General features: G+C 44.4%; 1 protein-coding gene and 1 long non-coding RNA gene across 2 annotated transcripts; one reads left to right on the forward strand and one right to left on the reverse strand.

Annotated features, from left to right (window-relative positions):
- The first annotated feature begins 11,417 nt into the window (after positions 1-11,417).
- Positions 11,418-92,377, forward strand: LOC141059035 (uncharacterized). Its single transcript, XR_012222372.1, has 2 exons — positions 11,418-11,701; positions 91,261-92,377. It is a non-coding gene; the product is annotated as an uncharacterized lncRNA (long non-coding RNA).
- On the reverse strand, positions 55,410-114,350 carry LOC141059034 (protein-glutamine gamma-glutamyltransferase E-like). The gene is made up of 5 exons (XM_073555243.1): positions 114,142-114,350; positions 92,580-92,847; positions 70,391-70,551; positions 59,408-59,541; positions 55,410-57,364 (listed from the first exon to the last, which is right to left on the reverse strand). Exons 2-5 carry the CDS (start codon positions 92,824-92,826, stop codon positions 57,211-57,213), a joined length of 696 nt encoding a protein of 231 aa, XP_073411344.1. The 5' UTR covers positions 92,827-92,847; positions 114,142-114,350; the 3' UTR covers positions 55,410-57,210.
- Between the last annotated feature and the right edge of the window lie 29,829 nt (positions 114,351-144,179).

The following is a 144,179-nucleotide window of genomic DNA, read 5'->3' on the forward strand; positions in this document are numbered from 1 at the left end:
CCAAAAAACACATCAGGAGTAGGGATCTTTGGTTCAGCAGCATGTGAATGAGCAAGATAGGCGGAAATTCCCCGCACTTCAGCAGTGAGCTGCTCCACACGATCAGACAATTGCTTAATCTCCATTAAGAAAAAATTCCTCCTACGGCCCCAGAGAAAAAGAGGAAAAAATATACATTAAAAAAAAAAAATTCTGACACTTTTTTTTTTTACAATTCTTTCCTGCTATTGAGTACCCTAGAATCTGCGGTATGGCTGGTGATTCTGTTATGAATGAGTCACCAGAGGAGGAAAAAACAAAAAGGCAAGCTAAGTCCAGAAAACCGGAGAGGTTGGTAACTAGCGGATTGCAGACCCCTGATCCTATTCACAACAACTAACAGTAGCCGTGGAGCGTTCCTACGATGATCCTAGACGCCTCGTTACAGCTGGAGAGCTAAATAAGCCTAAAGAAAGAAAGGGGAAATCTAAACTGCCCCAAAGCAGACCCCAAAGCAATAGACAGCCCCCAACATGTATTGTCAGTGAAAAAAGATGAAAACACAAACACAGACAGAAAGACAGGCAGAGCAAACGATGGGGCCCAACTAACTAGATAGCACAGGACAGAAAAGATGCTGGTTGCAATCCGCAAAAACTCTACCAAAAATGTCCCAACACGTCTGATAGGAAAAACAGCCCTGAAGTCACTAGGCTTCAAAATCCCTTTATCAGCCCTCCGATCTATTCTGAGGACAGAGCAAAAGAGATTAAACCGATCAGGGACAAAAATGGAAATTCAGCACAGCCCCAGCCGCCAGCCGGGGCTGGCTGAACACAAAACTAAGTAAATCAGACAAAATCTCATGGAACAATAGCAGAGCAAAACTTAGCTTTAGAAGACAGGAACTGAACTGGAGGCCAGACCTCAGAGCAGGAGAGAAATCACCAGCAACCCTACAGGGCGTTGGCTGCCTTATATCCACTCAGAGATTCCTGATGTCCAATCGCAATCCACCTGTTCAGGTGGCAGGTCTCTCCCATCCAAATCAGCTTCACCACCTCCTTTCACCAGCAGAGGGAGTTCATCGGACACCAAAGGTGAACCAGAAAATGAGCTCACAACACATCACCATCTATCTCCAACCTGCACAAACCCCTCATCCTACTGATACCCCAATGCTGAGCCTCTGCTGCTGTATGTGTCCCTATTATTGCACCTGATACCCCAATACTGAGCCTCTGCTGCCGTATGTGTCCCTATTACTGCACCTGATACCTCAATACTGAGCCTCTGCTGCTGTATGTGTCACTATTACTGCACCTGATACCCCAATGCTGAGCCGCTGCTGCCGTATGTGTCCCTATTACTTTACCTGATACCCCAATGCTGAGCCGCTGCTGACGTATGTGTCCCTATTACTGCACCTGATACCCCAATGCTGAGCCGCTGCTGCCGTATGTGCCCCTATTACTGCACCTGATACCCCAATACTGAGCCGCTGCTGCCGCATGTGTCCCTAATCTTCCCTTCATCTCTAAACTCCTGGAACGCCTGGTCCACTCCCGTCTTATCCGCTACCTCTTTGATAACTCTCTTCTCGACCCTCTCCAATCCGGTTTCCGCTCTTTACACTCTACTGAAACTGCCCTCACTAAAGTCTCTAATGATCTACTAACAGCTAAATCAAATTGTCATTACTCCATGCTAATTCTCTTGGATCTCTCAATGTGTGGTTCCACTATTACTCCCCAGCAACATGCCCGCTGTTTTGGGGTCATACTTGACTCCGAGCTTTCCTTTGCCCCCCACATTCGATCACTGGCTCGCTCTTGTCATCTGCACCTCAAAAACATTTCTAGAATTCGACCTTTTCTTACTTTTGACTCTGCAAAAACTCTTACTGTTTCTCTTATTCATTCTCGTCTCGACTATTGTAACTCTCTTCTAATTGGTCTCCCTCTTACCAAACTCTCCACTCTCCAATCTGTTTTGAATGCTGCAGCCAGGATCATATTCCTCACCAATCATTACACTGATGCCTCTACCTTGTGCCAGTCATTATACTGGCTACCCATCCACTCCAGAATTCAGTATAAACTTATTACCCTCACCCACAAAGCCCTCCATGGCTCAGCACCACCCTACATCTCCTCCCTTGTTTCAGTATACCACCCTACCCGCGCCCTCCGTTCTGCTGATGACCTGAGGTTAGCATCCTCAATAATCAGAACCTCCCAATCCCGTCTCCAAGACTTTACACGTGCTGTGCCAATTCTTTGGAATGCACTTCCCAGGTCAATACGATTAGTCCCCAATCCCCACACTTTTAAGCGTACCCTGAAAACGCATTTATTCAGACTGGCCATTCGCCTCAACACATTAACCTAATCTATCCCTGTGTGGCACAGCCAAAAGTTTTACCATAACCACGTTCCCCGCATCATGTTCCCACATGCTTTTTGTATACATTAGCCCTCTGTGTCTGTACTGTTACACACTTAACATTATGGCTGGTCCATGCAATCAGGTCAACCGTTACCACCCACCTTTCGTGTCTACCTCTTTCCTTATAGACTGTAAGCTTGCGAGCAGGGCCCTCATTCCTCTTGGCATTTGTTATAATCTATGTGTATTGTTTTGCTGTAATGTCTATTGTCTGTACAAATCCCCTCTGAAATGTAAAGTGCTGCGGAATATGTCGGCGCTATAGAAATAAAATTTATTATTATTATTATATTATTATTATTATTACTGCACTTGATAGCCCAATGCTGAGCTGCTGCTGCCGTATGTGTCCCTATTACTGCATCTGATACCCCAATGCTGAGCTGCTGCTGCCGTATGTGTCCCTATTACTGAACCTAATACCCCAATGCTGAGCCGCTGCTGCCGTATGTGTCCCTATTACTGCACCTGATACCCCAATGCTGAGCCTCTGCTGCCGTATGTGTCCCTATTACTGCACCTGATACCCCAATACTGAGCCGCTGCTGCCGCATGTGTCCCTATTACTGCACCTGATACCCCAATGCTGAGCCACTGCTGCCGTATGTGTCCCTATTACTGCACCTGATACCCCAATACTGAGCCTCTACTGCCGTATGTGTCCCTATTACTGCACATGATACCCCAATACTGAGCCGCTGCTGCCGCATTAGTCCCTATTACTGCACCTGATACCCCAATGCTGAGCCGCTACTGCTGTATGTGTCCCTATTACTGCACTTGATACCCCAATGCTGAGCTGCTGCTGCCGTATGTTTCCCTATTACTGCACCTGATACCCCAATACTGAGTCTCTGCCATATGTGTCCCTATTATTGCACCTGATACCCCAATGCTGAGCTGCTGCTGCCGTATGTTTCCCTATTACTGCACCTGATACCCCAATACTGAGTCTCTGCCATATGTGTCCCTATTATTGCACCTGATACCCCAATACTGAGCCGCTGCTGCCGAATGTGTCCTTATTACTGCACCTGATACCCCAATGCTGAGCCTCTGCTGCCGTATGTGTCCCTATTACTGCACCTGATACCCCAATACTGAGCCTCTACTGCCGTATGTGTCCCTATTACTGCACATGATACCCCAATACTGAGCCGCTGCTGCCGTATGTGTCCCTATTACTGCACCTGATACCCAATGCTGAGCCTCTGCTGCTGTATGAGTCCCTATTACTGCACCTGATAGCCCAATACTGAGCCTCTGCTGCCGTATGTGTCCCTATTACTGCACCTGATACCCCAATACTGAGCCTCTACTGCCGTATGTGTCCCTATTACTGCACATGATACCCCAATACTGAGCCGCTGCTGCCGTATATGTTCCTATTACTGCACCTGATACCCCAATGCTGAGCCGCTGCTGCCGCATGTGTGCCTATTACTGCACCTGTTACCCCTATACACACATGGCACTGCTCCGCACCCCCTATACACACACGGCTCCACTTTGTACACCTTGTACACATGCAGCTCTGTTCCGTACACCCCGTACACACATGGCTCCGCTCTGTACACCTTGTACACAAATGTCTCCGCTCACCCATACACATGCAGCTCCGCTCCTCTGTACACCTCATACATGCATATCTCTGCTCCATACACCTTCTACACACACGCTCCACTCTGTACACCTAATACACACACGGCTCTGCTACATCCACCCTGTAAACCCCTCCTGACCCCACACAGAAACTTACTTCACCTCATCCAGCACCATGACAACCAGCACAGCAGAGTCCTGCAGCCACTGAAGCCCCTGATCATGTGACCCCTGACTCCGCCCCTCCTGTGACCTCATCACAGGTCCTGTGCGCACAGAATATAGCCCAGGACGACATTGCTGGCTGTGAGGTGGGGGGCCCACTGCTGGCACCGGGGCCCCCCACCGCCTTCTCAGGGGCCCATAGCAGCTGGGTGGCAGAGTAGGGAGATCGATTATCGCTGCTCTGCCGCAGAATGTAACTGTATGTGCGCGCTGTGCACGCCGATCCAGTTACAGTAGTGTAGCTCCGATGGGCCCCCTCAGAGCGTGGGGCCCGGGGCCACCGCCCCCTCTGCCCCCCCGGTAGCTACACTACTGACTATACTATATATCTCCTGTGACTGATACTACTATACTATATATCCCCTGTGGCTTAAAATGTTTTTATGGGCAATATAATCATTATAGTTTGTTATAACTAACCACAGTTAGTTACTATGCCAGGGCAACGCCGGGCTCTTCAGCTAGAATATATATATACACAGCGCCTTGCGAAAGTATTCGACTCCCTGGAACTTTTCAACCTTTTCCCACATATCATGCGTCAAACAAATATACCAAATGTAAATTTTTGGTGAAGAATCAACAAGCGGAACACAATTGTGAAGTTGAGCGAAATTTATGGGTTATTTAAAATTTTTATGGAAATTCAAAAACTGAAAAGTGGGGCGTGCAATATTATTCAGCCCCTTTATTTTCAGTGCAGCATACTCACTCCAGAAGTTCATTGTGGATCTCTGAATGATCCAATGTTGTCCTAAATGACTAATGATGATAAATATAATCCACCTGTGAGTAATCAAGTCTCCATATAAATGCACCTGCTCTGTGATAGTCTCAGGGTTCTGTATGAAGCACAGAGAGTATCATGAAGACCAAGGAACACAACAGGCAGGTCCGGGATACTGTTGTGGAGAAGTTTAAAGCTGGATTTGGATACAAAATGACTTCCAAAACTTTAAACATTTCATGGAGCACTGTGCAAGCGATCATATTGAAATGGAAGGAGTATTATACCATTGCAAATCTACCAAGACCTGGCCGTCCCTCTAAACTTTCATCTCAAACAAGGAGAAGACTGATCAGAGATGCAATCAAGAGGCCCAAGATCACTCTGGATGTGTGGTGCCCCTGAGGCTCAGTCGCCACAGAAGTACTGCACCTTCTCCTAAGGTGTAGTGCCCCACCATCCAGGTAAGGTGGGAACTCCTTTCCACTCTCCAACACTCGCACCCCACACAACAGGGTAGTTCTGCACAACCACATTGTGGCTCAGTGCTTAGAGAGTAGCAGAGCACCTCTGGTGGTTCCCTGCATGGAACACTGGATGTGCTGGGAGGTGATTGGAGTTGAGATCCATATAAAAGGTTGTGAAGGTTTAGAATTACAGGTCAGTCTAGAGGTCAGTCTGACGGGAGGTCAGGTGGGAGAAGGACAGTCAGTCAGGGAGAGTTTGAGGACGGGTCTGAGGAGAAGGAGTGCTGCAGCTGCCTCAGTGATCTGAGCCAGCTGGCACGGGAAAGGAACAGAAGGAGGAAGACGTAGAACTGCAACCTAAGCTTCCATAAGAGTGAGAAAGAACAGTGCGGAACGAAGGAGTAGGAGAACAGAGAGGAGACGTGGGTTGGAAGAGGAACCCTGCCTATAGGTTCTCAGCTCAAGGCCGGGGCCCGGTCCCCGAGGTTGTATGGACACTTATGGTTCTGCAGCAGACACCGGTGGAGTAGTTGGCTGTAAATGCACTACTCCCATCAAAGACTTGGGGCACAACGGCAACTGAATAGATATCCAGGACTCCGGAGAAGGGAGTCCCTGACAGAGGCTACAGCTGTCTGCCATACGAGTAAAGTTGTTAGGAACATCTGACAGGAGGAACTCCAGAGTACCACGGTACTGGAGCTCTTCACACCTTAAGGTGCAATAGAGGAGTCGTTCAGGAAAGGTACATGTTGGCGGAGTGTTGGAGAGGAGAATCCTGACTTGCCCGGGAGGTTGATTCAGTCTCTGTCCCGGATACTTTCGCAAGGCACTGTATATACAGTATATATATATATATATATATATAAATATATATATAGTAAATACACTTATGTAGTATCACCGCAAACAAGCGTCATATCTATTAAAATATAAAATTAATTAACCCGCTTAGTAAGAGAAAAAATTAGCACAAAAATATACAATAAGAAGCAATCAAAACATAGCATCTATCCCAAAATTTGATAGAGAACTGGCCGACTGCAACAAATGAAACAGGGATTTTAGTAAAACAGTTGCAAGTAGCCCAGGTAGTGATACATAACTGGAATCAAGGTCTCTGCCCCTACATCATGCTGCTCTTAGATGGTAAAAAAAAGAACAAAACAAACTGAACACTCGCAATACATATACTGTATATCATTCACCATTACTGGATAAATGTCATAGACACAATCATAATCATAATTATTCATGACATTTATGTGCAAAATTTGGAAAAATGGCAGACCATTCAGAAAATATTGAGAAACCAACAGAGGGGGGAGCACCAAATAAAGGTCACTAAATATAGGCAGCAAGAATTAGAAGTAAAACACCTTTATTGGATCAAGTGGTGACACAATGGTGGCACAGCTACAGAGGGTGCCGGCACATATAAGTTAAAAATTGAAAATACACATAAAAGATAAATATGATAGACAGTACAACTCACATATAGGTACAAGATGGTGGATCACAGGTAGCAAGTGATAACAGCACAGACCATACTGGTGAGAAAAATGATAGAGTCACGTATAAATAAAAATAAGTCTCACAGTACTGAAGTATTTCGGACCAGCGTCCTTCATCAGGATAAGGGACGCTGACAATAGACGCTGGTCCAAAACGCGCATCGGGGTACGTGTCCGCACCCATACAGCACCTCATCAGGTATTATGGACATTCTCTGTACCTTTGCATGACTCACCATGTGCATTTTATCTATTTAAAATTCTTCATGTTCCCTTGGGTCCTATTAGGTATCTAGATCACTGAATATGTGTAAGGGAGGTCCAGGGCCATAGTCAAGGCCGAGCACTCTTGCGCATCTGTACCTTGGCCTCCTCTTACATGAAAGCAGCAATCTTTCACCCGCATCCCTGTGTCTTCTCTCACTGCGCCATCAGGGATACCACTGAGGTCTGAAGCCTTTCTGCAATTGATTTTGCAAGAATTGAGACAATGTCTGGTTCAAATGCAACAAGTGAAACTTTACTTGAACAACTTGGCAACACATTCTTGTCAGTAACAACATCAACAGCAAGCTCCATGCAGTTCTCCTTCTGTTCTTTCCCTGCACTTAGTTCCACATCCTTCAGTACATTACGGGGTAAAAGCGCCTTACGCTGTACCGCAGCGTTCTCCCTGTTCCGCAGCGTTCTCCCTGTTCAGACTTCCTGTGATTTGGAATTCTCTGTCCCGTTTTGCCCCGGTCCTGAGAGCATCGGCCCATGTAATAATCTGCCACATGTTGAAAAATTGGCACCCTGTAGTCTTCCGGACCACTTCCTTTCTCCAGCTATGAACTGCTGCAATCCTACTGCTTGACACCATACTTCGGTCCTATAGACTCCGAATGGCTAAGCTTCCTTTCTTTAACGTTACATGACTGCTGTGGTGTCCTGGGCTTAGAACCCATGTGGACTATTCAGGTGCCCTTGCCCTTCTGACTACCTAAAGTAATGTTCCTATCTTACCAGACAGCAGCCCCTCCTATTGTTAACCCTTTTCTATCCTATTTACTAGCTGAAAGCTCTGTACACTATAATGCTCCCATCTAGTGGCCAATCCAGTAACTACACTTACCCTATACACTATATATAGCAGCATTACAGCAGTATAACATTATACATATATACATTCAGTAAGACACGTAATACACATAAGAGTGTAGAAGTACCATTATACAAGAGTGGTAATACACTAAGTTGTGTAGTAGTACCATCATATATTACAAATATACATACACTAATAATATATGGCACTGGGACGAAAGAGAAAGGCAGAGGCATAAACAAACGTAATATATCCCCTACATATACTTAACCTCTATATACGATTAAGTGCATACTTCAGTACTGTGAGACTTATTTATACATGACTCTATCATTTATCTCGTCATTATGATCTGTGCTGTCACCACTTCCTACCTGTGATCCACCATCTTGTACCTATATGTGTATTGTACTGTCTATCGTATTAATCTTTTATGTGTGTTTTTAATTTTCGTGGGCACCCTCTGTAGCTGTGCCTCCATTGTGTCACCACATGTTCCAATAAAGGTGTTTTACATCATCATCCCCAGCTATAGCGCATGATCTAGAGCCCGGTATCCAAGGTTGTATGGATACTGATGTTCCTGCAACAGAAACCGGAGGAATAGGAAGCTGTAAATGCTCTATTCCCACATAAGACTCGGAGGCACAACAGCGACGTGTGAGCCAGAAGAAGAAGGCTACAGCTGTCTGCCATACGAGGGAGTTCTAAAGAAGATAAGCAAGTGGAACTTCAGTGTAACACTGTACTGCAAGTACCTAAAACTAAGCGCTAGGAAGGAGACTACACAACCCATCTGCATAGAGAGATTCCTAAGTTGCTTCCAGGCTAACCAGCTCCTGTGCCATCTGTAATCTGGACTCTGGACTGCATTTGCCAAGCAAAGAAAAGGTAAAGAAACTGCACCCTGTTGTGTCCTTGCCTTCTTCCTGCAACCTCTCCAGCACTGCTACATCTCTGTGCCAAACACTACTTCCTCTTCCTCAACACCTTCCCTCTTCATCTACCCTGCCCTGGGACTACAGCCCTGCCTGTGGAGGGCTGCAACATCATTGCTGCACCACACCATCTGTCCCAGAGGATCTGTCTGCAGCGTCGGCTTAACACCTTCATTGCCGAACACCACAGGTGGCGTCACGAATCATTCACTCATAAACTTTATTCCATCACTTAATCCCTTTTACATGGGCGCCCAGGGCCACGGACCGGGTCACCGCTACTGTGATACATCCCTCTGAGATACCGGCCCGGTACCGAGTACCCCACTGCTCTGGCGGGCGACCCATTTTGGCATCACGAACAGGATTTACGGAGCCCGGTGTCCCAGGGTCCTGTGTGCCAGAGACTGTGTTTTGTGCCATAGACTATTTGTGCAATTGCCGCCATTACCCCGCTGCTTGGCGCGCGCGGGAATCAAAAGGGGCGAGCTGTCGTGGGCGGAGCCAGCCAAAAAGTATGAAAAGTGAAGTGCCGCGCGAGAAGAGGCCAGCACGCGAGAAGTGAGAAGCCGAGGCCTGCAGTCCCGGCGTCCCCCGATCATCCAGCCGGTAAGTCAGCGCAACTCAGGGCCGGGCCAAACGTTAACTAGGTGGGGGAAGAGAATGTCTGAAGCAAGAGCAGATGCAGCGTCGGACGCTTGGACTAATTGTCATCAGGACTATTTTTTGGAAATCTTGTTATATTTATAATTGTTTATATGTTTTCATGTTTTTTTTTTCTTCAGTCTGGGAGTACTGAATTGTACTAGGGGGGAATGTGGTGTCCCCAGGAGTATGGTCACCACAGTGGCATTACCTTCCTCCTAGGGAGTGTAATGTCATGCTTGGATGCAATAAAGGATCTCTCTGGCAGTTAAGTACAGCACACAACACAGCTCCCATTCCAGGCCAGCAGAGGGAGCTGTGGACCAAAATTGAGGGAAGAGCTGCTCTCTGGGGGCCAGGAAGGGGAAATTAGGAGTTTGTGTGAGGAGGGCAATGTGTGTAGACGAGAGGAGAAGAGCTGGGAGATTGAGCAGAGAGTTGAGGCTCATCCCCAGCTATAGCGCATGATCTGGAGCCCGGTATCCAAGGTTGTATGGATACTGATGTTCCTGCAACAGAAACCGGAGGAATAGGAAGCTGTAAATGCTCTATTCCCACATAAGACTCGGAGGCACAACAGCGACGTGTGAGCCAGAAGAAGAAGGCTACAGCTGTCTGCCATATGAGGGAGTTCTAAAGAGGATAAGCAAGTGGAATCTCAGTGTAACACTGTACTGCAAGTACCTAAAACTAAGCGCTAGGAAGGAGACTACACAACCCATCTGCCTAGAGAGATTCCTAAGTTGCTTCCAGGCTAACCAGCTCCTGTGCCATCTGTAATCTGGACTCTGGACTGCATTTGCCAAGCAAAGAAAAGGTAAAGAAACTGCACCCTGTTGTGTCCTTGCCTTCTTTCTGCAACCTCTCCAGCACTGCTACATCTCTGTGCCAAACACTACACCCTCTTCCTCAACACCTTCCCTCTTCATCTACCCTGCCCTGGGACTACAGCCCTGCCTGTGGAGGGCTACAACATCATTGCTGCACCACACCATCTGTCCCAGAGGATCTGTCTGCAGCGTTGGCTTAACACCTTCACTGCCGAACACCACTGGTGGCGTCACGAATCATTCACTCATAAACTTTATTCCATCACTTAATCCCTTTTACATGGGCGCCCAGGGCCACAGACCGGGTCACCGCTACTGTGAGACTTCCCTCTGAGATACCGGCCCGGTACAGAGTACCCCACAGCCCTGGGAGGGCGACCCATTTTTCATAAACTTTAATCATCAGCCACACTCTCAACTCTTTTACATTGGCGCCCAGGGCCACGGACCGGGTCACCACTACTGTGACACTTCCCTCTGAGATACCGGCCCGGTACTGAGTACCCCACTGCCCTGGCAGGCGACCCATAGTGACAGGTTACCTTTAATACACATTAACTTCCTTTACATCTTCTTATATTTAATCCCTTATATTATCCTTTATAATACAATTACTTTGCTGACTTCTCTACAATAGTTACTGTAATTGCAAATAGTTGAACACAATTAGGGTAGTGTTATAATTAATATAATGAATTAAACTTACAATGAATATAATAAACCTGTAGATTTGCGCAGTTGTCCCAGCAGACCTGTATCTGCATGTGCAGTTGGATCTGGTTCACACAGGGTGTAAGTCCTTATCCATTAGTTACACGGTAGCATCTCCTTTTGTCTAGCGCTTAGTGACAGTCTTTATTCAGCCCCCACCAAATACCCCTAGGGAAAGTACACATTGTGCTCCAACCTGTCTGATAATTGCTTTTCTAATTTTTCTATCAGTGTGGACAAGCCACAGTATCGTTTAATGTCTCACTGCATCATGATTCATTTATTAGAGTTGGATGCAATTTTAGGAAGCAGGAAAGTTATGCCAACATCAGTCCTATTTGCACGATTCTCACTTGCACCATATTTGTCAACGATTGGTAAAATGTAGTTATTTCCTGCCAATTTCTGAGCCCCTCACCTCCACATGATTTTTTGTGGTGTTTTAGCTTGACCAATTCACTTCACCGGACATGGGCTGCAAGACGAAACACAACCTAAGGACAGATGTGTCGCTGTTCCCCCCCAAAAAAAGTACTGTAGCCATGTATTTATTTTTCAATTCTGGACAATGTAATTTAGGATTACAACTTTAACGTTTCAAGAATCCCAAATAACTGGTGCTATTGGTTTTATCAATATACAGCTAACATATCTACGCTTCATACTGACCTTTTATTTTCAGCATTATTTTTAGTATATTAATATTTATATTCTGTTTCTTCCTTTTCCTTTTATCTGTATATTACTGTGTTCATGCATTTGATCACCCAAAAGACAGTGATTATGTCTGTAAGGAAGATGGGCCACACTAGCCCTTTACATTATGTTATATGTTTCTACCTAGTGTGTCGACAGTATGTACCTATTGTGTCTAGATAATTTTTCACATTTATTGATTACTACTCCAGATATACAGTGGGTACGGAAAGTATTCATTCCCCTTTAAATGTTTCACTCTTTGTTTCATTGCAGCCATTGGTAAATTCAAAAAAGTTCATTTCTTTCTCATTACTGTACACTCTGCACCCCATCTTGCCTGAAAAAAAACAGAAATGTAGAAATTTTTGCAAATTTGTTAAAAAAGAAAAACTGAAATATCACATGGGCATAAGTATTCAGACCCTTTGCTCAGTATTGAGTAGAAGCACCCTTTTGAGCTAGTACAGCCATAAGTCTTCTTGGGAATGATGTAACAAGTTTTTCACACCTGGATTTGGGGATCCTCTGCCATTCCTCCTTGCAGATCCTCTCCAGTTCCGTCAGGTTGGATGGTGAACATTGGTGGACAGCCATTTTCAGGTCTTTCCACAGATGCTCAATTGGGTTTAGGTCAGGGCTCTGGCTGGGCCAGACAAGAATGGTCACAGAGTTGTTGTAAAGCCACTCTTTTGTTTTTTTGGCTGTGTGCTTAGGGTCATTGCCTTGTTGGAAGGTGAACTTTCGGCCAAGTCTGAGGTCCAGAGCACTCTGGAAGAGGTTTTCATCCAGGATATTTCTGTACTTGGCCGCATTCATGTTTCCTTCAATTGCAACGAGTCTTCCTGTCCCTGCAGCTGAAAAACGTCCCCATAGCATGATGCTGCCACCACCATATTTCACTGTTGGGATTGTATTGGGTAGGTGATGAGCAGTGCCAGGTTTTCTCCACACATACCGCTTAGAATGATCATGAAAAAGTCTTTGACTCATAAGACCAGAGAATCTTATTTCTCCCCCCCTTCACCTTCCCTATGCCATGGACTTCTATAGCCCCACCCTGGATCTGCCCCATCCCCCCATCCACCTTCCCTATGCCATGGACTTCTATAGCCCCATCCTGGATCTGCCCCCATCCACCTTTCCTACAGCCCCTACCCAACATCCCTACAGTCCCTATCCCTATTCCTATTCCCTTTTGTACACTTGCTTTGGCAAAACTAATGTACATTTAGTCCTGCCTATAAACCTTCTTTGAATTTGAATTTGTCTGGGAGTCCTTCATGTGTTTTTTAGCAAACTCTATGCGGGCTTTCATATGTCTTGCACTGAGGAGAAGCTTCAGTCGGGCCACTCTGCTATAAAGGTCCCAACTGGTGGAGGCTGTAGTGATAGTTGACTTTGTGGAACTTTCTCCCATCTCCCTACTGCATCTATGGAGCTCAGCCACAGTGATTTTCAGGTTCTTTACCTCACTCACCAAGGCTCTTCTCCCACGATAGCTCAGTTTGGCTGGATGGCCAGGTCTAGGAAGACTTCTGGTGGTCCCAAAATTCTTCCATTTAAGGATTATGAAGGTCACTGTGCTCTTTGGAACCTTGAGTACTGCAGAAATTATTTTGTAACCTTAGCCAGATGTGTGCCTTGCCACAATTCTGTCTCTGAGCTCCTTGGCCAGTTCCTTTGACCTCATGATTCTCATTTGGTCTGACATGCACTGTGAGCTGTGAGGTCTTATATAGATAGGTGTGTGCCTTTACAAATCAAGTCTGAGCAAAAGGTCTGAATACTTATGACTATGTGAAATTTCTGTTTTTCTTTTTTAATAAATTTGCAAAAATGTCTACATTTCTGTTTTTTTCAGTCAAGATGGGGTGCAGAGTGTACATTAATTAGAAGAATATGAACTTTTTTGAATTTACAAATGAAACAAAGAGTGAAAAATGTAAAGGCGTCTGAATACTTTCTGTACCCACTGTACAGTCGTCTACCTGCTTCACAGTAAGGATGATGTTCCACAGAAACTTGAATATCTTGCTGTAGTGTTTAACAAATTTGGAAGAATGCCAAAAGCCCTGCGTGCAGATAATGGAACCGAATACACAAGTGGTAAGGTGCAAACCATTTTGAAAAAGGATGGAATCGTGTTCTAGACTACCATTCCATACAACCCAGAACAAAATGGCATTGCAGAAAGATCTTAACTCTCTGTGAAAGTGGAAGAAGTACCGTATTTTTCGGACCATAAGATGCACTTTTTTCCCACAAAATTTTGGGGGAAAGTGGGGGGTGCGTCTTATGGTCGCAATATACTAACCTCCGATCATGGCTGGAGGCTGGTGCGGGTGCCGCGGGGCTCTGTAGTGCGGTGGGGGCAGCGGATGAGATCTGATCCTGCACATGCGCCGTCCCCGGACCGGCGGCCATCTTCCCGGCGTCCTTGTTCCCGGAGGCCACCGCAACATGGCGGCGGCCAGCAAGGGATGTGCGGGGGCCTCCGGGCTTGGAGGAAATGCTGGCGGAGCCGCCGCCCCTGCACCGGAGCACAGAGAGCTGCCACCCTCACCCCACAGAGCCCACCTGCCCCAGCCCAGCTGCTCCAGCCCCAGCACAGCACAGCTGCCCCAGCCCCAGCACAGCAGAGCTGCCCCAGCACAGCACAGCTGCCCCAGCACAGCACAGCTGCCCCAGCCCCAGCACAGCTGCCCCAGCCCCAGCACAACCCAGCTGCCCCAGCCCCAGCACAGCCCAGCTACCTCAGCCCAGCTGCTCCAGCCCCAGCACAGCACAGCTGCCCCAGCCCCAGCACAGCAGAGCTGCCCCAGCACAGCACAGCTGCCCCAGCCCCAGCACAGCTGCCCCAGCCCCAGCACAACACAGCTGCCCCAGCCCCAGCACATCTGACCCAGCCCAGCCCGGCTGCCCAAACACAGCCCAGCTGCTCCAGCACAGCCCACCTGCCCCAGCACAGCCCACCTGCCTCAGCACAGCCCAGCTGCCCCAGTACAGCCCAGCTGCTCCAGCACAACCAACCTGCCCCAGCACAGAGCCGCCACTGCACGAGCCTGGACCACTGAATGACCCCTGTGACCACTCCTCCACCTGTGCCGGATCCCTTCCCAGGTAAGCTGAATTCGGACTGTAAGACGGACTCCCATTTGACACATTATTATTTTTTTTCCCTATTTTCCTTCTGAAAATTGGGGTGCGTCTTATGGTCCGGTGCGTCTTATAGTCCGAAAAATATGTTGTTTGATGCCAATCTACTTACAATGTATTGGGGAGAAGCCATCATGACAGCTATCTTCAAAACAGAGTGCCAGGTAAAGCCACAAATAAAACTCCATATGAGCTATGGAACTGCGAGAAGCCTAACCTGAAGCACCTCAGGATATTTGGAAGCAAAATGTTTGTGTATGTTCCCAAAGAAAACCATTCCAAGTGCCAATCACATGCAAAGCAAGGGGTTCTGGTGGGCTATAGCGAAACTCAAAAGGGATACAGAATCCTGCACCCAAAAACTAACACAGTAACAATCAGCAGAGATATAGTGACTCATGAAAACTCTATATCGCTCAAATTCCATGAAGTTACACCAGTTATTCAACCTAAGAAGCAAGAACAAGAATCTCAATCACCAAACCCAGATGCCAAAAAGGAAAACACTGAAGTATGGATGCGGGGCGCTTCAGCTATCTCTGACGATGCACCCCTGATCGCCGGGCCCGTTCTGGTCATGCTGGGGATAACTCACTGCAGTGACGTGGTGTTCAGGATGTGCTTCCCTTCCCAGTGAAGGACCCTCCCATTCATTATAAAACTGCAGCAACTTGGCTTCCTGTCTCTCTCCTCATCTGAGATCCGGAGCTGGTTCTACCACCCTCCCACACTAAATTTTCGTTTGTTTGCATAAGTTAAAGTCACAGCGGATTGATGGTGTCAAGTATCCTTTCAAAGGCAAACTTGCCCCTAGGGGACCGGGGGGGGGGGGGGCAAAGTGCTTTATGGCAAGTTTATAGGCCCCTCGGGCCATATGTTTAAATCTGTGACTGACCCCTGCCAAAAAAGATAACTAAGTCTGGTTTACTGATGTTAAATAAAAGTAAACGTTTTCAAGTTGCTGGTTGTGGTGTCAGTCATTGCATCCTGGTGGTTGGTTCGGGTCTCGGCGGTCAAAGCTCTGAAGCCACCAACGAAGACACAGAAGAACCAAGTCAACCTCCAGTCAGGAGATCAGAAAGGCCAAACAAAGGTATCCCAGCTAGACACCTTTCTTATATGGTCAGAACACTTCCTGAACCAGAGCCACAATCATGACAAGAGATGCATTAAACTTGCCAGCAGTGAGAAGATTAGTGCAAGGACTAAGCACATTGGTGTAAAACATCACCACTTACGTGACTTAGTGGAACGTGGTGCACTCGAGTTTGTTTAACCCCTTCACCCCCAAGGGTGGTTTGCACGTTCATGACCGGGCCAATTTTTACAATTCTGACCACTGTACCTTTATGAGGTCACAACTCTGGAACGCTTCCATGGATCCTGGTGATTCTGTTTTCTCATGACATATTGTACTTCATGTTAGTGGTAAAATTTCATTCAAATAACTTGCGTTTATTTGTGAGAAAAACAGAAATTTGGCGAAAATTTTGAAAATTTCGCAATTTTCCAACTTTGAATTTTTATGCCCCTAAATCACAGAGATACGGCACACAAAAAACTTGATAACTAACATTTCCCACATGTTTACTTTACATCAGCACAAGTTTGGAACCAAAATTTTCTTTTGTTAGGAAGTTATAAGGGTTAAAAGTTGACCAGCGATTTCTCATTTTTACAACATCATTTTATTTTTAGGACCACATGACATTTGAGGTCACTTTGAGGGGTCTATATGATAGAAAATACCCAAAAGTGACACCATTCTAAAAACTGCACCCCTTAAGGTGCACAAAACCACATTCAAGAAGTTTATTAACCCTTTAGGTGCGTCACAGGAATTTTTTTGAATATTTAAAAAAAATGAACATCTAACTTTTTTTCACAAAAAAAATACTTCAGGTTCAATTTTTTTTATTTTACCAAGGGTAACAGGAGAAATTGGACTGCAAAAGTTATTGTGCAATTTGTCCTGAGTACGCTGATACCTGATATGTGGGGGGGAACGACTGTTTCGGCGCATGGCAGAGCTCAGAATGGAAGGAGCGTCGTTTGACTTTTTCAATGCAAAATTGGCTGGAATTCAGATCGGACGCCATGTCACGTTTGGAGAGTCCCTGATGTACCTAAACAGTGGAAACCCCCTACAAGTGACCCCATTTTGGAAACTAGACCCCCCAAGGAACTTATCTAGATATGTGGTGAGAACTTTGAACCCACAAGGGCTTCACAGAAGTTTATAACATACAGCCGTACAATTAAAAAATCATATTTTTTCCACAAAAATGATCTTTTCACCCCAATTTTTATTTTCCCAAGGGTAACAGGACCCTAAAAGTTATTGTGCAATTTGTCCTGAGTACGCTGATACCCAACATGTGGGGGTAAACCACTATTTGGGTGCATGGCAGAGCTCGGAAGGGAAGCAGCGCCATTTGACGTTTTTGGCTGGAATTGAGATCGGACATCATGTCGCGATTGGAAAACCCCTGATGTACCAAAACAGTGGAAACCCCCCACAAATGACACCATTTTGGAAACTAGACCCCCCAAGGAACTTATCTAGATGTGTGGTGAGAACTTTGAACCCCCAAGGGCTTCACAGAAGTGTATAACATACAGCCGTACAATTAAAAAATCATATTTTTTCCACAAAAATGATCTTTTCACCCTCAATTCTTATTTTTCCAAGGGTAACAGGACCCTAAAAGTTATTGTGCAATTTGTCCTGAGTACGCTGATACCCCACATGTGGGGGTAAACCACTATTTGGGCGCATGGCAGAGCTCGGAAGGGAAGCAGCGCCATTTGACGTTTTTGGCTGGAATTGAGATCGGACACCATGGCGCAATTGGAAAACCCCTGATGTACCAAAACAGTGGAAACCCCCCACAAATGACACCATTTTGGAAACTAGACCCCCTAAGGAACTTATCTAGATGTGCGGTGAGAACTTTGAACCCCCAAGGGCTTCACAGAAGTTTATAACGCCCGGGCGTGAAAATAAAAAATTTGTATTTTTTCCACAAACATGATCTTTTAGTCACCATTTTTTTTATTTTCCCAAGGGTACCAGGAGAAATTGGACCCCAAAAGTTGTTGTCCAATTTGTCCTGAGTATGCTGATACCCCATATGTGGGAGAAAACTACTGTATGGGCACACGTCGAGGCTCGGAAGGGAAGTAGTGACGTTTTGGAATGCAGACTTTGATGGAATGGTCTGCGGGTGTCATGTTGCCTTTGGAGAACCCCTAATGTACCTAAACAGTAGAAACCCCCCACAAATGACCCCATTTTGAAAACTAGACCCCCCAAGGAACATATCTAGATGTGAGGTGAGCACTTTGAACCCCCAAAGGCTTCACAGAAGTTTATAATGCCAGGGCATGAAAATAAAAAAATCGTATTTTTTCCACAAACATGATCAATTAGTCCCCAATTTTGTTATTTTCCCAAGGGTAACAGGAGAAATTGAACCCCAATAGTTGTTGTTCAATTTGTCCTGAGTACGCTGACGCCCCATATGTGGGAGAAAACTACTGTATGGACACACGTCGGGGCTCGGAAGGGAAGTAGTGACGTTTTGGAATGCAGACTTTGAGGGAATGTTCTGCGGGTGTCATGTTGCCTTTGGAGAGCCCCTAATGTCCCCAAACAGTGGAAACCCCCCACAAATGACCCCATTTTGGAAACGAGACCCCCTAAGGAACTTATCTAGATGTGTGGTGAGCACTTTGAACCCCCAAGGGCTTCACAGAAGTTTATATTGCCCGAGCATGAAAATAAAAAAATCGTATTTTTTCCACAAACATGATCAATTAGTCCCCAATTTTTTCATTTTCCCAAGGGTAACAGGAGAAATTGGACCCCAAAAGTTGTTGTCCAATTTGTCATGAGTACACTGACACCCCATATGTGGGAGAAAACTACTGTATGGACACACGTCGGGGCTCGGAAGGGAAGCAGTGACATTTTGGAATGCAGACTTTGATGGAATGGTCTGCGGGTGTCATGTGCATTTGGAGAGCCACTGATGTACCTAAACTATTGAAACTCCCCACAAGTGACCCCATTTTGGACACTAGGCCCCCCACGGAACTTATCTAGATGTGTGGTGAGCACTTTGAACCCACAAGTGCTTCACAGAAGTTTATAACGCTCGGACGTGAAAATAAAAAAATCATTTTTTTCCACAAAAATGATATTTTTGCCCCCAATTTTTTATTTTCCTAAGGGTAACAGGAGAAATTGGACCCCAAAAATTGTTTTGCAATTTGACCTGAGTAGGCTGATACCCTACATATGGGGGTAAAACACTGTTTGGGCGCATGGCAGAGCTTGGAAGGGAAGGAGCACCATTTGACTTTTTCAACTCAGAATTGGCTGGAATTGAGATCAGACGCCATGTTGCATTTGGAGAGCCCCTGATGTGCCCAAACAGTGGAAACCCCCAATTCTAACTCCAACCCGAACCCCAACACACCCCTAACCCTAATCTCAGCCCTTACCCTAACCCTAGCCCTAACCCTAACCCTAGCCCTAGCCCTACCCTAACCTTAACCCTAGCCCTAACCCTAACCCTAATGGAAAAATGGAAATAAATACATTTTTTAAATTTTATTATTTTTTCCTAAGTAAACGGGTGATAACGGGGGGGTTTGATTTACTATTTATGGCAGTTTTTATGTTTGGCGGCTTTCACACGCTAAAAGACGCTTTTTATTGTAAAAATAGTTTTTGCATCACCACATTTTGAGAGCTATAATTTTTCCGTATTTTGACCCACCGAGTCATGTGAGGTCTTATTTTTTGTGGGACGAGTTGACATTTTTATTGGTACCATTTTCGGGCACGTGACATTTTTTGATCGCTTTTTATTCCGATTTTTGGGACGCAGAATGAACAAAAACCAGCGTTTCATGAATTTCTTTTGGGGGGGTGCGTTTATACCGTTCCGCGTGCGATAAAATTGATAAAGCGGTTTTATTCTTCGGGTTAGTACGGTTACAGAGATACCTTATTTAGGTCTTTTTTTATGTTTTGTCGGTTTTATGCAATGAAAACTATTTTATATAAAAAATAATTATTTTTGCATTGCTTTATTCTGCGAGCTATAACTTTTTTATTTTTTCGCTGATGATGCTGTGTGGTGGCTCGTTTTTTGCGGGACAAGATGACGTTTTTAGCGGTACCATGGATATTTATATGCGTCTTTTTGATCGCGCGTTATTACACTTTTTGTTTGGCGGTATGATAATAAATCATTATTTTTTGCTTCGTTTTTTATTTTTATTTTTTAAGGGGTTCGCTAAAGGGGTTAACTAATGGGACAGTTTTATAGGGCGGGTCGTTACGGACGCGGCGATACCTAATATGTGTACTTTTATTGTTTTTTTTTTATTTCTAAAAAATGGATTTATTTGGGGGAATATATATTTTTTTTTTCTAATTTATTTGACGATTTTTTTAAAATTTATTTTAACACTTTTTTTAATTTTTTTTTTACTTTATTAAATAGTCCCAGGTGGGACATCACTGTCCTGTGACAGATCGCTGATCTGTCACATCACAGATCACTGTGACAGATCAGCGATCTGTCACAGGCAGTGCAGAAGGCTTCCTCATGCCTGCGCTTTGCAGGCACTGAGGAAGTCAGCTTCCTGCAGGCCCCCGAAGGCCCCCGTCGCCATCTTGGATTCGGGGGCCTGCAGGAAAGGAGCCCCCCGCTGCAGCGCTGCACATTGCGCTGCCATGGGGGGCTCAGGGAAGCACGGAGGGAGCCCCCTCCCTGCCGATGCTTCCCTTTAACCCCCGGTACACCGCGATCATGTTTGATCGCGTTGTGCAAGGGGTTAACGTGTCGGGGGCGGTCCGTGACCGCCCCTCACACATTGTTCCGGGTGTCAGCTGTGATAATCAGCTGACACCCGGCCGCGATCAGCGGCGCTCACCACGTGGGCGCCGCTGATCGCGGTAGACGTACTATCCCGTCTATGGGCATAGGGGTCCGGGTCCCATGGACGGGATAGTACGTCTGATGTCAGGAAGGGGTTAATGCGAGTCTGACAAGATGATAGCTGATGGCATGATAAAGCCATTATCAAGAGCCAAGTTTGTGGACTTCAGAATCGCAATGGGACCAGCAGGATAAGTAGTTGTTTTGTGGGGGTATTGGAATATATTTGGTGCAACAACTCCATTCCGGTCTATGAGTGATTATTTGCTAGATTTGTATTCTGTGCATAAAGTTAGAACAAACAAACAAAAAAAACCTCCCAGAGGCTCACACAGGGAGAGCATGTGACTGTATTTCCTGCTTTACTGTGTCTGTGTATTAGAGAAGCAGCCTGCTGCAGATGCTTCACAGATAGAGACACAGAAATGATTTATTCCTGATCTATTAAGCTTATCATATATTGTTCCTGACTTTTCCTGAATAAAGAAGCTCTGTTGTCACACGCTTGGAGAGTATCCTGAATAATCCGCTGCCAACAGTCTGCAGTATGTACCTAATGTTTTTATAGTATGTACCTAGTGTGTATATAGAAAATAACTAGAGTGTCTACAGTATGTACCTAGTGTGTCTACAGTATGCACTTAGTGTGTCCATAGTATGTACCTAGTGTGTCTACAGTATGTACCTAGTGTGTCTACAGTATGTACCTAGTGTGTCTATAGTATGTACCTAGTGTGTCTACCATATATACCTAGTGTGTCCACAGTACCTACCTAGTGTGTCTACAGTATGTACCTAGCGTAACTATAGTATGTACCTAGTGTGTCTATAGTATGTACCTAGTTTGTCCACAGTACGTACCTAGTGTGTCCACAGGATGTACCTAGTGTGTCTATAGTATGTACCTAGAGTGTCTACAGTATGTACCTGGTGTTTCTATAGTATGTACCTACTGTGTCTACAGGATGTACCTAGTATGTCTATAGTATGTACGTAGTGTGTCTACAGTAAGTACCTAATGTGTCTACAGTATGTTCCTGTTATTATTGTGCTGATGTGTTATGTCCAGTTTGGACAACTGGTAGTCTACCTCTAAGGCTGTGTGCACACACAGCATTTTTTCAGCGGATTTGCCAAAAAATCTGCTCAAAAAAAGCTAAAAATAAGCTTCCCATTCATTTTACCGCGAAAAAACCGCTTCGCGGTAAAAAACACAGCATGCTCATTAATTTCACAGATTTTTCCACATTTCTGGCTATTTCTATGTGTCAGGAACAGTGCGGAAAAAAAGCATAAAAAACGCGCTTTTTTTGCGCAAAAAACGCACAGGGAAGGGAGTCCGGTTTTTAAGCAGAAATTTTCTGCTACGTGTGCACATAGCCTTACAGTTTCACCACACCCCGTAAGACTAGTTAATTCCTGGATACTATCTGGTAAGAGGTGCAGGGGTTCTACTCTGATGTGGGAATGAGCTCCATGGCTCTTTAAAGAAGAGATGGTACACCAGATGTTGAGACACTATTTTGTGGTCAGGACTGAGCACTTTACTAGAAGCCTTGACAAAAAGTCATGTCACAGGAAAACAGTTCTAATTTGTTTATACAATTTAATACCAAAGAAGGCATTTGACTTATAACGCTGACATATAGCTATTTACAGACCCTCAAACATACAGGTCTCCAGACCACATCAGTGTACACTGGACTAACACCCCCATCCTTGGTAAGTCAACATTCTGGACCTTCCTCTCTATCATTCAGGATTCCTCATTCTGCCATTTGTGTGCATCTCTAACCTACACATCAGGCCTTCATCCCTGCAGTGGCTCCTGACTTGGAGTATGGTTCTCTACTGGGCTGCAATCTTTCCCAACTGTTTTCTGCTTTATACTGTTTCAGGTGATGGACTCTCGTCACTCCCTAAAACTCTGCTCATCTGGACATTGGCTACTACAGCTTCTTAAGGCCCCATGTACTTGCCTCTCTTTTTCCGAGCTCTTCCTCTCTGGCAGTGTAGCCAGTCCACTACATCCAGGACAGTCATTAAGGCAATCTCCCATCTGCAACTCCTGCTCATTCTACTGCTCTCTACTTGGCAGGAAATTAGTTCCTAGATAATCTACTGTACACACGCTCAGACTCACATCAGTCATCAACACACTTAATCTTTAATTAGCTGGAGTCAGGGTTGTCCATAGCAGCAGACCTCATGGACGCTATGGGGCTGTGAGCAGGTTGGGAGATGCAGTAACAGACAGGAAGCAGATCAAGGGTTAACAGGTTTTAACCCTGCTGTTATGTTCGGTCAAAAACGACCGATTTTGAACTTTAATATTTTTTAAAATATTCAAGATGCGGTTCTGAAACTTGTGGTTGATTGACTTTTCCTCATTTGAGGGGTTCTTACTATGGGTACTTTTTTTTTGTTTGTTTACTTTTTGCTCCACAATTTTTTATACACTTGTACTGTTCAGTCAAAAATGACCGATAGCCTTTTATAGTGATCTCCAGTCATTTTATGAGTAAAATAAAGGAGCTATAATCTCATTTTGGACTATATATTACATCTACTACTTTTTATCATTTTATTTAGGTCCTTTTGGTCCATGCAGATTTACACATACATACATTTTCTCATTACAATACTTCTGATGGATTACCTTCCAGTATAGCTATGTGCCAAATATTTTTTCCCTGCTGTTCATGTAAAATAGTTCAATTCAGTTCTCAACATTTCATATTGTAAATTAACATATTCTCTTTTTTTTACTTGTGTTCCCTGATCTAATTTCTGTGAAATGCTGACCTGAAAGAGTACTAATAAATTCTGTCTGAAAAGTGTGTTTGCTTTACTCTGAGCTTTTATCCTAAAGGGTGGGGGGTGTTTTATTTTATCTTATCAGTAGATAATTGCCATAGTAAGGGCATGTCACACTAAGCAATATCTCTAGCAATATCGCTATAACTTGTGACGTTATAGCGATATTGCTAGCGATATCGCTATGTCTGATACTTACTAGAGTTGACCGACTTTTGGTTTTTTAGGGTCGCGTTTCGTTTCGTGAAACCCGACTTTTCCAAAAGTCGGGTCGAGCAAGATCGTCCGATTATAGGGAAAAGTCGGGGTCGTCCCGAAACACGAAACCCAATGTAAGTCAATGGGGAATAAAAGTCGGCAGTGAGAGGAGGACAGGAAACACACCTACAGTGCCCATTTGAATGCCAAAAGCATCAATTCTTCTTACTTAAGCTTGTCAACCTTAATTAACTTCATAATACAAGTTACGCACTGAAAAATGGGGGTTATTTGGCTAAATTTGTGGGGGGGGAGGGCTGGTTGCAGGTTTTCATGTGCCCTGGGCGAAAGAGCGCCCCTTTAACACATACCACAACTCATCATGCTCCGATACGGCAGAGAAATAGCGGTATAGTACAATGAAAAATACCTCACTTTTTACATCTCATGACGAGGCCCATCTATTTCTCCATACAAAATCATTGGTCCCATATAATGTTTGAAACAGTATATGATGAGCTCCACATAATGCTACAGTATATGTTGGTCCCCATGGATGAAGCTCCACTGTCTTATGGGCCCAAATAATGCTCCAAACATAATGGGCCCATTTCTAATGCTCTAGTGTATAATGGGCCCTGTAAATGCTGCTCCAGTGTCTGATGTCCACCTTTGGAATGTTCCAGTGTATGGTGGGCCCCATCTATCATTCTCCAGAGTATAGTGCTCCCCAAAAATTGCTGTCCCAACATTGAAAACAATCAAATAAGTCTCCTCGCTAGGGAATCCCTGTACTTGTCTAGACAGGTGCTGTAGCTTGCTTAACAGCTCGCCAGCCGTTCTCACGCCCAGTATGGATTGCACGTGATTGCACAAAGGTTAGAAAGGGTACCGTATCCCTGGATAACATGTATGGATAGCGTACACATTCAAAATATATGTCTATACAGCATGAGGCAGGCTCAGACGGTGTTAGGCCCAGTATGGATTGCACGTCATTGCACAAAGGTTAGAAAGGGTACCGTATCCCCGGATAACATGTATGGATAGCGTACACATTCAAAATATATGTCTATACAGCATGAGGCAGGCTCAGACGGTGTTAGGCCCAGTATGGATTGCACGTCATTGCACAAAGGTTAGAAAGGGTACCGTATCCCCGGATAACATGTATGGATAGCGTACACATTCAAAATATATGTCTATACAGCATGAGGCAGGCTCAGACGGTGTTAGGCCCAGTATGGATTGCACGTCATTGCACAAAGGTTAGAAGGGGTACCGTATCCCCGGATAACATGTATGGATAGCGTACACATTCAAAATATATGTCTATACAGCATGAGGCAGGCTCAGATGGTGTTAGGCCCAGTATGGATTGCACGTCATTGCACAAAGGTTAGAAAGGGTACCGTATCCCCGGATAACATGTATGGATAGCGTACACATTCAAAATATATGTCTATACAGCATGAGGCAGGCTCAGACGGTGTTAGGCCCAGTATGGATTGCACGTCATTGCACAAAGGTTAGAAGGGGTACCGTATCCCCGGATAACATGTATGGATAGCGTACACATTCAAAATATATGTCTATACAGCATGAGGCAGGCTCAGACGGTGTTAGGCCCAGTATGGATTGCACGTCATTGCACAAAGGTTAGAAAGGGTACCGTATCCCTGGATAACATGTATGGATAGCGTACACATTCAAAATATATGTCTCAGGAGGCAGGCTCAGACGGTGTCAGGCACAGTATGGATTTGACGGCCCAGATTACACAGCGGAGGAGCAGGGAGAGGTAAAGATTGCAAATGCTGGGGCCCTGGCCAAGCAAGGGGGGCCCACTCGTGGGCGTCGGTACTGGCACTGGGCCCCTCATAGTACAGCGGTGTGTCTGACGGCGGGTGTGCACCACCACCGTCAGAGACACTTGATTGCACTATGAGGGACCCTGTGCCAGTGCCCGCGCCCAAGAGTCGGCCTACCCACCTGTCCAGGGCAACGGCACTCGCACGGTGTCGTGCGGTAGGTGGTGACCCCGGCCATGGGGGGGAGGCAGCACAGTTATGGAGTTTTAGAAAGTGGCATATGTTGATGTTGGACATTCAGCTGATGCAAAAGGCGAAATAGGTGAAGTACCAGGAAGAGGTGGACCAAAGCAAGCCATTTTTCTGTCACCCTATGTGTCATCAGGGGAAGGTGGGACAAAATCCTTGGAAACCCATGCGTGGTTCATTTTAATGAAGGTTAGATCATCCACATTTTGGGTTGACAGACGGGTCCTTTTTTCTGTCAGGATTGATCCAGCTGCACTGAAGACTCTTTCCGATAGCACACTTGCAGCTGGGCAAGCGAGCTCCTGTAAGGCATATTGGGCCAATTCAGGCCAGGTGTCCAGTTTAGCGGCCCAATAGTCAAAGGGGAATGACCTGTGTGGAAGAACATCGATATGGGAGGAAAAGTAGTTTGTAACCATAGTTGACAACTGCTGTCTCCTGTCACTTTCCATCGATGCAGTATTACCAGTTGTGTGAGCGGTATTTGAAAAATCAGTCCACAACATTGTCATGAAACCCCTGTCTCCAACGCCACTTCTGCTGTGTGCACCACGAACACCTCTGTCAAGCTGCCCCCGGCCCGTACGGCTCTTGTGAGAACCATCACCGCTGCTGTGTGCTGGGAATGCCTCAAGCAACCGATTTACCAGAGTTGCTTGTTTATTAGCCAATATTAGGTCAAGGTTCTCCTGTGGCATGATGTTTTGTAATTTGCCTTTATAGCGTGGATCCAGGATGCTGGCCAACCAGTAGTCGTCATCGTTCATCATTTTGGCAATGCGGGGGTCCCTTTTTAGGATCCGCAAGGCATAATCTGACATGTGGGCCAATGTTCCCGGTGTCAATGATGCACTGCGAGTGCTGGGTGGAGGAGCACTTTCTGGCAAATCCACATCCCTCCAGTCACGCACAAACCCTGTACCAGACCTTGCCACGCCAACATTTTCACTTGCCCCAGGAGATGCATCCTCCTCCCCTAAGTAATCATCCCCATCATCATCCTCCTCCTCCTCTTCTTCCTCCACCTCGTCCAGGAGAGGTCCCTGAGCAGACAATGGCTGAATGTCATCAAGGATTCCCTCCTCCTCTTCCTCCTCATCAACATTGGCTGCAGACGCCTGCTCCTTAAGGTGCGTCAAAGTTTGCATGAGCAGACGCATAAGTGGGATGCTCATGCTTAGGATGGCGTCGTCTGCGCTTACCAGCCGTGTGCATTCCTCAAAACACTGAAGGACTTTACAAAGGTCTTTCAGCTTCGACCACTGCACACCTGTCAACTCCATGTCTGCTCTCAAAGTGCCTGGCCGTGTATCCTCCCACAAATGCATTATGGCCTGCCTCTGCTCGCACAGCCGCTCCACCATGTGCAGGGTGGAGTTCCACCTTGTTGCAATGTCGATAATGAGGCGGTGGTTGGGAAGGTGGAGCAATCGCTGCAGCTTCTGCATACGAACGGAGTGTACAGGCGACCGGCGGATGTGCGCGCACAGTCTTCGCACCTTCTGGAGCAGGGCTGTTAACTCCGGATAATTTTTGAGGAAGCACTGCACCACCAGGTTCAAGGTGTGAGCCAAGCAAGGTATGTGGCTGAGTTTTGAAAGGGCTATGGCTGCCACAAAATTACGGCCGTTATCACTAACTACCTTGCCTGCCTCAAGATGTACACTGCCCAGCCATGACTCAGTTTGTCGCTTCAAGTACTCGGCCAGCACCTCGGCGGTGTGTCTGTCGCCCAAACACATCATCTGCAACACAGCCTGCTGACGCTTTCCACTAGCTGCTCGATAGGGGGACACATCGTGTGCAACAGTGGCAGCTGCAGATGGAGTGCTCGTACGACTGCGCTCTGTGGACGAGCTTTCGCTTCTGGAGGAGGAGGAGGAGGGTCGAACGCCTACAGCCAACTGTTTCCTATACCGTGGGCTAGGCAGCACTGTCCCACCACCGATGTCCCCTGTGGACCCTGCATCCACCACATTAACCCAGTGCGCAGTGATGGACACGTAACGGCCCTGGCCATGCCGACTGGACCATGCATCAGTTGTGAGGTGCACCTTTCCGCTCACTGACTGCTTGAGTGCATGGACAATGCGGTCTTTCACATGATGGTGGAGGGCTGGGATGGCTTTGCGAGAGAAGAAGTGGCGACTGGGTAGGTCATAGCGTGGTACTGCATAGGCCATGAGTTCGCGGAAAGCTGTGCTTTCCACCAACCGAAAGGGCATCATCTCAAACGAGATTAGTTTGGCAATGTGGGCGTTCAAACCCAGTGTACGCGGATGAGAGACTGAGTACTTTCTTGACCTACTCATAGTGTCTGGGAGGGTGAGCTGGACTTGAGAGCTGCATATGGTGGAAGTAGCGGTGGACAGGGCGGACTGAGAGAGGGTTGATGATGGTGATGGAGTTGGTGTTCTTTCTGATGGCCTAGAATCAGTCTTTCGTTGATATAACAGTGGGATTCCCTGACTGCTGTGGCCTTGCAACGACACCTCAACATTTGCTGCTGTGCTAACCGGTGGGCTTACAGTGGGGGAAACAATGTAGCGTTGCTGACTACCTTCGTTGTGATCAGTTGCACATGTGGCACTTGAGGTTTGGTGTTGTGTCCACGCTTGCAAGTGCATGCTGGTTAAATGTCTAAGCATGCAACTGGTATTCAAATTTTTCAGATTTTTCCCTCGGCTAAAGGTCTTTGCGCACTTCTTACAGATAACCTTGGCCTGATCATGAGGATTTTGTTCAAAAAAGTGCCACACTGCACTCTTCCTACTTTGGCAGACATTTTGCGGCCTAGCACGCTGTGATCTTTTGACCCTCTGGACAAGCTGTCCAGCAACTCTTTTGATGTTTGGAACCTGTCTTTGGAGTGCTCCGGGCCTGCCAGATAACAGCTGTTGCGATGTCGATGTCTGCTGTGGATGCTCCTCATCTGAGCTATTGGAAGCAGCACCCTCTTCCCCCAATGGATGCCAATCTGGATCAACAACTGGGTCATCCATCACCTCCTCTTCTATGTCATGTGCACCTTCCTCTGTGTCACCGTGTATGGTGGTATAGTGTGCGGGAAGGGGCACCTCAGTCTCATCAGGGTCAGAATCTGGCTCTGTACACTGCGAGGACAATGTAGTGCTCTTAGTGAATGTACCAGCAGAATCATCCATCAGCGGCTGTGCATCAGTGCACTCCATGTCAGATTCATCTTGGCCTGGGTAATTCACCATTTGACTTGATAATCCAGGCATGGTATGTGAAAACAGCTCCATGGAGTAATCAGTAGTATGGCCTGCATCATCCTTCAATCTTGGTTGGGGTGAAGGACACAAGGAAAGGTGTGGTTCATGAACATGAGCCTCCAATGACGACTCAGTGCTTTTACTTTTTACAACTGAAGAAGAGGAGGCGATAGAGCTGGAGGCTGAGTCAGCAATGTAAGACAAAACTTTTTCCTGATGCTCTGCCTTTAAAAGCGGTTTGCCAACTCCTAGAAAACTAAGCGTTCGAAGCCTTATGTAGCCAGACGATGACGCAGGGTCAGCACCTCCTGCATTCGGTCCTATTTTGCTCTTGCCACTACCATCAGATCCACCACCAACACCATCATTACCAGCTGCCAACCCCCGCCCAATTCCACGGCCTCTTCCACCAGCCTTCCTCATTTTTGGTAGAAATGTAGACAAAATCCAACAAACTATATAGTAATGTAAAACAAGGTACAAGGTGTCTATAGGACAGGGGAGTTTTAGAATTTCTGCACACACTTGTGGACAGTGGACACTTGTGGATTGTGTGAGGCCCACTGATATCTGAGCGCTATGTGACACGCTCGATGGCACAGCTGCCTGTGATCAAAGTGACGAGAGGATAATGGAGATTTTGAATCTCTGCGTACACTTTTGGACACTGGACACTTGTGGATGGTGTGAGGCCCACTGATATCTGAGCGCTATGTGACACGCTCGATGGCACAGTTGCCTGTGACCAAAGTGACGAGAGGATAATGGAGATTTTGAATCTCTGCGTACACTTTTGGACACTGGACACTTGTGGATGGTGTGAGGCCCACTGATATCTGAGCGCTATGTGACACGCTCGATGGCACAGCTGCCTGTGACCAAAGTGACGAGAGGATAATGGAGATTTTGAATCTCTGCGTACACTTTTGGACACTGGACACTTGTGGATGGTGTGAGGCCCACTGATATCTGAGCGCTATGTGACACGCTCGATGGCACAGCTGCCTGTGACCAAAGTGACGAGAGGATAATGGAGATTTTGAATCTCTGCGTACACTTTTGGACACTGGACACTTGTGGATTGTGTGAGGCCCACTGATATCTGAGCGCTATGTGACACGCTCGATGGCACAGCTGCCTGTAACCAAAGTGACGAGAGGATAATGGAGATTTTGAATCTCTGCGTACACTTTTGGACACTGGACACTTGTGGATTGTGTGAGGCCCACTGATATCTGAGCGTTATGTGACACGCTCGATGGCACAGCTGCCTGTGACCAAAGTGACGAGAGGATAATGGAGATTTTGAATCTCTGCGTACACTTTTGGACACTGGACACTTGTGGATGGTGTGAGGCCCACTGATATCTGAGCGCTATGTGACACGCTCGATGGCACAGCTGCCTGTGACCAAAGTGACAAGAGGATAATGGAGATTTTGAATCTCTGCGTACACTTTTGGACACTGCACACTTGTGGATGGTGTGAGGCCCACTGATATCTGAGCGCTATGTGACACGCTCGATGGCACAGCTGCCTGTGACCAAAGTGACGAGAGGATAATGGAGATTTTGAATCTCTGCGTACACTTTTGGACACTGGACACTTGTGGATGGTGTGAGGCCCACTGATATCTGAGCGCTATGTGACACGCTCGATGGCACAGCTGCCTGTGACCAAAGTGACGAGAGGATAATGGAGATTTTGAATCTCTGCGTACACTTTTGGACACTGGACACTTGTGGATGGTGTGAGGCTCACTGATATCTGAGCGCTATGTGACACGCTTGATGGCACAGCTGCCTGTGACCAAAGTGACGAGAGGATAATGGAGATTTTGAATCTCTGCGTACACTTTTGGACACTGGACACTTGTGGATGGTGTGAGGCCCACTGATATCTGAGCGCTATGTGACACGCTCGATGGCACAGCTGCCTGTGACCAAAGTGACGAGAGGATAATGGAGATTTTGAATCTCTGCGTACACTTTTGGACACTGGACACTTGTGGATGGTGTGAGGCCCACTGATATCTGAGCGCTATATGACACGCTCGATGGCACAGCTGCCTGTGACCAAAGTGACGAGAGGATAATGGAGATTTTGAATCTCTGCGTACACTTTTGGACACTGGACACTTGTGGATTGTGTGAGGCCCACTGATATCTGAGCGCTATGTGACACGTTCGATGGCACAGCTGCCTGTGACCAAAGTGACGAGAGGATAATGGAGATTTTGAATCTCTGCGTACACTTTTGGACACTGGACACTCGTGGATTGTGTGAGGCCCACTGATATCTGAGCGCTATGTGACACGCTCGATGGCACAGCTGCCTGTGACCAAAGTGACGAGAGGATAATGGAGATTTTGAATCTCTGCGTACACTTTTGGACACTGGACACTTGTGGATGGTGTGAGGCCCACTGATATCTGAGCGCTATGTGACACGCTCGATGGCACAGCTGCCTGTGACCAAAGTGACGAGAGGATAATGGAGATTTTGAATCTCTGCGTACACTTTTGGACACTGGACACTTGTGGATGGTGTGAGGCCCACTGATATCTGAGCGCTATGTGACACGCTCGATGGCACAGCTGCCTGTGACCAAAGTGACGAGAGGATAATGGAGATTTTGAATCTCTGCGTACACTTTTGGACACTGGACACTTGTGGATGGTGTGAGGCCCACTGATATCTGAGCGCTATGTGACACGCTCGATGGCACAGCTGCCTGTGACCAAAGTGACGAGAGGATAATGGAGATTTTGAATCTCTGCGTACACTTTTGGACACTGGACACTTGTGGATGGTGTGAGGCCCACTGATATCTGAGCGCTATGTGACACGCTCGATGGCACAGCTGCCTGTGACCAAAGTGACGAGAGGATAATGGAGATTTTGAATCTCTGCGTACACTTTTGGACACTGGACACTTGTGGATGGTGTGAGGCCCACTGATATCTGAGCGCTATGTGACACGCTCGATGGCACAGCTGCCTGTGACCAAAGTGACGAGAGGATAATGGAGATTTTGAATCTCTGCGTACACTTTTGGACACTGGACACTTGTGGATGGTGTGAGGCCCACTGATATCTGAGCGCTATGTGACACGCTCGATGGCACAGCTGCCTGTGACCAAAGTGACGAGAGGATAAGGGAGATTGGATTGCTTTTAAAAAAGCAGTTTGTGGAGCAGTCGGTAAACAGCAATGCCAGCGTGTCAGGAAGCCTTAAAAGGCAGCCCAACAACCAACACCACTGATACACCACAATATAGCCTCCCCTTGCACTGCACACACAGTGACTTGTGTGTTGTGCAGGCCAAATCGCTAGCAGCAGAAGCAGTTTTTTTGTCTTCTTCCCTGCCTAACGCTCTCCCTACAGAATCAGCAGCAACCTCTCCCTATACTAAGATCGGCAGAAGTAAGATGGAGGTCGGCGTGCACGCCCTTTTATACCCCCTGTGACGCACACCAAAGCAAGCCAATCACTTGCATGCCCTTCTGAAAGATGGTGGTGACCCGTGCCTATGTCATCACGTTGCCCACAGTGTCCGTGGATCCTGATTGGCTGAAAAAGAGCGCAAAACAAACTTTTGAAACGCGACTTTGGCGCGTAAGTCGCCGACCTCGTGGCCGACCTCATCCTAGGGTCGGGTTTCGTTTCATGAAACCCGACTTTGCCAAAAGTCGGCGACTTTTGAATTTTTTCGACCCGTTTCGCTCAACTCTAATACTTACCTCCGACCCGCTCCCCCGCTGGTTATCGCTGATTGCGCGAGAACGTCCTGGACCGTTTCTCGTCATCAGCTTCCTGCTGGGCTTCCTGTGGAGAGACGAGCGACGAGCGTGGAGCCGGGCGGGAGGATGTCAGGATCGCCTAGTGTGACAGGTAAGTAGCGACCCCCGTCCCCAGCGATGTCGCTGGTGAGATCTGCCTGTGTGGCAGCTCACTAGCGACCACTTAGCGATGCACCAGCGATCCTGACCACGTCATATCGCTGGTCCAAAACCCACTTTTGCGTCTGGTGGGCGCTTTAATTGGGATCGCCATCTTCTATGGGAAGCATACTACCTCTGCATTCGCGCTCTACCCCACGATATAGGGTTAAATTCTGGAGCTGCTGCTGAAATTTTCTTCGTGCTCCGCACTTCTCCTCTAACTTTTTTCATCTTTTGCCGTGAGTTACCTCGGGGTATGTCATTGGACTCCAAGCAAGGGCCTCCTTCAGGCTCCCGATTTCTGCCCATATTTTCCGCATTCCATGCCGTAATTCACAGGACCACTCCAGCTCTTCTTCGTTCAGGATAGATACTTTGCAGCTCCGGACCATTCCCGCCAAGGCTACTGTCCCCTGCTCCTACTCCCTGTCACTAGCTGGTCTCACAGCACTATGTCAGGGGGTCCTATGCCTATGCCATCTCGCTTAGCAATCGCAGCATGGATCTCCCACAGCGCATTCATGTAGTGGGTCACAGTCTCCCCCTCCCTTTGGACATGCCTAAACAAGCGCATGTGCAACTCTCCAACGTCTGTGGGGTCTCCGTGCATTTTTTCTAGAATCTGTAGCACCTTGTTAAAGGTATCGTGCTCTTGGAGAGGCCGTAACATAACAGAGATCCTCACCTCTCTGTCCAGAACCATCAGGGCAACCTCTGCCTCCATTACGGGGGCCATGGGGTACCTCCTCAACATACCCCTGACTCACTCAGTCCAGCTCCTTGGCAGAATGTTGCTTCCTGTAAACTTTGTAAGGTTACTCAATATTGTCCCCAACGGAATACTGGCGCTTGGGGCACCCCTGACTGCTTGGTCTGCCACCTCTGCTCCTGTAGACTGCATCCTGCCGACTGACTCTTCTGCGGTGTGTGAAATGGCGCCGAGCAAGTCTTTTATTTTTTGTCATGGTTTTTGTGGGTATACAGGGGGAGTCACCAGCCGGGGCAGCGTATGGTTATAATATTATTGCCCAAACTTAGCCATATACCGCCCCTGGAATCCTTAAACAGATAGATCCTGTTATGTGTTACAGAACCACTCAGCACCCAGAATATGTTGTGCAGTTATATGTATGTATAATAGGTTCCATGTGAGATGCATGTCCCTAATGCATCAGTTCACAGGCTGCGCCCCTGGGCAGAGGGGACACGATATTTTCCTTTTGTCCACCTCCCCCCACCTTTGTAATTCCCACAGTAAACATCGGCAGACTCCGGCCACCTGCGGCTTTTGTAATGTATGTTTGGCCTGCCGCTTTTCTTTTGGCCGGCCCTCTGTATCTGTGTGATATATTCTGTGTCCTGTGAGTAAAGTGTTGTCAGACTGGAAATACATGGAGAAGCAGTGTTCTTTTATATGCGCCCATGTAACCAAGGAATTCCAACCAGCGTCATTCATTCAGACTCCAGCCAATGCAGAGCGGACCTCCGAAAACACGGGGTGGTACTGAAAGAGGTACCCCAGCTTGGTAGACCCCATTACACTGGTGGCAGCGGCGGGATATCATACCCCTTCTACAGGAGGAAAGGAATGAATGGAAAGCAACTACCAGAAGTTAAAGAGGACTACATTAAAAGATCTGGTGGAAGCCCGAGGGTTGATCGCCAGCAACAAAACAAAAGCGGATTTGATAGCAGCCATCATGGAACACGACAGTGCAGCGCCCCCCCAATGTGAACGTGGAGGAGACCGAATTCCAGAGGGAGGTAAAGAACAGATTGGCGTTCTATGGCCCAAACCCTGGGGTAGAGATCATACGAGAGGTGATGGCTGATGTGTGTACTAATGTGAAGGAAAAGATGGCCGAGCGGACCAAAGTGGAGCTGGCCAAGATGGAGATGGCAGAGCGGAGAGAGGAGAGTCAGCGAGCAGGGGGAGCTCTGGCCTTCGACCAGGTACCTTCAACAGTAAGCCACAAAAAGATCCAGTATAATGCCTTCGACAGTTGGGGGAGGCAGAGGAAGACATTGATGGCTTTCTGCAGGACTTTGAGCGGCAGTGTGCCCTTCATCAAGTGAAGCCGGAGGAACGGGTTCAGATTCTGGCCAGCAAGCTGACAGGCCGGGCAGCGGACGCCTATCACACAGTACCTGATGAGGACTGTATGGACTATGAGCGGATCAAAGAAGTGATCTTGGCCCGGTATGCGCTGACACCAGAGGCATACCGCCAAAAGTTCCGCGGACTTATAAAACGCGTAACCGATACCCATGCTGAATGGGCCTGCAAATTACGGCGGTCACTGCTACGGTGGGTACAAGGGAGCCAAGCAACCACTAAGGAGGACATCTTCCAGCTCTTCTTGTTAGAACGATTCTTTAATGGACTAACCCCCGAGACACAGGAATGGCTTCGGGACAGGCGACCAGCGACTCTTGAGGAAGCCGCTTGTCTGGCCAATGAACATCATGATGCCAGGAGGCTGCAGTTCTCCAGATCAAAGATGGTCACTAGGGGCCCGCCCATGGACCTGGAGGGCCCCAAACCACTGAAGATTGTAGGGGGATCAGCTAGAAACCCGGCCTACCACAGTCCCCCTGGGGCGCAATGCCACACCTGCCGTCAGCTGGGTCACCTGCAAAGACAATGTCCCAACCGGACTCAGCATACCCAGTGGCCAAAGGCGGGAACAGCTACCTTCAGCTGGGCTGCTGTACACTGCTACCAAGGCGAAGCTGACCCGGCATTGGGGGCTACGACTAACCAAGGGGTGGAAGAGATGGAGGAAGTGCTGCATGAAGTAGACACCGTGCAGGCAGCCCGGGCAGATAATCGACAACAGCATCGATAGGTCGTGTGGGTTAATGGGAAACATATGCAGGGACTAAGAGATTCCGGAGCAACTTTGACCCTTGTGAAGCCTCATCTTGTCCGGGACCAAGAGAAGATGGACCGGACAGTGGCAGTCCGTGTAGCAGGGGGAGCCATACATCGACTGCCCACTGCAAGGATTCACCTGACCTGGGGAGTCGGGGATGGCCTTGTTGAGGTCGGCTTGATGGAGGATTTGCCTGCAGATGTCTTGCTGGGAAATGACTTGGGGCCCTTGTTGTCTGCATTTTCGGTGGCCCCTCTGGCTGAGACATATCCTGTGACCACCCGGAGACAAGCTAGAGCTGTGGAGGCGGAATCACACTCAGAGGAGGCCCTGGTTAGACATCCCAGCCCTACACATATTCCCATAGCCAGACTGGGTCACCCCAGATGAATTTAAGAGGGAGTTACTTGAGGATCCTTCATTAGAGGGATATCGTGGGATGGCACAGGAGGGGAGAGGGGTACTGGAAGGGGAACAGTTTGTATGGAAGAAGGGACTCCTCTACCGGATCACAGAGCAGCACCACACAGGGACGAGCCCCACTATAAAATGACAGCTGGTAGTTTCCAAGAAGTATAGGCAGGAGCTACTGCGAATCTCTCATGACATATCCTTAGCCGGGCACTTCGGCGTCAGTCGCACCAGGCATCGTCTGACACAAAACTTCTTTTGGCCGGGGGTAACCTATGATGTTCGTCACTACTGCCAGACCTGTGATAGTTGCCAGCGCATTGGCAAGAGGGGGGATCGAAGCAAGGCCAAATTATGCCCCCTCCCCATTGTGGAGGAACCATTTAGCCGAGTAGCGGTCGATCTGATAGGGCCGTTAGCCAAACCCAGTCCGTCAGGGAAAAAGTATATATTGACAATGGTAGATTATGCCACACGGTATCCAGAGGCGGTTGCGTTACCTAACATACTGACAGAGACAGTGGCGGCCGCCCTGCTCCAGGTGTTCTCACGGGTTGGATTTCCCTGGGAGATTATCTCAGACCAGGGTACCCAGTTTACAGCAGAGGTGACCAAGCAACTGTGGAAGCTGTGCGGCGTAAAGTCCATTAGAAGCGCCCCGTACCACCCGCAAACCAATGGGTTGTGTGAATGCTTTAACGGGACATTAAAACAGCTCATTGGGACTTTTACCAGGACATACAGGGACTGGGAGAAATTCTTGCAACACCTCCTGTTTGCCTATCGGTAGGTGCCCCAAGAATCCACGGGGTTCTCCTTGTTCGAGCTGGTATACGGGAGATGGGTAAGGGGACCCCTAGACTTAGTGCTGGAACACTGGGAAGGGGAGGGCCTCATAGAAGGGGTACCTATTGTAACCTATGTGCTGGAATTCCGGGACCGCCTACAGGAGCTGACTCAGGCTGTACGTGAGAACATGCAGGTGACCAAGCGGCGCCAGCGCATATGGTACGATCGGAGGGCCAGAGAGCGCACTTTGGAAATAGGACAGAAGGTCCTGGTGTTAGAGCCCACTAAGCAGAATAAGTTTCAAGCTGCATGGCAGGGGCCCTACCAGGTAGTGGGGAAAATAGCTGATACAACCTATAATGTCGCCGATTGTGACGACCCCAGGGTTATCCGCATGTTCCACGTGAATATGCTGAAGCCCTACCGGGAGTGCCCTGAAGAGGTAGTGGCCATCTGTGCATCTGAAGCAGAGGATTTAGCCGGACTTCCCTTGCCGGATGTCTTAGGGGAAAGTACTCAGTCTAAAACATGGGACCAGGCACACTTGGGTGAAGACCTAGGCCCCTGGGAGAGACAGCAGGCGGAGGAGTTGTTGAGGCAGCGACAGAGGATGTTTTCGGGGGGACCAGGGTACACTCGCCTGGCATAACACAAGGTTGAGACCCAGGATCAGACCTCCCTGCGACAAAACCCCTTCCGCGTCCCTGAGTCTGCACAAGAGGGGATGCGACAAGAGATACAAGAGATGCTGCGTTTAGGGGTCATTGAAGAGTCAGATAGTCCCTGGGCATCCCCCGTAGTGTTAGTGCCCAAGAAGGATGGGACTACATGGTTTTGTGTAGACTATCGTAGGCTCAATGAGAAAACAGTGACGGATGCATACCCCATGCCGCGTGTGGATGAGTTGTTAGACTGCCTGGCGGGGGCAAAGTATTTGACCACCATCCATCTATGCAAAGGCTACTGGCAGATTCCCCTTAGTCCTGACGCTATTCCCAAGTCGTCATTTGTCACCCCATTCGGCTTATTCCAGTTTCGAGTTATGCCATTCGGGATGAAGAATGCCCCGGTGACCTTCCAAAGGCTGGCTGACCGGCTTCTGGTTGGTCTCCAGGACTATGCTTGTGCCTACCTGGACGACATCGCCATCTACAGTGCGACATGGGAAGAGCATCTAAATCACCTAGAGACAGTATTGGACAGGATCCACCAGGCCGGAATCACCCTAAACCCAAACAAGTGTCACGTGGGTAAAGCAGAGGTTCAGTATTTAGGGCATTGGGTGGGAAGTGTCATGGCGTTTCTAGGGACAGCGGGGTATTACAGGAAATTTGTTCCCAATTACAGCAGCGTAGCCAAGCCCCTCACTGATCTGACCCGTAAGAACCAACCCCGCCAGGTAACCTGGACCTCAGAGTGTGAGGAAGCCTTCCGCCAACTAAAGGACGACCTCACCAATACCCCTGTATTGGCCGCACCCGATCCAACTAAACGTTTCCTTGTTCATACAGACGCTTCTATGTTTGGATTGGGGGCAGTACTGAGCCAAGTCGGGCCGGACGGCCAAGAACACCCGGTAGCTTACCTGAGTCGGAAACTACTGCCCCGTGAAGTAAGCTATGCGGCCATCGAGAAGGAGTGCCTGGCGGTAGTATGGGCACTCAAGAAGTTGCAACCATATTTGTATGGACGACTGTTTTCCCTCCTAACGGACCATAATCCCCTAGTCTGGCTTAATTGGGTCTCCGGAGACAATGCCAGATTGCTGCGGTGGAGTTTAGCCCTACAACCTCTGGACTTCACCATCCACCACAGACCTGGTAAACAAAACGGTAACGCCGATGGACTAAGTCGACAAACGGAACTTGTACCAACCCCATAAACTTCGGTCATCCCCAAACCGATCCGTTGAGGATCAGACTGTGTATGCCGATTGCGTCGCTGAAAAGGGGAGCCATGTTACGTGTTACAGAACCACTCAGCACCCAGAATATGTTGTGCAGTTATATGTATGTACAATAGGTTCCATGTGAGATGCATTTCCCTAATGCATCAGTTCACAGGCTGTGCCCCTGGGCAGAGGGGACACGATATTCTCCTTTTGTCCGCCTCCCCCCACCTTTGTAATTCCCACAGTAAACATCGACAGGCTCCGGCCACCTGCGGCTTTTGTAATGTATGTCTGGCCTGCCACTTTTCTTTTGGCTGGCCCTTTGTATCTGTGTGATATATTCTGTGTCCTGTGAGTAAGTGTTGTCAGACTGGAAATACATGGAGAAGCAGTGATTTTTTATATGCGCCCATGTAACCAAGGAATTCCAGCCAGCATCATTCATTCAGACTACAGCCAACGCAGAGCGGACCTCCGAAAACACGGGGTGGTACTGAAAGAGGTACCCCAGCTTGGTAGACCCCGTTACAGATCCACCGTTACGTGCTGTTACAGCTAGACTCCCACAGGTCAGTGCTGGGAGCGTATAGAACCTAGGTACTCTGTATCAGTTTCCTGTTTCTTTCCAAATTAACTCCACCCACCCCCTCAGGATGCAAGGCTTCCACAGTATTGCTGCGTGTCCTTGGTGGCTACTGGTGGCGGTCACAGCGCGCCGACACAGTGGACTCCTTCCACCAGCACCCCGTTTGTTTCTACATCAACATGGACGGACACCTCTGTGCTCACTACAGACAAATAGCACCATCTCTCTACGCTACAAGCCAGACACCGTGCACCCAGCTCTTAAAGTGACAGCAAGTTTAGTGTACCCATCTTTTCCAGCCACTCGCCACTAAAATCCAAGGTAGCTGTTTGAGCTTTTATGTTTAACTAGATGGAGACCCGATGCAGCTTTGCAGCATTGAGAATATCTCCCCCCCATGTGCTCACCCACCTATCCACTCTCTCTCTCCCCATGTGCTAACTTCTCCAGTCTGTGCTCTCTTCTTTGACCTGTCTACCCCATGTGCTATCCCCCTTGTCTGCTGTCTCTCTCCTTCCTGTGCTGTGTTCTCCCCTCATATGTTGTCCCGTTTGAGCTGTTTGAGCTGTCTCCCCCCTGTGCTCTGTCTCTCTTACCCCTGTGTCTGACCATGTACAGAACATACCACAGCTCCTGGGCAGGGGAGGAAGCAAAAGACAATACTGACATTACAGCAGGAGATCGCAGAGGATGTGTTTTGTGAGGTAAAATATTGTTTAAAAACAGTCAGTGAAATATTTTACCCCACAAAATGAATCCTCTGTGATCCCCTGCTGTAATGTCAGTATTGTGTTTTGATTCCTCTCCTGCCCAGGAGATGTGGTATGCTCCATACATGGTCAGACACAGACAATTTTTATAGTGAACTTTCGTGAGTGGGAAAGCCCCTTTAATGTGACCGGCTTCCTCTGCCTGTAGACACGTCGCGTATCTGCCACCGGGATCAGCCGAATGATTCACTGTGCCTGCGCGGAATTTGTGCAGGCGCAGTGCGACGGTGTTCTGCTGGTGGTACCGCGCAAGAGGCTTGTGAGTGTGTGTGAGAGTGAGTGTGAGAGTGAGTGTGAGAGTGTGAGTGTGAGAGTGTGTGAGTGAGCGTGTGAGTGTGTGTGAGGGTGAGTGTGAGAGTGAGTAAGAGTGTGAGTGTGAGAGTGAGTGTGAGTCTGAGAGTGTGTGAGTCTGAGTGTGTGTGTGAGAATGAGTCTGAGTGTGTGAGTCTGAGTGTGTGAGTAAGTGTGACTGTGAGTGTGTGAATGTGACTGAGTGTGAGAGTGTAAGTGTATGAGTGAGTGTGAATATGAGTGTGAGAGTGTGAGTGATTGAGTGTGAGTGTGTTTGTGTGTGTGAGTTTTAGAGTGTGAGTGTGTGAGTGTATGAGTGTGAGTGTGAGTGTGAGGGTGTGTGAATGTGAGTGTGTGAGAGTGTGAGTCTGAGTCTGTGAGTGTGACTGTGAGAGTGTGAATGTGAGTGAGTGTGTGAGTGAGTGTGAGCATGTGAGTGTGAATGTGAGTGTGTGAGAGTGTGTGTGAATGTGAGTGTGTGAGTGTGAATGTGAGTGTGTGAGTGTATGAGTGTGAGAGTGTGAGTCTGAGTGTGTGAGTGTGAGTGTGTGAGTGTGTGAGTGTATGAGTGTGAGAGTGTGAGTCTGAGTGTGTGAGTGTGAGTGTGTGAGTGTGAATGTGAGTGTGAATGTGAGTGTGAGTGCGAGTATGAGAGGGTGAATGTGAGTGTGTGAGTGTGAATGTGAGTGTGTGAGTGTGAATGTGAGTGTGTGTGAATGTGAATGTGCGTGCGAGTGTGTGAGCGTGAGTGTGTGAGTGTGTGGTGCGTACTGCGTATAGAGTGTGTGTGTGATGCGACGGTAATCCGCTGGTGGTACCGCGCAATAGGTTGGGACCAGCAGCAGTTTCCATATTTTGACACACATCACTTGGGTTCCCAATATGGCGGTCAGTGAACTTCCTCCGCTTGGAATTCTCTCAGTGTGTGTGAGTCTGAGAGTGTGTGAGTCTGAGTGTGTGTGTGAGAATGAGTCTGAGTGTGTGAGTCTGAGTGTGTGAGTGAGTGTGACTGTGAGTGTGTGAATGTGACTAAGTGTGAGAGTGTGTGAGTCTGAGTGTGTGAGTCTGAGTGTGTGTGTGAGTGTGACTGTGAGTGTGTGAATGTGACTGAGTGTGAGAGTGTGAGTAAGTGTGTGAGTGAGTGTGTAAGTGAGTGTGAGAGTGTGAGTGATTGAGTGTGAGTGTGTTTGTGTGTGTGTGTGAGTTTTAGAGTGTGAGTGTGTGAGTGTATGAGTGTGAGTGTGAGTGTGTGAGGGTGTGTGAATGTGAGTGTGTGAGTGTGAGAGTGTGAGTCTGTGTGTGAGTCTGAGTCTCTGAGTGTGACTGTGAGAGTGTGAATGTGAGTGAGTGTGTGAGTGAGTGTGAGCATGTGAGTGTGAGCGTGTGAGTGTGTGAGTGTGAATGTGAGTGTGTGAGAGTGTGTGTGAGTGTGAGTGTGAATGTGAGTGTGTGTGAGTGTGAATGTGAGTTTGAGTGTGTGAGTGTGAGTGTGTGAGTGAGTGTGGGTGTGAATGTGAGTGAATGTGAGTGTGAATGTGAGTGTGAGTGCGTGAGTGTGAGTATGAGAGGGTGAATGTGATTGTGTGAGTGTGAATGTGAGTATGTGAGTGTGTGTGAGTGTGAATGTGAGTGCGAGTGTGTGAGCATGAGTGTGTGAGAGTGTGTGTGTGAGTGTGTGTGGTGCGTACTGCGTATAGAGTGTGTGTGTGATGCGACGGTAATCCGCTGGTGATACCGCGCAATAGGTTGGGACCAGCAGCAGTTTCCATATTTTGACACCCATCACTTGGGTGTCCCAATATGGCGGTCGGTGAACTTCCTCCGCTTGGAATTCTCTGACGAACCTATTGCATGGTACCACCAGTAGAACACCATCGCACCACACACACTCTATACGCCGTACGCACCATACACACTCACACACACAATAGTGCCATTACAGCAGGGGATCAAAGCGGATTCATTTTATGAGGTAAAATATTTCACTGACTGTTTTTAAACAATATTTTACCTCACAAAATGTATCCTCCGTGATCTCCTGCTGTAATGTCAGCATTGTCTTTTTCTTCCTCCCCTGCCCAGGAGCTGTGGTATGTTCTGTACACGGTCAGACACAGGGGTGAGAGAGACAGAGCACATGGGGTAGACAGGTCAAAGAAGAGAACACAGATGGGAGAAGCCAGCACATGGGGAAAGAGAGAGTGGATAGGTGGGTGAGCGCATGGGGGGAGAGATTCTCAATGCTGCAAAGCCTGCCCCCATCGTGACATTACAACCCACCCGATGCGATAGCATCGGGGCTACATCTATTTGCCACATAATCTTCTTTTCTCATGATTCCATCTGTCTTGTGAAGTGCACCCAGTCCCTCCTGCAGTAAAACAACCCCACAACATGATACTGCCACCCCCATTTTTCACAATTGGGATGTTTTTCTTAGGTTTCCAAGCATCTCCCTTTTAACTCCAAACTTAAAGAGAACCTGTCACCACTTTTTTGACCTACCAGCTAAAAATATCATTTGAGTGTCAGCTATGCATTCCATAACTACTTCTGAAACCCCCTGACTCACCATGTATCACCCATAAAAACCTTTTTTTTATTTGTCCCGCGCTGTATGTTAATGTGAAATGTGACCTTGCGCATGCGCAGTATGCTTTGCCCAACTGCAGGCAAAGCCTAAAATCAGTAGTGCGCATGCGTCAGCATACGCAGTTGTTTCTTATGTCCTGGAAGTATCTTGTGGCCATTTCTGTGTTCCCTGCCACCGGAAACATTTGAAAAGGACTGGACTCATGGCGCATGCTCACTATTCGCTTTGCCTGCAGTTGGCCAAAGCATACTGCACATGCCCACGGTCACATTTCAATGCACATGCGCAAAATCTGTACACAATCTGCGATATTCACAATGAAGAATGCATACAGAAAGCTGAGGCGGGGTGGAGTGAGGGAACAGAGGCAACGCCCATCGGACCGGACCGAACAGATTAACATACAGCGTGGGACAAATAAAAATGGTTATTATGGGTGATACATTGGGAGTCAGGAGGTTTCAGAAGTAGTTGTGGAATGCATAGCTGACACTCAGTTAAGTAATATTTTTAGCTGGTAGACCAAAAAAGTGGTGACAGGTTCCCTTTAATGATGGTCATTATGCCCCAAAAGTTAAATTTTAGTTTCATCAGACCACAGGACATGTCTCCAAAATGTAAGATCTTTGTTCCTGAGTGCATTTGAAAACCTTAATCTGGCTTTTGTGGGAGCCCGGCTTTATTTGCGAGGGGCCCGTGACTGGCCATCTAATGTTGTTGTGGTAATGATTTGCCCGGCCTCTTTTGACCGCATGGAGCAAGAGCTGCCGCAGGGAGCGAGAGCGGAGGTATCCCGTTGTGGTGCAAGGATGGAAGGTTTGGAGGACGAGGTTCGGGAGAGAATTGCCAGGGAGAGCGACGGGTGGATTGAGGCGCTGTTGCGGGAGACTGGGAAAAGGTCCCTGCCTTCTAATTCAGCTCCGGGCGGCCGGCGGGCGAGGCGCGGGCCACACCCCCCGGAGCGTGTGAGCCCGTCTGCCTCTATGTCTGGATGGCAGCGTGGCATTGCTGCGCTTTCTCCTGAGGTAAATCAGGTACCTGCTGACAGTGCAGGGCGATTGCCAGCAGTCTTGTCTCTCAGTAAAGGGGACACAAACCAGAGCAGGAAAGTAGAGAAACACAGCCACCCTGCGTCTCAGCGACAGAAGCGTAGGAGGTCCCCGGCAGCAGATAAGCTCTCAGCTGTTATTTTTCACAGCGGGGGAGCAGGATTGGCAGCAAAAAACAGTACTATTACCACAAAAGCCAGAGCAATGGGGGGTACCCATAGTGCCAGTGGGTCGTCCAATGATGACGATAGGAGCAAGAGGGAACAATATAGTTCCATACAGCAAACTAGAGAAGAGCAGGTTACAAATAGTCTGGCTGAAAAGGGGAGTCAGTTGCTAGATAAACAACAGGAGGTTCCTATGCCGCCACATTGTGACACAGGGACGCAGCTAATGCCGCAAAATGTTCAGCCGCATCCGTTGCCACCTATTTCTTTTTCTTCACAGGCAAACGCACTACAGTCAGCAATGGTGGAACCTTTGGTGTCTACAGGCTCATGCAATTTGCCACACGTAGCAGGAGTAGTTTTGCCCCTGCCTTAAACCAGCCACAGATGTGTGCAGTGGTAGCAGATATGGCATTAAATTCAGTTTTGGGAAATAATTTAGGAGCATTGGGTCTTTCTCAACAGCGGGGTGTACTGACTGCCTCCACGGTAGGGGTAACCCCTATGGGCTCAGCTCCCATGGGAATTGCTGCTGAACCACTGAATCACAGGGGTGGTGTGAGAAGGAGAAGGGGGAGGTCATCTTCTTCTTCCTCGGATTCCTGCAGAGGGTCTGCAAGATGACACAGTTGTCACGGCCGTAGTAGAAGAAGGAGAGAAGGGTCCAGGTGCAGTCGTCGGTCAAGGTCTTCAGAGCATCAATCATCATCTTCATCGGAGTCAAGAGGTCGTAGTTGGGCATCGATGCGTCAATCATCCCGTATTACATGGGAGCAGCTGATAGCACATAATGAAGAGGAGGTGTCAGTTCAATCAGTTACGCCAGTTCCTGAGACGTTGAATGGTGAGTTTAATTATGCGAGTGCCTGGAGTTCGGGTGAAAAGTTTGTGACCATGGATAATTTGAGGAGCATTTTGGGAGGAGAAAAGTTGGTATTGAACCCAAAATTACTAGCGCAAGTAAAAGTTGGAAATCCTCCTCCTCCACTTTTGAGGTCAGATATTCATAGAGATGTATTTTATTGTGGTGTAGCCCCTTTAGGTTTTCATTTGGAACAGGAGACTATAGAAAATATTTGGGCCAATGATTATATAGCTATTTGGTCACTTTTGTCTATGGAGCAAAGCACGGTCGACCGTGAGCGGTGGCCGAATAATCGGCCTTACGAGCGGCGACAAAAGGTGGCAAAGACTATTAATAATTGGCTTCAAGTGTTTTTTGCATTAGGTTGTGTTATGGGAAAAAAGCACCCTGAGCGTTGCTCAGAGTTGTTTCTTTACATGGATTCCATTTACAATTCATATAAGACGCATGGTGGGGCGGCATGGTCGAGATACGATGAGGATTTTAGGCGGCGGTTAGCCATCAACCCGAAACTGGGTTGGGGGGTGAAGGCTACAGATTCTTGGTTGAATCTCATGATGTCTCAGAGGAGCAGTCAGCCCTTTCATTCCGGGGCCCCTAGCCAGCAGTCAGGCTCGGGGCCAGTTGCCGTCCACAGGCCGGGAACATGTTGGCTGTCACTGCAGGTTTTATGGCCTATGCAAACACAAGCACGAATGTTCAGCATGTGGGGGTCCACATGCAGTCACAAAATGCCAGCGTCCCACTTCAAAAGGTTCATTTGCTAGGCCAACCGCACAACAAGACAGTAAAGACGCCTGTTAACATCACCGCGATGGAGCCATGGTTAAGCAGGTACCCCAATAAAGTGGCTGCGGCACAGTTAAGAGTAGGGTTCAAATTTGTTTTTTTTATTCCATTCAAGTTTTCTAATTGTTCATCGTTTTCCTTGAATTTGAAGTCGGCTAGGGAGCTCCCTCTGGTTTTTGCCGCCAAAATAGCAAGAGGTGTCTCCGGGGCATATGTTGGGGCCGTTTGATCCCCCCCCTTTCCAAATTTCAGGGTATCCCCGTTAGGAATTGCTCCCATAAAAGAGCCTGGAGAATTCAGACTTATATATCACCTGTCGCATCCAAAGGGTTTGTCAGTAAATCATGGTATTAGTGCTGAAGAGTTTTCAGTGGTTTACGCTTCTTTCGATCAAGCGGTAGGGTTGGTACGGAAGGCAGGGGGGGGCAGTATTGGATAAGTTGGACATTGCGTCTGCTTTCCGCCTGTTACCAGTTCACCCAGACTGCCATCATTTATTGGGCTGTTTTGTGGATGGGGCTTATTTTTACGATACTTGCCTTCCCATGGGTTGTGCCATTTCATGCAGGCATTTTGAATTATTTAGCAGTTTCTTAGAGTGGGTGATAAAGGATGAAACCGGTTTTCAAGCAGTATCGCATTACTTGGATGATTTTTTGTTTGTGGGCCCAGCCAATATGGACAAGTGCAGTAAAGTTTTGGACAAGTTTCTGGAGCTTATGTTTTTTTTTGGAGTTCCGTTAGCAGAGGAAAAAACGGTGGGCCCGGTCACGCGCCTCTGCTTCCTAGACATTGAAATTGACTCGGAAGACATGGTGTTTCGCTTACCTCTTGAAAAGATCCCAAAATTACTGGGAATAATTGATGGTTTCTTTTCAATTAGAAAAGGGTCCTTGGTTCAAATGCAATCCCTTCTGGGTTTGTTGGTGTTTGCATGTCTCGTTATGCCCATGGGCAGGATTTTTGAGCAGTGTTTGGCTATGGCTACGCAAGGCGTAAAATCTGCACACGATAGGATTCGTTTGAGTCTTCCGTTGTTGGAAGATTTAAGGGTCTGGAGGAGTTTTTTATTGGAGTATAAAGGATGCACCTGGTTTCAAGATACAGAGAAGTTCTGCACGGATATCTCCGTTTGCGGATGCGGCAGGATCTGTGGGTTTTGGTGTTGTATTTCAAGATCAGTGGTGTGCTGAAAAGTAGCCAATTAGATGGGTTGAAAATGGAAGGACCAAGAATCTTACCTTTCTCAAACTTTTCCCTTTGGTGGCGGCTGTGGGAATATGGGGGGAGCAGTTGCGGAATTCCCGTATTTGCTTTTGGACTGACAACGAAAGTGCAGTAAATGTGGTGAATCACTTGTCTTCATCTTCCATTCCTGTGATAAAGCTGATTCGGTTCCTAGTATTAAAATGCCTGCATTGGAATATTTGGTTCCGTTTTCAGCACGTGCCAGGGAGTCATAACGCTATGGCTGATGCACTGTCACGTTTTGATTTTCAGAAATTCCGGGATCTTGCCCCATCTGCCGATCAGAAAGGAATGCAGTGCCCAGAATACCTGTAGAAAATACCGGAAGCCTCTTAATGCCGCTGGTCCAGGCTTCGGTAGCGTCGTCGATGTGGAATGCATATGGTAAGGCTTGGCAGGAATGGTGGGGATTCGTGGGAGACTTGCTGGTGGGTTCTTCTAGTGGGGTGAGGTTGGATGTGACTTTGGCATATGTAAAACATCTGCACGATATTGGCTCTTAGGCAATGCTCACAAGGAATAGGCTATCAGGTTTAGCATTTCATTTTAAGCTTCAGGGATGGGAGGATGTCACGAAATGTTTTATTTTGCGACAGGCTTTAAAAGGATGGGAAAAATCGCGGGTATCGAATGCGGTTAGGAGGCCTATTTCTTTTTCTCTTTTGGCCCGAATGATTGAATGAACAAAGGAGGTCTGTAGTTCCCCTATTGAATCAATATTGGTTTCAGCAGCTTTTGGGGTGTCATTTTTCGGGGCGTTGCGTGTCAGTGAGTTGGTGGCCCCGTCGTCTAAATCACTTGGGGGTTTGCAGCACAATGATGTCACCCTATGTAAAGGAGGGATACGTATCTGTATTCGGCGGTCAAAAACGGATCCGATGGGCAGCAGATTATCATTTTCATTGGTTGCTATTCCGGGCCCGGTATGCCCAATTACTTTGGTATCGAGTTATTTGGAGATACGGCCAAATAGTCCCTCGTTTTTTGCGCACGCTGATGGGTCCTCGTTAACAAAATTTCAGTTCCTGACTTTAGTACGGCATATTTTATTTGTTTTGGGTCTCCCTTCGGGTGAGTTTGGTACGCACTGATTCAGAATTGGTGCAGCAATGGAAGCAGCTCGGGCGGGCCTTATGGATGAAGAAATCACGAGGATAGGCAGGTGGCGTTCGTCATGTTTTTCCGATACATTAGGCCTGAGTTATTTATTGTATAATTAGCTATGTTAATTTTATTCTCTTTTCATTTTAGGTCGCTCCAGATCCACTGTGTGGATACTGGGTCATTCATATGTGGGCTGAATTGTGTCCTGGCGGGAGATCTCTGGGTTTCTACAATGCGGACATAAACTGGAGAGGTATTCAGGGTCTGAGGTGGTCACAATTGCTGCTCGAGGTTGTGCAGATAGCAAGAATTGCGGCCCCTCCAGTATTACATGTGGGTGGAAACGATTTAGGCGCAATACAACTGATGGAGTTGGTCACGTTAATGCGGGCAGATATTGACAAATTCCCACGTTTATTTTCTCAGCTGATTATGGTATGGTCTGAAATAATTCCCAGAGTAGTGTGGAGTGGTGCATGGGATTGGGCTGGTGTTGAACGAGCACGGAGAGTAGTTAACCAGAGAATATCTCGTTTTATACATTTCAGAGGTGGCATTATTGTAAGGCACAGGCAGTTAGAGAGCAATAATTCCAGGCTGCTGCGTCCAGATGGGATACATCTAATGGACATTGGTTTGGACATTTTCTTGTCAGGATTACAGGACGGTATTGAGGAGGCGATTTATTCTTTGGATGGGGGGGTCATAGCTCCTCGGGGTGTTGCTACTTCATGGCGGAAAAAGAGCAAGACTGGGTAACATGTCCCGGGAGTCCGGAGACATATCCCCACCTTTTCCGATGGTGAACATGGAGAGCTGCGACCTTACCCCTCCCACTATGGGTGTGATAAAAGAAGTGAGTTGTTGTATTTGGTTACTCTCCAATAAAAGTTGTATTTCTGTTTGAATTAATGGTGTTTAGTGCTTTCTTTGCGACGGGGGCAAGTTGGTAATGTATGGGCAGTCTGTGGGAACCCGGCTTTATTTGCAGGGGGCCCCTGACTGGCCATCTAATGTTGTTGTGGTAATGATTTGCCAGTCCTTTTTTCCCAGGTGCGCAACTGCAGGGGTTAATAGTATTTCCCTTTACCTTCAGGGTAGATGCCAGCCCGTGGGGGTCACTTCCGGATCCAGGGTTTCCCTTTCAGAGGATATAAAAAGGGGTAAGTCAAGCCGCCCGGCCTCTTTTGACAGCAGGGAGCGAGAGCTGCCCACCCTCCCTTCCTCTTGTTGTTTTTCAGTTAAGGTGGTTGATATTCTTATTGTTTGTTTTCAATGATTGATGTAAGTCGCAGCGGTTAGCGGAAAAAAGAGCAAGACTGGGTAACATGTGTCGGGAGTCCAGTGACAAATCCCCACCTTTTCCGAAGGTGAACATGGAGAGCTGCGACCTTACCCCTCCTACTATAGGTGTGATAAAAGAAGAGAGTTGTTGTATTTGGTTACTCTCCAATAAAAGTTGTGTTTCTGTTTGAATTAATGGTGTTTAGTGCTTTCTTTGCGACGGGGGATAAAAGGGGGCAGGTTGGTAATGTATGGGCAGTCTACTTTTTTCCTGAGTAATGTTTTTTTTCCTGGCAGAGTGGCCTTTCAGCCCATGTTGATACAGTACTCGTTTCACTGGGAATATTAATGCAATCCTACCAGCTTCTGCCATCATCTTCACAAGGTCTTTTGCTTTTGTCCTTGGGTTTATATACACATGTTAGACCAAAGCATGTTCACCTCTGGGACACAGAACTGTCTCCTTTTTGAACGGTATGATGGCTGGACATTCCTATCCAGTTTGTGCTTGCGTATAATTGTTTGTACAGATGAATGAGGCACCTTCAGGTATCTTGAAACTGTACTTAAGGATGAGCTAGACTTGTGCAAGTCCACAATTCACTTCCTGATATCTTAGCTGATTTCTTTAGACTTTCCCATGATGCTACCCAAAGAAGCAGTGTTTTTCAGGTGTGCATTGAAATACATCCACAGAAGCTTCAAACACATGACATCAACATATGGGCAGTCCAGAATTGTATAAAGGCATAGTAATCTTAGTGTATGTAAACTTTTGACTTGTCAGTAACTAATGAAATTGCCTTAAAACATTCTCTCTGTTTCATTATTCTGGCATTTCGCAATATTAATAATTATGGTAATCCTAATTGGCCTAAAACGGGAAAGGTTTACTATGATTTCATATCAGATGTTGAGAAAAATATGCATATGTGTCTTTTTATATAGTGTAAACTTCTAGTGTCATCTGTATATATATGGAACAGAGAGCTAGAAAAGATGTTAGTATCATTTATATAATTAGTGCAGCGAATGTGTAATTTAATTGACACGTATTTAGCTAATAATTCATTAACTTGTGTGGGGAACCTTGAAATTTTAATAAACAGCTGAGGGAAAGCTGACAGCTGGAGGCAGATGTTTATTGCCTGGTTAGGGGGTAATAAACAGGGAGCTTCCTAGGCTATTAATATCAGCTCACAGCTATATAGTTAGCCTTCACTGGTTATTAATATGGGGGACCCCTAAAAAAAAAATGACGTGGGGAAATTCTATAATTAATAACCAACAAAGGCTAGGAAGACAGCTGCAGGCTGATATTAATAGTCTGGGAAGGGGCCATGGATATTGACCCCCTCCCAGATTAAAAATAAGCAGCTCTCAGCCGCCCCGGAAATGGCGCATCAATAAGATGCTTCGCTTTTTCCTCTTGCCCTGGTGTGGTGGCAAGTGGGGTAATAGTGATGGGGTTGGTGTCTGTTTGTAATAAAATGCAAATTAGCTTTATAAAAATCATACAATGTGATTTTCTGTTTTTTATTTTTAGATTCTGTCTATCACAATTGAAGTGTACCTACAATAAAAATTACAGACCGCTCCATTCTTTGTAGGTGGGAAAATTTGCAAAATCGGCAGTGTATCAATTACTTATTTTCACCACTGTATGTGCACAAACCATTAGGGAAACATGTATCGATAAGCAAATTTTGACCCAAACAATTTTTGTTGGAAAATTGTGCGCTTTCCGTATTTTTCAAAAGTAGGCCAGTTGCCAGATTTCTGTCTGTTGCAAAAGTAATGATAAACTCACCCTAGTAAAAAGATGGTGTAAAAAAGTGGAGTACCATCTTTACACAGAAGTGTAACATGTTAAGATGTGCCATATTTATCCCACAAAACTATGACTTGGCACCAAAAACGTCAACTCAGCTACATTGAAAGGTAACTTTAACCCCTTAATGACCGCCGATATGCCTTTTAACGGTGGCCGCTAAGGGTACTTAAACCACAGCGCTGTTAATTAACGGCGCTGTGAAGAAAGTGAATAGCGCCCCCCAGAGTCGGATTTTCTCCGGGAGCTCGGCTGCCGGGTGTAGCTGAGACCCCAGAGAACATGAATCAGGTCGGTTTTTACCGACCCCGCTTTTGTGATCGCCGTTATTAACTGTATAACAGCGACCGCAAAAAAAAAGCAGCGATTTTGCATGTAATTACTCACTCCTCTGATGTGATCGCACATCAGAGAAGAGAGAAATGGGGTCCCCGATCCCCCCCGGTACCTCCTGGTGGTCCTCGAGCCCTCCTACCTCCTCCGGTGGGCGCCGCCATCTTGGACCAGGAAGAAAATGGCTGGCGCATGCGCAGTGCGCCCGCCAAATTTGCCAGCTGGCAGATTCGATTCATGCATTACAGGTACATTTTGATCACTGTGATAAACCCCATCATAGTGATCAAAATAAAAATAATAGTAAATACCCCCCCGTTTATCACCCCCTTAGTTAGGCAAATATAATGAAATAAAGAAAATATATTTATTTTAATTTTTCCATTAGGGTTACGGTTAGAATTAGGGTTAGAATAAGGGTTAGGGTTAGGATTAGGGTTACAATTAGGGTTAGGGATGGAATTAGGGTTAGGGTTGGAATTAGGGTTAGAATTAGGCTTAGGGTTGGGATTAGGGTTAGAATTAGTGTTAGGGATTAGCATTAGGGTTAGGGTTGGGATTAGGGGTGTGTTGGGGTTAGGGTTGGAGCTAGAATTCAGGGGTTTCCACTATTTACCAACTTTGGGGTCTAATTTCTTCTGTTACCATTGGGAAAATAAAAAAATTGGGGGCTAAAAAATCACTTTTGTGGAAAAAAGATTTTTTATTTTCAAGGCTCTGCATTATAAACTTTTGTGAAGCACTTGGGGGTTCAAAGTGCTCACCACACATCCAGATAAGCTCCTTGGGGGGGCCTAGTCTCCAAAATGGGGTCATTTGTAAGGGGTTTCCACTTTTTAGGCACATCAGGGGCTCTGTAAACACCACATGACGCCCTCAGAACATTCCATCAAAGTCTGCATTCCAAAATGGCACTAATTCCCTTCCGAGCTCTACAATGTTCCCAAACAGTGGTTCCCCCCACATATGGGGTATCAGTGTACTCAGGACAAATTGCACAACAACTTTTGTGGTCCAATTTCTCCTGTTACCCTTGGGAAAATAAAAAATAGCGGGCTAAAAAATCATTTTTGAGGAAAAAAATATTTTATTTTCACGGTTCTGCGTTATAAACTTCTGTGAAGCACTTGGGGGTTCAAAATGCTCACCACACATCTAAGTAAGCTCCATGGGGGGTCTAGTTTCCAAAATGGGGTCACTTGTGGGGGGTTTCCACTGTTTAGGCACATCAGGAGCTCTCCAAACGCAACATGGCGTCCGATCTCAATTCCAGCCAATTCTGCGTTGAAAAAGTCAAACGGCGCTCCTTCCCTTGCGAGCTCTGCCGTGCGCCCAAAAAGTGGTTTACCCCCACATATAGGGTATCGGCATATTAAGGAGAAATTGCACAACAAATTTTGTTGTTCATTTTCTCTTTTAACACTTGTGAAAATAAAAAAAATTGGTTCTGAAGTAAATTTTTTGCAAAAAAAAGTTAAATGTTAATTTTTTCTTTCCACATTGCTTCAATTCCTGTGAAGCACACAAAGGGTTAATAAACTTCTTGAATGTGGTTTTGAGCTCCTTGAGGGGTCTAGTCTTTAGAATGGCGCCACTTTTGGGTATTTTCTGTCATGTACACCCCTAAAAATGACTTTAAATATGATGTGGTCCCTAAAAAAATGGTTTTGTAAATTTTATTGTAAAAATGAGAAATCGCTGGTCAACTTTTAACCCTTATAACTTCCTAACAAAAAAAAATTGTTTCCAAAATTGTGCTGATGTAAAGTAGACATGTGGGAAATGTTATTTAATAAGAAATTTGTGTGATATATCTCTCTGATAAGGGCATAAAAATGTAAAGTTTGAAAATTGCAAAATTTTCGCCACATTTCTATTTTTTTTCATAAATAAACGCAAGTCATATCAAAGAAATTTTACCACAAACATGAAGTACAATATGTCACGAAAAACAGTCTCAGAATCACCAGGATCTGTTAAAGTGTTCCAGAGTTATAACTTCATAAAGTGACAGTGGTCAGAATTGTAAAAATTGGCCCGGTCATTAAGCTGCAAAATGGCTCTGTCACTAAGGGGTTAAAAAGTCCCCTTGTAATAATTCCTCCTCCTAATTATTATCCTGAAGTAAAGTGCACTAAATGCATTAAGAGGCATAGGCCTTTAAATAATTTTGTTACATCTCTGCCCGTCTGAGACAAAAAAAATAAACTACCTTAACCCCTTCCTGAACCAGCGAATTTCCATTTTTGCTATTTCATTTCTTCTTTTTCTTCAAAGAGTCATCATTATTTGTCTGTCGACATAGCCAGATAAGGACTTGTTCTTTGTGAGCTGTGTGATAGTTTTGAACGACATATTTTTCTATATGATGTACTGAAAAACAGGAAAAAGTTCCAAGTGGGTTGAAATGGTGAAAAAAAAATAATACTGTAATTGCCTTTTGGGATTTGTTTTCATGACAGAGTCTGTAACTGTGCCCGGGGCAGTAGTCATGGGTGAGTTCTACAATTTCGGCGCCCTGGTACGCTACAGAAAAATGGAGTTTCTGTGTGTGTGTGTGGTGATGTTCAGTGAACACCTTCATGTTAAGCCCTGCCACAGTCTGCAAGGCGCAGGACCCCTATATCCCCAAGATGAGGTAGACATTTGGTTAAAAAACACAGTCCATTTTACTAATAAACCAACCGGCATACAAAGGATAGCAGGGAATACACTTGTTCTTCACTTCTGCACCTGAGAGAGGCATGCGCTTAATGCTTACAGGCGACTCTACATTACTTGTGATGAACGTTGCTGAAAGTTCGCAGTTTAAGCAGAGGACCTTCATAAAACTAGTGTAGCGCCAATGTTGATGTGTTTCGTCATGGTACTGTATTCGGATTAACCTTTCTCTGGGAGCACACATAGAGGAAATTCTCCCGATATATCTTCTTCATATTCATTCTCAAACATGCGGATGTCTCGCTGACCGCAACTCTCTGGTCTGTCCAGCACTAGGACTGTTCAGACTAAGTCTTCTAAAGATGTTCCTGTTTTCTCTCACTGTAGGTAACCTGACTTGCCTATGCAAGGGAGAATGCTGCCGCCACTGTAGTGCCGTTGATGAGTTTTACTTCCTCTGCCACTGGTTCATACACACCCAATGATGATCTTCTTCTTCCCTGAGGGCATCCTGTTCTGTCTCTCTCTCAACCTTAACACCCTTCCTTTTTCTTATCACTAACCCACAGTCCTCAATATGGGCCAGCCCTACCGTTAACCCAGTTTTCCCAACTAACAGGAATTGCAGTCACAGAAGGTTACCTTTTTAATACATTAGAGTAAATTACACTTATCACGTATAAATACATTTAAAACACAGGAATGTCAGATCAATACTATTACATTAGTTTGCGTTGCCATTTTATGACACCTTTATCCTTTATATTGTTGTCAATGAAACAATGAGAGGAGAGGGTCTGTTTTTTATGTGGAATTAGGTCGCTTTTATTTGCACCATACAATGTTTTGATAGCTTTTTATCACTTTTTTAGGGTAGGGTCAGAAACCTGAAGAATACAATTCAGACCTTTTTAGTTTTTCTTTTTTTTAATGCTAAACTTTGTGTTTTTAAGTCACCCTAGAAGACATGAACTCTGATCATTTAATCTTTTGTACTGTACACTGTAATATTTCAATTGTCCAAGCATTTATTATCACATTCACTGTATACATAGTAATTATCAATTTACGTGCTGTTAATATAATAGAATATAAACAATCTTGTGAGTTCTAACTTTTACTTACATAATGTTGCGCTCAAAATGTCCAAAGCATATAGTAACCTACATTTTCACTTAAAACACTGAGAGCTGGTGGGCACACATACTTTGTCACTCTCCCCACACCAGGTTCTCTGCAAAGTGATCCTCTGTTCCATGTAAAGGAGCCAAAATAAATGGCTCCGCCCACTTTTTGTGTAAAAGGGAGCATGGCCCTTGTGGTATCATGGCAGTATAAACAAGGACAAGTAAAAAGGGACTACATTTTCAGCTGCTAGAGACAGAAGGAGACTGATTTTGTCCCTCTTAGAAGTACAGATTAACAGTATCAAAAGGACACAAGGAATAAAAAATGGTGAACATGGCATTTTATAGACTAGAAAAATAATTTATGGGGTATTTCTTATAGAAAATTTGCAAAGCGTCTTCATTTTTCATTCTATATGAACCATAAAAAATGGTTGTAAAGGTGAATCTTTCCTTTTAATGGAGAGAGTTTTGAACAGGGATGACAAGGGCCTACCAGTAACAATGATTCTGAGGGCCCTCTCTACAGCTAAATGCTAATATTACGTGATCCTTTTTCAGAAATTTCCAGCCAACACCTTCTCCATACATTTGAATGGAAAGATGACTGTGTTGAGCTTGTAGACATTTCTCCACTAAAGTATTTGGGGGATTTAGTCAGATGGAATTGATGGATCCTTAGCCACCTAATAAGTGATGATCCCAGATGGTATGTCTGTATGTTGTACATGAAATATATTGTCCCAAGCACTACCCATGTAGGGGTGAGGGCCTATTCCTGCACTTGGTTCTCTGGGTGATTCACGTCTTCCCCTGTGGGACCAGTCTCAGCCTGGCTGGACTTACACAGTTTTCTGTAGACTAGCCAATTCTGGATCAGAGAGTTGGAACTGGACACCACAAGAGCATGTATAAAATTGCTCGTCTAGTGGTCAGGATTAGTGAGAGTGAAGGAGATGTGCTATTAATGTCCTATATAGAACAGATGTTGGTGTTTTCTCACTGTTTCTGCTTCATAAAGAACTGTGGTTGATAATTCAGAAAAAAATTAGAAAGATTGTGACCTTCATGAAGCAAGATCTGGTGAGCTACCTGGGACATAAATATAAAACATGTCCATTGTGGTTTGGGCGATATACTCTAAACTGTGCTTAATAGCGTCCTGGGAATTGTCCTACTGTCAGGATACTGTCTACTGCTTGTAGGGGAAGTGATGGCGTCAGACATAATGTGTGGAAAGCTGCTGAAATACAGGCATACATTATAAATTAACTTTCAGTGTTCGACATATAATTGCTATAAATAAATTATTCGGCGTCTTGAACATCTATCTCCAGATATCCTTTGGCATTCTGGAACTTGCTGGTTGTTAAATCCACCAACAGATGCTTGATGCCAGCCTTATGTGGATTTATTGTCATGGGAATTGTAGTAGTCTCATTTGGTTTTACTGAGGTCCCCCTAAAAAATAAATATGTTAATTTACATATATATACACAATGGAAACAAAAAGCACACATGTAATTACTAGAAAATCCCTGGAATCAGAATATTTATGCCTACATTATGCTGTTCTCAGACTAAATAGCAAAAACCTGCTGACAGATTCCCTTTAAAGGACTTATCCTAGACTTTATTATTTTTACATATTGGGCTAAGAACTATCATAGTTGTGCCTGGTACGGTACCGATCTGTTCTGGTTCAGAGTGCTCAAGGATCGCTCCTGCCGGCGAGTCCCATTCTTCCCCTGACATCATGTTGGCAGAGCAGCTTCTTTTCTTTTGCTCTGTTGACTGAGTGTTTCTATCAATGTCATGCTGATTGACAGCCGGCTCCCCACCTTGGCGTTGGCGGCGATGCCCCATTAACAGAACAGAGTGGAAGAGGAAGAGCTGCTCTGTTGATAAGAGGTGAATTAAAGGAGGGGAATGGCAGTCTGAGCTGGCAGAGATCATGCCTGTGCAGAACAGGTAGTTAGCAACTACCTAACTGTTAGTTCTTGGCCCCATGCACACAAATAAAAAAAGCTCTGGATAACCCCTTTAACAATTGTAGAATATAGCACCGACAAAAAGCTTTCATGATGTGAATGAACTAAGACAAATATGAGGCAACATTGCCATCTGCTGGTACATAGTTTTGCAGAGCTTCACATAGCTAAAGAATTTTTGTACTACAAATTTCAAAATTTTTACCTATTTGGAATATTCTTCAAAACAACCTGAACCTTCTGGTGCTGTTCATCAGATATCAACACTATTAATATATTAGTTAAATCTATTATTAGCAGCCCTTTCCTGTCATGGCCATTTTTTCCTACCCCAAAGTGGTATCTTTTATTTTTTCCATTAACATTGATGTATAAGGATTTGTTTTTTCCAGGGTGAGTTTCATGTGATTGAAAGCAAGGTTTAACTGGTTGACAGCCTGGGGTGGAGCAATGCTTCACTCTTGGCTGTTGAGGCACTTGATGTCTGATTAAATCAGCCATCATGTGCGGAGAAAGATGCGGGCTCGGCGAGTGATCCTGCATCAAAGTCAAGGGTCACTACATTTGATGTACATGTACGTCAAATATGGTGAAGGGGTTAAAGACATTCAACATGTGGGATAAATCAGTTTATATTTCGAAAGACCAGAATTTTACAGATACAGGGATATCAAATATGATTGTATTTTTCCTAGCTATTATTTTTATAATGAGAAGTTTTATTTTTTTTACTGTTTTTTTTTTTATAAAGCTTTTATCCCCATTGGGGACTTCTCGAATAACTCCCCTGACTATTTCAGCAATGGTAACCCAGGAACTCCACCAGATGCCATGATGACCATTGTATAATTTTTTTTCTTGCCAGTTCTCAAGGAGTTCATGAATGGAGAAAACTTGTGAAACCTGCAAACCCAGAGCATTGCCTCACAGGCTATAAGCACTATATTACAGTGCTATACAACACAAGAATGGCCTTGTTTTGCCTTTTATCTTTTAGCTGTGAAGCCACCTGGTTGGGATTCTGGCACTTTTCAAATTCTCAATAGATGTATAGAATGTGCACCGTCGGACGGAATATGCATTAGACCTCATTCAGATGTCGGATTTTTTCTCTGTGTTTTTTTATGGACAGGACCCGTACCTATGAAAGTCTATGGGGCTGTTCTCATGACCGATTTTGTTCCTCGGACCGAGTGGTCCGAGATGGAGACATGTCTGATATTGATCTGAGTGTGGGATCAAAATTGGCAATTCAGGTCTGAGTCAGTGAAAAATATCGGACATCACTAAGATGCCGCCCATGTGCTGTCTTTTTTTCACAGACAGATAGGAAAAAACTTTTTTTTGCATCAGAGAAAAAACTGATGAAACTCTGACCTAAGTCTGATGAAACTCAAATGTCACTTTGTCTGTTTTTTCGTCCGTAAAACAAAAATCTGACATCTGAATGAGGTCTTATTTTTTGTTCAGTAGTTAATGGTGGTTTGAGAGGTAACACCAGTCTGTCACTTACTTCACTGAAATTGGATTTTCGAGCAATCCGCTGCCTTCTGCCGTGACCACAATATCACACACGTCCCTAGTAAGTGGGTTGGTGAAGACGATTTCCACTTTAGCAGGTTTGTTCACAATGGCCTTTTCCTTTAACTATAAAAATAAACTCGAGTGAGTATGACTTCAAGGACATCCTTCTATTCATTAGTGTGAGTGCTAAACTCTATAATTGAAGAGGATATCTGAGACTTTAGAAAAAAAAGGTATGTGTCACGGGGTTACCGGAACAGAGAGGAGCCAGAAGCCTGCAGAGTCTGATTGCTCCTACTCCTGCTTTGTAAAGAAGTGCTTTTCCTTCTTTTTCAACTGTGTAAATTTCTTTTGGCAGTACAAGGGTTAATCAGCCATGTTGGGAGCTCTGTTAGCTAGGACTCTCAGCTGAGCACAGATAGCCACTCCTATCCCCTGTATAATCTGGGTCCTGACTGATACACATCTCAGAGCTAGCTTATGCTGCATGGCTAGGAGTTGTTGGTTATATGAGAAGGCGTTTGGTGGTTTTATCTGTGACTGTTGCTTGGTTTAGTAAGTGTGATAATTCCCTTTCCTTCTCTTACTTTGGTTTAACCCCATCCTCCACTCCCCGATGCATTCCTCTGTTATATGTGAGAGAACATTTGTATGTTTGGTATTTTCCATTTCCCCTGTTCGTGTTGCCTTGTTAGTCTGGTTGGTGTATTACGGTACATTACTACTCCCCTCTTCCCTGGGTGGGGGAAGGGTACAGATGCAAGGCAGATTCAAGAGATAAGGCAAGGTATGTGGCCCTGGCATCTTTACCTTCAGAAGTAACCTGGGGAACAGGGAAGGAGCCCCCGGTCCTGGGTAACTCGTGACATTATGTAGTTGCTAACAGAGGCAAATATCTGTTTGTTGTACCTGGCGCCGGTCATTGACCAATCCAAACAGAGATTCAGCTGCTCCCTGTAAACAGAACAGCAGTTTCTCTTTCTGTTAACAGGGCGCAACGACTGGTGTCATGCACATTGACAGCCGACTCCCACTGCCTAATTGAGTGAAGCTGCTGTCAATCAGCATGATGCCAATAGTCCCGCCCTGTCAACAGGAAGATAAACTGCTGCTCTGTTGACAGGGAGTAGCTGAATCTCTAGCAACTACATGCCTCTGTTAGTAACTACATGCCTTTTTTTTAAAGTCGTGGATATTCACTTTATGGTATATGCACATGAAGTCATTTCAGTTAGATTTCCCCTGGAATCTGCCTGAAAATGCGCAACAGAACCACAGAAAAAAATGAACATGAAGCACAGCATTGTAAAAACGACATTGTTGTACACATGTTCAATCTCTTATTACTTATTTTAAGTGTGTCAGGTTTCAGAAGCAGTGAAGTGTTTAAAAGAAGTAGCATGTTCATTCTTCGAGTGGCTTCCACTTTGCAACCACTTGTAATGATAGCGAAAAGTGTACATAAATGATGCCAGCAAACAATAGCGGCAAAGTTGCTATCAAAGCCGCTTTAGGAAAAACGGCTTAGCCAGGAAAATCTGGGTGGCATGTCATGTACACACCAATGGTGCATCATTTAAAAAATAATAATATAAGTTTTACTCACCCACCACGCGTCCAGCGCTGCCTCTCCAACACTGCCCCGGTCTTTGTTGACAAGCTGCTGAAGCAGTGACTTCATAATTAGAGTGCATTTGATCACTGCAGCTAATCACTGGGCTCAGTGGTGATCTCAACAAAGTGAACATGAGACTGCCTAACAAGGTGGTAGTGGTATTTTAAGGGGGTGAAGTACCAAAGGAGCCCAGGGGAAGTTGCCTTCCTGGCTCCGTGCCCGGAACCATCGAGCAGGGCGTTAGGTTTCTCGGGGAATCCTTTAGGGGAATGCTCTGTGTTCAGGAACAGGAAGAGGTCAGGACTGGGAGCGGGAGATCTGCGCACGCTTCCAGCAGAGCAGCACAGAGAGCAGAAGCAGGAGGATGCTGACGCAGGGGCAGAGAGGAGACGGGTGCAGTGGCTGGAGACTGAGAGACCGCAGACACGGGCAAAGGGCAGTGAGTACTTGAAGCCTGGCACCGCACTGCCAGGGAGGCTGTTAACCCCCCTTCTTGAGGAGACCCTGCCCCACAGACAGACCGTGTCCCTCGACAAGATGCCCCCCCAGCAGAGAGACCGGAACATATGCTCAGACGCTCACCTGTGACCAAGGGGCATTCAGTAATGAGATGCTGACCTGCAAGGAGAGACTGTGGGAGGCAGAATCCCTGACCCTGGTGGGAGAACACCGCTGTCATAGCAGAGACAAGGACCTTGAGCACAGTAGGATAGCGCCATCCTCATACCCCTTGGGCTCCCGGGTAAACCCACCATACTACAGCTGGACTATTTCAAGGACCCCAGAGACATATGACATCAAGCACTGCTGTTGCCTCGGTGCCAACATTGGAACAGAAGTGATCACTCCAATAAAGATCCCTGAGGACTGATAAGTTTGCCTCACTAGAGAATAACTGTTTTATCTACTGTTTGAACCCCGTATATTTCCCCTGCTGTCGATATAACCTTATCACAATATTTTCTCTGTTATACTGTATGTTTTACCAGTATTTTACCCTGTAAATAAATCTCCCCTTTTACTGTTGGTCTGCCTGTTCCGTGGTGACATATACCTCTCCTGCACGTTATTACATTTGGCGTAGTCGGCAGGATGTCACACGAAGGCATGGACAGGGCAGACCAAGCAGTCAGGGAAGGCCCCAAGACTAGCATCTCCTTGGGGGCCATGTTGAACAATCTGCCAAGGTTTACGGGGAAAAATGTGATGTTATGGAACTGGACTGAGAGAATTCAGAGGTTACTGTGGATGCACCCCTTGGCCCCAGCATGAGAGGCAGAAACAGCATTAATGGCCTTGGAGGGGGAGGCCCGGGACTCTGTCATGCATAGACCCCCCCCCCCAAGAAAGAGATACTTTGGAAAAGGTGCTACGCATTCTAGAGATGACACATGGGGACCCCACTGACTTAGGGGAACTACGTATGCGACTGTTCCATCTTGTGCAAAGAGAGGGGGAGACCGTGACCCAGTTTATGAACGCCCTACAAGAGCTACACACTGCAATTAAAAGAAAGGATGGGGTAGGTGTAGGGTCAGTGGACGTGGTGCTCAGAGACCAGATGTGACGGGGTTACGTGACGGAATGATGAAGCAGGCTATGCGAGAGTGCCTGCGGGTGAAGCCAGGCATGACCTTTTCTGAAGTAGGGAGTGAGGCGCGCATGCGCGAACAGGAGCAGGATGTGACAGGCTCGGTGGGAAAGGTGCAGAGCGGGGAGGCTACTACCACTGAAGAGAAAGACCCCTGATGGGTGGAAGACCTGAGGATGGAGATCAGTCAGTTCCAAGAAGAAATGGCGACTTCAAGGAGAACCCAGGCAGAGGGGCCCGGGCCACGGATGCGGGAAAGAGGAGATGTTCCCGAAAGAGAAGCTGCAGCTACCCCGAGAAGACGTCCCCTCACATGCTAGACTTGTGGAGAGCCAGGTCATATCGCCCAGTGGTGTCCACAGCAGAGCCGACCATCCCCGCGGCTCCCGTTAAACTAGGTGGCTCCGAGCACAAGGGACACTGCCGGGAGTGTGAAGAGCAGAGGAGGAGGGAAAACAGTCCCACCAGCCTTGTTTCAATGTGCCCCTTGGTCTGGGTTGAAATCAACAGGAAAGCCATGCGATGCCTGGTAGACACCGGTTTGCAAGAGACCACCATGCCCTAAAATTTTTTTCATAGACACTTCACAGAGGCGCTGCGACCTGAGTGGGGTCCAGTCATTAGACTTACGGCGGCCAATCACCTACCCATCCCGGTCACAGGGGTGGTGTGGCTGAACTTAGAAGTCTGTGGAAAAGATGTGCGGAGAAAAGGAGTAGTATTGGTAGATGGAGAAGCCGCTCGGGATCATACTTTAACCCTCGGCATGAACGTGCTTAAAGACCTTGGAAGCCTGCTGCTCAATGAGACCTCAGATCAATTCTTACAACAGTGGAGTGACCAGACTCCACAGAAGAAGGTCTTTCAACAACTGATTCGGGCAGCACGGGTGCGGGAAATATGCAGCAGCGGAAAAGAACTAGGCAAAGTCATCGTCCCTGCTTCTTTAAACCGGTGCGAGCAGGAGTCCCATTAGAAGGAGCAGAGATACAGGTGGAGCCTAGCCCAGCTGATCAATTGCCGTCAGGGATACTAGTCTCACAGACCCTAGCCACTGTGCGAAACGGCACCGTCCTCGTGCGCTGTGTGAACTTGGGAGAGACTGACGTGACCCTGGCTCCTAGAGCAGAATTGGTCCACATTCTAGGTGTACCGGATGAGCTGGTGCCCTCCGAAACAGTGCAGCTGACTGCCAAAGCAGAAAATCCATGATTGGTGACGGTAAAAGCAAAAGTCACCCCGGATCCCAGGGTGTTACAAGAAGGCCGACGGATACTTGAGCAAATGAGGGCTGAACTATCAGAAATGCCCCCTCATCAGGTTCCCCAGGTGGAGGCCTTGCTGGGGAAGTACCAGGAGGTGTTCGCAAAGGATGAAGATGATTTTGGGTGCACGACGGTCAACACCCATGAGATACCCACTGGGGACGCGGCACCGATATGGGAAAGATATCGCCAGATACCCCCACAAATGTATCAGGAGGTCAAGGGGATGCTGTCACAGATGCTGAAGAAAGGAGTGATCCGTGAGAGCCAGAGCCCGTGGACTGCCCCCATCATTTTGGTGCGGAAAAAAGATGGAACTCTACGTTTCTGTGTGGATTAACGCCGGCTAAATGCTTGCACAGTGCGAGATTTGTATCCACTACCACAGATAGAAGAGTTCCTGTAAGCACTGGGAAATGCCCGATATTTTTCCACACTGGACCTGGCCAGCGGGTACTGGCAAGTACCCATGTCTGAACAAGACCGAGCCAAGACAGCCTTCATTCTTCCAATGGGACTATTTGAGTTCGACCGCATGCCTTTCGGGCTAGCCAACGCTCCGGGAACATTTCAGCGGGTTATGGAGCGGTGCCTGGGAGACCTGAACTTCGAAGCCACCCTGATTTACCTTGACGACATAATCATCTTTGCTCCCACCGTTGAAGAACATCTCTGGAGACTGGAGCAAGTTCTGAGTCGGCTACAAAAATATGGCTTGAAGGTGAAACCCCAGAAGTGCCACCTCTTCCGAACACAAACTGACAATCTGGGGCATGTGGTCTCTGCCAAGGGAGTGAAGCCCTCGCAGGAGAAGATCGCTGCAGTGCAGAAATGGCCGACCCCAAAAACCGTGAAGGATGTACGGGCATTCCTGGGACTAACAGGATACTTCCGGCGCTTTGTGAGGGATTTCACCCGCATCGCAAACCCTCTCCTGGAATTGCTGAAACGAGTACCCTCATGTGCAAAGAACAGGAACATACACTGGGGAGAGCAACAGGAGAAAGCATTCCAGGCCCTGAAGAAGGCCCTGACTGAGGTCCCGGTATTGGCCTACACCGACTTCACGCAGCCGTTCATCTTGCACACTGACGGAAGTCTACAAGGACTCGAGGCAGTGCTCTCACAGATGCAGGATGGAAAGGAGCGTGTCATCGCATACGCCAGTCGCTCCTTACATGACTCAGAAAGAAATCCGGATAATTAAAGCTCATTCAAGCTGGAGTTGTTGGCGCTGGTGTTGGCAATGACTGAGAAGTTTGCAGAGTATTTGGCTGTCTCAGTAGTCCACGTGCGTACGGATAGCAATCTGTTGGCTCACCTCGAAACAGTTAAGCTGGGGGCCTTAGAACAACGCTGGGTAGCACATGTTAGGAACGGCGGAACGCACTATATAAAATAATGATAACGTGCGTTCACCGCTCAGGGTCCACCGTGCAGTAGGTGGTATAACTGCTGCTAAGTGGTGGCAGACAAGCAATATGGCGGTATGATGCACATGGGTTAAACTTCACCCGGAGTGCGCAGAGTGGCCTCTGTTCACACACAGAGGTGCCGCAACAAAAAACATACAACACGCTGAACCTGTTAGTGACACAGGCTTCAGGTAGATGCACACACGTATCTGGTCAAAGGAGCAGGACCCAAGACAGAGGAGCTGCATCCCTCTAGACCTACTGTGTGTGCGACGTCACTACTGCGAACGCCTAGAATGGCTGCAACTGCAGCACGGCGTAGGACAATGCCGCTCGACGACAAAGCCAGATAGCAAGCGCGATGTCGGACGCTAGCGTAGCGGTGCAGTGAGCACAGTGGCTTAAGGCTTGCCACTGACTGGCGCTGACTACTAAACTAATTCCCTATCACCATGCGTAATATCAGAGGGAAGGGGTTTCAAATGAGTCAGTCACCAGAGTCATACATCCGTCACCATTCACACATAGCAACTATAGTGTATACTAGCGCATGGCGGAACAGCCATGCGTGTCTTTTGTAGCAGCCGTGACCTTCTGCACACTTCCAGATCTCTGAGATGGACCAATGAGAACTGGAGCGGGACCTGAGCACATGACTCCCGATCTCCAATGGGAGATCGTCCCATGAGCATGCCCAGTAAGAGGACAGAAGGACTTAGCCTCAGGAGAGATTTACTGCAAGGCAATCTCCTCTGCAGTGGAAAAATAGGAGGAGAGTGCAGAATGTGAGGATCTGGATCCCTGCTGAGTAAGCGCAGAAATCCAACTCCTAACAGCACGAATGGCAAAATTCTGGTACAGGATCTCCTACAGGAGAGGAGTGGAGAATACTCATGCTGATGCCCTTTCCCGAGTAGATTACCGCCCGCAAGCGCCCAGTCAGGATGAAGAGTTGGAGGCTATAGAGGTTCCAGAGTTTGGAGGGACTGCCAGGACGGTGGCAGCGACGCGGGAGAAAGTTTAAGAAAGTACACCCAAGAATTTGCTGGAACAACCCCGAGATGAGTGGGTCCGAATACAACAGGAAGATCGAGAGATAGCTCAGCTGAGACGGTGGCTCGTAGCCGAACATGTGCCCGGCCAGACTGAGAGGGCAGTCATGTCCCCTGAGATGTTACAAATGTTGTGCCAGTGGGAGCGAAAACAGGTACGGGATGGCATCTTGTACAGGAAAGTGTACCTACAATCTGAACTGAGTTTCGTTTGGCAAACGATCATCCCCTCGTCCCTGGTAGAACAGGTGGCTAAGGAAGCACACAAGAAGGGAGCACACTTCGGGACGGAAAAAATATTCCAGTGGCTGCAACGGTTGTTCTACCATCCCCACATGAGGACCGTCGTGGAGAAAGTATGTCAGCAGTGCCGAAATTGTGAACTAGTTAAGCCGCCATAACAGCGAGCCCCTATAGAAACGGTGAGGTCCTCCGCACCCATGGAGTTACTGGCCATAGACTATTTGACGATTGGCCCAGCACACCAGGGCTACGAACATTGCCTTGTGATGATCGACCATTATTCCAAATTTGCTGTAGTCACACCTACTCGGGACCAGATTGCCGAGTCTGTGGCCTGTGCTATCTGTAAACATTTCATTCAAGTGTACGGGTGTCCCAAGCGAATCCATTTGGATCAAGGAGCCTACTTCCTGGGAAAGGTGATGGAGGAGTTGCATCAGCTGTACAAAATCGATAAGTCATGGACCACCCCTTACCATCCACAGGGGAACGGAGCTTGTGAGAGATTCCACCTCACCCTGATCCAGATGCTGAGTACACTTGAAGAAGATCAAAAAGCGCGCTGAAATGAGTCCGTCCCCGAATTGGTGTGGGCATACAATAACCGTAAACACAGTACCACAGGATTCATGCCCCATTCACTCTTCTTCGCCGGATCCAGGAAGGGACTGACTGATTTGGCGTTAGAGCCCGAGGAGGACTACCCGCGGACGGGGGTGTACTCCTGGGTTTAAGAACATCGTCGCCAGCTACGGACCATTCAATGGTTGGTGCAGAACCGGCTCCGTGGGTTGGAACACCTGCAGGTCCCTCCCCAGAAGGGGACAGCCCTATGACCAGGGGACCGTGTCTTAGTCAGGGAGAAGCGCCCTAACAGCAAATTAGAGTGTCGGTGGGAGAAGAGCCCGTATAGGGTGAAACGGCGGCTCAGTAGATGGGGACCCGTCTACGAAGTTCAACCTGAAACAGGTGAAGAACTCCCCACTCGTACATTACATCAAAATTTGTTGCATCCCTGTTTGTCTCGAGATCCTCCAGTGGTGCCATCTGCCCCAACGCCCCAGTGGCTGAACCCGTGCTTGTTGCTGAGGACTACGAAGAGGGAGACTCTCTACTTCTTCAGGGAAACCCGGAAACAGGGCCGGTGCCTGAAACAACGGGAGTAACCGAGGAGACTTCAACTTCCATTCTCCCGGTGGCTGATTCCACAACCCCCACTGATCTGAGATGTTCTGAACGATCAACGGCAGGTGTGCCCCCCAGATGCTACAACCAGGACGAATTCATCTGGCAGCAAATTGTACGAGGTCTGGACGATTGTCAACAAGAAGTCCAGAAACTCTCACCCGTGGAATGGTGAGCTCACAGAGAGGGGGAATGTAAGGGGGTGAAGCACCGAAGGAGCCGAGGGGAGGTTGCCTTCCTGGCTCCGTGCCCGGAACCATCAAGCAGGGAGTTAGGTTCCCCGGGGATGCTTTAAGGGAATGCTCTGTGTTCAGGAACAGGAAGAGGTCAGGACTGGGAGTGGGAGATCTGCCCACGCTTCCAGCAGAGCAGCACAGAAAGCAGAAGCAGGAGGATGCTGACGCAGGGGCAGAGAGGAGATGGGTGAAGTGGCTGGAGACTGAGAGACCGCAGACATGGGCAAAGGGCAGTGAGTACTTGAAGCCTGGCACCACACTGCCAGGGAGGCTGTTGACTGTGGGAGGCAGAATCCCTGACCCTGGTGGGAGAACACCGCTGTCATAGCAGAGACAAGGACCTTGAGCACAGTGGGATAGCGCCATCCTCATACCCCTTGGGCTCCCGCGTAAACCCCCCATACTACAGCTGGACTATTTCAAGGACCCCAGAAACAGAGGACATCAACCACCGCTGTTGCCTCGGTGCCAACGTTGGACCAGAAGTGATCCCTCCAATGAAGATCCCTGAGGACTGATAAGTTTGCCTCACTAGAGAATAACTGTTTTTTCTACTGTTTGAACCCTGTATATTTCCCCTGCTGTCGATATAGCCTTATCACAATATTTTCTCTGTTATACTGTATGTTTTACCAGTATTTTCCCCTGTAAATAAACCTCCCCTTTTACTGTTGGTCTGCCTGTTCCGTGGTGTCATATACCTCTCCTGCACGTTATTACAGTATCATAGTGACAGCAGTGCCAGGGAATCTGAAAATGCAAATGCAATCCAGGATTGCTATTTAAGGCATGATAGGGAAAATTGAAATGTAAACTTACACTGCTAAGTCACTGACAGTATCCTACATAAGTGTACAGAAGTGTGCCGTATTGTACAAATTGTTCAATAGTGTGATTGCAATAGAAGAAAATGCTTAAAAAGTTCAACATTCAAAAGATTGTGACAATTATTCAAATTAAAACTGGGTCATCTGACCAGTACAGTGGGCAGTATCATACTGATTGACTTAAGGCCCCGTCACACATAGCAATCTCGCTAGCGATGTCGCTGCTGAGTCAAAACTTTTGCGACACAACAGCGATCTCACCAAAGAGATCGCTGTGTGACAGCGATCAGCGACCGGCCCCCCTGCCGGTATCGCTGATCGCTGCACGAAACCTCCGGACATTTTTTTCGTCGCTGATCTCCCGCTGGCCAGCACGCATTGCTGCGTGTGACAGGTGGGAGACCAGCGATCAGCTGTAAAATAATAAAAAAAATAAAAATTATTGTTATTCTCACCTTCCGGCGTCCCGCGCAGCATTCCCGCCTATCTCCACGCTCCCTGTCCCAGTAATCCTTTGCAAGAATGACCGCGAGACTTCGCGATCCCGCGAGAACGGACGTCATCACGGTAATTCTCGCAAAGGATTACTGGGACCGGAGTGTGGAGAGAGGCGGGAATGCTGCGCGGGACGTCGGAAGGTGAGAATAACAATATTTTTTATTTTAATTCTATTTTTGACAGGAATATTTCATCAGCGCTAACGAACACAGCGATGCCGCGCGCTCGGCATCGCTGTGCTAATCGCTGGTGAAGCTGTCTGTGTGACAGTTCACCAGCGATCACATAGCGACTCACCAGCAATCCTGACAAGTTGATATCGTTGCTGGTAAGTTGCTATGTGTGACTCCAGCTTTAGTTTTAGGCTTTTCATTTGTAACCATGAATATTGAACAATCTGAAACCTCTCAGTGACTTCCCAAGGAAACAATAGAAATTACATTGTTTCTTGACACATTCACTATGGAAGCCGAGTGCAACATACTTTGAACACCAGAGTAGTCATTGTAGACTGGAGCTTTTGTAACTTTGCTGTATAGTTTGGGACAAGATAAGCAGAGTCATCCCATTAATAGTGGGTGGGGATTTAATGATGTCTCTGCTTGAGGTATAGATAAGATAGAAAAGCAACACTATATACACAGATAAGGTTTGCCTGCATCTTTCCATCACTCACTAGTTCTTGAGAAAAGGCCATCCTGGAGACCATATATGACATATCTCTGTTAATTGACTCTCATTCATATCAGCTGCCATAAAGCACACACTTCCTGCAGCAGTGTCTATACAGACAATACAGAAGGAAAGTGTGTGCCTCCAATATGGCAGTCATAAAAGAAGTATAGAAAATAAATGGGTAGAACCTTAAGAAAAAACAGAGCAAACACTTATTTTTCTTCTACAGACTTGTGTATGACAATTTTGATTGGGATTATGAAAACAATGAAATTGTGTTCAATAGTGAATACATTGTCTGTGTTTTACAATGTATCTATGCAATGTAAAAAAAAGATAATTCTTTGCTCAGTGGTAAGTTATATTTTACCTTAATTTCAAATTTAGGGTTTTCCAGGACAACATTTGTTTGGACAATCAATGTTCCATCATATGGTTCACAGGAACATGCGGCAGTCACCTCGATTGAGTTATCGGGAGTCAATAAATCTTCATACATAGCGTAGGTTATAACGACTGGCACGGCTGACCCTGAAAAAACAAATACTGGTAAAATGATCATTTCGACAGCCAAGTTGTACTCCGTGTGTTCTACCCACTGCAATCACAGGCCGGAGCCTCTTTCATATGGGGGTATTGATTAAGAAGGTGATCACTTTTTGTATTAAAATGTGTGTATTTTACTACAAGGAAAGTAGTGTGTCAATGAGTCTGTCGTATTTATGTGGATACATGGATGGGCATTACAATCTTATAATCCATTTGCATGCACGTGTCCACATGGACAAACCTATGCTAAGCATAAAGCTCCACTCCAGCATTTATTTTTATTCCACCACTAATGTGGTGCTACTAATGTAACTTCCCGGTTCAGTGCCAAAACAAAAAAATGGATCTGAATCCAGAGGTCTAAACCAAAACAGCTAGCATAAGTAAACCACAGAGACATCTTCTTATCTGCATTCTTCACACAGGCAGCACAAGTTAAGCCCCCGTTACACACTGCGATATCGCTAGCAATATCGCTGTAAAGTCACCGATTTTGTGACGTTGCAGCGATATTGCTAGCGATATCGCTGCATGTGATACTTACCTCCGACCGCTCCCCCGCTGGTTATCGCTGATCGCGCGAGAAGCTCCTGGATCATTCCTCGTCGTCCACTTCCTGCTGGGCTTCCTGCTGTGACGACGAGCGACGCGTGGAGCCGGGCGGGAGGACGCAGCATCGCCGCGTCTGACAGGTAAGTAGCGACCCCTGTCCCCAGCGATGTCGCTAGTGAGATCTGCCTGTGTGGCGACCACCTAGCGATGCACCAGTGATCCTGACCGCGTCATGTCGCTAGTCGGGATCGCTGGTGAGTCGCTAGGTGTAACGGTACCCTTAAACACAGAGACATCTTCTTATCTTTCCCTGTCATCCAGACAGACTCTATTTTCTGCATCAGCTTCCCTTTCCTGGCAAGCTCAACTATATCCCTGGACAATCCGTGTCCCACGAGTTTCCTTGGACAATCTATGTCCCACTCATGCTCCAGGCCCACCCTGGTCCGGCTGCGCGTTATAGGGTGACAGGCTCACCGACTCAGCTGCCTTCTAATCCCAGCAGATAACTTTGGATCCTTCCTTGGAACGGTTCTGTTTAAGCTGGTGACCACCTGCACAATTCTCAACCCAGGGCCCCTTACTGCAATCCGCAGACTTATCCCCACGGTCTCTAACACTCCGCTCAAACGTCCTGCCCTTGGCAAGGTGCCCGGGTGTCTGACAGAACCATTAAGTATCCCCCTCCTCTCTGCTGCTCTGCTCTGTGACTCATCCCATCTGCTTAACCCATATGCTGCCTGTATCTAACTAACACTTGTATCTATTCTTATACTATCCTATCTCTATGATGCCCCTCTCTATTCTAATCCCCCTATGGTCATACACTGCATTCTAATCTGTCGTTAAGTATATGCACAACACATGACAAATACAATTATATTACAGTGCACACAATAGGAAAGCATTAATAAAACATCAGGGTGCCACATGTGACACAGGTGAACAGCATTAAGGAGAGAGAAGATACATGAGGGTCCCCACCACCTCCTTACACACTAATGCTTAATAAGATAGAAAAAAGACACACTAACAGCACCCTAGTGAAGGACCTGTTCTGCATTCCTGCCTGTCAGCGGAGGTTGGCACCCTATGAACAATGACAGTGGCACCCCCACTCCTCAGTGGCTGTCCCTGATATCCCTATTCTGTCCAATGTTAGAGAGAAAAGGCAGGAAATAAAATAACATGCACTGAATGTTAAAACTCTGAATTAGACTGCAACATTTCAGTCATCCTTAAGGAATTGGTGTCTTTCTGTTGATAACCACCAAACCTAACACAATAAATCAAAGAGGGGTAAGCCATTTATACAGATGCTATATCAAATCATCCCCAAAATTTTGGGATTATACCCACCCACAGTGATGCTAGTTGGCACAGTGATGGGGAAGAGTCTGGATGGCTCAATAAGATCAAATATAGCTGGTTGAACTGCCTTATCCTGGTAATGCCTAATGGCTGGCTCCTGCCTGACTGCAGAGATTGGCACCCTATATCGTAGGCGACGTGGCACCCCCCGCTCAACGAAGACTGTCCCTTGTTGTCCCTAGTCAGCCCTCACACCAGTATCTTGCATAGATAGCTATCAGACATTAAATCAGTGGCCATGCCATAGTCATACCTTATTATCAAAATTGGGCCACTTGAGATTATCTGTATATGTCACCCCACCACTAAGCACACCTAATCTGATATATTCATGGTTTGGTTAGGGTATATCAAATAGGTATTTCAACAAATAGGTATTTTAACAAATCTCATTGAGCATACATAGGTAACTAGACAGGGTAACAATATAAACAAAGAAACTCGGTGAGGTAGTACTCATCCAGATTGTAGGTTGTTGGTAAGGGTAGATTTGACTGCCTCTACGTGTTTCACCCTTTGGCCGGGGTCACACTAACCGACGCAAAATACGGTTCGTAGTTTACAGGCGTAATACGGATGAATGACCCCTAAATAGTGCTCCGTATGTCATCCGTAAGCAAGGTGTGGTCGCGTATTTTGTGCATGTCAGCATCCGTATGTAATCCGTATGGCGAGATTTTCTCGGCGCCTTGCAAAATGAACATATAATGGAGCCCTATGACAGGGTTTCTAACAGAAATGAAATAATAGATATAGACACATAGAATGCATATATATATATATATATATATATATATATATATATACACACACACAAGTCATTGAGATAAACATATATATATATATATATATATATTTCACAGAGTTCTTCATAGCAGAATAGCCGCTAATTAAATTGCCGGCTTCTATCAATTCATTCCCCAGCCAGACATGAAATGACACATGGTTTACATTCAGTAAACCATTTCATTTCATGTTTTTTTATATGTCCTTGACTAATAATTAGATGAGGGTTTGTGTTGTGAGTTCATTTTTCCCTTCACGATTGAGGTCTGTTGAACTCCCTCCTCTGGTGAAGGAAGGTAGTGAGGATGATTATCAAACACCTGGGCAGCTAGATGATGACTGGGTGGCTGGAATTGAGGACTGGATATAAGGCTGCCAACACCCTTCTTCCTGGCTGGTGATTTTCCTGCTGGATTCTTGGAGACCAGTCTGATTCCTGCATCTCAAAGCTAAGTTTTTCTGCTCTGCTTTGTACTCTTCAGTTTTGCTTTTGTTTTGCCTTGTTTTTTGGGAGTTCTGCCATTCCCGGCCGGGGGTGAGCTGAATTCCATTTTTGTCTCTGATCTGTTGATCTTTTGCTCTGTCTTCAGAATATACCTGAGTGCCGATATAGTCTTTTGCAGCCTAGCGACTTCAGGGCCTGTTTTTCCTATCAGTTGGTTGGCTCATTTTGATAGGGTTTTTGCGGATGGCAGACAGCAGCTTTCCTATCCTGTCCTATGTAGTTAGCTTGGGCCTCATCATTTGCTCAACCTATCTTTCTATCTGTGTTAGTGTTTTCATCTTGCTTCACCGTCATTATATGTTGGGGGCTGCCTATTGCTTTGGGGTCTGCTCTGGGGCAGTTTATCTTTTCCCCTTTCTGTCTTTAGGCTATCTAGTTCTCCGGCTGTGATTGAGGAGTCTAGGGCACCGTAGGAACCCCCCACGGCTACTGCTAGTTGTTGTGGATAGGTCCAGGGGTCTGCAATCCGATAGCTGCCAACCTCTCTGTTTTTTCTGGACTTAGCTGGTATTTTGTTTTTTCCTCCTTCGGTGACTCATCATAACAGAATCACCAGCCATACCGCAGATCCTAGGGTACTCAATAGCAGGAGAGAATTGTGAAAAAAAAAAGTGTCAGAATTTTTTTTTTTTTTCGTGTGTATATTTTTTCCTCTATATCTCTGAGGCCGTAGGGGGAATTTTTCTCTCAATGGAGATGAAGCAATTGTCTGATCGTGTGGAGCAGATCACTGCTGAAGTGCGAGGAATTTCCGCCTATCTTGCTCATTCACATGCGGCTGAACCAAAGATTCCCACTCCATGTGTTTTTTGGGGATCGGTCTAAATTCTTGAATTTCAAGAATAATTGTAAATTATTTTTTGCCTTGAAGCCTAAGGGTATGTGCACACATAGTTTTTTGTCTCTGCGGATTTTGTAGAGAAAACCGCAGGAAATCCGCAGGACAAAGTGCTGCGGTTTTTCTGCGGTTTATCTGCGTTTTTTCTGCGGTTTTGCCCTGCGGTTTTACACCTCATAATGGATGAGGTGTAAAACTGTACCGTTTATGCACCAAACAATTGACATGCTGCGTTTTGAAAGCCGCAGCAAAACCGCGCGGAAAAAAACGCAGCATGTGCACAGCTTTTTTTTATTTCCATAGGAAATAAAGGTACTGTACAACGCAGCAGAATCTGCTGCGTTTCTGCAGAGCCAAAAACGCTGCGTAAACGCAGCAGAAAACGCAAAGTGTGCACATACCCTAACTCGTCGGGGAACTCCGCGCAGCAGGTTAAAATTGTCATCTCTTTGCTGCACGGCGATCCCCAGGATTGGGCATTTTCTTTGAAACCTGATGATCCTATTCTGAATAATGTGAGCACATTTTTTCAAGCCTTGGGGTTGTTGTATGATGAACCTAATGCTATTGATCAGGCTGAAAAGACCCTGTTGGCATTAAGCCAGGGTCGGGATTCGGCAGAGTTGTACTGTCAAAAATTCCGAAAGTGGGCGGTCCTTACTACCTGGAATGATGGTGCCTTGGCAGCCCTCTTTCGGAAGGGTTTGTCAGACACTGTAAAAGATACTATGGTGGGATTTCCTGTTCCCTCTGGTCTTGACGATTCTATGTCATTAGCCATTCAGGTGGATCGGCGTTTACGTGAACGCAAAACTACACTAGAGATGTTGTCACCTGTTGAACAAATGTCTGAACCTATGCAATGTGATAGAGTTTTGTCTAGGACGCAACATCAGGAGTTCAGAAGACGTAATAAGCTGTGTTTGTTTTGTGGAGATGCCTCGCATATTATTTCTGTCTGCCCTAAACGAGAGAAACGTTGTGCACACACATTTTCTGTGGGTGGTGTTCAACCTAAGTTTCTTCTGGCAATTACTGTGATCTGCTCCCTGTCCACATTTTCCGCCAAGGCTTTTGTGGATTCAGGAGCAGCTCTTAGGCTAAGTGCACACGTACCGGAACTCTCGCGGAAATTACCGCGAGAATTCTGGAATTCCAGTCCGCGAGAAAATCGCATTTTAAATTCCCGCGATTTTCCCGTGGAAAAACTAGCATTTTGCAAGCGTATTTAGCTTGCAAAATGCTAGCGTTTTCCAAGCGATCTGTAGCATCGCTTGGAGAACTGATTGACAGGTTGGTCACACTCGTCAAACATAGTGTTTGACGAGTGTGACCAACTTTTTACTACTGAGGCCGCCTATGCAGCATCAGTAGTAAAAGATAGAATGTAAAAAAAAATAAAAAATGGTGTTATTCTTACCTTCCGACGTCCCGCGCATCCGTTCCCAGTAATCCTTTGCGAAAATGCCCGCGATGACGTCCGTTCTCGCGGGATCGCGATGTCTCGCGGTAATTCGCGATGACGTCGTGCGAATGACCGCGAGACTTTGCGATCCCACGAGAACGGATGCCATCGCGGGCATTTTCGCAAAGGACTACTGGGAACGAGAGCGTGAAGAGAAGCGGGAAGACTGCGCGGGACGTCGGAGGGTGAGAATAACAATATTTTTTATTTTTAAATTGTATTTTTTACAGGGATATGGCACCCAAAGCCCGGAGGACAGTCTCCTCTCCTCCGGACCGTGGGTACCATCCGCAAATGTTCTGCTTACTTTCCGCATGGTGTGCACAGCCACATGCGGGAAGTAAGCGGAACAATGCATTCCTATGGGTGCGGGATCACGGCGATTCCGCAAATTAATGAGCATGCTGCGGTTTTTACCGTGAAGCGATTCTGCCGCGGTAAAAACCGCAGCATTAGCACAGCATTGCGGAATCCCATAGGAATGCATGAGATGCTTATTTTTCGCGTTTTCGCGGCAAAATCGCGCGGTTAAAACCGCCGCGGAAACGCAAAAAAAGCGCCACGTGTGAACTCAGCCTTAACCTGATGGACTTGGATTTTGCTAAACGTTGTGGATTTCCTATGACACCTCTGCGGACGCCTATCCCTTTGAGGGGTATTGATGCTACTCCTTTGGCGAAGACTAAACCTCAGTTTTGGACCCAGGTGGTAATGCGGGTCGCCCCAGACCATCAAGAAAATTGCAAATTTTTGGTGTTGCATAATTTGCATGATACCATTGTTCTGGGGTTTCCCTGGTTGCAAATCCATAATCCAGTTCTGGATTGGAAATCTTTGTCTGTGGTGAGTTGGGGTTGTCGGTGTGCCCTTAGTGATGCTCCTGTTTTCTCCACCTCTCCCCAGTCGCATGATGTTCCTGACTATTTGGCTCACTTTTATGATGTATTTAGTGAGAATGAGTCTGCGTCTTTGCCTCCTCATAGGAGTTATGACTGTGCAATTGAGCTGAACCCGAAGTGTAAATTCCCCAAGGGTCGGCTTTTCAATTTATCTGTACCCGAGCACGAGGCTATGCGATCCTATATTAAGGAGGCATTGGAGAAGGGTCATATTAGACCATCCTCTTCACCCTTAGGTGCTGTTTTTTTTTTCGTGGCTAAAAAGGATGGTTCATTAAGGCCTTGTATTGACTATCGTGCCCTCAACAAAATTACTGTTAAATATCAGTATCCGTTACCCCTGATTTCTGATCTATTCTCCAGAGTTAAAGGTGCTTGCTGGTTTACCAAGCTTGACCTCAGGGGGGCGTATAATCTTATTCGCATTAAGCATGGGGATGAATGGAAGACGGCGTTTAATACTCCGGAGGGACATTTTGAGTACCTGGTGATGCCTTATGGGCTCACTAATGCCCCTTCTGTCTTCCAGTGCTTCATGAACGATATATTCCGAGACTTTGTGGATAAATTTTTGATTATCTATCTGGATGATATTTTGATCTTCTCCAAGAATTGGGACTCTCATGTGGAACATGTTCGGACTGTGTTCCGGATTTTGAGGGAGAATTCCCTGTATGTCAAGGGATCGAAATGCCTTTTTGGGGTACAGAGGATTTCATTTTTGGGATTTATTTTGTCTCCGTCAACTATTGAAATGGACCCGGCCAAGGTACAAGCCATTTATGATTGGGTTCAGCCCACTTCTTTGAAGGCCCTCCAGAAGTTTTTGGGTTTTGCTAATTTTTATTGGAAATTTATAGCTAATTTTTCTGGTATTGCCAAGCCATTGACGGATTTGACTAGGAAGGGTGCTGAATTGGTCTCCGGAGGCTGTTTCTTCCTTTCAGGAGCTGAAGCGAAGATTCAGTTCTGCTCTGGTTTTGCGGCAACCTGATGTCTCACTCCCGTTTCAGGTGGAGGTGGACGCTTCTGAGATTGGTGCAGGAGCGGTGTTGTCCCAAAAAGATCCTGTGACATCTAAAATGAATCCTTGTGCTTTCTTTTCCCGAAAGTTCTCCCCATCCGAACGTAACTATGATGTGGGGAATCGGGAACTGTTGGCCATGAAATGGGCATTTGAGGAGTGGAGACATTGGTTGGAGGGAGCCAAACACCAAGTCGTGGTCCTTACTGGCCACAAGAATTTGATTTACCTGGAGTCGGCCAAGCGCTTGAATCCTAGACAGGCTAGGTGGGCCTTGTTTTTCACACGTTTTGATTTTGTGGTCTCTTTTCTTCCGGGCACTAAGAATATCAAGGCAGACGCCCTCTCTAGGAGTTTCCTTGCTGATTCTCCTGTTGTGACTAAGCCTGCTACCATCTTAGGCGAGGGGGTAGTTCTTTCTGCCATCTCGCCCGATTTGAGATGTGCTCTGGAAGAGTTCCAGGAGGACAAACCTGAGCGTTGTCCCAGTGGAAAGTTGTATGTTCCTGACCAGTGGAGGAAGAGAGTGATGTCTGAAGTTCATTGCTCTGCATTGGCTGGTCATCCAGGTATTTTTGGTACTAGAGATCTGGTGAGTCGGTCTTTTTGGTGGCCCGCCTTGTCTCATGATGTCAGGAATTTTGTGCAGTCCTGTGGGACTTGCTCCCAGTCTAAACCTTGTTCTCGCTCTAGTGGCTTCTTGATGCCTTTGCCAGTGCCCAGGAGGCCATGGACCCATATTTCAATGGATTTTATCTCTGACATGCCTGTCTTTCAGAGAATGACTGTTATTTGGGTGATTTGTGATAGATTCTTTAAGATGGTCCATCTTGTACCACTCCCTAAGTTGCCATCTTCCTCTGAGTTGGTGCCCTTGTTTTTGCAACAGGTGGTTCGCTTGCACGGGATTCCTGAGAACATTGTATCTGACAGAGGAGTTCAGTTTGTGTCTAGATTTTGGAGGACTTTCTGTTCCAAGCTGGGAATTCAGTTGTCCTCCTCTGCGTTTCACCCTCAGACCAATGGGCAGACTGAGAGCACAAACCAGACTTTGGAGTCGTATTTGAGATGTTTTATTTCTGCCGATCAGGATGATTGGGTTTCATTTTTGCCCTTGGCCGAATTTGCTTTAAATAATAGAGCTAGTTCTGCCACTTTGATGTCACCTTTTTTTTGTAACTTTGGTTTTCACCCTCGATTTTCTTCAGGGCAGGTGGAGCCTTCTGCCTGCCCAGGTGTTGACACTGTGGTGGAGAGAATGCACCAGATCTGGGACCAAGTAGTGGATAAGTTGTCTCTCTCCCAGGAAAAGGCCCAGCGGTTTTCCAACCAGCGTAGGACCGTTGGTCCCTAGTTTAAGGTGGGTGATATGGTTTGGTTGTCATCAAAAAATATCGCTATGAAGGTGGCTTCTCCTAAGTTTAAGCCTAGATTTATTGGACCTTACAAGATTTTGGAGATTATTAATCCGGTCTCTTTTCGGTTGGCTCTTCCTGTCACATTTAAAATTCATAATGTGTTTCATAAGTCCTTGTTGAAGAGGTTTGTAGAACCAGTAGATCCTGTGGTGGCACCTCCTGACCCTATATTGGTTGAAGGTAACATGGAATATGAGGTAGAGAAGATACTGGATTCCCGTCTGGCTAGACGGAGACTCCAGTATTTGGTTAAGTGGAAGGGTTATGGTCAGGAGCATAATTCCTGGGTCTCTGCTTCTGATATTTATGCCGAAAGATTGGTGCATGCCTTTCATCGGGCTGACCCGGATCGCCCTGGTGGCATGGATGAGGGTTCGGTGACCCCTCCTCAAGGGGGAGGTACTGTTGTGAGTTCATTTTTCCCTTCACCATTGAGGTCTAATGAACTCCCTCCTCTGGTGAAGGAAGGTAGTGAGGCTGATTATCAAACACCTGGGCAGCTAGATGATGACTGGGTGGCTGGAATTGAAGACTGGATACAAGGCTGCCGACGCCCTTCTTCCTGGCTGGTGATTTTCCTGCTGGATTCTTGGAAACCAGTCTGATTCCTGCATCTCAAAGCTAAGTTTTTCTGCTCTGCTTTGTACTCTTCAGTTTTGTTTTTGTTTTGTCTTGTTTTTTGGGAGTTCTGCCATTCCCGGCCGGGGGTGAGCTGAATTCCATTTTTGTCTCTGATCTGTTGATCTTTTGCTCTGTCTTCAGAATATACCTGAGTGCTGATATAGTCTTTTGAAGCCTAGCGACTTCAGGGCCTGTTTTTCCTATCAGTCGGTTGGCTCATTTTGATAGGGTTTTGCGGATGGCAGACAGCAGCTTTCCTATCCTGTCCTATGTAGTTAGCTTGGGCCCCATCATTTGCTCAACCTATCTTTCTATCTGTGTTAGTGTTTTCATCTTGCTTCACCGTCATTATATGTTGGGGGCTGCCTATTGCTTTGGGGTCTGCTCTGGGGCAGTTTATCTTTTCCCCTTTCTGTCTTTAGGCTATCTAGTTCTCCGGCTGTGATCGAGGGGTCTAGGGCACCGTAGGAACCCCCCACGGCTACTGCTAGTTGTTGTGGATAGGTCCAGGGGTCTGCAATCCGATAGCTGCCAACCTCTCTGGTTTTTCTGGACTTAGCTGGTATTTTGTTTTTTCCTCCTTCGGTGACTCATCATAACAGGTTTGTGTGCCAAATTTGGGAGTTGTAGTTATTTTAAGGGGTTAATTCGTTGATAAAAAATGCGTGGGCTTCCCATTGCCCTGTAGCGGTGGCGAATGGGTTAATCTAACAAAGGGTTAATGTCACCTTACAATCGAATGGTGACATTAACCCTTTGTAAGATTAACCCACTCGCCACCAATATAGGGCAATGGGAAACCCACGCATTTTTTAACAACAAATTAACCCCTTAAAATAACAACTACAACTCCCAAATTTTGCACACAAATCCTCATCTAATTATTAGTCAGGGACATATAAAAAAAACTTGAAATGAAATGGTTTACTGAAATGTAAACCATGTGTCATTTCATGTTGGGTTGGGGAATGATTTGAGAGAAGCCAGCAATTTAATTAGCGGCTTTTCTGCTATGAAGAACTCTGTGAAATATACAGTAAATATATATGTTTGTCACAATGACATGTGTGTATATATATATATCTATATATATGTATGTGTATTCTATGTGTCTATATCTATTCTTTCTTTCTTTATTAAACCTGTCAGTGTGAGTTTACTTTATAGCGCACTGAATTGCCGGCTTTGCTAAAAGACACCGGGTGCGTATTTCTCGCAAGTCACACGTGTGGTCCGTGTGTAATCCGTATTTTTTGCGCACCCATAGACTTGCATTGGCGTACTACGATCATAGTACGCTGACAATCGCAGCAGCATGCTGCGATTGGCACGGACCGTAGAATACGCCCGAGAAATATACGGCTTTGGGAGCAAACCCATAGAGAATAATTTGTCCGTGTGTAATGCGTGCTTTTAACGCCTCTCTCTCGTCCGTATTCCTCGCCAGTGTGACCCTGGCCTTTGGCTCATCAGGAGGCTTAGATAAGGATGTCAGGTCATGTTGATGTCTGATGTGGTCTCAAATCTATTAGCATTCATGTGTTCACATGGACAAACCTATGCTAAGCATAAAGCACCACTCCAGCGTTTCTTTTTATTCCACCACCAGTGTGGTGCTACTAATGTAACTTCCCGGTTCCTAGTCATATATTTAGTAGCTGCTGTTTTCAGCTGTTCATGATGCTGCTCCGGTCTCATGCCACTATCTTGTGACCTCAGCTCCTGACTGCCCGGAAGTCAGAGGTAATGGTCACTAGCTTTCAATGTAAGTCTGCCATCTGGCCTCGTTCTGGCTTTCATACACTTATATTGATTAATGACTTCAAGATTATCCAGCAAACACTGTAGCGATCCAGCAGGTCACGCCCTGTAGAAGACAGCTGAAGCGGAGCAGAGAACAGATGAAGACATTAGCTGGTGATTATAATACTAGGGGCAGCGATCTTAGATTAGTGACAACCCTCCATTAAAAATATGCTGGAGTGGTGCTTTAATGCAGATGAAGTGGGTCAACAAATTCTTAGTGCCACTATCTTCTAATGATCTTTTGGGGTAACAAAAATATTCAGACAATTGGATATTGGTGGCAAATGATACCATTATGTCGCCATTAAAAAAAAGTAAAAATGGGTGTCTGGGCATTTCTTTTTATTGTCTCATTCATGGAGACATTATGATATTTTTTTATTAGCAACATGGATGAAAATCACTCTTACAAGTCTATAGGTCCAAGAAAATCACAGACAGCACATCTCCTGTCACCTTCCTGCCAAGTCTGACCTGTTCCTGCGCTCAGGTCTCCTTATGTACCCCGTGCCCCCTGCTGTCTGACGAAAGGTCTCTCCCTTTCAGAGGATATCTCCCCTGCCAACAGTGGTGACAGCCCCAATAGTTCCGGCCTTAAAGGGCACCACACACCGCTGACTCCGTCTCGACTCATCTTCTTACAACACTGACAGCGGCATTTAACAAGCGCTTCTGGCCATTTGGCCGGAAATCCTTCCACCGGTGACCCCCCTCATGTGATCGCGGGTCACCGTTTCGTTGGCATGACAACCAGAGGTCTCCTGGAGACCTCTATGGTTGTCAGCCCTGGATTGCTATGAGCGCCACCCAGACGTCTGCGTTCATAGCAAGTCAGCAATTCTACTACATTTAGCAACTCTACTACATAGAGGCAATCTGAATATCGCCCCTATGTAGCAGAGCCGGTCGGGTTATGGCAGCTTCTAGTCTCCCATGGAGACTATTGAAGCATCCAAAAGTAAAAAAAAATGTTTTTAACAATATAAAAAAAATAAAAAATATATAAAAGTTCAAATCACCCCCCTTTTGCCCCATTCAAAATAAAACAATAAAAAAAATCAAATATACACATACTTGGTATCACCGCATTCAAAATTACCAGATCTAGCAATAAAAGAATCACTGAACAGCGTAGTGAGAAAAAAAATCAAAACGCCAGAATTACGTTTCTTTGGTCGCCACAACATTGCATTAAAATGCAATAACGGGCGATCAAAAGATTGCATCTGAACCAAAATGGTATCAATAAAAACGTCAGCTTGACACGCAAAAAATAAGCCCTCACCCAACCCAAGATCACGAAAAACGGAGACGCTGCGGGTCTTGGAAAATGGCACAATTTTTTTTTAACAAACTGGAATTTTTTTTCACCACTTAAATAAAAAAGAACCTAGACATGTTTGGTGATGATTCAGCATGGCTGCCAGCAGCCGGCCGGCTAAGAGCCCCCATTGCCACCATCTTCATATGCCTCTGAAGCTCAGCCTCAGTTTGAGCATCTTGAGAGACATCGATTTGCACTGTATTCTACAATATGGTGGCATTCTAGTAGATAATACAAGCAATGAAACACCTGCAGGTTCAAATCCACTAGATGTGATTTTCCCTTTTTTAAAATAAATACAAAGATATTAAACATAGTTATTATTACTGTGTCCACAAAAATCAGATCTATCAAAATTTTTTCAACCATATGGTGAACTGCCGTCCCCCCAAAATGCAATAAAAATAAATAGATATGTTTTCTTTTGTAATCAAAGAAGAGTCAATAAAAATATCAGCGATACCGATATCAATATCAAATGATTAACAAGCCTGTCATACAGCAAGGCTCATCAAAGGGTCGATACTGACTTTTAGGCTATGTGCCCACGTTAGCGTTTTTAAACGCTCAGGAAACTGATCTCCTTCCCAAAAAACGTGCGTTTTTGACGTGTTTTTTTCCCACACGTTTTCTGGGAACACTGGAAAAGGCTAAAAACGCTCAGCAATGCGTAAATTAACGAGCATGCTGCGTTTTTAGCCGATAAGCCCTTTCTGAGCGTTTACAAACGCATACATTGGCACAAAATGCCAGAAATGCATTAAATTGAATAGGAAGCTTCTTTTAAGCGTTTCTGCAGCATTTGTTCCTGCTCAAACGCTGCGGAAACGCTTACAAAAACAGTACGTGGGCACACAGCCTTAGGATTACTACTTCTAATAGGTGGCACTAGAGCTCAAGTCGTCTTCCTCTGTGAATGGAGAGGTCATGGTGGAGTGGCCACTGATCCTTGGAAAGTTTTACATGATGGAGGAAGAGCAGGTTCCACAGATCTACTGTGTGGAGCCAGTGTCAGCAACAGAAACATTATTTCTAAAATAAAGGTGCCTCCTTCAATCCACAGTAATCCCAATTTTTATGGACTGTCTTATCCACTGCTCAAAAAATAAAGGGAACACTAGGCGCTCTTAAGGTCCTTTTACATTTAGCGATGCACCAGCAATCCGACCCGGTCAGGATCGCTGGTACATCTCTAAGTGGTCACTAGTGAGCTGCCACACAGGCAGATCTCACCAGCGACATCGCAGGGGTCGGGGGTCGCTACTTACCTGTCACACTAGGCGATCCTGCGTCCTCCCGCCCGGCTCCACGCTCGTCTCTCCACAGGAAGCCAGCAGGAAGCTAACAACGAGAAACAGTCCTGGACGTTCTCGCGCGATCAACGATAACCAGCGGGGGAGCGGGTCGTAGGTAAGTATCAGACACAGCGATATCGCTAGCAATATCGCTATAACGTCACAAGTTATAGCGATATTGCTAGCGATATCACTTAGTGTGACAGTACCTTTACTGAGCAGACACATGGATGTTAGTGACCTTCCTATCATTTCTACCTGTTGCTTATTCCATTTGCACAACAGCAGGAGAAATTGAATCACAATCAGTGTTGATTTCACAGAAATTTGACTGACTTGGAGTTACAATTTGTTGTTTAAGTGTTCCCTTTATTTTTTGAGCAGTGTTAACATAGTCATTACAGGTTATAATGCTGTTGAATAAACTTTATTTTTTATCATAACCTACTGTGGTAAATTATAATTTGTTCCAGCAATACTGTAATGTGGGCTTTGAATAATGCATCTTGAGACTCTATGGAAGTCTCAAGATGGTACATTGTAGGTGAAGTGGACAAGCACTGACAGTGGGTGTGTGTGAAGGGTTAATACTAAAATCAGAGCTGAAGTTTCGTTTTGTCCATTCTCTGAAGGTTTCGTTTCTCCGTTTTTGTTGCTGTAAGATAAATTTTGATAAATGGCATGGGCTGTCATGAAACGAGACTGTTCTCATCAGGTACAAAGATAAGGGAGGCAGGAGTGTAAAACTCTGAAGAATATGTCATTATACTACTTTCTACGCTATTTAGGTACAGACATATATGTAGTTTCCGGTTTTCTTGCAATATTATTGGCTTATAAAGTGAAATGATGCTATTGGTACTTGAGAACCTTGCATAATTAAGCAAAAGATTATAAAAGATGTGACTAAAATAAAGGGGCTTAGTGATCTGCCTCGATCCTCCCGTACAGAGACCCCAGTCTCCGTGTGGTCATTTGAGTTGCTAGCAACACTGGAATAATTTGGAAATCACTGGCTCAACCGTGAAGGGTTAATTTAGCCCTCCCTAAATAGCTACCTCGACAGTGGTGCTCAACGTGGGGCCCCCGAACAGGGCCGCCTCTGCCCCTGGAGGACAACACAAAGGACCCTCGGAGCGGACACAGGTGCTGGAAAATTGGGACTGATCACTCCCCACGGCAACCACGGTAAGTTGGCAGTTATACTGTTCAGACTGACCGTTGGTGTGGTTTTCCTGTGCTTGTTGCTGCAAAGAGGATCTGAGGTTTGTCCCCTGGTGGGGTGATTCATGGGTGGAATCATGTAGAGGTGTAGTCCCATTGGGGGCCCAGTGCTCGAACCGTACCTCATAAGGGACGGACACCCCGGATTGACCAGTGATTGTGGCTCTCTTTGTAGTCAAAATATCCTGAAATTACCGATCATTATTAGTAATTGGGCGTAGTGAAGTGATCGAAGATGGGTAGGATACGTAACTCAGGTATATATATATAGATATATATAACCAGAGGTGTCCGGAGGGATAGTCTGAGACGCCCTCCTCCTTTCACTGAGTACCGCAAATTTTAGGCAATCCCAGAGGGGGATTATTGACCTGGTGGAACAGAGACTGAAATGGCCGCCAGATCTGTGCACAATTTAAGTCAGGATATTTAGCTCTAAAGGAGAGAATTATGTTTCTGTGGAAGAAAAAGAAAAGTTTGGAATTGTGTGAAGGATCAAATACTATTAGTCTTATGATTCAAAGACGAGGAAAGAAATTTGTCAGGAATGCAAGAAAAAAAATATTTTCGATTCTGGGATTTCCTAAGGGCGGGAGGCTACAGCCTACGCAATGGGATGAAGGAGTTAAAAAAAAAAAAAAAAAGAAATGAAGGGAGGTTGACTGATGATGGATTACTTAAAGGCGCTGAGGAATTCCGTGGCTTGGCACATGAATTGTATAATGAAGGTTATGTGAACATTGAACAGCAAGTGAATTCTGATTGTTTCTGTTACTGCTATGTTGAAGAAGGAAAATTGCTTATTATTATGACAGGGACGGGATGTATTGTGGTTCAAGAAAGTGACTGTGGTGTGAGAAAGTGGTTGATTAAAGACGGAACTGAGATTAATACTAATGTGTCAGGCAAATAGTTAAAAGTGATGATTTGAAACAAGAAGTTTCCCTGCTAGATGATAAGGTCCCTCCCCAGGAAATCAAGCCTCTCCTCCCGACTGTAAGCTCTGTGCCCCTTAACCCTAAGGCACCGATGTATCCTGGACTACCGAAACTCAGTATGCCCCCACCCTATGATCCTCCCGGGTGGATCTGTGCTGTATGAGGAGTTACTAATCCTCAGTGGAGAGAGGTCTGTTATAATTTGTTATAATTGTGGCACAAGAACACTGGGTGTTGCAGCCCCCACCTTTCCGTTGTTGAATGCTGACGGTACCTATTATCATCCGCCGCCAGCCTTGGTCCCCGTTATCGCTAGTGGTTGAGTATCCACCCCTTCCATTTACCAGCTCCAGAGGAAAAAAAAAAAGTTTTCAGAAGACTTTAACCCGCTCTGTTCAGGAGAGAGAGAGAGAGAAAAAAAAAGAGCAAACAGCAGCCTCTAGCCCCCACCGCAGCTGCGAGCACACAGTGTGCGCTTCAGCCCACACAGCAAACTCTCGCCCCCCTCAGACTTCAGCTAGGGGGAACCCTGCTCCACAGCCCCTCCCTGCTAATTCTCGTTACTGCTCAGTTTGTAATCTCTCCCACGTGCAGCGTCGGACTGGAACACCTTGGGCCCACCAGAGAAAATCATTCTTGGGGCCCACTATGTAGCTGCATAGAGTTAAATACCAGACCACCAATTATGCGGTAAAACACGCTAATATCCGGGTATAATATAAGGTTGTACATGTCTTAATTATGTAGCAGGAGTTGGGGTAGCCCCCTCATAGAATATAAAGCAGCCCCCTCACATAGTATAATGCAGCCATCTCATGGAATATAATGCAGCCATCTCATAGAATATAATACTGCCCCCCTCATAGGGTATAATACTGCCCCCCTCATAGGGTATAATACTGCCCCCCTCATAGGGAATAATGCACCCCCTCATAGGGTATAATGCACCCCCTCATAGGGTATAATGCACCCCCTCATAGGGTATAATACTGCCCCCCTCATAGGGTATAATACTGCCCCCCTCATAGGTCATAGGGTATAATGCACCCCCTCATAGGGAATAATGCACCCCCTCATAGGGAATAATGCACCCCCTCATAGGGAATAATGCTGCCCCCTCATAGGGTATAATACTGCCCCCCTCATAGGGTATAATACTTCCCCCCTCATAGGGAATAATGCACCCCCTCATAGGGAATAATGCACCCCCTCATAGGGTATAATACTGCCCCCCTCATAGGGTATAATGCTGCCCCCTCATAGGGTATAATGCTGCCTCCTCATAGGGTATAATGCTGCCCTCCTCATAGGGTATAATGCTGCCTCCTCATAGGGTATAATGCTGCCCCCTCATAGGGTATAATGCTGCCCTCCTCATAGGGTATAATGCTGCCCCCTCATAGGGTATAATGCTGCCCCCTCATAGGGTATAATACTGCCCCCCTCATAGGGTATAACGCTGCCCCATCATAGGGTATAATGCTATATAGATATATAGATATAGAGTTAGATAGATATAGATAGAAAGATAGATGTAGAAATAGATAGATATAGAGATAGATAGTAGATAATGGATAGAAAGTAGATAATGGATAGATATAGATAGAAAGATTCATAGAGATAGATAAAGATAGATAGAGATAGATATAAAGATAGATATAGAAAGAAATATAGATAGATAGATAGATCAATAGGTAGATAGATATAGAGATAGATAGATATATAGATAGAGATAGATAATAGATAGAGATATACAGATAGATAGATATATAGATAGAGATAGATAATAGATAGAGATATACAGATATAATAATAATAATAATATAGACATATATAGATAGATATAGAGATAAATATATATAGATAGATGGCTATAAATAAAAATAGATATAGAGATATATATAGAGATAGATATAGAGATAATAGATATAGAGATAGATAGATAGATATAGAGACAGATAGATAGATATAGAGATAGATATAGAGATAATAGCTAGATATAGAGATATGTATAGAGATAGATATAGAGTTAGAAAGATAGATAGATAGAGATAGCTAGATAGATAGATGGATAGATAGATATAGATAATAGAGATAATAGATAGATATAATAGATAGATATAGAGATAGATAGAGATAGATGGATAGATCAATAGATAGATAGATAAAGAGAGAGAGATGGAGATAGAGATAGAGATAGATAATGATATATAGAGATAGATATAGAGATATAGTGTTAGATAGAAAGATAGATATAGAGATAGATAGATATAGAGATAGATATGGATATAGAGATAACAGATATAGAGATAGATAGATAGATAGATATAGAGATAGATAGATATAGAGATAATATATAGATAGATAGATATAGAGATAATATATAGATAGCTATAGAGAGAGAGATATAGAGATAGATATAGAGAGAAACAGATATAGATATAGAGATAGATATAGAGATAGATAGGTAGATAGATATAGAGATAATAGATAGATATAGAGATAGATAGATATAGATATAAAGATAGAGACAGAGAGAGCGGTAGATAGAGAGATAGATACAGAGATCGATAAATAGATAGAGAGATAGATATATATAATAGAGATAGATAGATAAAGATAGATAATAAATATAGAGATAACAGATATATATAGAGAGAGTAAGATAGAAAGATATAGAGATAGGTAGCTATAGATAATAGAGATAGCTAGATAGATAGACATAATAGATAGATATAGATATAGATAGATATAGAGATAGATAGAAAGATAGATATAGAGATAGATGTAGAGATAGAAAGATAGATATAGAGATAGAGCGATAGATAGATAGAGATAGATATATATAATAGATAGAGATAAATAGATAGATAGATAAAGATAGATAGATATAGAGATAGATTTAGAGATAGAAAGATAGATATACAGAGAGATAGATATAGAGATAGAGATAAATAGATAGATATAGATATAGAGATAATAGATATATATAGAGATAGATAGATAGATATAGAGAGAGATAGATACAGAGAAAATATATAGAGATAAATAGATAGAGAAAGATAGATATATAGATATAGAGATAGAAAGATAGATAGATATACAGAGAGATAGATATAGAGATAGATAGAGATATATAGATAGATAGCTATAGAGATAGATATAGAGAGAAATAGATATAGATATAGAGATAGATATAGAGATAGATAGAGATAGATATATAGATATAGATATAAAGATAGATATAGAGATAGATATAGATATAGAGATAGAGCGATAGATAGCGAGAGATATAGATATAGAGATAGATAGATACAGAGAAAAGATATAGAGATAGATAACGGATAAATAGATAGGTATAGAGATAGATAGATATAGATATTAGATAGAGAGATATATAGATAAAGATAGATAGATATAGATGGTAGCTAGATAGATAATAAATATAGAGATAATAGATATAGAGATAGATAGAGTAAGATAGATAGATATAGAGATAGATAGATAGACATAATAGATAGATATAGAGATATATATATAGAAAGATATAGAGATAGATAGATATAGAGATAGATGTAGAGATAGAAAGATAGATATAAAGATAGAGCGATAGATAGAGATAGATATAGAAATAGATAGATATAGATAATAGATAGAGATTGATATAGAGATAGATAGATAGATATAAGAGAGAGATATAGAGATATAGAGATAGATAGAGAGAGACAGATAGAGAGAGCGAGAGAGATATAAAAAAAACAAACAAAACACAATACTCACCTCTCCTCCTCGCTCCCACGCTGATCCCGGCTTCAGTGTCAGGAGCTGCCCCCTCTGCCAGACACACAGCGGGTGCGCGATGTAGTGACGTCATCGCGCACTGGCTGTGAGCCAGGAGCAGAGAGGACTGAGGGCGGCGCCGGCCCTGATGCAGAGCAGCTTACTGGGCTGGGGGCGGGGCCTCTGGGGGGTGGAGACCTGAAATGATATTCACTGCTTCGCAGTGAATATTCATTTCTCTTTAGCAGCGGGGACAGGGGCTCCTGCCTCCTGACACCCGCTGCTGCTCCGCTGGCAGGGGCCCCATAGCAGCTGCATGGTGTGCGACACACCACTGGCTGGGGGCCCCTGGAGCAGCGGGGGCCCTAGGCAACTGCTGGCCCTGTATGCCAGCAGGTGCCAGGGCCCACCGGAGAATCCACCGGTTCTCCGGTGGGCCAGTCCGACGCTGCCCACGTGTCCTGTAAATTTACTAGGGGCAGATTTATTATCACAGTTCTGCTCCAGAATACAATTCCAAGATGATGGTCAGATGTTTTTTTTTGTTATATAATCCCTATGTAGATGAAGACAGTGAGGAAATCTGTATTTTGCATGCCCTTCTTATGGTTATGATGGCCCTGATAGGCTCAGATCCACCCCCAATATTGCCTGAGGATCAATGACTCACCCCATACCTCTCAGAGATACCATCTAAACTCTGGTCAAAAGGGCCAAATGATATAGGGAAAATGCCTGTAGAACCAGTAAAAGTGTTTCTCAAACCTGGTGCCTAATCCTCATACTCTTTTGTCCCAAATACCCCAGGATGAACACCTATGTTCTAGTTTCCTTTTCTTTTCCAGATTCAGCAGAAACCGACACCTGTTATAACCTGAAGCCTGGTGATTTGGTAGTCGTGAAAAGGCATGTCAGGAAGCACGGACTAGAACCCTTGTATGACGGTCCCTATCAAGTTCTCATCACCCAACAAGTCAATAGCAAATGAAGGGGCGTAATGTTTTGGTTTTTCGCATTTTCCATATTATTATTGGTAGAAGTTAAAAGTTAAAGTTAGAAGATATTCAAAGACTCAGAGATCAATACAATAAAGACAATGATTGTAATAAGGACAGTTGGTGGTCAGACACCTTCTCCTTTCTCAATCCAGCCAATTTATTTAAGGGAATTGGGGGCTGGATAGCTGGGATCTTACAAAGCTTGTTACACATTGCTGCCTGTATCCTTGTTGTATATGTGATACTAAAACTTGTTCTTTGGTGTATTTCTGTATGTATTAGGAAATTCTACACTAAGCCAGCCAATGATGATACCAAAGGCGTCGTTGCCCCTGCTCTTCTCTGCACCGATCTCAAAAGGCTACTTGATGAAGATGTTGAAGCCAAGCACATGTCTACCTACAAAAGATCCCCACCACCGACATCAAAAATTGTTATTCGTGAACTGCAGTATACAGGGGGGACGGGTACGCCGCGACAGCCATGACTGGTAACACGGCATCAGTCATGTGAAGACCAGTACCCCTCAAGCTTTTAGCTTGGGATAGCACCTCTGATGCTGCATATGTGTTAAAAATTTTTATCTAGGGGGGAATGTGAATGGTTAATAGTAAAATCAGAGCCGAAGTTTCGTTTTGTCCATTCTCTGAAGGTTTCGCTTCTCCATTTTTGTTGCTGTAAGATACATTTTTATAATTGGCATGGGCTGTCATGAAACCAGACTGTTCTCATCAGGTACAAAGATAAGGGAGGCGGGAGTGTAAAACTCTGAAGAATATGTCATTATACTACTTTCTATGATGGACATATATGTAGTTTCCGGTTTTCTTGCAATATTATTGGCTTATAAAGTGAAATGATGTTATTGGTACTTGAGAACCTTGCATAATTAAGCAAAAGATTATAAAAGATGTGACTAAAATAAAGGGGCTTAGTGATCTGCCTCGATCCTTCCGTACAGAGACCCCAGTCTCCGTGTGGTCATTTGAGTTGCTAGCAACACTGGAATAATTTGGAAATCACTGGCTCAACCGTGAAGGGTTAATTTAGCCCTCCCTAAATAGTTACCTCGACATGTGTATTATTTTCATTTTTGCCTTCATTTTTTTAATAGTTGAAACATGTAAGCTCTTTATAACTCCAAAAAAGTTTTTTGCAGTAATTACCTTCACAGCCTCCAATATTAATCGTCTTCTGGTCTTTGAGTAGTTCATGCATTTCCTTCTTGGTGTACAGGACTGAAGCCGCCCTGATGTCAACATTAACCACCTTCGGACAAGTTGTCAGGTTTGTGATTGTCAGATTCAGAGCCACATCTTTGCCAATTGCCTGCACACTGACCAGCTTAAACTCTCCGGCCAGCTCATTATTTATGCAGGGAGGCTTGCATTCCTGGGGTACCAATTCTGCCATGATTAGACTGTCCCAAAATACCTACAAAAATAGAAGAGAACAATGTAAGCAGTGTGTCATCTACTCTGGGGAAAAGGAATGATTAATATGTATTATTTATGTATGTGTATTATATGTTATACATTTGGAGGTATGGGGTGTAATCATCATTCCTCCATCGCGATCAAAAAGTCATGATTGATGGACCATGTCCTATTTGCGCCATACTATGCAGCTTTTTTGTTTTTTAATGGCTCACATCTCTCCTTTTAGGCTGTGTGCACACGATGCGTTTTTTAAGCGTTTCTGCGGCGTTTGAGCCGGATCAGACGCTGCAGAAACGCTTAAAAGAAGCTTGACATTAAATTGCATGCGTTTTTGGCTTTTTGTGCCAATGCATGCGTTTTTAGCCGCTCAGTTTTTCCAATGTTCCCAGAAAACGCGTGGAAAAAAACGCGTCAAAAACATTACTACTGCAGCCAATCACTGAGCACATCAGATGTATATAACATGAGCCGCTGAGCTCAGTGATTGGCTGCAGCGCTGTTGACATGACATCAGTACTGCAAACAACAGTCACCGGGGCAGAGGAGGAGACACAGCACTGGCTGCGTGCACACATTGCATTCTTACACGTTGCAGATTCTGCTGTGGAATTTTCCGCGCAGATTTTGCTAAATCCTCAGGTAAAATGATCTGCGTTTTATCTGCAGTTTTTGTGCAGATTTCCCCTGCAGTTTACACCTGCGGATTTCTATAATGGAGCAGATGTAAAACTGCAGCAAAACCGCACAAAAGAAGTGACAAGCTGCAGTTTTAAATCCGCACCAAATCTGCGTGGAAAAATCTGCAGCATGTGCACAGCTTTTTTGTTTTACATAGCCTTAAATGGTACTGTACATCACTTGCAGTTCTGCAGGGCCAAATCTGCTGCAGAACTGCAGAAGAATCCGCACCATGTGCACATACCCTAAGGGTGTGTGCACAAGCTGCGGATTCTGCTGCGGATCCACAGTGGTTTTGGTCCTGCGGATTATCAAAATAACAACAAGCAACACCGTAAGAAACACATCATTGGAATTGGAGTCTCTGCCCCTACATTATGCTGCTCTCAGATGGGGTAGCAAAAATTTGCTATAAGGAATGTAAGCAAGGTATATTAGAACATGCTGTCTTTCTAAATGAATATTCAAAAGACTTTATTGAGCAAATAAAAATATTCTAAACTGATTCCATGAATATTGAGTATGAAGGTTTGCCCCTACTTTCTTCTTCATCTTTAATGAGTGCAGCAGAGCATGCACAGTCTCCATAATAATGGGTGAAAAATCTATGAAATTTTCTTATAACACTAACCATAAATTTACCTAGTTTAATTTTCACAGATTAAGATAAATAACACGTTCATATCTGGATGACTCAGAGCGACACTTTTGATACATTATTGCAAGCAAATCACTGGATTAGAAGCAAACAAAAGAAAGTAGAACAGCTAATTAGTCTGATAATAATCTGATAAGTCTCCACCCAAGGGAAAAATAGTTGTTGGGTGTATTTGGCATCATGAAATATCCATGTCATTTCTTATGCACTTCTCATCTGTTCTTATAGATTCCTGCATATTAGTTGGGTACTTTTTAGAGGTGTTATATGAGCTGAATATGGCGGTATTGTTTTGGCACTGCATGGTTGGTGCCAGGGCCGCCATCAGGACATTACAGCCCTTACAAGTGTATGGGGCCCGGTGATTAGGGGGGCCCAAGCACGCTGGCAGCCCGATCTGTGTGCATATAGGCTTCAACATGTGGACTACCCTAAGGGTGTGTGCACATGTTGCGGATTCTGCTGCAGATTTTTCATTGCAAATTTGTCTAAATCCGCAGGTCAAAAGACCTGCGGTTTATCTGTGGATTTCCTGTGGTTTAGCCTGAGGTTTTCCCCTGCGATTTGACACCTGTCATGGAACAGGTGCCAAACCGCTGCGGAATCCACACAAAGAATCCGCAAATCCATGCGGAAAATTCCGCAACATGTGCACAGCGTTTTTTTATTTATATAGACTAAAAGGGTACTGTACAATGCAGCAGAAACTGCTGCAGATCCGCGGGGCCAAATCTGCTGCGGATGCGCAGCAGAATCCGCAATGTGTGCACACACCCTAACTTGTTTATTACCCAGGACCCTATTTTCTACAAGGTAATAGGAGATTTATTGTAGTATGAAGGTAAAACGTTTCGGTCAATTAATGACCTTCTTCAGTTACGTGCTTATCATAGATTTCTTGCAATAGGATGTGAACCTATACTTTAAAGTAGCTCCGTGTGCTCAGTATAGGGACAGACTGTCTTCAGACTGGGTTGGTAAGCTTAGTATGGTGTGGAGCAGGGGCAAACGTGTCTCCAGACGCAGGATCCACCGCAAGATCCACCGCTGGCGAGATCGCTGTGTGTGACGGGGCCTTAAGTTTTGAGTTTTTGGTGAGTCTTTAATGCTGAATACTTTCACTGTGCAAAAACGCAGCGACTTACAGTTGCAGCATAGTGAATGGGATTTAAAGACATCTCATGCCCACTGAGCCTTTTTATTGTTACGAGGTGTAAACTGACCTGCAGTGCGTGTTTGAATTCTGCAGCAAGTCAATTTTTCTTGTGGGTACGTGACTCGCCCCCAGAGGCCGTGGGGTACTCGGTGCCGGGCCCGTTGATTTCAATGGGAGATGTCACAGTGGCAGGGACCCGGCCCGTGGCCTCAGGCGGTCAATGTAAAAGGGGTAGAGTGATGGGGATAAAGTTACTGAGATGATTCGTGACGCCACCTGTGGTTTCTGGTCAGTTTGACCAGCGCTGCAGGGTTACTTCTCTGGGACAGATGGTGTGGTGCAGCAATGATGTTGAAGCTCCCCACAGGTAGGGCTGTAGTCCCAGGGCAGTAGCAATAGGTGTTGAGGTAGATGGTGCAGTGTTAGGCACAGAGATGTAGCAGTGCTGAGTGGATTGGTGCAGGAACAAGGCAATGAGACAGCTGAGTGCAGTTCCAGTTCTTTTACTCACGTTCTTGGCACAGACAGGTGCCCGCTTCAATGCGCGGTCTCCAGATCAGGGGCTCAGCCAACTCCCAGGCAGATGGAATTAACCTTTCCAGCTCTCCCTTTCGTGTGCCTGTTCTGAACGTCTCCCCACTAGCGCTTATACTGAAGTACTTGTAGTTGTGTGTTAAACCCAAGTTCCTCCTCTCAGATGTTCCTTGGAACTCCACTCGCATGACAAGTGACTGTAGCCTGCTTCGGGGACTCCATCCGTCATGTCCCGGCTCACACATAGGTTGCCACCATGTCTTCGAGTCTTTTGTGGGAATAGAGTGGTCACAGCTCCTATTCCTCCGGTGTCTGCTGCTGGAACATTAGTTTCACAAACAGCCTCAGGGACCGGACCCCGGCCATGCGCTTCAAACTTGAGGAAGGGCTCTGCTCTGACCCTAGTCCTTAGCTCTCTTCTCCTTATGTTCCGTACTAAACTTTCTTTCTTCTGAAGAATCAGGCTTTCTATTTCTCTTTCCCGTGCCAGCAGCTCCAGGTCACAGGAGTCTGCTGCACTTCCTTCACTCCATCCTCTCAGGGGATCTTCTCTCACAGACTGACCTTTTCCTAATATTCTCCCACTCTTTTGTGCAGTCTAAGCTCCACCCACCTCCCAGCACTCTTCGTGTTCCAAGCAGGCAGCCATGAAGGGTTCTCTGCTACACTATTGTGTTTGTGCTGGATGTGAGTGGTGGAGTCTGGACAGGTGTTCCATCTTACCTGGGGAGTGGGATACCACACCTCAGGAGGAGGTGCAGTACCCCTGTGGCGACTGAACCCTCAGGGGCGTTTTATGTGTGTGGAATTTTGTCGTAGAACTGCATTAGATGCAAACATTTTGCAGGTAAAAAAAGTATATGTTCCACTACGGAAATGCATGTAAAGCGTATGTAATCTACACATGATCATATCAATAAAGTTTTGTCAAAGCAAAACATCAGAAAGTAATAAAAAACAAAGCAGCTTTATTTAAAACCTGACGCACCAAAAAGAAACAAAAACCGAAGCGTCAGAAACGCAAAAGAAAATGGACAAAAAAACTCAATGAAAAATGTAAGTAACCTATTTAACTTGCAGAAGTGGTGCAGTAAATCTGCAACATGAAAAGCTCGTCATAAAAAAGTAGCTTTATGCTGCCTTAACCATGGCAGTGGAGTATCTCCAATGGTGGCAGGCTACCTGGCCGCTATGGGGCTTGTGAGTTAATGGGGCCCAGTGCCAGGATGTGCGCTGTGGGGCTTGTGGGGCCACCTGTCATCGCACATTCAACTATATCGGCATCCTGGATGCCCATACAATTGAAAGCAATGATAGAGGAGGGAGCATCTGCTGACGCTCCTGCCTCTGGAATTCTTACTCGTCCTCTGATGTCACTACATGGCACCTGCTGTGCTAAGGTATGTAGCGCTTCAAAACACTTGCTGCAGAGTCTGGAGCAGTGGGGGAAGAAGTAGAGGTGAGTACTGTATTTTTTTTTAATCAGTGATTACTTTGTGGTGGCCATAATACTATATGGAGGACTAGGGGAGTGTAGTATACTATATAAGGAGGACTATAGGGAGTGCAATATACAGTATGGAGGACTATAGGGAGTGCAATATTCTGTATGGAGGACTATAGGGAGTGCAATATTCTGTATGGAGGACTATGGTGGTGCATTATACTATATGGCGGACTATGGGGGGTGAATTACACTATATGCAGGACTATGGGGGTACATTATATGGAGGACTATGTGGGTGTTTTTTGTTTTATGGAAGACTATGAGGAGTGCATTATACTATATGCAGAGCTATTTGGAGTGCATTATGCTATATGGAGGACTATAAAGTGCATTATAATATATGGAGGACCATGGGGTGCATCATACTATATGGAAAACAATGTGGGGCCCATTATACTATATGGAAGGATATGTGGGGCCATTATTATATATGGTGGGCTACGTAGAAGCCTTCTTACTTTATGGAGGGCTATGTGGGGGCGATAATACTGTATGCAAGCAGTTATACAGTGTGGAGGATTGTGTGGGGTCCATCATATTGTGTTGAAGCGATTATACTGTTTAGAGGGATAATGCGGGCTATTATAAAGTGTGGAGATGTGTGGGGCCATTAACTGTATGTAGGCCAATTATACTGCATGGAGGGCTGTGTGGAGTTCACAGTTGGAGCATCATACTGTGTTGGGGGTCACCATACTTTACCATGGAGATTATTGTGTGGTATAGTGGGGTCATCATACTGTGCATGTGTAGGTTACTGTGGAGGAATTCACTGTGGGGAGATCATATAGTGTTTGTGCGGTACTTTTGTAGGCTTCATACTTTATGGGTGCAATGAAAGGGGATTCCAGGGCTTTAGTAGGAGAAAAATTACTTAGTAAAGGTTGCAAAGTTGTGAAATATGCTCGTTAGTGACCCCGACAAAAATGTATTTATTTAGTTTTAGGAATGGGGGCCCAACTAGAACTTCTACTATGGGTCCCCAATATTTCTATGTATGTCCCTGAAGATTGGTCTATGAAAAACAATTGTTTTAGACCTCGTTCATACGTCCATTTTCTTTTTTTTACAAATGCCTTAGTTTGGAGTGCTGTTCACATGTTAATGTTTTTCCAGACTGAAAGTAAACTGTCACATAAAGAGGACCATAAAAAAGACTTACGGTACATTATGTAATTATCAAAAAACTATTTCTGTCTGTTTATGGGGCATTTCTACATTTCGAAAGCAAGTGCAATTTACAAGAACAATTGTATTTTAGACAGTTTTGAACTCATGGTAAGTATAAAAATGCATCATAGTGTCCAGCATTAGTCAAAGCTATTAACCCCATCATGACCTGGGCAGTTTTGTCTGTTGATAATCAGAGGAACTTGAAACATTGGAATTTTGTGTTATAAGGAAGAATTCTGTTTTTGTGTTTTTCGGTCGATGCAAATATATATATTTTTTGTGGAACGCTTCTGACTTTCTAATTTATTCAAATTGGAGTGGTAATTAGAGTTGAGCGACTTTAGTCGGATCGGGTTTCATGAAACAAAATTCGTTTCAGATGAAACTGGTCCGACTAGGGCAAAAAAAGTCGGAGTTTCGTCCGGAACCCGACCCCAATGCAAGTCAATGGGAAATAAAAGTCGGCATTGAGCGGATGAATTTCATCCGCTCATTGCCGACTTTTATTTCCCATTGACTTGCATTGGGGTCGGGTTTCGGACGAAACTCCGACTTTTTTTGCCCTAGTCGGACCAGTTTCATCTGAAACGAATTTTGTTTCATGAAACCCGATCCGACTAAAGTCGCTCAACTCTAGTGGTAATCTTTTAATCTTGTTCGTTTTGCTTTTTTTTTAAAAAAATTTTCTGAGCTCCATCTACATATTTTTTTTTCCAAAAATCGATTCCACAATTATCCTGTGCATTGTTCAAGGAAAAACATCACTGTATGCCTGAGTTTGATCTGATATTCGGCTTGCTTTCCCTCCATGTAAATCATTGGACTACACTTGGATGACATCTGAGTACAGTCCAATTTTCATGGCCTCACAGAATGGGGAAGATGCTTTTTTTTTCTCCATCTTCTCCTTATCTGAGAGAATGGTATCGCACTATGTCGAGACTGTGATCAAACTCTGACCACACTATGTCGAGACTGTGATCAAACTCTGACCAGAGTTTTTTCAGAGTGCATTTGCATAATCGGCCTGATTCTCTCATATGTCTGCTCTTGCCCTTAATCTGAAGCAAGCATAGTAGGTTCAGATTGGGAGATTATTAAGTAAATACATTACAGGCAATGGTTGTTTTGAGCTCACAGAAGTTGTGAGTGGACACGAAATGTCCATTGCCTGTTATACTTTTCGCTTAATACTGTCCCGATCTGTTATGGCTGTATGATGAGTGCCGCCATCTTCACTTCTGTGCAATGGACTTTCTATATTCTTTTATAAATGGCTGACCACCGCCGCTTATCACAACAACTTTTTACCTTTGTGGGCTGCATGCATCTGTGCATTCAAGGCAGGAGAATGGTAGTGACAAGTGATGTTTTTTTTAAAATTTTTTCAATTATTATGATTCCAGTATAGTTTCTTTGTAGGCCTCATTCCGTTTTCGGTAAACATTAGAAAGGTGCTTTACCAAACAGCTCTATCTTGGTCTCACCTGTCCACAAGACACTTTCTCAGAAGGATTTTGACTTGCTCATGTACATTTTTGCAAACTGCAATCTAGCATTTTTATGTCTCTGTGTCAGCAGTGGGTTCCTCCTGGGTCTCCTGACATAGTGTTTCATTTAATTCAAATGTGAACAGATAGCTGGCACTGACATCCTGAGCCTAAAGGACAGCTTGAAATTTTTTTCAAACTTGATTGGGACTGCTTATGCACCAGCTGCACTATTCTGCATGGCAATCTTTCATCAATTTTTCTCTGCCAGCCACATCCAGGGAGAACAACTACAATACCATTTGTTGTTAACTTCTTGATTATGTTGGCACCATGGACAAAAAACATTAAGATCTCTGCAGATAAATTTTTAACCTTGAGAACGTCAACATTTTCAAGAATTTTGTTTCTTAAGTCCTCAGACTGTTCTCTTTTGCTCTTTCTGTTATCAACTTCTCCCTTTTTTATCTGGTTTCAGGTGTGATTTTCATATTGCCCACACCTGTTACTTGCCATAGGTGTGTTTGAATGTGAATCACATGCTTTACCCACAATTTTGAGAAGGTGCCAACAGTTTTGTTCGGCCCATTTTGGGAGTTTAGTGTGAAATGTCCACTTTGCCATTTTTTCTCTGTATTTTTTGTGTTGTTCCAAAACACACAAAGGAAAAAAACATGTGTATAACAAAACATGTGTACCATATTTTTCAGACTATAAGATGCACCGGACCATAAAACACCCCCCAAATTTTGGGGAAGAAAATATGAAAAAAGATTTCTTTTATAAGATAGGTGTCTGTCTTATAGTCCGAATTTAAGGCATCTTACTTGGGGCGGCAGCAGTGGATCAGGGTCACAGCAAGCATGGTCCCTTCCTCATATAGCTAGCTGCTGCAGAAATGGGGCAATGTTACGGGCCCTGGGTAAGATAAGTGGGTGTCCCAGAGATGCAATGCTGCAGGCCCGGTGTCAGCGTGGAGGCAGAAGGGATGCTGAGGGGGGCATACTAGTGTGCACTGTTGGTGTAGTTCATAGTAATGTTGTTGAGGGATAATGTAGGAGGGGCTGCTGGGTGGTAAGCTGCAAAGTCTTAGGGAAGTTTAGACAGACGGGGCCAAGGTGCCCAAAGTGTCCATATAGGCTATAGGCCCGGACGGTTCGGCAGCCACACAACGTTAAATAGCTGCAGCCCATGTTATCCATGGCCACTAGGCATCATTACAGTGAGCCAGTACAGGAGAAGAAAGATGTGGTAACTCATAGCCTGGGTGGACGCCTTTAAGGCAGGAGTCAGTTGGAGTGAGCAGTTGAAGGAAGTTGGAGCTTCAACGAGAATGGTACAGATGGGCCAGATGTTTTTCCAAAGGCAACCAAACAGGGTGGCTGATGATTTCGATTCTGGGGCGAAACAGGCAGAAGAAATTGTCATCATGGCGAGGTTAGGCCAGGAAGGATATGGGAAGCAGTCTAAGACGGTCCATTCCAGACGTGTGCGGCACAGAAGCGTCAGCGAAGTAGGGAAAGATGAGGAAACAAGTGAATTCCATGATGTGCCAACTGTGGATGTAACGTGTGAAGTATTAAGTAGAGAGAATGTTCAAATTGTCCTGGACTGTGTCTCCGTTACTGGGGGTCACCTGTAAGAGGGGCCATCGCCGCCTGGGAAGTGCCCGGTGGGACCTGAAATTGGAGACGCAGATACACTGAGAAGTGGAATACAGTTTTCTATGAGGGAAGGTAAGGACACAGATGCTTCAGTGACTCTGGCCATGAATACAGTCCTGGGCTCCCATTACATTTGCACAAATTAGGATCTCAGCCAGACCATGGGCTTCTGGGAAATGGCCACTGGAGGTGGCCCTTACGCAGATTGAGATTTCAGCTGGGCTGAGATCCCAGTCTGTGCAGGCGCCGCCTTCGGTAGCCCACGGCTTTGGGAACATGGCTGGCGAGAAAGCAATGGACTCTGCTCTGCCTCACCACCGACACCAGGCCTTCAGGATTGCACCTCTTCTGCCGTCGACGGCTTCCTAAGGAAGAGACTCTGCCCACGCCACCACCACTGCAACCCCCCTGTAAGCTTCATTCAGACTATAAGTCGCACACCACAATTTCCCTGCAAATTTTAGGGAAAAAGTGTGTATTATAGTCCAGAAAAATACAATAATTGCAATAATTGTATGGGAGATGTACTTCATTTTCTGGAACAATTTCAAGGGTGTATATATCTATAGATCTGTATATAGCTATAGATTTCTAGAGCAATTTTATACAATCTTAATATCAGTTCTATCATTTTTACAAATACCATTGCAGCAAGTAAGAACCAATCAAAGCATCCAATTATATTTAATTTTGACATTTTACTAGGTACTATGAGTAACTGCATTTCTGGCATCCACTAGTTTTGATGCATATCACAATCAATCAAAGCCACAGACGAGGCCAAAATAATTTTTCAATTAATAATCACCTAATCACCCCAGTAAAATGAAGGTTGTCATTCTATTGCATCATGTAGAATCTTGGGGGAGATTGCACCTTTTTAGATATTTTTGGTTAAGTGGTTTTGTAAATGGTAAATGCTTTTGTTTTCACCTAAATAATTAGGAAGCCCACCAAGAGATTGTGAAAAAAAAAGCAGAAATATCTAATCGGTACCAAAATGTGCCAAATCTATCACATAGCATTCACTTCATTAATAAATTAACTTGTCTGTCTCATATACATTTAAAGAGTAAGGGTGCTTTCACATTGGCAGCCGTCCAGTTGCTCCGTTTGGGTCATAGACTATAATGGTGCCGACAGAGCAAACTTGCACTCTGGCGTGTATAATTTTCAGGCGTGTTTGCCTACTGGAGGCAGACATTCGGACTTAATAGACTGTGTGTAGGTTTTGAACGTGAGCCCCAATAGAACCATTGTACTTTTTATTTAGTACATCAATAGTACACATAAGATTTATTACAAAGATGCTTATTTTTATCTTTATGTCTTTCTACATCAACTAATAGAAAAATATTCAGGATTGAGAGTCCTCAGTGGTTGATACCTTTTAATGGCTAACTGAAAAGATGGTAACACATTGCAAGCTTTCGAGACTACTCAGGTCTCTTCATCAGGCTAGACTAATACAAAATCTGAAGTCACATATTTATGCACAATACAGCCTAGAAAAAATGCAATAGATAAGACAAGTGACGTGAAGCAGAACTATCAATATGGGAGAGGGAGAAACATAAATATAAACATTGGACCAGTTCATAGATAAGGAGTCTGGATGTTTTATGGTCCTCTGATTGGGGTCTAGTTCTGTGTTGCCCCGCAAGGTTTTAAAAGGAAATTCCTTAATTGATGTAAAAAGACATAAATCCATGCGACACATTCATTCCAGCACTGAGAGTGTCAAAGTTCGTCATAAATTTGTACTCCCAAACTCGTCTCTCTCTCTGAGATGTGAAGTTACCTTTCAATACCAGTAATTTCATATCACTTGTCTTATCTATTGCATTTTTTCTAGGCTGTATTGTGCATAAATATGTGACTTCAGATTTTGTATTAGTCTAGCCTGATGAAGAGACCAGAGTAGTCTCGAAAGCTTGCAATGTGTTACCATCTTTTCAGTTAGCCATTAAAAGGTATCAACTACTGAGGACTCTCAATCCTGAATATTTTTCTATCCACTGGCTAACACGGTACAAAGATATACATCTTTCCTACATCAACTAAGGAATTTGCTCTTCAGGCCTTGCAGGGGCTTCACAACACAGAACCAGACCTCAATCAGAAGACAATAAAACTTTCACACTCCTTATCTATGAACTGTTCCAGTATTTATGTTTATCCCTCTCCCATAATGACAATTCTGCTTCACGTCACTTGTCTTATATATTGCGCTATTTCTGTGCTGTCTTGTCACTCTTGTGTATAAATATGTGATTCTTCAGATGTTGTATTAGTCTAGCCTGATGAAGAGACCCGAGTAGTCTTAAAAGCTTGCAATTTGTTACCATCTTTTCACTTAGGCATTAAAAAGGTATCAACCACTGTGGACTCTCAATTCTAAATATTTTTTCTATATTAGCAGAGAAATCTGCTTCTTTCTCCTCCTGGAGTGATTTTTTTCATTTTCAAAATTTTCAATTCATGGATAAAATCTGTATTCAGTAAAGACAGATTAGTACATTAACGAGATAGGAGATGGCAGTTGGTACTGATAAGATATATATTATATGTATGGGAGGGAAGAGCTAGAGGCAGAGGTCTTCAACCCCACCAGTCTATATAGAATCTTATCAGTAGCAACTGTCCTCTCTTATCTCAGATTCCGCTGATATGATATATTATAAATTTGCTTATTTTCATGTGTACTATTGAGTTATGGCTATGAAATAAAAACTGATACAACAGTTACACTTTTAAGAAACTTATCTCATTGTGTTCAATTCTAGAGATCTCAATTGCAGGTGAAACTTCACAAATGTATAGGGAAAGCCTCAATGAAAGATAGTAAAAGGAGGACATGACTAGCCAGGCATAGGGATACAGCGGGGAGCTGCATCTTTGGGTTTTGAACGTGAAATTCATTGACATAAATAAAATAAGCTGTTCATGCCATGACATTTTTTAGGGTTAACATATTTTATTCATAATAGAATAATGGAGGCACCACAAGAAACCTGCCAAATCTGTGGAACATAGTTTGTGTGATAGCTCTAAAGAATTTTTGCCACAAAGTAAGCTAGAAAATGAGCCAAGATCAGTACTCCTGCTAAAGACAATTCTAGCTCAATAAACCCAAATAAAGAAAACTAATTAAAAGTAAAATAACCACCAATGAACGGTCGATGAGTCAATCAGGTGATCCGTCTACAGCAGGGGACACTGACACGAGAGGACCACTGTGCAGGAATGGTACATGGGCCAATAATGCAACGACAGAAAATGAGAGCTGATTTATAGGTAGAAGCGGCCCCTTACCTTTTGGTCTACTATGAGGCTTCACAGGTTGCACCAATAGTATATCCTCCACTGAACTACGGCCTGGCTTCCCAGCAGTTGTTAGGTTCTCATGATTTTAGTAGGACATCTGCTGTGCTTTAAATAGGTGCAGCACATTGAGTGACCATAGACTTGTGGATACTTTCATGCCATTAATTGGAGATGTGGGCACTTGGCTTAGAGACACTGAGAACCACTGATCTATAGGCAGGCGTTGTTGCATTGTTTGGCACATATGCTAGCATAGTGCAATTATGATTTATAGATGCCCTAACATAAAGAGGTCAACATGATGACATACTTAGATATTGGCTGACCCAAAGCTCACCCGTGACCTTAATCCAGAATGAAGCAGCAGTCACTCCCCAATAAATTGTTATCAGAAGTGCTCTTCTTAGAAATGAAAACTTTCTAATAAAAATCTGAACATAAATCATGCCCAGGCAGCCAGCTGACATGCTCCGAGTTGTACAACAGCTGTGGTGCCTTAGTATAAGCTTTATTCTAGATGGAAATATGAAGCTTCAGTTTCAAAGGAACGTTTCAGAAGCATTTTACAAAGTAAAGTATAGACATGGCCATGTTGGTGCTGTCATACTGATTAAACGTTAACGCAGGTGAAGAAATACGTTTTGTAGGTTTTCTTTAATCTTTGAAATGTCCTTGTATTCATATCTATGTGCATCAGGACGGCCTGTGAGCAGGCCAGTTGGTAGGGTCTTCAGCTTTGCTCTGTTCCCTCCTCTGTGTCTGGGTGTATATCCTTATATTGTGCCATTCCAGGGCCATGTTACTGAAGCTCACCACTGGATCAATCTGTGCAAGCTCCGGTGGAACTGAGCACTTTACACATATGAAACCGCCGGGGGCATTTTCCTGAAGACTTACAAGAGCCCAATCTGCCCTAGCACCACCCGCAGCTAGGACAGTGTTGGTGTGAAATTTGAAATAAAGAAGCAGAATATACACCCAGACACAGTGGAGGGGACGGAACAAACAGATTTTTCTCTTTTCTGACATCATCTGTCAGGAAAGAGTCGGGAGGCCCGTGTACACATTAGACTCTTAGCTGATCCCGCCAATGTCTTGTTTCGGGTTGTAATGCGTTTGTATGCAATAGGTCAAAATAGTGCTAAACCCTATTAACTTAGTTAAAGGGCCAAGGCTTCACCCAGACACCAGTGATGGAACTGAGTAGCAGGAGATTTACCCATTTGTTCTCTGCTGGATTTCTATAAGACACTTCTAGTTCCAGTGCCTTGAAGTTTCTATCCTAAAGGCCCTTTTACATTTAGCGATGCACCAGCGATCCGACCCGGTCAGGATCGCTGGTGCATCGCTAAATGGTCGCTAGTGAGCTGTCACACAGGCAGATCTCACAGCGATGCAGCAGCGACGCAGCGCACGATACTCACCTTTCACACACAGCGATCCTGACGTCCTCCCGTCCGCCTCCATGCGTCGCTCGTCTCACACAGCAGGAAGCCCCAGCAGGAAGCGCCCGACGAGAAATGGAGCCGCCCAATCTCGCGCGATCAGAGACAGACAGCGGGGGAGCGGTCGGAGGTAAGTATCACACATAGCGATATCGCTAGCAATATCGCTGCTGCGTCACAAAATCGGTGACGTTTTAGCGATATTGCTAGCGATATCGCTATGTGTAAAACCCCCTTAAGTCTACGGTCACATGAGTGATGATTCTGTCTTCTGAGAGAATCAGATTTATTATGGTAATGACACTCGGCTCAAACTCTGCTCTGAGTTTACTGTGATCTGATTCTCTTGGTTGAGAGAATCGTATCACAGGTGTGAAGAAGATGGAGAACTTCATTTGTCCATCTTCTCCATTGTCTGTGTCCTCGTAAAAGGGACTGCACTCGAATGACATAAGCACCCGTAGACTTGTATGGGTGCGTGTGATCCAATTTGTGGAGCCACTTGCAGCATGCAGTGATTTTTTTCCACAGACTGTTTTAGTCTGTAGAAAAATATGAAGATACTGATCCAAGTGCTATCCAATTAAAGTTTAATCGGATAGCACTTGGATCAGTATCTGCATATTTTTAATCATTAAACATTGGATAGTACTCCTCCAAGTTATACGCCCGTAATAAAGGCAGCATAGAATATGCAGTTACACCCTTTAATTCAGTTTTGGTATGATACCACCATACCAATGCCATAATCTGAATGTAAACATTTTGGGCCTAATTCATTATTGCATTTGTGCCTCTTTTTTGTTTAGTTTTTTTTTGTTATTTTGTGTCTATTTTGCATTTGCACCTTAGTCTTCTTTTAATTTGCACCTTCTTGAAAGTCTGTTCTATACACTGTGTATACAATTAATAGGCAAGTGGGTATTTTTATGCAGAAAATTTCAGCTCCAAGCTGTATAACCTTGTTTGCTTATTGGATGAAGCAGATCAGGTGATGTGTACCTGTGTAATGAGGGCTGGTTCGGCCTAAGGATATCCCCACCCTTTATCAAGGTGTGCAGAATTATTAGGCAGCTTGGTTTCCGCTGGCAAAATGGGCCAAAAAACATGTAACTGACTTACAGAGGGATGCAGCATTCCTGAAATTGCTACAATATTGGGGTGTGATCACGGAATCGTCAAATATTTTGTCTCAAATGGTCAACAGGTTCTCAAAAAAAGTGTTGAGAAAAAAAGTGCACATTTACTGCCTAAGAAAAATCAAACATGAAACAACCAGGAAGCCATTATCCTCCAGTACTGTCATATTCCAGATCTGAAACCTCAGTGGAGTGCCGAGAAGTACAAGGTGATCAAGAAACACAAGTTGTAACCTGAGGATTGGGACAAGAAATATCTGAAAACAGAATTTTCAAAGGTTTTATGGCCTGATGAGATGAGAGTGACTCTTGATGGATGAGACTGATGGGCCTGTGGCTGGATCAGTAATGGGCAAAGACCTCCACTTCAACTCAGACACCAGCAAGTTGGAGGTGGAGTACTGCTATGGGCTGGTATTATTAAAGATGAGCAAGTTGGACCTTTGTGAGCTGAAGATTCCAAATCAACCATGATTTTTATGCAGGACAGTGCTCTGTTGCATGCTTCGAAGTTCTCCTCTGCTTGGCTGCTGGTAAAGACCTTAACGATGAAAGAATAATGACATGGCCCCTTTCTCACCTGATCTAAACACTAGTGAAAACTTGTGGTCCTTTCTTAAATGGTAGATTTACAATGAAGGAAAACAGTTCACCTCTCTGATCAGTGAATGGGAAGCTGTGGGTGGTGCTTCCAAAAAAAGTTGACTATCAACAGATTAATAAATTGACAGACTCCATGGATAGAAGACTTATGACCGTTATTGAAGAGAAAGGAGGCTATATAAGTCAATGATCGCTTTGTATAGATTTCAGAAATGTATTTTTGTATATTTCAGGTGTTTGGTTATTAATAATTCTGCATGCATAGATATTCTCCTAAGGGCTCTTGCAGACATCTGTGCAACACGGTCCGAGCACGGACTACAGAGCACGTATTGGTTGCAGGTCTCCTGACCCCAGCATGACAACCTCACAGAATTATATGGGGCTGTCATGCTCAGGTCAGGAGTCCAGCGGCTAATCCATTCACTGCAAATGCCCTTCAAAAGTTAAAACCTCACTTTTACTTTCTTAAATATTAAGGTTTCAGGTTTATTAACCTTTTGGATTCACTGACAGCACTGTGATTTTTCAATAATAGAATTAATTAAAAAAATGCAAATAGCCTAATAATTATGCACATAGCGTACATGTTCACCTGTTTTGTTTTTTTTTATGCTCTGCATTGGGGCCTGGGTTTGGGATTTCCAGATATTTTTAGCCGATTCAGCATTTATAACTTTTATAAAATGTACTCTTGTTCCCCCCCTGGGGTGATTTTATGTAGGTCTGAAAATTTTAGCAGAACATGCAGTGTTGTAAGGCCGGTTTCACATTAGCGCATTTTCAGCGCGCGCACGGCCGGGGGTAGCTCCGCCCCCGATCCGGCTCTCTGCCCGGCGTGCCCGCCCCTTGCTTGTAGCGCCGCCTACTAGCGGACAGCGGCGCCTGCGATCGGCGCACCCTATCTTTAGCATAGGGTGCGCAGATCGTGCGCAGGCCGTGCGCTAGTTGCGCTTTGACCTGTGCTGCGCACTTTTGACGGTGCGCCGTGCGCGCCAAAATCAAAGTTTTCGGATTTTGGCGCGCACGGCGCACCGTCAAAAGTGCGCAGCGCAGGTCAAAGCGCAACTAGCACACGGCCTGCGCACGATCTGCGCACCCTATGCTAAAGATAGGGTGCGCCGATCGCAGGCGCCGCTGTCCGCTAGTAGGTGGCGCTACAAGCAAGGGGCGGGCACGCCGGGCAGAGAGCCGGATCGGGGGCGGAGCTACCCCCGGCCGTGCACGCGCTGAAAATGCGCTAATGTGAAACCGGCCTAATATAGAAAAATCTAAGATTAAAATATTTTTGATTTTGCATAAAATTCATTAACCACATGCTTCATTTTGAAGAATTTGGCTCAAAAACGTCAGTGAATTTTACAAGACAAAAAAAAGTGGCTCAAGAATGAACTCCAAATGATGAATGGGGCCCTTTGTGTTCTGGTTCCTATTTAGACCGGTTTCACATATCTGACATACACAGTGCAGACCACGCGGTCTGGACCGGCTGTGGGTCTCGAGTCCTGACCCAATCGCAATAGTTTATAGACGTAATTTAAGATGTTGATTTCCGGTCAGTACATCTCATCCATATGAGAGACCTGACCTAAAACTGCATGAAAGATCATTTTATTTCGGATTATTTGTTGACTCTTGAGTTTAGCTGCAGTATGCATGAAATTTTCCTGCTGTGTATTCATACACAGGTTTGTACAGAGTAACTAAAGCCTTGCGTAAAAATTAGATTATAAGCACTTTCATAATAATACACCTTATTTGACATCTTTGTAAATAGTTTGACTGGTCAGTGTATGCTGTCATGTAATCGTCCATATAAGTATAGGTAATTACAGCAATTATTAAGATTACTATTCACTGCAGTAACCACTTCTTTACATGAACGAGCTATAAAATGTTTTCCATGAGGCAAATTCACAAGTGGGAAAAAATCCACATAAAAATTTGCATGTAAATGTTTTTTGCTTTATACCCATTATTAAGATCCCTGCCACAGGCTCCACATCCCCTTTACAGAAATATATTTCAAATAATTCATTCTGGCGGCTTGCAGCCACCACTAGAGGGAGCTTAATGCATACTGTTGTATACTTAAAGGGAATGTGTCACCAGGTTTTTGCTAACTAATCTGAGAGCAGGATGATGCTGACACCCCAATTCCTGTGATGTGTCACTAGCTGGTCTGTCTGTATGATGTTCCTTTGATGCAATCACAGTTTTCTCTGCTGCAGATCCAGCAGTGCTGAGAATACTGAGCTCTGTATAACCCCACCCACACCACTGATTGGCAGTTTTCTGTGCACACTGTGTATTGACAAAAAACTGGAAATCATTGGTGAGGGAGGGTTTACACAGAACAAGTTGACTAGAAGGCATGAGACACCTAGTCCTTTAGTGATAATCTCCTGCTGATAAAACAATGATTTTATTGAAACAGCAACAAACAGCCTAGTAAGTGGCAGATCACTGGAATAAGGCTCTCAGCCCCTACATCATTCTTCTATACAATTATTTAGCAAGAACCTGCTGACAGATTCCCTTTAAATTGAATTTATAAACAGTATGCTAGAAGCACCTAAACTTCCTCCATTGGTGGTTGCAGGCCTAGTTTAACACCTTAATGACCCGTGACATACATTTTCATCATCGATTGTGTGTGGGTTGTATGGAACGGGTTCAGGAGTTGGGCTCAGGAGCTGAGCCTGCTAATTTACAGAGAGCAGAGAATGGGCAAATGGAAACAGACATGACTTCATAGGGTTTGCTTCTTGTTCGTAACCAAGGAAACACATAGATCTGAAGTATACACAAAATGGTAAAATAGCCCACTTCTGTTGTTTTATTGTGGCTCATTCCCATTCATTTAAAACCAAGCCCTATTTTCTTATGTTCAACACCTTTTTAAACTTGAAAGGGGTGATCCTCTTGACCAAACGATAATAATTTCTAGTAGATATTATATCAGTAATTTGCGGGATGTTACTGTTGGTAGAGACTGTTACAAAAGCTTTCAGTGGTGTTGAAATGATCATACAAAAAAAAGCTTCCATTATTAAAACTAACAGTTAAAGAGGTTATCTGGGTAAAATTAAACGTTCACCAGAGGATTGGAGCTGTAAAACATTGCAGCCTAAGAGATACTCACCTGCCAGCACCCACCTGGATCTAGATGCGGCCACTCCGTGGACTGTGCTCACATAGGAAGAGGAGCCGTCACTCTTCCACCAGCAGCCAGACCTCTGCAGCCTGTCACTGACTGCAGCGGTATGACCGCTGGTGGAACGGTGACGCTTTTACTTGCTCTATAAGTGCAGACAACAGAGTGGCCTACACTGTAATCAGGTGGGTTCTGGACCGGTAGATGAGTATCACTTAGTTTGTTATTTTTTACTGCTCTAAAACACCGATGAGCATTTCATTTTGCCCAGACAACTCCTTTAACAAATCGCTTCACTTTGGATTTAGGATTTTCCAAGCTTTCAAGACTAAATCTGATCACACAATCTATCAGACATCGGGCAGTTTTCATTGCGTTGCCTGCACTTACTGTATGTACAAGTGAAATTCATTGCTCCTGCCCAATGATCCAAGACAAATGGCTCTGTCCTGGTTATTTAGCAGCAATAGCGTGTTTAGCGTACATCCTTTAACTGAAAAGGCCCCACCTCAAATCTTAAAAGCATCATTTTGCTAATATCAACTTACAAATTTATGTAAAGCCCCCAATTCCACAGATCCTGTTAAATGGGATGTCTGAACTTCTTAAATGCGTAAAATTGCAAAGTGCTTCTAAAAACTCACAAGAACAGAGGGATTTTTAATTTTATAGTTTATTGCTGGAAATAAGATTACACAAACCCTTTAAATTAGCAGCATTAAAGAAAAAGGGCCAAGATTTATCGTTGCACAAGTCAGAAGATTCAGAACTTGCTTCCCACCCGCACTCCCAGAAATTGAACATGATATCTGTTGAATGGACAATCAATCTTCTAATTGCCCTCAGAATTCATTATCTTTTCCCCATTAATCCCTGTGTTCCCATCTATAAGTATAATTTGACATATTTCTCATATCCCTCCTTGTAGGTCACGATACTGGACATCCTTCCTCTTATCTTTAGTAGTGGCATCTGCAGTTCTTTTCTCAGCTTATCCCTATATTGTCTGATGGCCTCTTGGAAAAGTTGGGCTTGTTTAGTTTAGAAAAAAGACACCTCCGTGGCGTCCTCATTTCTGTGTATAAATATGGTAATTATGTGGTCAGAACAAAGGATAAATTCTTGGTTAATTCCTATTAAAGTTCTTACATCGGACCAGGGAACATTTGTTACGTTTCGAGCAGGGTTCCCCAACTCCAGTCCTCAAGGCCCAATGATGCAATTATCACTTGAGCAATACTAAGGAAATCCTGAAAACATGATCTGTTGGTGGGCCTTGAGGACTGGAGTTGGGGAACCCTGGTTTAGAGGAAAGGCGATTCTATTCTGGCATCTAAATTGGAAAGGGTTCTTTACGGTTAGAGCAGTCAGATTGTGGAATGTCCGACCACAAGAGGTAGTAATGGCAGACACTATAACAGAATTTATAAAAGGGAGGGATTTTTTTTCACAACAAATGGGTTATAGATCTGGTGATAGACCTGTGTCTTTCTTCAACCTATGTAACTAAAAACTGTTAAGTTTTTGTATTTAAGAGACAAAACAATTATGGCAGAAAGGGTCAAGAAGATATTTTTTTGTGGTCATTATCTTTTTTACTAGGATGTGGATCACCAGCTAGAATTCCTAACGCTTGGAACCAGGGCCGATGCCTCATATGCCTCCTTCTTATATGACAACGCGATTGAGCCTATATCGCCTGACAATCAAGGTTTGATAGGTTAACAAAAAAGTAATTAATCTTGGATCAAACATTATAATAATTTTTTTTTTTATATAGCGCTAACATATTCCGCAGCGCTTTACAGTTTGCACACATTATCATCACTGTCCCTGATGGGGCTCACAATCTAAATTCCCTATCATCATGTGGGAGGAAAGCAGCGTGCCCGGAGGAAACCCACACAAACACGGGGAGAACATACAAACTCCTTGCAGATGTTGTCCTTGGTGGGATTTGATCCCAGGACCCCAGCGCTGCAAGGCTGCAGTGCTAACCACTGAGTCACCATGACATTATAGTAAAATACAATTGTGGAAGCTTTATAATATATCTGGATTACGGTACAATAACAGTCCAACAAATGTGGCATAACATCTACTCAACATTTAAAGAGACTGTCTCACCTTCTTCTGAAGGAGCGCACAAATCCCTATCTCCAGGCTGTTTGCACACTGGAGGGTAGTGTCCTCCATAATCCAGACCAGCACCATCGTTGTACTACTGGCCCGAACTTTACTCTAAGATGCTGCAAGAAGAGGCAGTGCAACACTGGAGAAGCACAGTTGTGCTAATGGTGACTGGGATTTGGGGCTAATAGTGTGTCCCTGCGATCCAGGCCAGTTTTTGAGCAGCGCTTACAAGCTCTTTTGGAAAAAGCTTGGATGAACTGAGTTTCATTTTTCATCGCTGCTAACTGCAGCAGTGGCTGGTAGACAGCAATCAGTAAACAATGGAATTAAAAATCCCTCCAATCCTGAAATCACAGAAGATTTTTAAAAACAAGTAAATTGCAAAGTTGTTTGTTTCTACAAACACTTTGCAATTTTACCCATTAAAAAAAACACAATATTAAAAATTCAATGGCACTGAAAACCTAAAAGTAAAGCACAAGTAAGATAAAAAAATATTAGTATATAGCCTACTACTAATTTGTCAGGGGTAAAATTGACTGGTCATCACTTTTTAAGTCTTCATTAGAGTTAGATTTCAGCAATCAAACAGACACAACATAAGTATTACAGTATATTTCATTACCTTTAGGCTTTCACTGGCTTCAGATGAAAAACCTCAGCTTTCCAGCATAACACTGTCGTTGTTGTCTTTTAGGCAATGGTGACAGGTAAAAACGTGAAACCAAGGTTGAATCAGATCTCTGTCTTCACTGCTGTCTTCATCTCAATCAGCAACAAATTAATAATACATGTTAGTCAGTGCCCAGCATCTTTTGTGGAGAAAAACACACCCAGTCTAACTTGAATCTCTAGTACGTGACGAGATCAAATCAAGAACATCTTGATCGTGCCGAGTTTTCAAGTCCCTCCCTTTGAAGTTTTTGGCATGTGTCATGTGACCAATTTTAACATTTGCAATGTAAATAAATATTCGGGTGATCTATACACCGTTGGGTGTTAAGTCAAATCAGATAATCCAGTTATGAGCAAGCAAAATAAGCAGAAGGTTATATAAACTTGTGGCAACAGCATAACATCCAAGGCAAACACTAACATAATAAACACGTTTAGTCATTTGAACCTGTCAATCCTGGTGATGTACAATGTGATATCAGTCGTTGTCTATTCTTTTTCTTTTTTAATATTCTAATTAACAGCCATTCAAATAATAGCTTTCAAAATTGTAAAAAAACCCCAAACTTTTCAAAAATTAGTGCTCCACACAGCCAAACATGACTTTATACCACGTGCTGGTCAGCATCAGTTTCATTGTCCCGCTGTGTTTAAAGGGAATCTGTCACCCCTTTTTTGAGATATCATATAATGATACCATTCAATTGTGTGTCACATAAGGATTCTCTTAGTACTTTTGCTTCCCCCTGACCCCGCACCTTTCATGCATAAATACCTTGTTTATATCGGTTCAGATGTATGTAAACTGCCGCTGTCCGGTCCGCTGGGCGGGGCTTATTCACCTGCTCCCCCCTCCCTGTCTTGCTCTACGCATTTCTTCTTGTGTAGAGCAAGACAGGGAGGGGGGGAGCAGGTGAATAAGCCCCGCCCAGCGGACCGGACCGTGGCAGTTTACATACATCTGAACCGATATACAGAGGCGTATCTAGGCTTTCTGGCACCCAGGGCAAGAATTTGGTTCGGCGCCCCCCCCCAAGTGCATATGCGACTTGCACAGTTAGTCATGTACTCACGAGCTGCTCTCCCTAATGCTCTCAATGTTCAGTAAAAAACTGAAAGCAGGAAGAGAAGCTCGATGTCACAGGACCATAACTATGAAAATCGCATATGAGTGAAGTGTCCATGTGATGACTACTGGAACCTGCAGAGCTGAATCCTGACATTGCAGCTTCTGAATTCTCACAACTAATGCACTGCACACATTTAGGATTCTCCCTTGCCGATATACAGTCATGTCAGCACAAGTATGTGATTTGTATACTTCTGGCCACATTCCGACTAGACGTGCCCGGCCTTGCTCCGTTCATTTTCACTGAGTGAGGCCACACATGTCTAGTCAGCATGTGACTGTATTTATGTAAATTACCGGCACGAGAGAATCCTGACAGCGTTCAGTGAGCACTGTGAGAATTCAGAAGTCTGCAGTCACATAGAATGTCTGCAGACTCAGCACAAACCTGGACAACCCCTTTAATGTTCCTAATGAATAAAAACATGAGAATTAGTCAGTATCACAAATAACATTTACATCCAGGTACCTTATAGATGACATCGTCTCTGGAGTCGTTCTCCTTTTCTTCTTCTTGTCCAGACCCCATGATGAGTTTTCTCATCCACAGCCATCTCTGCAGACTTCCATCTTCTCCGGTCTTCTGAAGAAAATCCCCACACGATGCCCTTAAAGATAGAAGTGTCATTATAATGCCCCTAAATACAAATATCTGCAATATACTGTCTCCTCACACTATTCCCCTCCTTCCTCATACTGTCTCCTCATATATTTACCCCCTCACTCTCTATACTGTCTGCTCACACATATCCCCGACTCTCCATACTGTGTCCACATGCATTCACCCGTTCGCACCCCTTACTGTCTGCACCCATCCCCCATACTGTTTCCTCATACATACTCTTCATTTTGTGTCCTCAAATCTCCTCACATACATTAAATACCATCCCCACTCCAAATCCCCCCATCCCCAATCCCCCACACACATTAAGTACCCCCCATCCCCACTCAATAACCCCTCGTCCCTACTCCCAAATCCCCCCACACATTATGTACCCCCACTCCAAATCCCCCCACACATTATGTACCCCCACTCCAAATCCCCCCATCCCCAATCCCCCACACACATTAAGTACACCCATCCCCACTCAATAACCCCTCGTCCCTACTCCCAAATCCCCCCACACATTAACCCCCATCCCCACTCATTAACCCCTCCACACATTAACCCCCATTTCCACTCATTAATCCCCCATCTCCACTCATTAATCCCCATCTCCACTCATTAATCCCCCATCTCCACTCATTAACCCCCACACTCATTAACCCCCACACTCATTAACCCCCACACTCATTAACCCCAATCCCCACATTAATCCCCCACTCATTAACCCCCCACATTAATCCCATCTCCACACATTAACCCCCACTCATTAACCCCCATCTCCACACATTAACCCCCACTCATTAACCCCCATCTCCACACATTAACCCCCACTCATTAACCCCCATCCCCACATTAATCCCATCTCCACTCATTAACCCCCATCTCCACTCATTAACCCCCATCTCCACTCATTAACCCCCCCACTCATTAACCCCCATCCCCACATTAATCCCATCTCCACTCATTAACCCCCACACATTAACCCCCGTCTCCACTCATTAACCCCCATTCCCACATTAACCCCCATCTCCACTCATTAACCCCCATCTCCACTCATTAACCCCCCCACTCATTAACTCCCATCCCCACATTAATCCCATCTCCACTCATTAACCCCCACTCATTAACCCCCATTCCCACATTAAGCCCCATCTCCGCTCATTAACCCCCATTCCCACATTAAGCCCCATCTCCGCTCATTAACCCCCATCCCCACAATAACCCCCATCTCCACTCATGAACACCTCCCCCATCTCCCATCTTCGGTGGTTCTTCAGCTCCACAGAGGAGCACACTTACCACCAGCGTTCGCTCTGGGCGCCGGGAGTGACGTCAGCAGCGTGATCACATGACCTGATCACGCTGCTGACGTCGCTCTGACCCGGCGGTCAGAGCGACGCCAAGTACAATTGCTGCCTGGGAGTCGGCGCGGCCTCCTTCTCTGCGTCGGCTGTCAGCTTGACAGCCGACACAGAGAACCGCTGACTCCCAGGACTGGTAGCGGCAGAACGCAGCCGCCGGGGGGAGGGGGAGATACTGGCATACTGCGGACCGCTGCATTAGGCGGCCGGGCGGCCCGACTGCGCCCCCCTGCTGCCTGCGCCCGGGGCAACTGCCCCGGCTGCCCCCCCTGGATACGCCACTGCCGATATAAACCAGGTATTTATGAATGAAAGGTGCGGGGTCAGGGGGAAGCAGAAGTACTAAGAGAATCCTTGTGTGACACACAATTGAATGGTATCATTATATGATATCTCAAAAAAGGGGTGACAGATTCCTTTTAACAAAAACTATGAGTGGTACACAGCAATCGGGCAGCAGGAATGGGTTAAGTGTCTTGGGAATTACCAGATATGGGATTTTTGTTTGGAAGCAAATTATTAGACAGAATACAATGTTGATAGATTAGTGAGTAAAATAGCTGAAAAGAGTGTGAGGTAGGTGCATCCCTAAGTAGATGCTTTCCCTCTCCTATCTTCGCCATGTTCAGTGGTCCTGATACATGTTGCCTGTGGTTCGCGTAGCAGAAATCTATTGACAGGTTCCCTTTCAAAATTTCAAAAAAGACAGCATGGAAACCCTTGAGTCAGTGTGGGTGTAAAGATTTATCTATGTAAGAAAATGACTAAAGAGTTACAGAAGATGTTGAAGATGCCTCCAGGGAGCCTATATCTATATAGGGGTTTACGATCATGTATGGTATTATGGGAATATTTACTGCACATGTCAAAGAGATTTTAGTATTTTTAAATATCTATTGTGGATTTATGAGGAATTGACTCTTGAATGGAGTGGGTGTGCACCACCTCTGATTTGTCAGGGGTGCTAATTCATTATCTAGAGGGAGAAAGCTGAGCTCTGGAGTTGGCGATTTCTGGCACTCTTAAAGATATTGAGCACCTCCACAATGAAGACCACCGTTTTTAGGATCTACAGCCCTGTTCTTGGTGGTGCTTGCTGATCCCCAGAGATCTGTAAGTTATTACCTTAATAACAATCAACAACTATATATTCCAAGTATTGAATGTTACTATAAACTTATAGCTATCAATAGTATATTTATAAGTTTATAAATTTAGAGTAACCTTTGTTTTAATTTTCTTCATAAATCAATAATATACTTGAAAGCAAGAAACTAAGGCTTGTTTCACACATCAGTTTTTTGCATCAATTGAAATCCGCCAAAATGGCGGAAAGCGGATCCGTGGCTGTACTGATGACAACGGACGGCACCGGACCGTTTCTTTTAACGGATCCGATGAAGGAAGAATTTTAAAGGAATCGTAGCCCGGGAAAGGAGAGAGAGAGAGAGAGAGAGAGAGAGTAAAAATCTGTACTATTAAATACAGTTTTTCCCATTACTGAGATAGGAGTTTGCAGTTGGTGCTCATAAAGTTCTATTGAGAACTATAACTGTTGATTCAGGAGAACTTGAAATTGAATGTTTGTAAAGGGCATGTCACACTAAGAGATATCGCTAGCAATATCGCTATAACTAGTGACGTTATAGCGATATTGCTAGCGATATCTCTGTGTCTGATACTTACCAGCGACCGGCTCCCCCGCTGGTTATCGCTGATCGCGCGAGAATGTCCTGGACTGTTTCTCGTCGTCAGCTTCCTGCGGCGCTTCCTGCTGTGGAGACGAGCGACGCGTGGAGCCGGGTGGGAGGACGCAGGATCGCCTGGTGTGACAGGTAAGTAGCGACCCCCGTCCCCTGCGATGTCGCTGGTGAGATCTGCCTGTGTGGCAGCTCACTAGCGACCACTTAGCGATGTACCAGCGATCCTAACCGCGTCATATCGCTGGTCGGGATCGCTGGTACATCGCTAAGTGTGACAGTACCTTTACTCCCTCCAGCTTCTACCTTCTCCTCCCCATAGAATTGAAAAAGTACCAGCTGACATCTTCTATATCTTTAATGGTAATGTCTTTCTTCAGTGAAGGTTACAGATATTACCATTGAATTGAGAGTAAAAGATCAAGCCAGGAGGAGAAAGTATCTGTACTCTGATACTATATAGAGCTCCTGTGTATAATGTCACCACTAGTATTATTAGTGTTATTAATATTGTGGTTTGCATTCATGATCATTATCATAGTATTATTAGGTCACTATGTGGTGGTAGTATGGTATCTGGTCATTGTGTGGTGGTATTTATCCCTTTAATGTGGTATTTTTCAGTCACTATGTGGTGGTGATATGTGGTCTGGCCATGGTGTGGTGGTATTTGTTCCTTGCATGTGGTATTGTTTGGTCACTATGTGGTGATGATATGTAGTTCAACCATGGTGGTATTTGCTCCATCTTTGTGGTATTCGGTCACTATGTGTTAGTAATACAGTATGTGGTCTGGTCATTGTGTGGCAATATTTTTCCTTTGTATGTGGTAATATTTGGTCACTATTTGGTGGTAATACATGGTGTGGTGGTATTTTTCCTTGTATGTGGTATTATTGGTCTTAGTATAATGGATTGCTTATTGCATGGTGGACACTTTTTCTCTCTGATATAAATAAGGGGAAGATTCTTTATTAAATACATGTATGTTTAACCCCTCCTGGTCCTGCTACTTTTACACAGTAGCAAATATGCACTTACAGAGGTTCTCCAATGAAAACAAATAATCACCTATCCAAATTCCCTGTTCCCACGTTTAGTATTTGGTCAGTATTTTACATCAGTATTTGTCTGCTGTTGAATTTGCCTGTTGTGATGGAGAAAGGAGCCATCACCTCTCTCTTTCACCATGCAGCCTATGTGTCTAAGACTCCGACGACATCACTATGTAGAGTCTCATGTAGCAATATTCAATTCACACACAGCATTGAAGAGAGCGGCACATTGGGTGCATGGGGCTAGGTGAGCATTGTGGCCATCATATTATTTGTGTTGGGGGGATGTGTTGGGGAGGGGGGATAGGCATGAGGGAGTGGTGGCAGCATTTTGTATTTTGTATGTGGAGCGCCCCGTGGGGCCTGGGGGTACTCGGCCTGTCGACTTCAATGGGGGACGGTGTCACGGCGGCGGCGACCCGGTCCGTGGCCCAGAGGCGTCCAGTAAATGGAATAGGGGAAAGTTGTGTGGTATTTATGTGGTAAAAATAAAGATAATGTTTATAGATGGTGAAATACGTGACGCCACCTGTGGTAATCTGGTCAGAGGTGACCAGCGCTGCGGTGTTGTTCCTCTGGGATGGATGATGGGCGCAGCTATGATGTTGTAGCCCTCCACAGGTAGAGCAATAGTCCCAGGGCAAAGATGTTAAATAAATAGTAAAAATGGCTGTAAACGTTGGGGTGCAGATAAATGAGAGAAAGACACAGAGAGGTGCAGTTTCTTTACCTTTTACTGGTAATAGGTTGCAGACTGAAGTACCACATACAGGTGATGGAATGAGTCCGGCTCGCCTGGAGGCATTCAGGGGATCCACCTTGCCAGGTGGGGGTTAGGACCTTCCTTTCTGCGCTTTGTGTGTGGGTCTCCACTGTATATAACTATGCTGCGACCCTCTATTCGTGATGGTTTTACTAAGCTGTATGGCTGTCAGCGTGAGCCTATTCCACGGGTACCGTTCTCTTCACCGCCAGCCCCTGGCTCCTTATCCGCTGCCATGCCCTCAGGTGATTAATATGCACAGGAATTTACAATCCCCTGTACTTTCAGATTCGGCTATCAGGACTTACGGGTCCTGTCAGCCTAGGACTCTGATGTCCCTTTTCTCTTTATTAGCGCTTCACTCAGGGGTCTGCTATATGCAGTATTTTAGCTTCCCCAAAGTCTCTTAGTCTCTGCTCTTGTCCTTTCCCACTTTGCAGATCAGCTCCCTGTCTTCATCTCCCAGGATCTCCTAGAAAGATCTCTTTACCTCACGTCCTCACGTTTTAACTGTCATTTTTCTTCACAGCTGTTTCACTTCCATGACAACCCCCTCAGCTGATTTCTAGCTGACTCACCTACCCCCTCTGCTGGCCAGAATTTATAAGGCAGCTCCCTTTTCTGACCTGCAGCAGGAAATTGTGATTAAATTTATGTTGCCTGGCATGGGGGTCCCTTTCTGCCTCCAAGCATGACTTTACCCATTAGAGTGAGGTAATGTCACTGTGACAACCGGACTCTGGGGTGTCACATATGGGGCGCTGTATCAGGCCATAATTCTGTGTGTCAGCTGTGGTGATCTTCATACTGTATGAGGGGAAGTGCTGTGGGTGCATTGTACTGTGTGGGCCATTATACTGTATGAGGGTCTGTGGAGGTCATCATATAGTGTAAGTGGCTGTGCAGGCAATCAAACTGTAAGGAGGCTGAGTAAGTCATCATACTCTGTAGGTGGATGTGTGGGCCATCATATTGTGTGGGATAATTTAAAGGGTCACTATGTGGAGACAGATGAATACTCCACAGTGAATTCCTCCATGCAATTTATTTGTGGAGAATTTATCGTACTGTATAGAGGCAATGAAAGGGGTACTATAGTAACTGCGAACACTAAGGGGCTTCAGTAGGGGTAGTATTTCTGTATACATTCCACAATACATGTGCCTCTCCCTGTGTTTAAAAATTGGGAGGTATGTGCTTCTGTGACTGCTCCTATGTGCTGTGACCACACCTACTTTACCGAATATCTTTCTTTTAGGGAAGTGGACTCTTTCTATGGATCCCCTTGATTTCTATGTACGACCCTGTACATTGATTAGCTGTCATTAACTTTTTTAAGGGAGAGATGCAAAACAACATTAATTCCACCATTATTTTATGTTCTTGTGTTGGGAAGACCAGCAAGTTAACTTTTTTAAAAGATTGGTTGAAATACAGTGATACGTAACTCCTTAAGGACCGGGGTTATTTTCGTTTTTGCGTTTTTGTTTTTCACTCCCTTTCTTCCCAGAGCCATAACTTTTTTATTTTTCCATCAATATGGCCATGTGAGGGCTTATTTTTTGGTGGGATGAGTTGTACTTTTGAACAACGCCATTGATTTTACCATGTCATGTACTACAAAACGGGAAACAAATTCCAAGTGCGGTGAAATTGAAAAAAAAGTGCAATCCCACACTTGTTTTTTGCTTGGCTTTTTTCCTAGGTTCACTAAATGCTAAAACTGACCCACCATTATGATTCACCAGGTCATTACGAGTTCATAGCCACCAAACATGTCTAGGTTCTTTTTTATCTAAGTGGTGAAAAAAAAATCCAAAGTTTGCTTAAAAAAACAAACCCCCCCACCATTTTCCAAGACCCGTAGTGTCTCCATTTTTCGTGATCTGGGGTCGAGTGAGGGCTTATTTTTTGCGTGCCAAGCTGACATTTTTAATGATACCACTTTTATGCAGAAACGTTCTTTTGATCGCCTGTTATTGCATTTTAATGCATTGTCACAGAGATAAAAAAAACTAATTCTGGGGTTTTGATTTTTTTTCTCGCTATGCCGTTTAGCGATCGGGTTAATGCTTTTTTTTTATTGATACATCGGGCGATTCTGAATGCGGCGATACCAAATATGTGTATGTGTAATTTTTTTTTATTGTTTTATTTTAAATAGGGCGAAAGGGGGGTGATTTGAACTTTTATATATATTTTTTTTTCATATTTTTTAAAATACTTTTTTTTTAATTTTGTCATGCTTCAATAGCCTCCATGGGAGGCTAGAAGCATGCCATACTTGATCGGCTCTGCTACTTATAGGCGATGAGCAGATCGCCCATATGTAGCAGAATTACTGCATAGCTGTGAGCACCGACCACCGGGTGGCGCTTATAGCAAAGCGGTATCAACAATCATAGAGGTCTCCAAGAGACCTCTGGTTGTTATGCCAATGCATCACTGACCCCTGATCACGTGATGGGGGTCAGCGATGACCTCATTTACGGCCCGGCGGCCAGAAGCGCCAGTTAAACGCCGTTGTCAGAGTTTGACAGCAGCGCTTAACGGGTTAATAGGTGCAGGTGGATCGCGATTCCACCTGTACCTATTGCGGGCACATGTCAGCTGTTCAAAACAGCTGACATGTCCCTGCTTTGATACGGGCTCAGCGCTGTGTCCGTCATTGGACATTAAGGGATTAATAATAGGTATAGATTTTTGTTTTCAACTTCTTATTGTTTTTGTAGAATAAAACCATATTTTATGGAAATAAAAATGAGAATTGTTTTTTGTATTCCGAGAGCCAACACTGCTGGCTTCAGTATTATTTTTATTGCTGGACAATTTAAAAATGTTATATATATACCGTATATATATATATATATATATGTATATATATATATACAGTGGGGAAAAAAAGTATTTAGTCAGTCAGCAATAGTGCAAGTTCCACCACTTAAAAAGATGAGAGGCGTCTGTAATTTACATCATAGGTAGACCTCAACTATGGGAGACAAACTGAGAAAAAAAAATCCAGAAAATCACATTGTCTGTTTTTTTTTCATTTTATTTGCATATTATGGTGGAAAATAAGTATTTGGTCAGAAACAAGCGATCAAGATTTCTGGCTCTCACAGACCTGTAACTTCTTCTTTAAGAGTCTCCTCTTTCCTCCACTCATTACCTGTAGTAATGGCACCTGTTTAAACTTGTTATCAGTATAAAAAGACACCTGTGCACACCCTCAAACAGTCTGACTCCAAACTCCACTATGGTGAAGACCAAAGAGCTGTCAAAGGACACCAGGAACAAAATTGTAGCCCTGCACCAGGCTGGGAAGACTGAATCTGCAATAGCCAACCAGCTTGGAGTGAAGAAATCAACTGTGGGAGCAATAATTAGAAAATGGAAGACATACAAGACCACTGATAATCTCCCTCGATCTGGTGCTCCACGCAAAATCCCACCCCGTGGGGTCAGAATGATCACAAGAACGGTGAGCAAAAATCCCAGAACCACGCGGGGGGACCTAGTGAATGAACTGCAGAGAGCTGGGACCAATGTAACAAGGCCTACCATAAGTAACACACTACGCCACCATGGACTCAGATCCTGCAGTGCCAGACGTGTCCCACTGCTTAAGCCTGTACATGTCCGGGCCCGTCTGAAGTTTGCTAGAGAGCATTTGGATGATCCAGAGGAGTTTTGGGAGAATGTCCTCTGGTCTGATGAAACCAAACTGGAACTGTTTGGTAGAAACACAACTTGTCGTGTTTGGAGGAAAAAGAATACTTAGTTGCATCCATCAAATACCATACCTACTGTAAAGCATGGTGGTGGAAACATCATGCTTTGGGGCTGTTTCTCTGCAAAGGGGCCAGGACGACTGATCCGGGTACATGAAAGAATGAATGGGGCCATGTATCGTGAGATTTTGAGTGCAAACCTCCTTCCATCAGCAAGGGCATTGAAGATGAAACGTGGCTGGGTCTTTCAACATGACAATGATCCAAAGCACACCGCCAGGGCAACGAAGGAGTGGCTTCGTAAGAAGCATTTCAAGGTCCTGGAGTGGCCTAGCCAGTCTCCAGATCTCAACCCTATAGAAAACCTTTGGAGGGAGTTGAAAGTCCGTGTTGCCAAGCGAAAAGCCAAAAACATCACTGCTCTAGAGGAGATCTGCATGGAGGAATGGGCCAACATACCAACAACAGTGTGTGGCAACCTTGTGAAGACTTACAGAAAACGTTTGACCTCTGTCATTGCCAACAAAGGATATATCACAAAGTATTGAGATGAAATTTTGTTTCTGACCAAATACTTATTTTCCACCATAAAATGCAAATAAAATGAAAAAAAAAACAGACAATGTGATTTTCTGGATTTTTTTTTCTCAGTTTGCCTCCCATAGTTGAGGTCTACCTATGATGTAAATTACAGACGCCTCTCATCTTTTTAAGTGGTGGAACTTGCACTATTGCTGACTGACTAAATACTTTTTTTCCCCACTGTATATATATACTGTGTATATATATTTATTATATATTTTTTCTATTCCTCCCTATTTAAAGATAATGCATACATTTATAAAACATATGAATAGACATATTTAATGATGATAGAAAAAAAGTGCAGTTTCGCTTTTGTTTTTGACATTTTTTCCTCCTCTTTATTAACCCCTAAATGCAAAATCATGTGCAGACCCAATTCCAAAAAAGTTGGGGTGCTGCGTAAAGTGTAAAGTAAACAAGAATGCAATTATTTGTAAATCTCTTGAAGCTTTTCACAAACTTCGTCCCAACTTTTTTTGGGATACGTTGCTGCCCTCTATTTATAAATGAGTTGATATTTTCAAATTAAATGGAAAACAGTATTTCACATTCTGATCTGTGCTGAATGTTTTGTCTTGTATAAAATATGGTTATAAGAGATATCCAAGTCATTATATTCTTGCTTCTTTTACATTTTACACAGTGTCCCAACTTTTAAGGAATTGAGGTTGCAAATGTAAATCCTGGTATACAGTGACTGGTTACATCAGGACATGATATATGACATGTACTTGGTCGGATTTATTTTATATTTATTAGTAATAAAAATTTAATTTTTTTAACCTTGGCTCTTGTGTAAAACCATAGAATCGTAGAGTTGGAAGGGACCTCCTGGGCCATCTGGTCCAACCCCCTGCTCAAAGCAGGATTCGCTAAATCATCCCAGTCAGATGTCTGTCCAGCCTCTGTTTGAAGACTTCCATTGAAGGAGAACTCACCACTTCTCGTGGCAGCCTGTTCCACTCCCGGTTTGTGACCTTGGCCTGGATATTCTGACTCTGCTACTGCCTAACGATTCTGTACCTCTGCCGTCCTCCTGGTTTTTGACTCTGACCTTGGCCTGAATTTGACTCTGCTATTGCCTGCCGTTTCTTGTACTTCTGCTGTCTGCCCGGTTAAGACTCGGATTCCCGACTACGCTTTTGGTCCCGTTTTTTAACCCCTCTCTGACGACCGTCCTGCTCTGGCCGCAGCTCATATTCAGACAGCTACCTCCTGGGCTCTGTTGTAAATCCAGATCCCTGTATAGGGGTAAAGGGTATCAGTGTTTCTCAGGGTGTTCATAGAATCATAGGATCATAGAATCGTAGAGTTGGAAGGGACCTCCTGGGCCATCTGGTCCAACCCCCTGCTCAAAGCAGGATTCGCTAAATCATCCCAGTCAGATGTCTGTCCAGCCTCTGTTTGAAGACTTCCATTGAAGGAGAACTCACCACTTCTTGTGGCAGCTTGTTCCACTCATTGATCACTCTAACTGTCAAAAAGTTTTTTCTAATATCTAATCTGTGTCTCCTCCCATTCAGTTTCATCCCATTGCTTCTAGTCTTTCCTTGTGCAAATGAGAATAAAGTTGATCCTTCTACAATGTGACAGCCCTTTAGATATTTGTAGACAGCTATTAAGTCTCCTCTCAGTCTTCTCTTTTGCAAACTAAACATTCCCAAATCCTGCAACCTTTCCTCATAAGACAGGGTTTGCAGACCGGTCACCATTCTGGTCGCTGTTTTCTGAACTTGCTCCAGTTTGTTGATGTCTTTTTTAAAATGTGGTGCCCAAAGCTGGACACAATATTCCAGATGAGGTCTGACCAAAGAGGAGTAGAGGGCAATAATGACTTCACGTGATCTAGACTGTATGCTTCTGTTAATACATCCTAGAATTGCATTTGCCTTTTTTGATGCTGCTGCATCACACTGTTGACTCATATTCAGTCTGTGATCTATTAGTATACCCAAGTCTTTTTCACATGTGCTGTTGCTTAGCCCTATTCCTCCCATTCTGTATATGCTTTTTTCATTTTTATTGCTCAGATGTAGTACTTTGCATTTTTCCCTGTTAAAAACCATTCTGTTAGTTGCTGCCCACTTCTCCAGTTTATTTATATCTTTTTGAATCCTCTCTCTCTCTCTTCTCTAGTATTAGCTATCCCTCCAAGCTTTGTGTCATCAGCAAATTTAATCAGTTTAAATTAAACCTTTCTTTGGAGATTTTTATTCATATAATCATGCTGACATACAGAACAAAATTTTTCTTTATTCAGCACTTTGAATAGCATAAAATTTAAAATGTAAAAAAAAATAGCTCTTTTATTTCTCTCCATAAAGAGACAACAAAAGAGAAGTAAAAAGTTATATGTAGCTGTAAAATGGTGTCACTGACATATAGAACATGCCCTCAAAAACAAGACCTCATACAGCTACAAATAAACAAATATTCAATGAGTGAAATAAGCCTTGAGCGCGTCAAATATTAAATACATTTCAGCATGTTCAATAATTTTTCCCTGTGTCATTTCTCATTATTACACATAATTTATGGACATCTATGGTTTGATTCCTCTTCCTGTGTGGATTGGATTGGGTGTTACCGACATCTGGTGAGAATTTCATGTCAATAGTACCTTTAGAAATAGATTTATTTACAAAATTAGTGACGTGTTCACCCATCCAATTCCACTCCATCCTTAAAGGGTTAAGGTGCTGTAAACAAAATAAATCACTCACCATTATCGCCGACATCTTTACAAAATGCAAAATACAAAATTGACGGATGGAAAAAAGGAAGTGTATGTCACTTCTTTGAAGCATCTCTTAACAGAAAACGCTCCAAACTAGGCAAGGTCTAATCAGAAGGCTGTCTCGTTCCCCCTTTCCCACCGAAAAAAAAGGGAGGAAAAAATTCTCAAAAAACACTTGAAAATCTTTAGGAAATTAAAAACTCCACCAAAAACTTCTCAAAGAAGGAACATTTCTAAAAACAGTTTCCACTAGTAAATTTGTTTATTTTTGACCGCTTCTGCGCGTGTATGAATTCTGAAGCATGTCAATTTCTCTTGCGAGTACGCTGAGTTTCATGTGTGGATTTTCCGCACAAAATTGCAAAAAATAGAGAAAATCTGCAGGTAAAAAATGCAACGTTTCCGTGTGCTCGCTACTTAAGGCAATGAATATTTTCTGCGCTCCACTCCCATAAGCGTGGAATTGAGTGAATATTCATTCCTGTGGTAGCGGCACACGTGAACGTTCGGCAGCTGCAGGAAGCTAGCGGCTGCGGCTAACAGTGTGCTCCCTAATAAAAAGCAATGATTATTCACTGCCCTCCACGCACATAGTCCTGACGTGGAGAGCAGTGAGTATTCTAGCAGCTGTCCTTGGCTTGTCAGCAGCCCACCGTCCTGGTATATATGACCCATCATCCTGGTTTATGGCACCTACCTCCTAGTATGAATGGCTCATCATTCTGTAAATATATAGCTCCTCCATCCTGGTATGTATGGACCTCATCATGGTATATATGGCCCCCCCATCCTGGTATATATGGCCCCCTAAATCCTGGTATATATGGATCAATATTCTGGTATATATGGCCCTCTCCATCCTGGTATATATGCCGCCGCCTCTATCCTGGTACAGTGGAGAAAATAAGTATTTGATTCCTTGCTGATTTTGTAAGTTTGCCCACTGACAAAGACAAGAACAGTCTATAATTTTAAGGGTAGATTAATTTTAACATTCAGAGATAGAAATATCAAAAATAAAATCCAGAAAATCACATTGTATAAATTATATAAATTTATTTACATTTTGTAGTGAGAAATAAGTATTTGATCCCTTAGCAATAATTAAGATTTCTGGCTCCTACGGACCAGTTAGACGCTCCTAATCATCTCATTACCTGCATTAACTCCTTACTGCCATTGGACAGGATAGTACGTCCAATGGCAGTACCCCCGCTTTGATGAGGGCTCCGGCGGTGAGCCCACCTCAAAGCCGGGACATGTCAGCGATCCACTTGCGCCTATTAACTAATTAAATCTCGCTGTCAAACGCGGACAGTGGGATTTCACAAGCTCTTCCGGCCGCCTGGCCCAAAATACGTGCATCGCTGACCCCGTCACGTGATTGGGGGTCAACGATACATTACCATCACAACCAGAGGTCTCCTTGAGACCTCTATGGTTGTTAATGAGGCATTGCTATGAATGCCACCCGGTTGTCGGCATTCATAATAATGCTAAGGGGTAAGGATTCTCCTTGTGGAGAGTGACATACCAGCTCTGGCTTGTCAAGGTAAGGAGGCTTATTCGCCGTGCAATGCTCCTCTGGGAAATGTAATATGCAAATTGCCTCTCCAGAAAGAAAGAGGACTTTTACTCTACAGTGCCACCTATTGGTAGTAGCGATCCTACAAGTCACAGTCAACCCTTTAACGAGTCTTGTAATATGACTTAGGATAACAGTAGGTGGCGCTGTAGAGGAAAAGTCCTCTTTCTTTCTGAAGAGGCAATTTGCATACATAGTAATGCTGTAATTCTGCTACATATAGGCGATCTGCTCATTGCCTATATAGTATGTAGCAGAGCCGATCAGGCTATGGCAGCTTCTAGCCTCCCATGGAGACTATTGAAGCATGCCAAAATTAAAAAAAAAGTTTTAAAAAATATGAAAAAAATAAAAAAATATAAAAGTTAAAATCACCCCCCCTTTCGCCCCATTCAAAATAAAACAATTAAAAGAAAAATCACACATACACATATTAGGTATTGCCGCATTCACAATCGCCCAGTCTATCAATAAAAAAGGATTAACCCGATCGCTAAATGGCGTAGCGGGAAAAAAAAATTGAAACGCCAGAATTACGTTTTTTTGGTCGCCATGACATTGCATTAAAATGCAATAACAGGCGATCAAAAAATCGTATCTGCACATAAACGATATCCTTAAAAACCTCAGCTCGGCGCGCAAAAAATAAGCCTTAACCCAACCCCAGATCACAAAAAATGGAGACGCTATGGGTATCGGAAAATGGCGCAAGTTTTTTTTTTGTTTTGTTTTTTTAAGCAAAGTTTGGAATTTTTTTTCTCCAATTAGATAAATAAGAACCTAGACATGTTTGGTGTCTATGAACTCATTGAACTCATAATAACCTGGAGAATCATAAAGGCAGGTCAGTTTTAGCATTTAGTGAATCTAGCAAAAAAAGCCAAACAAAAAACAAGTGTGGGATTGCACTTTTTTTGCAATTTGACCGCATTTGGATTTTTTTCCTGTTTTCAAGTACACTACATGCTAAAACCAATGCTGTTGTTCAAAAGTGCAACTCGTCCTGCAAAAATAAGCCCTCAAATGGCCATATTGACGGAAAAATAACAATGTTATGGCTCTAGGAAGAAGGGGAGCGAAAAGCGAAAACGCAAAACCGAAAACATGAAGACAGCTGTTTTACATAGTCACCTTTATAAAAGACTCCTGTCCACAGACTCAATTAATCAGTCAGACTCTAACTACTACAACATGATAGCTGAGGAGACAACTGTTGGTGCAATAGTAAGAAAATGGAAGAAACACAAAATGACTCAATCGACATAGAGCTGGGGCACCATGCAAAATCTCACCTCATGGGGTATCCTTAATCATGAGGACGGTGAGAGATCAGACTAAAACTACACGTGGGGAACTTGTTAATGATCTCAAGGCAGCTGAGACCACAGTCACCAAGAAACACATTACGCCATAAAGGTTTAAAATCCTGCAGTGCCCGCAAGGTCCCCCTGCTCAAGAAGGCACATGTGCAGGCACATCTGAAGTTTGCCAATGAACACCTGGATGATTCTGTGAATGATTGAGAAAAGCTGCTGTGATCCGATGAGACAAAAATTGAGATTTTTGGCATTAACTCAACTCGCAGTGTTTGGAGGAAGAGAAATGCTACCTATCACCCAAAGAACACCGTCCCCACTGTTAAGCATGAATGTGGAAACATTATGTTTTGGGGGTGTTTCTCTGCTAAGGGCACAGGACTACTTCACAGCATTAATTGGAGAGTGGATGGAGCCATGTACCGTGAAATCCTGAGTGACAACCTCCTTCCCTCTGCCAGGACGTTAAAAATGGGTTGTGGCTTCCAGCAAGAAAATGACCCAAAATATACAGCCAAGGCAACAAAGAAGTGTCCCAAAAAGAATCACATTAGGGTCTTGGAGTGGCGTAGACAGTCTCCAGACCTTAGTCCCATAGAAAACTTATGAAGGGAGTTGAAGCTCCGAGTTGCCAAGCGACAGCCTCAAAATCTTAATGATTTAGAGATGATATGCTAAGAGGATGGACCAAAATTCCTCCTAACATGTGCTCAAACCTCATCATCAACTATAAAAAAAGTCTGACTGCTGCAGTTGCCAAAAATGGTTCTGCCACCAAGTATTAAGTCTTGTTTGCCAGAGGGATCATATTTCTCACTGCAAAATGCAAATAAATTTATATAATTTACACAATGTGGTTTTCTGGATTTTATTTTTGATATTCTATCTCTCAATGTTAAAATTAACCTACCCTTAAAATTGTAGACTGTTCATGTCTTTGTCAGTGGGCAAACTTTCAAAATCAGCAAGGGATAAAATACTTATTTCCCCCACTGTATAAATGGCTCTCCCATCCTGGTATATATGGCCCATATGGCCCAACATCCTGGCTTATATGACCCGCCATCCTATTATACAGGTTGTCAGGGATATGACCCCACTTTTGTTTCCACTTTCAGTTCCAGCTAAGAACTTGCAGCTCTCTAGCACCCCCTTACCCTCAGGACAGTCAGAGAACTGCACCTAGGATAGGTAGTCACCAGAAAGGCTGCATTGGCATGTACTGGCTATCGGGCTCTCTGCAGTGAGGACAGTATGTATATCACCAGTCCCAGGCAGGGAATACACACATAAACCTCTGACGGTCACTGCCAGGGTTCCCCAAAACCACCAGGACACTTCGCTGCCACCAATTCCTCGTTTGATACTAAAGTCTAAATCGGGTCAGGAACCAACCCACAGGTAGCGTGATTTGGCACAGAGTACGTGTCGGTTCGGTCATAGAGCAAGGAGAACGAAACTATTAAATTTATACGTTTATTGTCTGCAGGCTTTTCCTAACACCTGCAGAAATATGTCCAAGTCCCCGTCCTTTTCCATCACTGGAAAGTGCTCTGGCAGGGGTTTAAAGGTTGATGCATTATTGGACTCACAGCTCCGTGGGGAAGATGGTGCTACCCCAAGTCGGGCCATCTGCAGTTCATGGTCTCCAAGAGCTTGGGCCTCTGCTCACCGCTCTGCAGCTTCCTGGTGTTGCTGAATCAATTTCAGACGTCCATCGCGATCATCTGCAGGGAGTTGCTCCAAGGCTATCTGCAGATAGGTGTCCACTCTGCCCTGGTTGCAAGTAGGGCTGGCATTCACCGGTTGGACCTCTGGATTAGTATCATCCATACTTTGGCTGACTCATGTCTCTGCTGAGCTCTGGGAACGGTCTTGATCTGCTTCAAGTCGCACCAGTTTAGCGCCCATTTGGTCTTTGTTTTTTCCAAGGGGGTCAATGCTTCTGGTCGTACATATCCCAGCAAGAGTGTACTTTTTCTGCTGAGCATACCAGAACTTTCCCATCATAGCAATAATTGTCAAATAAAAGATAGGACAGAAAACGAAGAGAAGGGGAGGGTGTAACTGCTACACACACAGTATTGTCTCAGATCTAATAAACACTGAGTTTGATCTTCCAAACTTTTTGTGCAGGGTCCTTGCAAGAACTATGCAAGTTTTTAGTGAGAGGAATGATTGCTCAAACCAGATCACTAATGCTCTTTGATCCCACTCCTCTGCTACAAATTTAACAGGGATTACAGTATAATCCCACTTTTGTTTCCAATTTCAGTTCCAGTTAGGAACTTGCACCTCTCTGGCACCCCCCTTACCCTCAGGTCAGTCAGTGAACTGCACCTAGGATAAGTAGTCACCAGAAAGGCTGCCTTGTTGCCCACTGGCTATTGGACTTTTTGCAGTGAGGGCGGTATTTATATCACCAGTCCCAGGTAGGGAATACACACATTAACCTCCGATCGGTCACTGCCAGGGTTCCCCAATCACAACAGGACGCTTCGCTGCCACCAGTTCCTTGTCAGGAACCAACCAACGGGTAGCGTGATTTGGCACGGAGCACATTTCGGTTCGGTCATAGAGCAAGGAGAACAAAACTAGTAAATTTATAAGTTTACTCCAGAAAATATAGACAGTGTTTACAAAAATACAAAAGAGATTACAAAAGGAGACAAAATATGATATGTACAGACAGAAATAAAAGGGATTAAAATAGAAAAGTTACGTTATCTCGTCACAGTTATACGTGTCGATAAGGGCAGGGGAGATCCCAAAGAAAAGATTCAGTCCACAGCATGGATCCCAGGTTCTGAACGACTCTCAAAATGGTTGTTCCTGTTTTATGGCTTGCCCATAAACTTAGGAACTCCCTCCTTTGTTGACCTCACATATGAGCTGTTCCCAGGAGAATCTCCCATTTTGAAAAGTTATTAAAAGCTTCTACTTGCCATATCTTTGGCTGGTGAGCTCACAGAGTGATGACAGGGGCATTATATTTTCCCCTGCGAATTTACCTTTACCTACCGAATGTGACATGTCTGCGTGTTACTGGGGGGCAGAAACTCATTTCCAAGGTTTCTGATGGTCGTACAGGCTGCAAAACGGTGCCATGCGTAGCCTTAATTATCCTGATCCTAGAAATCTACTTTTCCTGTTTCTATGTTTAACGGGAGTTATTAAATTTGTGTATATTGCATTTTAGGATTAACACAAAGGAAATCTTGGAAGGAAAGAGAAAAAAAACACACACACTTAACTGGCCAGATACAATAGAAGTGACCATCTGCTGAAGGGGGGGGGAGTGGATATAATTTCACAAAGGCAGACTGAGGGGGGCTTGAAGCTGTGTGTCTGCACATGGAGCTTAGTGTTACACAAACCAAATGGGGGGAGGGGTAACCGTCAACTCTATATTAGGAAATAACTCATATTTTCTTGACACAGGTGCTTCTCACAAAATTCGAATTTCATCAAAAAGTTAATTTATTTCAGTTCTTCAATAGGAAAAGTGAAACTCATATATTATATAGAGACATTACAAACAGAGTGATCTATTTCAAGTGTTTATTTCTGTTAATGTTGATGATTGTGGCTTACAGCCAATGAAAACCCAAAAGTAAATGACAATTCTTTATAACACCAGCTTGAAAAATGATTTTAAAATCCGAAATGTTAGCCTACTGAAAAGTATGTTCAGCAAATGCACTCAATACTTGGTCGGGGCTCCTTTTGCATCAATTACTGCATCAATGGTGTGGTGTGACATGGAGGCGATCGGCCTATGGCACTGCTAAAGTGTTATGGAAGTTCAGGTTTCTGTGATAGCAGCCTTCAGCTCATCTGCATTATTGGGTCTGGTGCCTCTTATCTTCCTCTTGACAATACCCCATAGATTCTCTATGGGGTTAAGGTCAGGCAAGTTTGCTGGCTAATCAAGCACAGTGATACTGTTGTTTTTAAACCAGGTATTTGTACTTTTGGCAGTGTGGACAGGTGCCAAGTCCTGCTGGAGAATGAAATCTCCATCTCCAAAAGCTTGTCGGCAGAGGGAAGCATGAAGTGCTCTCAAATTTCCTGGTAGACGGCTGCGCTGACTTTGGTCTTGATAAAACACAGTGGACCTACAGATGACATGGCTCCCAAAACCATCATTCATTGTGGAAATTTCATACTAGACTTCAAGCAGCTTGGATTGTGTGCCTCTTCACACTTCCTCCAGATTCTGGAACCTTAATTTTCAAATGAAATGCTAAATTTACTTCCATATGAAAATAAAACACCTTGGACCACTGAGTAACAGTCCAGTTCTTTTTCTCCTTGGCCGAGGAAAGACGCTTCTGGATTTGTCTATTTGTCATGAGTGGCTTGACTCATAGAATGCGACACTTTTTCCTTCCATTCAACTTTCCATTAATATGCTTGGATACAGCACCCTGTGAACAGCCAGCTTCTTTAGCAATGAGCTTTTGTGGCTTACCCTCCTTGTGGAGTGTGTTAATGACTGCCTTCTGGACATCTGTCAAGTCAGCAGTCTTCCCCATGATTGTGGAGCCCATGGAAACAGACAAATGGACCTTTTTAAACACTTAGGAAGACTTTACATGTGCTTTTTTGTTAATTATTCTAATTTACTGAGATAACGAGTTTTGGGTTTTCATTGGCTATAAACCGTAATCATCAACATTAACAAAAATAAACAATTGAAATAGATCACTCTGTTTGTAATGATTCTATATAATACGAGTTTCACTTTTTGCATTGAAGAACTGAAATAAATTAACTTTTTGATGATATTCTAATTTGTGACAAACACCTGTATATGGCTCTCCCATCCTGGTATATTTGGCCCCCTCCATCCTGGTATATATGGCCTTCCCATCCTGTAATAAAAGGGCTCCCCTTCCTGGTATATATACTCACCATCACACCGTACACATGAAGATAAAAAAGATTCTGCTTACATTCCCATCTCTCCCTTGCAGTGCAGATTCCTGTTCTGATGCCGGCAGCTGACCAGTGTGTAAGAGGCGCATCGCGTGACATCACTGCCGTGCATCCCCACATGTTGATGTCAGCTGCCATAATATTCACTGCTCCCCACACCAGGAATTATGGGCAAGGGAGTAGTGAATATTCATTCTCTTTAACAGTGAGCACATGTGATCGACCAGCTTCTGCAGGAGCCCGTGACTGAGGCTAACACTTGTGCCTGCTATTAAAGGAAATTAATATTCACTGCTCCCCACTCCCATAGTCCAGCTCATCCCTCAGTGCCAGCTTCAGTGCAGAGAGGTTCGTGAGATTATGGGTATGGGGAGCAGTGAATATTCTTTATCTTTAATTGCGGACACAAGTGTTAGCTGCCTGCAGCAGCAGGCTTCTGCTTCATGTGACCCGCTCCTCCTCCTCCGCCGCTTAACCCTTCACAGCCACAGCCGGACTATAATCTGGAAAATATAAAAAAAATACAGTATCTTTTATTTTTTGCCCTCAATGTGCACCCCCCTAAAGGAGACAGGAGGTAGCGCCCTAGGAGGGTGCCCACCCTGCATATCCTTGGCCCAGCCCTGCATCTAAACTCCCTTCATTGGAAGCAAGAAGCGCCTTCTTCACACACAGAATGGATTACAAAAGTTAACTCAATTTGTCGGCTTGAAGAACTCACCAGCTGGGAAACCCATTCCCACCCCAGTTTTCTAAAAGTGTGAAAACAGTGGACTTCTGCCAACCCAAATTAGTAATAACACTATTTCACCTTCCTGATATTTGGTCTACTTGCCCCATTCCTCTAAATATTCCAATGATCCCATTTCCCTTCATTTGATCCTAAACAGAACTTAGGTTGAATAAACTCCCCCCCTCCTCGATCGCTGCCTGACTGTTACTTTTCAGTTTTATTGGTCTGATCTAAATACTCATGTTCAGCAATATTTCTTCTGGGTACTTTGGTACTTCACTGTTTATTGTTTATTGATGTTGATTTTCTATGTTTTGGATTGTTCTAAAGTGACATTAGAAGTAAAACTTTCATTGTATCACACAACTTGTAACTGTGTTGTATTATATTCTATGTTTGGATAAGTAAAGAATTATAAAAAAAACAATACTGCATCACAAGAGCGATTAAAAACTGCAGTTAAAACGCAACGAAAAAAACGCAAGTAACCTGCAAAATCTGCAACATGAAAAACTTATCCGAGGAGGAGGATTGAGTTTGAATCAAATTTCCTGAAATTTGCGGTTTCACGCAAATTTGAACATTTTGAGATTCGATTTGCGGATTGTAAATAAAAAAACTTGTCCGGCACTGTTTCTCACACTGCAGAAAGCAGACAAATGTCATATCATGTTGCAGCGCTGGCCTCACCATAATGCCCTGCTGCTATAAAATCTTACAGATTATCTCATCTTGTACTGTGGTGGTCAGTACCTGGGTCATCACCGATCAGCGGTTCCCAGCCCAGCATAGTTTGTACGACAGAGTCATTTTCCACCTCAAGTGTCACTAGGTAAGTCTCTCTCCTGTAGAGTCAAAGCTCTTATGGTAATTGTAATAATTGTATTTATATAGCTCTAACATATTATGCAGCACTTTACAATTGCGGGAACATGTGCATACAATTAAAATATTACAAAGTAACAGGTAGTTCAAAACCTACAAAAAGAGTGAAGGCCCTGCTCGCAAGCTTACAATCTATAAGTAAATAGGGTGGACAAAAGTTAGAATGTGATTGTTATATATGGCCCAGCCATCATTATAATAAATAAGAATAATGCTCTATGATCCAGTCATCAGCCAGTATCTGTCTAAGTGCAGTTACCAAGTGCTATTGGGTACATGAAGGATGTGGAGACAGATCGATAAACGGGACCGTATTCTGAGGAATATTTAGAAACAGGGGATAGTTATATTAGTGAAGTGAGGTAATAAGGCTGTCTAAAGAAATCTATTTTTAAAACAGGCTTAAATATGTGGGTGTAAGGTATTGTTCGGATCGTCCTGGCTAGTGCATGCCAGAAAACTGGCACAGCACGAGTGAAGTCTTGGAATTGGAAGTGAGAACCTCAGATTATGGAGGATGTTAGTCTTAGATCAGTTGAAGAATGGAGAGTACAGGTAGGGTGATAGACACAGATGAAGGAGGAGATGTATGGTGGTGCAGAACTATGGAGAGCTTTGTGGGTGAGAGCGATGAGTTTTCATTATTCTCTTTTCCCAAGGGTAACCAGTGCAATGACTGGCACAAGCAGGAGATTTCAGTGAAATGGCTGGACAGAAATGGGATCTTGGCTGCTGCATTCTGGATGCATTAGTGAGGAGGAAATTTGTTAACAGGGAAACTAATTAGTAGAAAGTTGCAGTAGTACAGACGAGAGTGAATAAGATTAATAGTAAGAGTTTTTGCAGCTTCAAAGGTGAGAAAAAGATGGATTTTGGAGATGTTTTTAAGATGCAGATGTGCGCAATGGTAAGTTTTCCAGTTTTGAGATTTGCACAAATGTATTTACCACAAATCAGTTTTTTTATTTCAAAAGCTCCATTCATCTGTACGAAATACTCATTATGTGAATTTTCCCTTACATGCTGTTGTCAATTTTTTTTACTGACCTTGTTACAACATTCTCTCTGATATTTATTTCAGTCATAAATAGTAACTTTTGTGTAGATGTGAAGTCTTCCTTCAAACACAAGACTCTCATGTGTCAGCCATGTATGTTATCAGTCACAGATCAGTATGTCTGGCACCAATGCTGCTTGGAAAGACCTTTCATTACAAATGATCTTGTTCTCTTTTGACTTTGACAGCTTTTGCAATTATGAAATTAAACTTTAATCCTGTTGCAAGACTTTGCATAAAGAGATAAGATCAGGATGTGTAGTGCATGACCTGAATTTAACTCTTCAGAGCCATTGGTATATTTACTCCACTAAGTTCTGTTATGTTGATGTCATTACATTACTCGGTTCTATTACATTTTACCTGCTCTGCTTTCCTCTTAAGTTGCATTTACACTAAACTATTATCGTGTGCGTAAGGACACTCATTTTACGAAAATCTTTTATTTTAAACAGGCTACTAATCACTAAATGAACGAACAGAAATCTCGTTTGTTGAGTGAAATGATCTTTTTTTTATATACCAACGAAATGTACTCCAGACAAAGGAATAGTCTACGAGTGATCAATATAATACCGATAAAATTTTGAACAAGTTTTTTGAGGGTTATATAACACTGAAATCTACCCAAGAATATTTAAAAGTATATGAGCAATATATTATACTTTCAATTTTTTGGCAAGTTTTTTGAGTGTTGTATACCATGGAACTGTACCCAAGAACACATAAAACTGTATGAATGGGCAATATAATACAGATACATTCTTTAAAAAGTTTTTAGAGGCTTAGAAAGCAACAAAATAGACTTAAGAAGATATAATTTTTGAGGGTTATATACCAACGAAATGTACCCAAGAACACGTAATACTGTATGGATAAGCAATATAACTCTGATGCAGTTTTTAAAACATTTTTAAAGGCTTAGAGAGCAGTAAACTGCACCCAAAAAGACATAATGCCCTATGGACGAGCAATATAATACCAATAAATTTGTATTTGAGGGTTATGTATCAATAAATATGTACCCAAAAACACGTAATACTCTATGGCTGAGAAATGTAATCCAGCAAAATTTTGAAACTTTTTTTGAGTGCTATATATCGCAGAAATGTATCCCAGAACATGGACTAGTGTATGTGTAAGAAATGCAAACAGACAAGCAACATTTTTAACCCCTTCATTCCCAGGCAATTTTCCGATTTTGCGTTTCCGATTTTTGCTCCCCTTCTTCCCAGAGCCATAACTTTTTTATTTTCCCATCAATATGGCCATATGTGGGCTTGTTTTTTGCTGGACAAGTTGTACTTTTGAACGACTCCATTGGTTTTACCATATAGTGCACTGGAAATTGCAAAAGAAGTGCAACCCAACAATGGTTTTGTGGGTGTTTTTTACAATGTTTACCAACTGGTAAAACTGACCTGCCATCATGATTCTCCAGGTCATTATGAGTTTGTCTCTACTAAACATGGATTTTTTTTTTCTTTTTTTTTTTTTTTTTTACAAACTTTGGATTTTTTTTAGCACTTAAAAAAACACATAGAATAGAATCATAGAATCTATGATTCTATTCTATGTGTTTTTAAGTGTTTTTTTAACACTTAAAAAAACATAGAATAGAATCATAGATTTTATGATCCTATGATTCTATTCTATGTGTTTTTTTAAGTGTTAAAAAAATCCAAAGTTTGTAAAAAAAAAGAAAAAAAATTGCATCATTTTCCGAGACCCTTAGTGTCTCCATTTTTCGGGATCTGGGGCTGGGTGAGGATTTATTTTTTGTGTGAGAAGCGAATATTTTTATTGATACCATTTTGGTGTAGATATGACGTTTTGATCGCCCGATATTGCATGTTGAGGCGACCAAAAAAAATAATTCTGGCATTTTGACTTTTTTCACGTTACGCTGTTTAACAATCTGATTAATTCTTTTTACATATTGATAGATCAGGCAATTTTGAATGCGGCGATACCAAATATCTGTATTTTTTTAATTGTTTTATTTAGAATGGGGAGAATGGGGGTGATTTAAACTTTTATATATTTTTTGAAATATTTTTTAAAACTTTTTTTACTTGACACCTGCTTCAATAGTTTCCATGGGAGACTAGATTGCTCACTGGGCGGTGCTCATAGCTATCCGGCAATGACAACCACAGAGATCTCCTTCAGACCCCGAGTTGTCATGCCAACCCATAGGCTACCTACGGTCATATGACATAGGCACCAATGGGCGGGATTAGTGACGTGCTTATGATATGATCGTGTTAAATGCCACTGTCAGAGATTGACAGCAGTATTTAAAAGGTTAACAGGCGCGGGTGGATCGCGATTCCATCTGCAGCTGTTAGGCGCACATGTCAGCTGATGTAATCAGCTGATGTGCCAGAAAAGATGTGGGCTCAGTGCCAGAGCCAACATCAAAGAAGGAGACTTGACATGCGCCATACATGTACAGCGCATGTCGTTAAGGGGTTCAGTAATATTTTTCCAAACTTTTGGTAAGTTTTACATACCACCGTAATGCAACAATAACTGTGTTAAACTGTATAGATGAGTTATTAAATCCATAAAAATATTTTTGAATGTAAATATTTCAAAAATGTACTTTAAATACTTATACACTCATAAAAGATTTGCAGAAAGTGAAAAGCCATGAATAAATTACAAGGACGGACGGTCATCAATAGACCCCTGAAAGACATAGACCCTATTTTAAAAGTGTAGGGTAATATTGTAATCCGCTTCAGGTGTCCGCTTCTTCTTCTCCTTCCACTTGAGGCTGGGACTGCCTCCATCTTCTTCCTAGAGCCCGATTCCCAGGTGCCGGAACCTCTGACATATAGAAATGGGCAATAGCCCCCTGTGTCACCTGCACCATAGGCTGCTCACGAATAGGAGGTGGGGAACCCCAGGAACAGTACGATCTCTGGGGGGGTGGTAGTAACCCTGTCTCAAGCAGTCTCAATGAACCTCTCCCAGTTCCGTTCATTTCTCAAGAAGTGTTCATCATGCTCCCTTGCTTCTGAGCTTACATCCACTACATTTCAGCAATGCAGCCCCTCCATTTTGAGGAACATGACTCTAGTTCCAGCTGTCAGCTCTTTCAGCCTTCGAGGCAGATATTCCATCTCTATTGCCTGATAAATAAGATGTGATGACTTTTCAATGGACCCCCTTCCTTTGCTTTCGGTACTCTGGTACCTTACGGCTAGCGGGCCTGATAACATTTGTCCAGACCTGGTCCTGACTCGCCTCCTTGTCTCTTCCAACCAGCCTAGGCCCTGCAGTCTGCTCACCAGTTCCTGAATCCTGACTCTCTCATCTGCAGTCTGCAAGAAATCCAGTGGTAAAGGATGTGGCCTGGGTTCAGGCTTTGGTGGGTCCAGGATATCAGCTGGATCAGAAACACAGGCTCCTGCTACCTTTGCTGTTGCGCTAACTTCCTTTGGCTCAGATATTCCTCCGGTGACTCCCTCGGGAGTCTCGGGTGCTTCTGACAACTTTGTTGCCCACTAAGCACATTACACTGTATGAATGACTAATTAAATACAGTAAAAAATACACTTTTTTCAGTTTTACAAACCACAGGAAATGTACCCCCGACCACAGAGTAGTGTATGGATGAGATCTGTAATCCAGCCAATTTTTTTAATGCTTTTTTGGAGTGTTAGATAATATCACAGAAATTTACCCCAGACCACGGAATAGTGTTTGGGTGAGAAAAGTAACCCAGCTAATTTTTTTTACGCTTTTTTTAGTGTTAGATATCACAGAAATGTAAACACTTCTTTCTAACAACTGCACCTTCAACCCAATCCCACCTCTAACTGCTCTTCATTTGAAGTGTATTCTGTCCATAGTTACTCTCTACTGCCACTCCCACTGCGTATCTACTACTGCATGGCTGTCTTTATTGTACACTTTTCCACCTGGCTTCTACACGTTCTCTCTGCTGACATTACCACCAACATCATGGGTGACTTCAACATCCCCACTGGCACCCGCCAGCCTGCAGCCTCCAAACTCCTGTCACTTCTTTCATCATTTGGTCTTACCCAGTGGGCCTTTCCACCCACATGGACAGACAAACATTAGCCCACATAATTACCTGTCTCTGCTCCTTATCTAACCTCACAACCTCTCCTCTCATCCTATCTAGGTGCCATCTACTCAGTTTCTCATGCTTGTCCTCCTCACCTGCCCCCATATCCAGCAACTAGCACACCCCTGGAGAATCTTTGCACATCTAGACACTCAAAAACTCTCTGACTCTATTTTACTGCTATTCTCCATATCTTGAAAATTCTTGGAGAACAGGAGAAGTGCCAGAAGACTGGAGAAGAGCAAATGTTGTTCCTATCTTCAAAAAGAGGAAGAAGGTGGACCCAGGCAACTATAGGCAGACTTCTATACCAGGAAAGATCTTTGAACAAATTATTAAACAACATGTATGTCAGTACCTGGATAAGAATGAAGTGATTAAACAGAGTCAGAATGGGTTTGTAACTAATAAGTCATGTCAGACTAACTTAATTTCCATCTGTGACGGAATCACTGATTGGGTGGATCAAGGAAATGCTGTAGATATAGTATATCTTGACTTCAGCAAAGCATTTGACAAAGTCTCTCATACAATCCTTATTGAAAAAATGACCAAGTATGGAATGGACAAGGCAACTGTTAGGTGGATTCATAACTGGCTTAGTGATCGGACCCAAAGAGTGGTCGTAAATGGCTGCACATCCAGTTGGAAGAATGTCTCGAGTGGGGTACCACAGGGCTCTGTCCTGGGCCCTGTATTGTTCAACATCTTTATCAACGATTTAGATGAAGGAATTGAGGGTAAACTGATTAAATTTGCTGATGACACAAAGCTAGGAGGGATAGCTAATACTAGAGAAGAGAGAGAGAGGATTCAAAAAGATATAAATAAACTGGAGAAGTGGGCAGCAACTAACAGAATGGTTTTTAACAGGGAGAAATGCAAAGTACTACATCTGGGTAAAAAAAATGAAAAAAGCATATACAGAATGGGAGGAATAGGGCTAAGTGACAGCACATGTGAAAAAGACGGGTATACTAATAGATCACAGACTGAATATGAGTCAACAGTGTGATGCAGCAGCAAAAAAGGCAAATGCAATTCTAGGATGTATTAACAGAAGCATACAGTCTAGATCACGTGAAGTCATTATTTCCCTCTACTCCTCTTTGGTCAGACCTCATCTGGAATATTGTGTCCAGTTTTGGGCACCACATTTTAAAAAAGACATCAACAAACTGGAGCAAGTTCAGAAAAGAGCGACCAGAATGGTGACCGGTCTGCAAACCATGTCTTATGAGGAAAGGTTGCAGGATTTGGGAATGTTTAGTTTGCAAAAGAGAAGACTGAGAGGAGACTTAATAGCTGTCTACAAATATCTAAAGGGCTGTCACATTGTAGAAGGATGAACTTTATTCTCATTTGCACAAGGAAAGACTAGAAGCAATGGGATGAAACTGAATGGGAAGAGACACAGATTAGATATTAGAAAAAACTTTTTGACAGTTAGAGTGATCAATGAGTGGAACAAGCTGCCACGAGAAGTGGTGAGTTCTCCTTCAATGGAAGTCTTCAAACAGAGGCTGGACAGACATCTGACTGGGATGATTTAGCGAATCCTGCTTTGAGCAGGGGGTTGGACCAGATGGCCCTGGAGGTCCCTTCCAACTCTACGATTCTATGATTCTATGATTCACTCCATGACACAGACAGTGCCACTGTTTTCTACAAAGCCACACTCACATCAGCTATTGACTC

Source organism: Dendrobates tinctorius, unplaced genomic scaffold (assembly GCF_039654945.1).
Source record: "Dendrobates tinctorius isolate UK_male_01 unplaced genomic scaffold, ASM3965494v1 ptg000223l, whole genome shotgun sequence".
NCBI lineage: Eukaryota > Metazoa > Chordata > Amphibia > Anura > Dendrobatidae > Dendrobates > Dendrobates tinctorius.

Coding starts and splice junctions, on each gene's coding strand:
- LOC141059034 (XM_073555243.1), bottom strand. CDS start 92,826: ATGGCAGAATTGGTACCCCAGGAATGCAAGCCTCCCTGCATAAATAAT. Junction 70,552..92,579: donor TAATATTGGAGGCTGTGAAG/GTAATTACTGCA, acceptor TTGTTTTTTCAG/GGTCAGCCGTGCCAGTCGTT. Junction 59,542..70,390: donor ACCCTAAATTTGAAATTAAG/GTAAAATATAAC, acceptor TTATTTTTATAG/TTAAAGGAAAAGGCCATTGT.